Source organism: Arvicanthis niloticus, chromosome 1 (genome assembly GCF_011762505.2).
Source record: "Arvicanthis niloticus isolate mArvNil1 chromosome 1, mArvNil1.pat.X, whole genome shotgun sequence".
NCBI classification, from domain to species: Eukaryota; Metazoa; Chordata; class Mammalia; order Rodentia; family Muridae; genus Arvicanthis; species Arvicanthis niloticus.
Window position 1 is genome coordinate 8,936,900 of NC_047658.1, and position 134,334 is coordinate 9,071,233.

Sequence of the window (134,334 nt, forward strand, 5' to 3'; positions counted from 1 at the left end):
TGGAGAGCTAGGTGGGAAGGATGGGGGACCCAGAGAGTACAAGCCTTGTTTGGGGACGCCAAGGAAAGGTGGCAGACACTCTCGAGGGGTTGAAAAGAAGCTGGGGTTAGAACCCTGTGAGGGGACAGAACATGGTGACTGGGCTGCCATCTCTGGAGCCTCCCTGTGAGCCCCACCTGCCCTGAGATGGGCAGTGACCTGGGAAGGCCCTCTGGGACCTCTCCTTGAGGTCCCCAAGGGTCGCTGGCTTCTCACCAGGCTCCCATCACTCTGTTGCCTTGGGAGGTAAGATGGGGGACCTGGAGCCCAGGCACCTGGGTGGGCTAAGGAGGAAGGGTGTAGCCCACTCCCCGAAGTTCCCACAGGCTCCCCACCCACCTCTAGGGACAGTGAGCGTCTGAAGGGGGAGTGGGGAGCAGGTGGGGTCCCCCCCTGCTCTTGTTGGCTCTGTTGTTCTGCCACCTGCTGAGCCTGCTCAGCCAAGGCCAGGGCCATGAGTCGTGCTGGGTTCTTGGGGGGTGGGGGCGGAGCCCCACCAGGGCGCAGCAGAGACAAGGGTGGGGGCAATAATGGCGACTCCATGCCGCCTGGACCTACAATACAGAAAGAGATGGGAAGGGAGTCAGCTGGGTCCTGGGACAGCTTAGGAACTGGGTCTACTGTGAGTGGGGTCTACTGAACAAGACTCACTGTCCTGGCCTGGAGCTCCCCGGCTTGGTGCTAGCTTGCTGCTGATCTCCTGCTGGCAGGTGTCACTTAGCTGGGCCTCAGCTCCACGCAGCAGCAGGGGAATGAGATGGGGGCGCAGTCCCGGGTTAGGGCTCAGAGCCGGTGTTGGGGTGGTGGAGGCAGGGGTTCCCCCAGCCCCCAGCAGTTCCAGGACAGCAGGTGGTACTGATACAGCCAAGGGCTCTGAGATGTCCAGGGCGGTGGGTGAAGCAGGCTTGGTGGGTCCATGGGGTGACAGGGCCTGTGGCATTGCCCGAGGTGGGAAGGCAGAGGCTGAGGCTGGAGGTGCTGGGCTAGCAGGAGGTGCAGGGTCCCCTGGGGTGGGGCTGCTGCAGCGGAAGGTAAGGGGATCAAAGTCAAGTCCCCGAAGTCCTTCCAGACAGCGGGGTGGACTGAAATCCAGTTCGTCACCATCATCTAGCCAGGCTGAGGTGCGGTGTGAGGGGGAGCCAGAGAGGGGCCCCAGGCCGGCTGCTGAAGACTCTGAGGAGGAAGAGGAAGAGGAAGAAGAGGAGGAGGAGGAGGAAGAGGACAAGCTCTCGCAAGAGCCAGCAGGTGCTGGGCCCACGGGAAAAGCATCGCTGCTGGAGTGGGGTCGTCGCAGCCGGTGCAGCCTCTGGAGGCCTGTTGGGAGAGAGTCACAGTCAGAGATCAGAACCTTACAGACCCAGACTTCAGCGGATGCAACTTGGCAGAAACAATGTAAAAGAAAGCAGGAGCTCCCGGGAGGATGCCCAGCTCACTCAGAAAGAGCACTGCAGACAGTAGGGGCTAGGGCAAGATTATGGACTGGTCCAGACCCAGAGCAAGGATGGGGTCAGGGTCTGCATCCTTGCATAACCCGTCAAGTATGAGAGCAGCAGCACATCATGTGCTGTGCACAGTGTCTAGACAGTTCGCTCCCATTGGAAAACCACTGGCTGTTCTGATCCTGTCAAGCTACGTACTGACCCTACAGAACAGTTTCACTCTTGGGCGTGCGCGCGCACGCACGCACACACACACACACACACACACACACACACACACACACACACGAGAGAGAGAGAGAGAGAGAGAGAGAGAGAGAGAGAGAGAGAGAGAGAGAACAGCGGGAGGAAGGAAGCTGCACTGGCCAGTGCAGAAGGTCCTCCGGCTGGGTGCTGACTGAAAATCCAGCTGCACATGCAGGAGGCCTCCACTTCCCATGTTGCCCATCGACGCTCCAAAGTAACTGGGACTGGGCAGCAGGGCTCTCACATATACACCTGTGCGTGAGAGAGCCTCCCAAGTGAGGGGTGGCGGCTGGCAAGAGGATGACTCTGGTCAGGGGCAGCAGCGGGGAGGGAAAGACACTCTCAGCTAACAAGTGGGGCTCCTTTAATTGCATCCAGGAAGTTTTGGGGTGTTGTAATATTTAAATCTTTGAAAAAGGAATAACTAAACAAAAGGCCCTATATGAACCAATGAACACCATGTGTACTCTCAACAGCAATTTATATCTAATGTGTACCTAAAATTTATCTAGTTTACACCTAAGGCCTTGGTTCTAAAAGTTTAAATACCACCGGCTGGTGATGGTACATTCCTCTAATCCCAGCACTCAGGAGGCAGGGGCAGGCAGATCTCTGAGTCTGCCTGGTCTACAGAGGGAGTTCCATGACAGCCAGGGCTACGCAGAGAAACCTTGTCCCGAAAAAAAACAAAAGTTTAAGGCCCTTGCTGGACCTAGTGACTCACACATGTCATCTCAGTTCTCAAAGTTGTGGGGCCAGCCTGGGCTATAATTCCAGCCTGGGCTATAATTCCAGGCCAGGCAGAACAACCTCGCAACACCTAATCTCAAAGTAATAACAAAACCAAAACACACAACAAAAACCCAAGGCCCTCTCCAGCAGTCTGAAGTACAACATTTAAAGATGAAGCCAGGGCCTCAGCTCCTAGCTCAACTTAGGTCCATGTGGGGTTCACTTTGTGCTCACCAGCCCCGCTGGCCTGGGATGACAGAGACTCCTCACTTTTGGCAGATCTCAGTGTGACAGTGTCAGGTCTGCTGCCTGAAAAGATGGGTAAGAGAAGTCACGTGCCTCTCCAGCACCAAGCTGCTCCTACCACCCCACACCTAGGCCTCAGTCTCTGACCTGAAGGCTGTGGTGGGGCTCGACTGCCACCCAGCCAAGGCAGCGGCTTCTTCCGGGGGATGCTGGGGCCCCGCCCCAGAGCAAAGAATGTCTTCCAGCTGCTACCCCCTGGCTTCCTTTGTTTCTCCGCCCTCTCTCTTTTCCTTCTGGAGTTTGGGTGAGAGAGAGTAGGCAGTCTGAGGAACCAGGGCCTCCAGGCTAATCCTCCCCTCCCCTCCCCTCCCCTCCCCTCCCCTCCCCTCCCCTCCCCTCCCCTCCCCTCCCCTCCCCTCCCCTCCCCTCCCCTCCCCTCCCCTCCCCTCCCCTCCCCTCCCCTCCCCTCCCCTCCCCAGCATCTCATGCATACCGTTCTACTGGTGAGGCTGGCGTCTTAGGAGTCGTGGGCTCCGTAGGTGTTCCAAGACGGCCCTGAGTTCGTGCCTGGGCTTCTTCCAGTGTCAGCAGACGCGTGGAGGGACTGCTCCCCGCAAGGGACTTAGGTCTGGGAAGGAGGCAGCGACCTGGAGAGGTCGAAAAGGGGACAGCTGTAAGCTTTGGGCCATTTGAGACTACAGGCAAAGCCAAGCGCCACAGCCCAAGCCCCGGCCCGCAGCGTGCCCACCCGGGCTGGCAAGGCAGGGGGCCGGTGTAGATCAGGCGGGAATTAGGGGGGAGGGGCAGCAGGCAGGTAAAGAAGAGGGGTGAGGCGAACGAGCTGATGAGAAGGCAGCTCCCAGCAGCCAGCAAGGGCAGTGGCTCTGGTCAGTTACCTCGGGCCAGAGGGCCCTCCGACGAGCAGAATCCTGACTGGGCTGGGGTCCGGGGCAGGGCAGGGAGTCTGGGCAGGGCCAGGGTGGGGTCAAGTCTGGGGACCTCCCGCCTCCTCCCAGGTGGACCCAAGGCCCCACGCGCCCCCAGGAACTATAAGGGGTGAAGGAAGAACGGTGTCCTGGCCAAGAAGTGGGGATCCTGGGCGTAGGAGCTGAAATGAGAAGGAGGGGGGCGCGGGGAGGGATGGGCCAGGGTGGGGTCCTCAAGGAGCTGCGGGGGAGGTCTAGTCAGTGGAGTAGGGATAGGGCCAGGAGCCCATCTACCCTCCCACTGCAGCCCTGACACTGAGGGGCAGTAGCCAGGACGTCAGGGGATGGGATGGACATACCTGCAGGGTCCAGGCCAGCAGAGGTGAAGGTATCGCTGAACAGGACCTCCACGTGGGTGAGCAGGAACTCTACTACCACGGACTGCACACGGACCTCACGGAAGGCAGCTGCCCCACCCAGCCCCACTGACTCCAGCTCCATAGACCTGGAGTTGGGGAGAGGAAGGCCATGCACGGACTCCGAGCCTGCTAGGCAGTAGTATCGGGTGCCAGTGGAAAAGATCACTAGTGATAACAGTCCTGTTCCAGTGGCTCCCGCTGTCCTTGAACAGTCTTTCCTTCAAACCCACATTCAATCTGTCAGCAGCACCAAGTGCACTCGAACCTCCAAAAATCTACCCAGATTCTAACATCACCCTCTCCCCCAACTGCTGCTTCTGACCCCACGCTGCTTGGTGGCGTTTGGGAAAGGATCCCCTAAACACCCACATAATAAAGACTTGGTCCCCAAGGTGAAGATTGAGGAGGTGGGACCTGGTGGGAAAAGTCTTTATGTCACTGGAGGCATGCTCCAAAGACAGTTATGGGGTCCTGGCTCCCCCTAGCCCTTCCCATGTCTTGGCCATGAGCTATGCATTAATTCTACCATAGAGCCCTACCTTGTCACAAGCCCAAAGCAATGGAGTCAGTCAACTGTGGACCAAAATCTCCGAGACTGTGTTCTAAACAAATCCTTCCAGTTTGTAAGCTAGCCACCATTGGTATTTTGTTACGTTACAGAAAGTCTCCATTCCTCCCGTGGAAGTCATAGTCTGTCCTGAGAGAACCTGTCAGGCCTGAGGCAGTGAGGCTTCCCAGCTTAGAGGTCTTGCTTTTCCCTCAACCCACAGCGAGGTCCTTGCTGACTTCTATCTGGTCGGTCTATCTATCTATGACATCGTCTCTGCTCCCCACCCTTGCTCATTCACTCAATTACAGCCAACAGACCTCCCTCCAATCACCAACCAGGCCTGTCTGCTACAGGTTTGCAATCTGCTCCTCTGCCTGCTCTGATTCTCCCTGGATGTTCACATGGGTCCCACTTGGGTCTTTACTCATGTTATTTTCTGAATGGAGTCTACCCCATGGAGGGAAGCTTACCGTAGCAGGTTGGGTGCCCAGACAATGGCCAGGTTGCGGGCATGCATGCTGGTGTTAGCACTGTGTCTTGCCATGCGAGCCAGGTGCCTCAGCAGGTACTCCAGGGTCCTGGGGACAGAAGCAGTGGCAGATGACTATTTACTTCCGTTCTCTGCATCCTGAGATGCCCTTCTTGACCCTGCCCATTTACCTGTAGTGTGGTGGAGGCAGCTGCTGGATGACGTCATGTACTCGCACCAGGCGTTCTTCCTCCCCAGGCACTGACATAGCCTCCTGAGATGATGGACAGGCATGGTGATGCTGGGCCACATGCGGCTTCCCCCAGTCCCCGCTGCCCTAGCCAGTTCCCTTACTCACACTGAACTTCCCATAGAGCTGGTAGGTGAGCAAGGGGTTAGGCAGTTCCCGGAAGTAGAGCTTGCAGAGGGAGGACACACTGTGGATATCTTGTAGGAAGGCAGGGCCAGACAGCTCAGGGATCCTCTCGCTGTCAAACTCATGCCTGAGAATCATCACATCAAGGAGAAGTTAATCTGCCTCATCAAGCCATGTCCCCTACCCGTACCCACAAGTCCCACGGATGGATACAACAATCTTCCCTAGGCCCTGTGCAGGGATCCAGAGGGGAACATTATTGAATCTCCAATGACCTTGCATGGCAAAGACAAAGGAGCCCCTAGAGAAGGGGTATTGAGGCTCAGATGTAAGATGCCTCTGCCTGTAGCTACCCAAGGTGACTCCAGAGTCTAAGTATGGCCCTGCCATAGCCCCATGCTGTGCCATTCTCTGGCTTTAAGCAGCCACTGGGAAGTGACTCTCTGTTGGGCATCTGTGGTGCTTTCCCTCCGCGATTCCACTCAACTCACTGTCCCCTCAACTTTCCTGCTCCCGCCTTGTAGTCTGTTGGGATCTTGCCCCCAGTTCCTTCCCACTTCTATGCTTCCTTGGTTCAGAACCTTCTGGTGGTTCCCTTAAATAAAGTCCAAATCCTAAGACATCGAAGTGGCCCTGTGCAGGGGCTGGGGCATGGCTCACTGATAAAGCACCTGCCCAGAAACTCCAGGGAAGGGCTCGGGGCATGGGGCAGCAATGGAGTGCTCGCTTACCATGCACATAGCCATCCCCAGCACTGACGTGCAGGAAGCCCAGGTTGCCTGGGTGAGTTTCAGGACTGCCTCACGTGTTCCCCTTGCATAGTTAACTACCTCCACCATGGATGCCTTCGATAGGATAGCCCCTGCTCTCTCACTGTTTCCCATGAGGTCTGCTCCTTCTCTCACTACTCAAGAATATAAATTCTTAGTTAGGCAGTGGTGGCACACGCCTTTAAATCCCAGCTCTCAGGAGGCCAAGGGAGGTGGATCTCTGTGAGTTTGAGGCCAGCCTGGTCTACAAATCCAGTCTAGGACAGCAGGGATATTACACATACAAAAAACAAACAAAAAATCTCAAATACTCCATCCTAGTTTTCTTTTTTGGTGGTGGAGGATTGTTTTGGGTTTTTGAGAAAGTCTCTTCCATAGCTTAATCTGGCCTAGAACTCCCTATGTAGCCAAATACGACCTCGAACCCCTGATGTCCGACGTACTAGGATTGCTAGTATGGCATGTATTCCTTGCTCTCTCTTAGTTTATATCTATCCTTATTAGCGCAAATCTATTGTTCTCCATTCTACTTGTGGTAGTTTTAGCCATCTTGTCTGTCTCTCAGGGCCTACAATCCAGTATGTCATTCATTGTGGTGTCCCCAGTCCTAGAGGTAGTTCTGGCATGTGGTGGGGTCTATCAAACTGACTCTCTGGGGATTCTACTCCTACTCTCGCCTTCCAGCCTTAGCCTGGCTGTCACCTACTCAAGGAAGAAGCCTCAGAGCACCATTGCATTGTGCCTCCCTAGCTCCCAACAAATGTGACCCTGCATGTAGCATAGGGCTGGGACACAAGGTGCTAGTAAATGCCGGCTGTCAGTGCTCACCGAAGCCTCTGGATGTTGGAGGACACGCCTGAGAGCCGGTAGATTCCATCCACCACACCATGGGCCTCAATAAACTCAGAGCAACAGCGCAGCACTTGGGGCACTGGGAGAAAGGGGCAGGGTCAGGGCCAGAGCTGCATCTGAGGCAGGATGGGCGAGAGATCCCAGGCCTCACCATCTTGGCCTGAGTTGCTGAGATGCTCTCCAAGATCACAACCAAATACCCTCTGCCGCAGGATTCCCCGTTGGCGCAGCCGCTGGCGAGAGGGCCGAGAGCGCATGAAGGTGCGGAGCAGCCCTGCCAGCTTCCCACGAGGTCTGGGCACAGCTGTGGGGGCAAAGGCAGACCGTTCGGAGTCGGGAGCTCTGTTGGCTTGCTAGGGCCAGGGGCAGAGATCTGATCTCTTATTTCCATTACCTGAGGTCAGGGAAGAAATCCCCTGGGGAGCTGGGATGCCACACAGGGGACTGTCAGCATCTGTGGGTAGACAATGGTAGAAAGGACAAGTGGTAGGCCGAGGTGGGGGTCGGGGGGGGGGGGGGGGAGACTGCCCACTCTCCATGGTACTTGCCTGCCTTTAGGCCAGGCCCTGGCCTCTCTGTGAAGAGTTCCACACACTCACTGGGGAAGAAACCAACCTGAAGAAAAACCAAAGTGAGTAGCCGGGCCACCCTAGTGGGCAGAGAGCCCTCGTGCACATGTCCACCTCAGACCCAGCTCACCTGGAAGCCCCGTTTGCCCCGCCACCAACTTCGATCCTCTGTCGGTGGCATGTCGATCACTGAGACGATGTCTCCCACCTGGGAATGGGTGGGAGGAGAGAGGTTCAGAAGAGGCTGGAGAAGCGGGGAGCACAGGTAGAGTCCATCCCTGCCTCACCTCACCTCAAAGGATAGCTCATCTGGCGCCTGGGCAGTGTAGCGCTTGACCACGTGGGCAGCAGCCACGGCAGGGATGTTGAGGGAGGCTTCTTCACTGAGGAGCAGGCGCCGGCCGTGGTTGTCCAGCTGAGGTGGAGGTAAAACGTGGCAAGGAGACATCAGAAGGGGTTTGTAAGATCAGACCAGTTTCCTCCATGTCCAGTGAGGCCACCACCTGTCCCTCCCTAAGAGCATCTATCACTCAGGGCTACTGTCCAAAGCTGGAGAGATGACTCAGTAGTTAAGAGTGCTTGCTAGAAGACCCAAGTTCAGTTCCCAACATCCACATAGCGGCTCACAACAATTTGAAGCTACAGTTCCAGGGGGTCCGGGGCTCTCCTCCCACCTCTGCAGGCATGCATGTGGCGGACACACAGGCAAAACACTCACACACATAAAATACAAAAGTTTAAAGTCAACAAAATAACAGCAAGAGGAAAGAAGTTACCAGTCCTTCCCCACCTGACTTGTCCCAAGATTCTCTTGTCCCCCAAACCCCCAAAGACATCTGTACTTTCATCCTTCACAGCAGACATACACATTTTATCCAAAATTCATTTAGTTTAAGCCACTGTAATTCAGATGTACTGTGAATTACAAGCATCACATTTCTAACTGGTATACCTTTAAAGCTCTATAGCTACCAAGCTATATATACACACACACACACACACACACGCACAAAACGCACACCCATGCATACACACACACACACACACACACACACACACGCACGCACGCACATGCACACGCACACACACATGCACGCACACATGCATACCCACACATACCCATGCATACCCCCCCACCCCCCCCACCCCCCCCCCCACACACACGCACCTTTCTCTTGCAGGCATGCACCCACATAGACACTAAAATACCAGTGCCTCCCCACTTCCCCTGCTTCCTTCTTTCCTGTGCCCACACACTCCCAGGCTGCTTCTTGTGCCTCAAACACCTCTCAATAGATCCTAGCTCCAGGTTCCCCGTATGAAGCCCACCTCCATCCAAGTGAGCACAGGCCCACAGTTGAGGTTACTGTCCACCAGTCCTGACAGGGTCTCCAGGTACTGCAGCAGCAGTGGTACCAGCATCTGGGAGCAAATGGCCAAGGAAGGCTCCTGTGAATTGATGAAGATAGAGCCCCCTCACCGCCCCCATACCCTCCCACAACCCGCAAGCTCATCTCTCAGCAACGCTGAATCAGCCCAGATGCCTGGGCGTGGCTCAGCTGCAAAGCTCTGAAATGTTCCATCGTGCTGAGCTGAGCTCTGGAGTGAAGCAGATGTGGCTGTGCTGACCTGTGAACCTCCTTGGACCTTCCTATGATCCCCAAACTCAAAGGGTTCTCTAACATCATCCTGATGTATTTCTAAAGTTTCTCCATTCTGATTGGTTGGAACTCAGATCATACAATGTCAGCCTTACAAGTGCTGAGATTACAGGTTCACGTCAGCATGGCCAACTCAAGAGATCTTTATTACCTAGTCCCCTCGCCTTACTGGCTGTGGACATGGCTGATGAGATACCCTTGATTGCGCAGGAAAGGACTGAGGCAGGTAGGTTACCTGGGCAGCCCTGGCACCCTCTGGAGGTGGAGGGAGCTCTGGGAGGCAGGAAAATCTCCGGTCAAATATGCACCGGTGGAGATGGGCATCCAGGGACCGGAAATCGTCATAGCTCCGAAGAACTGGCCAAGAGCGGCCCTGTTGGGGCAGGCAGGACAGAGGGTGCAGACTGCATTACACAGAGCTGAGGACTACACTGGCTAGCTAGTCTTTCAGGCTAAATGAGAGGCAGGGGCAAACTCACCTGACAGGTCACCTGTACCCCAAAGACCAGCTCATTTTCTCCAGAGAGGCTGGGGCCTTCGCGCTCTGGAGACAGCAGGAGCTGCAGAGGGAAGCACAAACCCAAGGGAGGGCTTTAGTTTTGTTCCAGACCTAACTTTTCTTGGCTGCCACTATCTAGGGGTAGATCCACGTTCCCCTCTTGGACCTCCACAAGGACAGGGAGTGGCGATGTCACTGTCTGGGTACAGAGTCCTACCACAGAGCAGAGCCTATCAGAACACTGGTGTGGAGGAATAAATAGAAAAATGAATGAGACCATGCCCTCCCTGTCAGCTGGAGCCTCTGCTTTCTGCAAGTGTCTGCTCAAGCATGCAGGTGGCCAGGGCTCAGGGATGAGCTTCAGGGGTACAGTGACTGCTAACAGTTCACCTCCCCTCCTGAGCAGAAGTTCTCATACCTGGATGTGGCCAAAGTCAACATTCTCATAGTGGAAATGGGCACAGTCAGCCAGCCGGGGGAAAGGGCCTCGAGGAGCGGAGAGCCTGGAAGACAGGCAAAATATCATCCATGGCTCTCTCCTGGAGCTTCCCTCCTCCCTCGGCTAAACCCTCTGGCATCCTCTCACCTCTTCCCAGGCTTCCCCTTTGTACCCGGCCCCCCAGTAGGGGGTACGGGCTGCACTGAGCCCTCCCCTGGGCCATCCAGGCTGTCAGTGCTGCGGGCCTATAGAGCAGAGAGAAGAATCAGAGGCCCCCAGAGATGGGAGCAGGAACAACAGAGGCATTGTTATCTGCAAGCTTGGGCCTTGAGCCTGGAGGCTCTACACACTGTCCTGCAGCATGGGGTAAAAGGGTAGGTCAACAGGACGTGAGTGCTGGGCTGGCGACCAGCCTACTTCTTCCTGTGTGGTCTGGGATGAAGGACTGGAGGTGCAGGGACCAGGGGTGAGCAGGCAACAGGAGCGAGAGCATGCCAGTGCTGTCTGTTCGTGTCTAAGACCCTTCTGTAGCAGCAGTACAGCAAGGGTACAGTCACTTGCCACTGTCTGGACCTTCCCAGTCCACATCTCAGTCTTCTGTTCCCAATCTTTCCCCTCCTGGCAGGATGCTTTTCACAAAGTACAAATGTGACTGGTTTTCCTGCTTCCGTGACTCTCAGGAATTCTAGATGAGGTTGCAAGTCTCAGGTCTGAGAGCCAAACTTCCTTGAGCTGGGTTCCCTTTGCCATTCCAGTCCTGTCTCTCTCCTGCCGCCCCGATTCTCAGAGCTCTCAACTTTTCAGAACACAAGTGCCACCTGCTCGTTTCCCTTCTCTGTCTTTGCAAAGGCTATTCCTCAGACTGGAATGTGGTTTGCACACTAGGTTCTCTCCTGCTCACTTCTCATATGTGTGTTCCTCCGGAAAGCCCTCTCCGTCCATCTAGGCTGTTACAGACATTTGTCTCCATCCCCTGGGCTTCCTTCATGCCAGACTGCACAACTATACCTGAACTTATCCATCTCACTGTGAGATGCCTCTGGCAAGGAACTCATCTCTCCCATTGGAAGCAGGGCCCCAGGCTGAGCCCCCCAGCATGCCCAACAGAGTTAGTACAGTATGTGAGATTCTTCTCTGGGTCCCTGATACGCAGTGCCAATCCAGTTGCACAGCACAGACTAGGCAACTCTGATGAATAAAATAACCAGCTGCCAGATGGGGATTCAGGGATTTGCTAGACTGGGCTTTTCCCTCCTCCGTGTCCCTGCAACCCCGAGTTCATCCCTGGGTCTCACCCTCAGAGTCTGTCCCCTGCCAGCCCATGAAGTTCCCCAAGGCAGGATGGGATCTGACTGTTTCTGTGCCTGGAGCATGGGGCCTGCACAGAGGAGGTCTCAGTGAATGTCTGTGGAGTGAGGGAATGAATGGATGAATGAGCGGGAGCAGTATGGAGGAGGGGAGATGAAGACAAGGAGATGGAGAAGCCTCAAGGCTCAAGTGGAACGGAGGCGGGAGGCGCGATGTTGGCCTCGAGGGTAGAGTAAGGATCGGGAAGCGGCGGGAGAGACTTCGATAAAGGTTCAGATCGATGTCGGTGGGAGGATTGAGAGCGCGTGGCGTGGGGTGAAAATGAAGAAGAAAAGGGTCAGGCAGCGGATGGAGTGAGATGGGGGTGGGGCTCAGGAATGAGAAAAGGGATGTTGGGAGCAGGAGGTGGTGGTGGTCCGGAGGGTGCTGGGGATGAGGATGCTGAGCAGGGCGGTGGGATGGGGGCTGGTTTCCAGGGAGCTTCGGCAGACGCCTGCAGGGGGAAGCCCTCATGGGGCACGGGTCCTTCCCTGAACCAGCCCCCTTTCCTCAAGTCCGGGTCCTCCGCCACTGTCACCCCCTTTTCAGGGCCCAGAAGGGGGAGGGGGAAATGTGCGCTGAGGGGGCGGGGTCGAGGCCCGGGCTGCGACCCAGGACCACACCGAGGTGGAGACCGTAGGGGACCGCGAGGAAGGGTGAGGGGCGGCGCGCAGGCCGAGGGTTCGGGCGGGGCCGGGGGCGGGGCGCGCAGGGCGGGGCCGCGCGGACAGACTGCACGCGGACAGACAGACTGATGGCCCCGAGGGCCCCTCACCACCATGGTCGCGGTAGCCTCCTCAGACCCCGGCGGCTTTCGAGCCCTCGTTCGTAGTCCTCGCCGCCGCCGCCGCCGCCGCCATGGTGACACAAAGGGGAGGGTGTGAGGCGCGCGCGGGCGGCCGCAGGCTCCTCCCCTAACGGCTGTCGGGGGGCTCTGGCGCGCGCCCCACGAGGGGCGGGCCAGCGGGCACGCGGAGGCCCTTCTCATTGGCTCCAATTTTAGCCTGAGGGTTACGCCCCGCCCATAAGGCGGCTGCTTATTGGCTTTGAGTGCTGCTCTACCTCCCGCCCCCCTCCCTGACCCTGTCCCTCCATTCCCACCCCCGAAGTTTGACAGCGCCACGCCCATGGTTGCTTGGCATTGGCTGTCAGCACCCTCCTGAGATACAACCCGGTATTCTTTATGCTCCGCTGCCGCCACTTCTCTCCCTAAGCATCCTGCCCTTTCCTCCCGCCGTCGCTCCTCGGACGTGCTTCATTGGGTTCGCCTACGACCATCCCTCAAACAGCCTTTTCGAAATGCGGGTCCTCCAGTCCCTACGCTGTCAGTCCTGATCCTGACCCCGCCCACAAGCTTTTTGATCCAGCACACCCCGCTTGTGTCCCCACCCTAGGCTCTGTGCGACTTGGCCTTCCCCTATCCACTGGACATTTTTCCTTGTTTCCCTATATTCGCTTACAGGCTAGCCTTTGATATCTTTTTCTGGGAAAAGCTTCCATATGGAATGCTATGACATTCATGCCTCTCAGAAAACCAGGTAGTCTTTTTTATTTTTCTTTCTTTCTTTCTTTCTTTTTTTTAACGACAGAGAAGTGCCTAGAAAGCATTTCAGCCACACCCTTTCCGGACGGATGCTTTCACTGATCTGGACCTGAACAGGGCCCTCATTTCAAGAGCACGCCCCTGGTCCAGGCGTTTAAAGACTATGATCATTTGATTCGGGGATATACCAATAATCAAAAGAAAAAAAAACACAGCCTTACCCATATGGTAAGCTCAAAGGCTAATATGAATCAGGTAATTTCGTTTTTTTTAATCTCAGCACTGGGAAAGTGGGTGCAGGAGAATCATGAATTTGAGGCCAGCTTGAGCTGCATAGTGAAAAATCTGTCTCAAACACACCAAACTAGGGGCTGGAGAGATGGCTCAGCAGTTAGCACTGAATGCTCTTCTAGAGTACTCGGACTGCTACTTATTCCCAGCGCTCATATGACTATTCACCAACTCCAGTTCCAAGATGTCCAGAAGATGCTTTCTGTGGGCACTAGGTGCAAACGTGGAACTCTGACACATATGGAGGCAAAATACCTGTATGCATTAAATAAAAAATTTAAAACCTCCAAATCAAAAGCTTATGGGAAAAACTAATGAACAAAATAAATATAAACGTCTAGTGTCCCAGAGAAAAGCTAGTTGGGATGGTGACATGTGGAAAGAACATTTTGGGGGAGGCAGGGAATACACTTAGTTATTTTTTTTTAAGTGTTGGTGTTTTGCTTGCACGTATGTCTGTGTGAGGGTGTCGGATCCCCTGGAACTAGAGTCACAGACAGTTGCCATGTGGGTGCTGGGAATGAACCAGGGTCCTCTGAGAGAGCAGCCAGTGCTCTTAACCAGTGAGCCATCTCTCTAGCTCTCAGCTCCTTTTTGTTGTTGTTGTTGTTGTTTTTTGGTTTTTGTTTTTTTTCCGAGACAGGGTTTCTCTGTGTACCTCTGGCTATTCTGGAACTAGCTCAGTAGACCAGGCTGGCCTCACACTCAGAGATCTACTTGCCTCTGCCCCCTCCCCAAGTGCAGGCACTAAGGGCATGTGGCCCCCACTGCTCAGCTCAGTTACTTAGATTTATTTTTCCAGTGCTAGGGGGTGGAATCCAGGACCTGTCACATGACAAGGCATGTGCTCTACCACTGAGCTACCCCACAGCTCCAGTTACTTGCTTTGACCTACTAAACTTGCTAGCCCCACTATTGCAGGGAGGGATTCCTCACCCCTCACCTGTGCTCCTCCCTCTGCCTTGCATAGTCCTCCCCCATTAGCCCCTATGGCAGCATCCTTTGACACTCTACTCAAGCTTGTCTCCTGTCAGTTTGCAGAACTGACAGCTGCAGCCAACAGGGAGAAATGAAAAGCGCACCAGGTGATCTCCAAGGCTCTGTGGTAGACAGCAGCACAGGCTCCTTCTGCTCCCTAGAACTGAGAAGCCTCATCTGGAAAAAAAGTGACTCTTCTGAGGCTTCGAAGCCTTTCAAACCACTGTCCTGACAGCAGTGACCATACCATCTGACAGTCCTGAGTTCAGTTTTTTAATTTTCTCAGCCCTGATGCTGGATTGTAAGTGAAGAATTTCCAGAGGATTCTACACAGCTGCCAATCTTACTCTTCCCAGACATCACAGAATAGAGGCAAACTGTCTTTGCTGACTTATAGAATCTGTAAGTGTAATGAGTGTTTGATGCTACTAAACTTTGGGGGTGGCTTGTTACCCAGCCACAATAATTAAGATGGCCTCCTGTCAAGTAGATGATCTCAACTTTAGTGCAACGTAAGTTCTTCAGTCAGGTTTCTAGAGCTTTCTAGTCCTCCCTCTGCACTTGATCAGGATGTTATGAACATCTTATTTATTTATTTATTTATTTATTTATTTAATATATGTGAGTACACTGTCGGTGTCTTCAGACACACCAGAAGAGGGCATCAGATCCCATTACAGATGGCTGTGAGCCACCATGTGGTTGCTGGGAATTGAACTCAGGACCTCTGGAAGTGCAGTCAGTGCTCTTAACCGCTGAGCCATCTTCCCAGCCCCACGAACATCTTTTATTGTTCCTTGTATCTAAACAGCTTTTTCCTTCTTGATTCAATCAAGTGTGTGGTTTGTTCAAAAGGCTGAAAACCCATACTTACCTTGTTTCTGACATAGAGAATTGCCTGTTAGAAATCCATTCCATTTCTCTTCATAAATACATATATCAAAACAACACTGATCCCAGATTAAAGAATCCCAGAAACCCTGTCTTGAAAACCAAACCAGCCAACCAACCAAACAAAACCTTAACCTAACCCTGATCATATATAGTCGCCATCATTTTATTTATTTAAAGTTTCTAAGATTTGGAAAGTTGACACCCACATATCCATCAGTTAGCTCTTAGCTTTGAAACATTTCACTATAGTCACTTTATCTCACATCTACTTGGTACTTTATTCACCCATCCAACTCATCTTCATTTCAAAACAGATTAGGCTAGGTGGGCATGGCGACCCACACCTGTAATCCCAGAGTTTGGGGATATGAATGCAGGAGACTCAGTTCAAAGCCAGGCTTAGGTTACATAATGAGTTGGAGCCTAGATCTTGTAAGACCCTGTTTCAAGCCAGGCGTTGGTGGCGCACACCTTTAATCCCAGCACTTGGGAGGCAGAGGCAGGTGGATTTCTGAGTTTGAGGCCAGCCTGGTCTACAGAGTGAGTTCCAGGATAGCCAGGGCTACACAGAGAAACCCTGTCTCGAAAAACCAAAAACCAAAAACCAAAAAAAAAAAAAAAAAAAAAAAACCATTTCAAAAGACAAACCATTGCATCCATACTATCCTGGAATTTCTCTCATTTTCTTTTGTAAAAATAAATATTTGTACCTAAATGTTTTGATATGCATTTTTTTTCTGAGACAGAGTTTCACTATGTATCCTTGGCTGGCCTGGATTTTTCTATGTGGATCAAGTTTTTATTTTTGAACTCACAGAGATCACCTTTCTCTACTGAAATTAAAGGTGTGTGTGACTATGTATCTAACATACATAACATGTAGCTAACATGTATCTCCTTAGGTAGAATTCAGCATACTTTTCTTTTGAGGGAAACCATCACTGGGATTTTGATGAGGATGGCTTCATAGGCTCAGATGTTTAGATACTTGGTCTCTAGTTAGTGTAACTGTTTGAGAATGAATAAAGTGGCCTTGTTGGGGTGGTGTGTCCCTGGGGTTAGCTTTGAGGTTTCATAAGACTCCCATTCCCAGTGTGTCTCTGTCTCTACCTCGTGGTTGAGTCTCAAGATGTGAGCTCCATGCTTCTCCAGTGCCATGCGCCCTGCCCTGGTGGTCATGGACTCTCTGAAACTCTAAGCCCCAAACACTTCCTTTTTACATTGCCTTGATCACACTGTCTTATAACTGCAATTAAAAAGAAACTAAAACAACCACATAGAATGAAATTTATAAATCTCACTGAGCTCAGCAGGTGCATGCTTGTGTGTACCATCCCCAGAATAATGACTTTTTTTCCAACACAGGGACTTACTATAAGGGTGACCTTGGAGTCGAGATCCTCTGGCCTCAGACTCCTGGGATTACAAGTGTGTGCCACTGTGTCGAGCAATCAGATTTTATAGCAGGCTCTGAAAAGCATCTGAGTCACAGAAAGTAGAAGAAAAGGAGGAGGACAACACCCACTTTTCCGACAGAAGCCTCAGGCCTTCAGTTGCATTCAATTTGTTGAAAGGCTTAGTTTCAAAGAGGAGAAATAGGCTGTCCCCCTGGGTGGCAAGTGCATCAAAGAGTGAGCATATGTGTTTATAGTAACGTGCACAAACTTTCAGCCTACAGGTAGGAGGTAGCCTAGACTGACTTGAGGGCAGTGGAAAGCAGCTGGATCCAGATAGACTCTAAAGCAAGCAGAGTCAGCATCTAACTACGTGTGAGAAGGAGAGGAGTCAGGGTGACAGAAGATTCTGGTCCTGAGTAGGGAGAACACAGCTGAAGAATGTGAAGAAGGGGGAACAAACCTGGGGAAACACCAGGAATTTGAGCACTTGTGGGCATTGAGGCATCTCTTAGGCCCATGGATGGAGATGGCGACCAGAGAGGGAGAGATGCTAGCACAGGTGGAGATATATTGTTGTCCAACACTGATGTTTCTTAGGACCAGGTAACAGGGACTTTGTCTCCATCTGAGACATAAAAATTCACTTCTGAATAACTTGAGTCAGGAAGTCAGGTGCCCAAATTATCTAGAGCCGTGTACTCACCCAGAGAGAGGGGGAGGGAGAGAAAAGGAACGAGGCAGAGGGGGAGAGAAAGAGGGAGAGAGGAAGGGGGAGAGGGGAAAAGAGAGAGGAAGAGAGACATTTCCTTACTAGCACAATCAGCCTTTCTACAATAATCCATTTCTTAGAGATTAACAGTAAACTGGAAAAATGTTAATTGGGGACAACTTTATTTATACTGTGTGTGCGAGCGCGCCCCCCACAGATTGATCTTTGCCTTCCACCTTGTTTGAGACCCCGTTTCCATGAGCCAGTTGGCCTGTCAGCTATCTTTATGTGGGTTCTGGAGATCTAAACTCGAGTCTTCACACTTACAAGTTCTTTGCCCACTGAGCCATCTCCTTAGCCCAGGAAAAACAGAACTTTTCTAATTCAAAGTCGTCTGGCCTCAAGGGAAGCTCCTTCCCTCCTTAACCGCATTTTCGGGGACCTGGAAGGTGACCTGGCTGGAGATGAAGATTCTGGGTCCTCAGTGCGGTCCAAGAGGAGGGATAATTGGGCATCCACTTTCCTAGAAAAAAGTCGGGAGAGGACACGATAAGAACCTGCGACTGTGGTTCAGGTTCAGGAAAGGGGCTTGGAAGAGGCAGGCACCCGATAGGGTGTCATAGGACTCGGGCCCAGTATCTCCTGGTAATGGAGGGTCGTCACCTTTTCTGCTGCCGGAGCTCTGCCCTCTGAGCCCTTAGCACCCGTAACACAGGGTCTTCCTGAAACTCACTGCCATCAGAGTCTGGAGAATAAAAAAAAAGGCTGAGCTCCAAAAGGCGGCCACAGGTTTTGGGACCGCCATCATAATACCGGAGGGCCCAGGAATTCTCACCTTCAGCTGCCTGCATAAGTCTAGCGGCCTGGGACAGCAAGTCCTCAGAAGGGGCGTGGCTTGAGGCAGGTGGGGCCACGGTCAAGGAGACACCAGCTCCGGTCTTGGGTGCAGACGTCTTGAATTCAAGTGATTGGACCTCTGACAGTGTGGATGCCTTTGGGGCTGTAGCCGGCTGTGGATCCCCAGCTTCAGCTGAGAGGGTGACTTTACTTTTGCGGGACTCTGTCTTGGGCCCACGCCGAGACTCGGATGGAGGGGGCGGAACTTTGGCTTGAGGCAGGGTGGCCCTGACTTTCTGGGAATGTGCCTCAGATGGAGGTGTATCCTCCAGGCTGTCGGGGAATAGCCGAGCTGTCACTACCTGGCCCAGGACCCCCCTGAGCTGGGAACAGGGACTCTCGAAAGCTGCAGTGTCTGGTCCAGTAGTCTCCTGATGAGAGGAAGTGCTCCCCCTCCGAGGCTTGGGGCCCAGCTTCTTGGGCTGGACAGAGCTACTCAGCTCAAGGGTGGTTGGTCCCTGAGGGATGTCAGGTAGTGGGAGGGTGGAAGTGGTGGTGGAAGCGCAGGAAGGTGGAGCAGAGGCTGGGGGCCCTGGGATGGAGACCTGGGAAGCAGGGGTTGGGGCTGTGGCAGTTGAAGTGGAGGTAGATGGTACAGGAAAGGAGGCCAAGGGAGCAAGGGTAGAGGTTAGCAGGGGAGTAGGAAGCATCCCAAGAGGTACCCAGGGATTGGCCTGTGGGGCCCAGAGAACTCCGTGGGGGCCGGGGGCCCAGATGTGAGGGGAGGGCCCTGAAAGAGGTGGCCTCTCCACGTAGTAGGCCTGTGGGGGAGGAGGCTGGGCCACACCGCCCCATGGCGGAGCACAGTTAGGCTGGGTCCCCTGGGAACTAAGATTCACTGCAGAGACAGGAGGAGTCTGCAAGCAGAAAGGAAAAGGTGAATGGTTCTGTGTCATCTTCGAGTGTCCCTTATTACTGTCAGGCTCACTCTTCCAACTCACCTGAGTGGTGGTGAGGGTTGGCGTCCGAGGCGACACCCAGGTCCCGTCACCTGCACCTTGTAGAGACTGCTCAAGTTTCCTCCGCTGTCGCCATTGGTATAAAATGTCTTCCTCAGGCTGAAGGGTTGCCTGGGAGGAGGCTGGGCGGGGTGCTGGGATGACCTGGGATGCTACTGGAGCGACTGTGGACGGAGTAGAGAGAAAAGGGCTGAGGAGAGCACAAAGTGAATCCTGAAGGCCACTCTTACACTGTGCCGGAGGGTTGTGCAGACAGGATGCCCAGACAGACACCACCCAACTCCGTTTTGAAGTAGGAAGCGGTCTGGGGCTTCTTGCTCTTACAGTTTTACTTTGAAGCTTGGGCCGGGTTCAGACTGGCAATCCTCCTGAGTCAGTCTGGGCTGACAGGCAAGTTCACTACACCCAGCTTGTCGTTCTACTTGTATTTTTCCTTATTTGTTTTTTCTTTTCTTCTTCTATGATTCTTTTGAATTTGGGCACTTGCCTCTCTCTGCTGATCCAGCTCTGGTCCAGGTGCTGAGCACAGCCACAGGACCCTATTAACATTCAGAAAACAATGTGCCCTCCATGCTCAGAAGTCTCCTCACCAGGCCTCCATGGCCACCCTCTCCCAGCTGTACTACACTGCTCTATCTCTGGCTCTTGCCTAGTCTCACTATGTAACCCTGGCTGGCCTGGAACTCACTGAGTACTGGCTCTCCTCCAACTCACAGATCTGCCGTCTCTGTCTTCCAAGCGCTCAGATTAAAGAGGTGTGTTCTCACCTTAATCCCAGTACTTGGGAGGCAGAGGCAGGTGGATCTGAGTTCAAGGCCAGCCTGATTTACAGAGCAAGTTCCAGGACAACCAGTTCTATGCAGAGAAACCTTGTCTCAATACCACCTCTATCCCTGCCAAAAAAGACATGCTGTCTGAGACCTGCTTCCCTCTGGCTGGTGAGATAGTCTCACAGAGCCTATGCCTGCCTCAGTCTCAGGATGTAGCTGAGACTGAGTCTGAGCTACTCATCTTCCTGCTGGGGATGCAGCATGCCCTAGCATTTCCAGCTTCATCTCTCAAGTTTTCAGCTTTCAACAGTTTTTATGCTGTAGCTAAGTTGTGTTGATGTGTGTACAATAGACGTGTTTATATGCACTACAGACGTGTTTATATGCACTACAGATGTGTTTATATGTACTATAGACGTGTTTATATGTACTATAGACATGTTTATATGCACTATATGCACTAGAGATGTGTTTATATGCACTACAGATGTGTTTATATGTACTATAGACATGTTTATATGCACTACAGATGTGTCTATATGCACTACAGACGTGTCTATATGCACTACAGACGTGTCTATATACACTACAAACATGTCTATATGTACTATAGACGTGTTTATATGCAGTATAAATATGAGTTTGCAACAATGCACAAGGCTGGAACACATTGAGACTTAGCTAAGCCATATGAAATTGCCAAATACTCAACTATTTTTGACCTACAAAAAAATGGTTCATTGTGATATAAACAAGGCAAAACACACACACACACACACAAACCCAAAAACCACTGTGTAGTGATGCACTCCTGTAACCCCAGTGCTAGGCAGAGGAAGGCTGAGGCAGGAGTGCTGAGAACCCATGGCCATCATAAACTGCACATGGGTTCCAAGCCAGCTTAGGAAGCACAGCAAGACCCTGGTTCAAAGAAATAAAACTAAAATTGATAAAGTATAAATATTTCCTCTACTCTGAAGTAAGCCATCTGATTTTGGAGCTTATATGCATAATGGCAGGGGTATGTTAGCTGGCACACCCCTGACAGCTTCTGTTCACAGACATGTGGGGCCTGCCACATGCTCACGAACCCATTTCATCCTCACTGTACCTGTGAGTGAGGGATCCAGTCATGATTCCTGGTTCCCAGATAGAGAGACAAGGCCTGTAACAGATGAGATGAGATCTGAGCCTGCCTACCATCCATCCTTACCTCCCAGCACAGTATCTTTGGGACTAGAACTCTTGTTGGAGTCTGGATTGAAGGTCACAGAGCAGGGAGAGAGGCCATCGGAGCTGATGGGGAAGGAGGAGCCGCTGGCATCGTTGGGACTGAGGGAGGAGGAGAGGGAGGCCTTGCTGTGGGGAGAAGGCAGCAGTGAGAGAGCCGTGAGCATGCACAACTGCTAAGGGAGAGCATGGGAGAGGCATCACCTGCGCTTCAGCAGCCTGGCTGCCCGGCTTTGTAGGCTCAGTGTCTCCAGATCCAGCAGGGACGAGTTCCATGAGTTCAGACTCTGCACAGAGAGAGGGGCCAGAAGCTAGCCCCTACGCCAAAGGCCTGGGGAGCCGACATTCCTTCTGGTGCTTGAAGCTTACAATCTACTTCTCTACCTTGGGAGAGGCTCTCTTTCCTGCTTTGGCTTTTGGGGTTTATATCTTCGTGACAGGATCTAACTTTGTAACCCAGGCTGGCCTTGAACTCTCCATCCTAGCACCTCAGCCACCCCAGTACTGAAGGCTTAGTGGAGGAAGTGCTTTCTGTACAGGCCTATGACCTGAGTTTGATCCCTAGAACTTACACCAAAGTCAAAGAAGAGAATCAACTCCTAAGTTGACCTCTGACCTACACGCATGCAGGTGCCCCCCCCCCCACATACACACAGAGAGAGAGAGAGAGAGAGGGAGGGAGGGAGGGAGGGAGGGAGGGAGGGAGGGAGGGAGAGAGAGAGAGAGAGAGAGAGAGAGGGAGAGAGAGAGGGAGAGAGAGAGAGACAGGCAGGCAGGCAGACTTATACACAGACATGCACTACATTTAAATTTTAAAAAGGAAAGATCAAGCCTATCTTCCTGACCAGACCCTGCCTAATCAAAACATTCTATCATATAGTTCAGAGACTGATTCAAGGGTGACTGAATCAAAGACAAAGATTCGGGGGTTGGAGAGACGGCTCAGCCATTAAGGTAACTGGCTCTTCTAAAAGATCTAGATTCAACTCCCAGCACCCAGGTGGAAGCTCACAGTTATCTGTCACTCCACTTCCAGGAGTCTGACACCCTCTCCTGGCCTCCATGAGCACCAGGCCCACAGATGGTACAGAGACATACATGCGGGCAAAACACCCATACACATAAACATTTTAACTAAAAGAGAAGAAAGAGGAGAGGAGAGAAGGAAGGCAGTCAGCCAGCCAGTCCTTCAATCCTACTTTCCATGGTTATTATCTGAGTACCACAGGCATCGAGCAGCTGGGGACCCACCTTGGTTACTGTAAGGAGAAAGTCTGTGAACACTTAGACCGGGAATCCAGAACCAAGAGTTAGGTTCTGGATTCAGCACTGTCCAAACATACGGGTCTGACTCATGTGCTGAATGCTCAGTCCACAAGTTATGGTACCACTTTGAAGGCTATAGACTCTTTAGGAAGCAGGGCCTTGCAGGCCACTAGTATAGGCTTTTGAAGGTAAACCTGCACAGGGTTCCACGCTGCACTCTCTGCTCCCTGGTCTACTAAAACATGAACACCCCCACCCCACACTCCTGCACTGACAACTCCTGAAACTGGGCTTAGAATAAACCTTTCTTCCCTTCTTTTTGCCAAGTGTCTTGGTTATGGCAACATGGATAGAATGAATGTGCATGCACACCTACTTCTTTTTTTTAAAGTTCAAAGTTCTGGGGCTGGAGAGATGGCGCAACAATTAATAGCACTGGCAGATATTCCAGAGGTCCTGAGTTCAATTCCCAGCAACCACATGGTGGCTCACAGCCATCTGTAATGGGATCTGATGCCCTCCTCTGGCATGTCTGAAAGTTGGACAGTGTATTTATTTATTATTTTTAAAAAATGTTCAAATTTTTATTTAGCTAGTAAATCTTTTTGTTACATTTTTATTTTTTTTTTTTTTTTTTTTTTTTTTTTTTTTTTTTTGAGATAGGATATCATACAGCCCAGGGCAGCCTCCTGCTCCTCCTGCCTTTACCTCCTGGGTGCTGAGGTTACCACTATGTACCACCAAGCCTACTTTATGTGGTGCCCAGAGATCAAATCAGGGCTTTCTACCTGCTAGGCAGGCACCTTCCCAAATGAGCTCGATCTCCAGGTCTGCAAACCCTTTTCAGTTTGTGATGTTTTAAGTTGGTCATTGTCTCTGCTTCTGTCCCAGGACTTGTACTGTCAGTCCAGGCACAGAAGAGAGGGAGAAGATAACACTGTCACCTGCTTTATTTTCTGAAGAGGTGCAGAAGCCAAAGATGTACTAGACATCCCAGTGAGAGATGGGCCTGACATGGCAGATCCTCCTGTAGGTTCATCAGCTCCTGCCAGGAAACCTCCATTAAATGACTGGGACCAGGAAGAGTGGCAGCCTGGCTCCGAGCAGGACAGATTTTAGGTATACCTGCTGCAAGGGGACTGCTGAGGTCTGACGAAGGCTGCAGCCACCAAAAGTCAGCTGGGGTCGGGCCTGCAGGCTGGCGGTCCTCTCGGCTCGTGGGCTGAGCTTGGCGGAACCTGTTTATGTACCTGTGAGCATCGATGGATGACACGGCAGAAGGAGTGGGGGCGGGGGGCACATAGTAATAACAGTAACCATGGCAACAGCAGCAAGCACATCACACTGCCCTTTCTTCTGGTTATCAAGCTCCACGGAAAGGTATACTCAGTAGCCCAGACAAAACTAACTCTTTTTGCCAAGTGGGCAGTGGATAGCATACGCCTTTAATCACAGCCCTTGTGGGGGATTGGAGTGAATGGGGTGGGGAGGCAGGCAGATCTCTGAGTTAGAGGCCAGCCTAGTCTACAGTTAGTTCCAGAACATCCAGAGGTACACAGAGAAACCCTGTCAAAAAAAAAAAAAAACCTAAACAAAACAAACAAACAAACAAATAAGTGCTTTCTTCACATCTACCAAAAACACGCAATTGGCCTTTAAAATTTCTTTCTTATATAGTAATGTAATTTAAATTTTTTCACACTTTATTCTGCATGTGTGTGCACACATGCACATGCACACCCACAGACATGAGTGCACATGTGAGCAGGCACGCTATAGTACACAATTGGAGGTGGTTCTCAAGGATCGGATCCACCTTAGACTGTCATGCCTTTGTGGCAAGCACCCTTATCCAGAGTCAGATAGTCACTCCGATCTTAATTTTGTTTTAATAACTTGTTTAAAATTGGGGGGGGGGGGTTGTGCCCTTCCCCCAGGCCTGAGAAGGCTTGCAAGTCATTTACAATAGACCAAGCAACAGTAGGACCTAGGAGATGCATTGCATTACCAGCCTTGGCACCTTGGAGCCTGCTACCTGAGCTAAGAAGAATGGACTGCCTGCTGAGCTAGCCTTGACACCTTCCAGACTGCTATCTCCTTGCCCAGCCCCTGGGCTGAACCGCCCAGCCTCTGGGCTGAACAGAGAAGAGACTCTGGGGGGTGGGGCTTCCCCTTTATATGTGAAAGCAAATTATTAAACTTCAAGCCTTGATCAGAGAACTTTGTCTTGGCTTCATCTCTTCCCGCCCATTTCCCTATTCTCAGCCTCTCTTGTAGGTGAACCCGGTTCAATGTTGCTGCTGGCAGCAACAGAATGGCGCCTTGAACAGGGACATGACCTGAGGACAAGAAAGGGACAAGCCGAGGAACGTTGTCTTGTGTAGAGCTCTACGGAAAAACGGAAGAAGTTTTATCCTGCACACTTAGTAAGTAGCAAATGATTTTGATACTAGTGCTAGTTATGGTTAATTGTTGAAGGCCGTGTTTGCAGGAAGTGTGTTTGTCAGGGATAGGTTCTAGGAAATAGGTGTTGGCCCGGCGTCAATTTTACCTAGGTGCTGACAACGAATTATGGGACAGGAGAATTCAAAACGGCATTTCCCCGCAGCTTACAAGGATTGCTCCAGGCGGGAAGATCAGGGGTTTCAAATAGTATGTTAGAAAAAGTTTTGGCAGAGATAAATTCATACTGCCCATGGTTCCCACAGGAAGGAACCTTGAATAAGAGAACCTGGGAAACAGTTGGACAGGTTTCACGAACTACAAAGGCAGATCCTAACACCCTTTGCCTTTGGGAGCTTGTAAAAGATGCTATTGATAATCGAATAGGGGGTGACAGTGAGTTGGGGAAAGGAGAGTATTTATAGGCCCAAGAGAGGCAGCCTTAGACAGAGGAACTGGGTTTAAAAGAATTTGAAAAACAAAAGAGGGCAGAGCACTGAGCAGTATCCATAATTCTGCTTCTTTGTTTGTCCGTGGCATGCCAATGTCCACGTGTCTCATTGTATGAATGATTGGTCGTCTATGTTTTATGTTCTATGTTTAATGTTCAAAAGATCGTTAAAATTGCTTGATCCAACACTTGGTCTAGTTTAACTTGGTTTTCAAAGGCAGTTTTAATATGCAGAGCAGCAGCTGATAAGTTTGCTTAACACCTGTAGCTAAGAGTCCAGCTGAACTGGAAAAGCTGCTTTTAAAAGGACAAGCAGGTTTTTTGGATTAAATAAGGGAGTTAAGAGTTGTTTGTCGTAGAAAAATCTCTGTGACAAGGTGCTTTTATCTTAAAATTACAGCTAGAGAAATCGAGAAATTTTGTTTGGTTTAAATATATAAGATGTGTTGTCACTTCATTTTTGTTTGCAATTGGTTTTAAGGTATAAATATGTTCTACATGTCTTGGTTATAAATTATTGGCCTAAAGTTATTGGATATGATTAAAAAATTTTACAACCTTGGTAAAAAAAAAAAAAAAAAAAGGTTGGCTTAAGATTGATAACTCAGGGTTAGAGTCATTCAGAGAGCAGATGTATAAAGATAAGATTTAAGAACAATGTCTCTTTAGTGAGATATTAAAAGTTGCAATATCATGCATTCATATATAAGAATTGGCAGCAAAACTTTATAGCATAAAGGTAATCTACTTGGTGTTGATTTTAGAGAAAATAGATTGCTTACATCCTTAAAGATTGGTTTTGTTCCTCAAAATTATGGCTATACTCTAATGTTACAAAAGAGGCTTAAAAACATAGTTAAACTGCCAATATCCCATTGGCTACAGTTGGTAGTTCTATCGAGAGTTTGAGATTTTTTGATTTACCCATGTTTAGAGAGAAAAGATACAACACTTATCTTTTAAAGTTTAAAGTTTAAATTTAAGGTTAAAAAAAAAAAAAATTGTGCAGTTCAGGCCTAGCCAGGCCTCAGAGAACAGGCCGGAGATTAAGAGCATTTACATTTGAATTAAGACAATGCAGACTGAGCTCTGCAGAAGCTCAGAGGCCAAACATTCCTTTTATCCTGGGTCTTCATGACCAGGTCCTAGAAATGTGTTTACAGGAATTTGTCTTTTGCCTTGCTTGTTTCTTGCAGGGGAGGAGGGGTAAACCTAAGACCCAAAGACTTTACAACAGTCTGTGGGCCGAGAGTTAAAATTATGCTGGAGACATTAAAATTATGCCTACTTCCCTCCATGAGTTATAACTGTACCTGCTGACAAAAATACTGTTCAATTTGTTTTGATTCCTTTATATCCAAAGTTGTTAAATATGAGATGCTTTGGATTCCTCTAATATATGTAACAATTATTAGAGAATAAAGTTGGCTTTTATCTGATATTCTCACTCAGCTAAAAAAGATTGGTTATTAAATTAATCCAAAATAAAGTTTAAATTTAAGATTTATACAGCCTGATTTGCCTACTCCAGCTGCCATTCCAGTAAATACAAATAGAATTATTATAGATATAAAAGATAATTTTTATACCATCCCTTTACATTTCTGGTAAAGGTGGGAGGTTTACATTCAGTAAATTTGCTCGTAATTTTTTTTTTGTTTGTTTGTTTGTTTGTTTTTCGAGACAGGGTTTCTCTGTATAGCCCTGGCTGTCCTGGAACTCACTTTGTAGACCAGGCTGGCCTCGAACTCAGAAATCCGCCTGCCTCTGCCTCCCAAGTGCTGGGATTAAAGGCGTGCGCCACCACCGCCCGGCTTTGCTCGTAATTTTTAAGAGCCCATGAAGTGATATCATTAGAAAAGTTTGCCTCAGAGAATGGTTAATTACTTTACATTATATATATATTATAATATTGTTGTTGCTTTAATACAAAAAATTAAGAGGTTAAATCTTTTAGTGTATATTATTCATTATGTGATACTTTATTAGCGGATTTCTCTAAAGAAGTTTTTCTGCAAGCCATTGCTCCAATATAACGAGCTTTAAAAAATTTTTGGAATACTCGTTGCTCCAGAAAGGATTCAAAGACAGTATCTTTTCAATATTTGAGACCTCAGTTATATCCTAAGCAGACTGTGATATGGAAAATTCTAATAAAAAAAGATAGTTGGGGATAGATAGATGACTCAGCCATTAAAGGTTAGACTTAAAAATAGAGAAATTGAATTCCCAGCAACCACATGATGGCTCACAACCATTTGTGGTGGGGATCTAGCGCCATCTTCTGGCTTGTAAGTGTACATGCAAAAGGAAAATGGGTTACTTTTAATCTTGATTTGCGTTTTGTAATTTTTAAAAGTTGTTAAGAGATATTAATTGGCTAATACCTCATCTTAAGCTTACCATAGGAGGATTTAAACCTCTGTTTGATATTTTCAAAGGGATACAAGTCCTAATTTCAAGCCGGGCGGTGGTGGCGCACGTCTTTAATCCCAGCACTTGGGAGGCAGAGGCAGGCGGATTTCTAAGTTCGAGGACAGCCTGGTCTACAGAGTGAGTTCCAGAACAGCCAGGGCTACACAGAGAAACCCTGTCTCCAAAAAAACCAAACCAAACCAACCAACCAACCAACCAAACAAACAAACAAACAAAACCCAAGTCCTAATTTCCCTTGACAATTAACTATAAAGGAGAGATAGCTTTGCTGTAAATAGAGTAAGCTGTTAGTTATCAACAGATAAATTATATAGACTATAAAATTTGTTGGCTGTTTGTGCTGTTACTATTCATATGTCCACAGCAGCCCTTTGACAAAAGAAACCATTAATGTGGATTTATTTTTCGATATCTACAAATAAAGTTTAAACATCTTATTATAAAATTATAATTGTGTTAATACAAGATGATATGATAAAATCCTAAAAGCATTTTGGATAAAAGGTTTATTCCTTCATTCCAAATAGCAATTAAATTGGTTATTGAAAAATAATGATATTTGGCCTATTACATGGCAAACATTTTAGACAAATTTGATAATCATATGTTACAGTTTTTCTCTATGCATGCTTTTATATTTCCTAAAATTTACTACGCATGCAGCCCATAGAAAAGATATTTGCTGTATTTACTGTATTTATAGATGCCTCATCTATTGAGAAGACAGTATACGTAATTAAATCACATGTTTATTTTCTTGAGTTTTCCCTGCTTCAGCACAATTAAATTATATGTTGTAGCCACTGTTTGAAATGCTAAAAAAAAATCAAGCTTTCAATTTATATACTCATAGCCAGTATATGGCTCATGATTTATAATTGCTTAAAATTGTTTCTAGATATAGCTAATTCTCAAATTTTATTTATAAAAATACAGCTTAATTTATGAAACATTTACTGTTTCTTAACTTTATAAGACAATTAAAAGCTCATTGGATTGTCTGAACCACAGGACAATGCCAGAGCAGATTTATATACTAGACATATTCTAGGCCTTTCAAAAATAAATGGCCATACAATCTTATTCTTTACAACATCAGAAGAGTAATAGCTTGAGACAACAATTTGACATTTCTTGAAAGTCTGTAAGTTAAATTGCAAAAACTTGTTCTCAATATCTTCAATTTTTTTATATAATGGTCTTAAGCCTTGAGGACTTATATGTAATCAATTTTGGCAAATAGATGTTACTCATTTTTTATTTAAAAAAATTAAAATATGTACATGTGACTTGACACCTTTTAGTTGCAACTACTTTAACAAGAGAGCAACTAAAAATATAATTAGTTATTGCCTATATTATTTTCCTGTGCTTGGTGTTCCATATCAGACTAAGATAGATAATGGAACTGGCTATTACAGTTATTTGACTACAGTCAAACATTTGAGATGTTTGTTGACAATTTAATATTACTGATATTTCCTTATTATCCTCAAGGACAAGAAATTGTAAAAGAGAGATTATGAAACTTTAAAATAATATCTTCATAACTCTCTGAGTGTGGAAAAAGCAACTAATGGTGATTCTTCCTTGGTTTTACAGGTAATTCTTAAAAAATTGACTTTTTTAAACTAGAAAGGGGGAATTATACCACAAGGTCACCAAAAGCACACCTTCCTTTTGTCTTGTTTTAAATTTTCTGCAAACTGATACTAAAGTTCAGTCTGCAGAAGATTGCCACTGGCATCCAGTTGCTTCCAACTCATTTGCCAGGGTCCTGTGGAGAGACCTCTTAACAGTACTTGGTGTGGTCCCGATCCTGTTTTAATTTGGGATCGTGGGTCAGTCTACATTTTTCAGAAAAAGAAATCGGAGCCTGATGGCTGCCTAAAAGACTGGTCCATCAAGTGGACACAGATCTTGAGCCTAATAATTATGATTCTAATGATGAAGATGGCTCAAAATCTTTATCAACCAGCTGATTTAATAATCTCCACTCTTACTGGAGAGTGTTTTTTATCATTACTTAAAGCCACCCACCTGGTGGCCAGATTTTGTGTCTGATCCCTGCTAATTAGCAGTTGGATTAGATACTGAAATACTTCCACTTCCAACCTTATTTTCTACATTGTTTGGATAATCATGTTTCTTTTTACCTTTGAACCTTATATTTTAAGCAGACTGGTTGCCCTCACACAGGATCGTTCTCAACAAGCTCAGCTATTCATCATGGCAGTTACACATCACTGTGAAGAACTGAATCTAGTGCATGCACACAAGTCCTTTGGTCTGAATGTGGTCTTGGTCTAAAGAGTGTGCCAATGATGGCTGGTTAGTCAATGACGGGTAAGAGTGTTTTGAGCTCCTATAAACCTAAGACAGAGGCGTACATCATTATGCTATGTATGTTTTCCTCGATGATGGGTAATTATAGGAGTAATTTTTAGCTCCCATAAACCTAAGACAGAGGCATACATCAATATGCTATGTATGATTTCCTCAATGACAGGTAATATAGGAGTAATATAAACGCCAACCTAAGACAGGCACGGTTGCCCAGCCACTCGAGACCCTAGATGGGATGAAATTGTGCCCCGTCCAGATATTGGCACTGCCATCTTAAAAAATTAAGGGGGGAACTGTTCCCTTCCCCCAGGCCTGAGAAGGCCTGCAAGTCATTTACCACAATAGACCAAGCAACAGTAGGACCTAGGAGATGCATTGCATTACCAGCCTTGGAGCCTGCTACCTGAGCTAAGAAGAATGGACTGCCTGCTGAGCTAGCCTTGACACCTTCCAGACTGCTATCTCCTTGCCCAGCCCCTGGGCTGAACACAGAAGAGACTCCGGGGGGTGGGGCTTCCCCTTTATATGTGAAAGCAAATTATTAAACTTCGAGCCTTGATCAGAGAACTTTGTCTTGGCTTCATCTCTTCCCGCCCATTTCCCTATTCTCAGCCTCTCTTGTAGGTGAACCCGGTTCAATGTTGCTGCTGGCAGCAACAGGGGTTCCTCCTGTAGTCCAGGCTAACCTCCAGCTATGCATCCAAGGACTGCCTTGAAGTCCTCATCCTCCTACTTCCACCTTCTAAGAGCTGCAGGTGTGAACCACCACACCAATCTTATATTTTTCTTGCTTTCTTAAAAATGATTTATTCATGTTTGGAAATGATGAAACTTGAATTTAGGGCCTCCTTGCATATGGCAGTGTATCAGTTAAATGCTCTCCCATGCCTGGTCACAAATCTTTAGCTATTTCTCTTTTTTTAGAGATTTGTTTATGTGTGTGCCTGTATATATGTGTATGCACCACATTGGTGCACAGAGGTTGCCTACGTAGACCAGAAGAAGGTGTCTGATCCCCTAAAACTAAAGCTATAGACTTATAAACCACTATGTCAGTGCTACGGACTATATTTGTCATATAACTTATAAATATATAATTAGATTTTTTTTTTTTCAAGACAGGTTTTGCCTGTGTATCCCTGGCTATCCTGAAATTTGCTCTATAGAACAGGCTAGCTTTGAACTCAGAGATCCACCTGCCACTTCATGAGCCACTACTGCCAGGCCACAATTAGATTTTTAAAAATTATTTATTATGGTTATATGTGTGTTTTGCACACTTGCTGTGTGCAGGGATAGCACAGACATCACAGTGTGTGTGTGTGCAGACAGAAGGTAACTCTGTGGGGTTAGTTCTCTCTTTCCATATTCATGTGGGCGTCTTGGGATCAAAAGCAAGTCGCCAGGCTTTTGTGGCAAATGCTGTGACCCACTGAGCCATCTTGCTGGAGCCTGGTTTTTTATTTGTTTGTTTGTTTTTTTCACACAAGGTATCATTTAGCTTAGGCTAGTCTTGAATTCACTATGTAGCCAAAAGTGCCCTTGAACTTCTGATCCTCCTGCCTCCACCTTCTCAATGCTAAGGCTACAGGCAGACATCACTATGCCTGCTTTTATGTAGCATTGGAGATCAAACCAAGTGCACTGTTCAAGCCAGACAGGCACTACTGTTGACCAACAAAGAATAAGGAAGAATGATTCTAGAAGAGTGGTGTCACTGAGAACCATTTTTGGCCCACGAGGGAAAGGACAACAGCCTGGATGTAGGACAGCAACAAGACAGAACCTATGCTCCTCACACCTTACACTGGGGCTGTCATGTCAGCCCTGGTTGCTTCTGTAACAATGAGACAGAAATAAATGTTATTGGCCATAATTATCTTAGGACCCTTTGTTATGGGATGTTTCACTCCTCTATCTTTCAGATCCAAGTACTTACTCTGGGATGAGTAGGTTTTATTTTTGTTTTTGTTTGTTTGTTTTTGAGACAGGGTTTCTCTATGTGGTCCTGGCTGTCCTGGAACTCACTCTGTAAATCAGGCTAGCCTCAAACTCAGACATCCTCCTGCTTCTGTCTTCCAAGTGCTGGGATTAAAGACGTGTGCCAACACCACCTGGCAACAGGTGCTCTTACAGATCACTGTATGGAGGAAGTGAGAATTCAAAACAACTCCAGTGCTTGTGTGTGATTAATAGTCCCAACTGAAGGAAACTGAGACCAAAGCAACATAGGGAATAAGTTAACAGGCAGGATTTGAACCCAAGCTCTATGGCCCTCAATAATACTCATGAAATGCCTGGTCCTAAAAAAAAAAAAAAAAAATACTGCATAAACAGCTCTGTCTCTGATGGTTATTATGGGATGCCTTCTTCCTCTCTTTCTACCCCAGGAATTCTGATACTCACTTGGCCACCACTGAGTCCTCGTTGTCAGTTAAGGTGATGGGTGGAGAGGAACTTTGTCCCTCGGTGATACTGGGTGGGGAAGGGGTCCCTGAACTGGATGGCCAGGACTCCTCAGACAGCCCAGCAGAACTGGCTGCTGTGACCTGGGGAGCTTGTGGCCTTTGAGATCTGGATGCACCCAGGATTTAAATAGGGAGAAAACACAAGAAGAAAAGATCAGGTCAGAAGGGTGACCCAATGAGGAATGAACACACATAGAGACAGTCAAAAAAAGGACACATTCCACACTGTCACCATTGGGAGGTTCAGTTAACTACCAAAGAGGGGCTGTGGTCAGGGATCCAGGTGCCAGAGAGCTGGATATTGGTAGGCCACCAGCAGTGGGGTAAGGGGTTTCTCTTTCATGCCTTTCTTCCCTCTAGTAGTCACTGACAGCTATTTGTTCGAGGCACAAGTATTCCCACCTTGCGGCTCCAGTTCTGGCTTCTTGATGGCCCAAAGGGTTGTCCACCTTGGGGAACATTTCCAAAGGTGCTGTCCCGGTAGGTGAAAACTGATAGGCTATGAAAGAAGCAAAGCATAGTAAGAGGAGGGCAGAAGCTGATAATTCCCGTAGGTTACTGGAAGAAATAGACTACAATCTGTAGGAAGCCGTGGTCAGCGGTGATACATTCGCCATTCCAAGATGGTGCGGACATAGTGTCCTTCCCACTAGTAAATAATGGACTGCGCAGGTGCAAAGGCAGAAAGCCCGCCAAAGTCACTGGCCAATCCCGAGGCGTAATATTGGGTGATGAGTGAACAGCCAATCAGAAGTCAACATGTCACTCTAGGGTGTATTTAAGCTGTGCCTCTTCCTGTCTTTGGCCCTTCCGCGGTCTTTCCGCTTCTGCTATTACAAGGAGTAAAGCCTCGTTTGTAGTAATACCCGATCATTGCCTCCGTGTCCTTTTTCGCGGGCGAAGGGGACACGAGAGGCGCGCGAAACAACAATCCCCATGAAGCATCACAAATCATATAATTTCCCTGAGCTCTAAGTTCCATGAAAGAGGCTTAGAAGACCCTAGAAACTAGTAGTTGGTAGTTCTCAACTCTAAGATCTAACCTAGAAGGAGCTTTTATTATTCATTTATTTTTGAGACAGGGTCTCACTCTGTATCTATGGTTAGCCTTGCACTTGAGGTGATTCTCCTGCCCCAACTTCTTGAGTGTTACGACTTTTAAAATTACAGACTCCTTCCAGACATGTAATGTTTGCCTGTAATCCCAGCACTCAAGAGGCTCTGGCTGGAGGACCCAAAATTCCAAAGCAAAGGCTGGGGAGATGGCTCAGTGAGTAAGGTGCTTGCTGCACAAACATGGGGACCTGAGTTCAAGTCCCTAGAACCCATGGAAAGCCAGATGTGGTAGCACAAGTCTGCAATCCAAGTACTTCTATGCTGAGGTAGATGCAGGAGAGTCCCCTAAAACTTGTCAGGTCAGCGAACCTCAGAGGTGAACATCAAAGAGAAAGAAGATCCTGGCTCAACAAGATGAAAGATGAGGGCAGACACCTGAGCCTGTCTGATTTCCACATGGTGCGCCCCCACACACAGAAACAAGTGCACTCATACACAAAGGTTACATAGAGAGCTCATCTCTAAACAAGAATAACATGTTACCTGTTGTCTGCCTGTGGATCCTGGTCCCTTAACTGGAGTGCCCTGTCTGGCCTCAGTGGGAGAGGATACGCCTAGTCCTGCAGAGACTTGATGTGAGAAAGTGGGTTGGTACCCAAGCACACCCCCAGGCTCTTCACTCCAGGCTGACAGAACTAGAACTGACTAGACAATGCATCTTCTCTACACTATTTAGGCCATTACAAAAAGATTTATTTATTTTTAATTTGTGTGCATGGGTAGAACCTGCGTGTGTCTGTGCACACTATGTGTGTGCAATGCCCTCAAAGGCCAGAAGAGTGTCCAATCCTCTGGAACCAATGTGAATAGCCATGTGGTGCTGAGAATCAAACCTGGGGACCTCTGGAAGACCAGCCACAGCTCCCAACCGCTGAGCCCTTTCTCCAGCCCCATTCAGTAAAAAATATGGTCTGTTGTATTGTTTTGTATTTTTTTTAAACTGACACTAATTGTACAAGTTCATGAGACACACAATGATATTTCAATGCGTGTATACAATGTGTTACAGTCAAATCAAGGTAACTAATTTCTACCTCTTTTAAACATCTTCCATGAAGCCCATTTCATGAAGCTCTAATTAAGACCACGAGGGAAAAAAAAACAGAGGCAGAGGCAGGAGTTCAAGGCCAGCCTGGTCTACAGAGCTAGTTCCTAAGGCAGGAAAACCCTGTCTTGAAGAACAACAAAACAAGTAATTAAAAAAAACAACACATACACAAACGCAAATGAAAAAAACAAAAAATGAAAACAACAAAAGAGAAATAGGCAAAAATAAAACACTAACAAAGAGTCATGACTAAACCGTACACAGTACGTTTCCGGTTAAACCTGTTAAGGGGAGGGGGAGGTGGTGGTACGATTCCCAACGAGAAACGGGTAGTAGTAGACTACAATCCCCATGATTCACTGGGCTCCTCCTAAGTGAGAAAGTTTAAAAACAATGCCTCTAGATGTCTGGGGCAATTTGGAAACTAACGAACTCAATTTCCAAATTTGTTTTAGACTCCCTTAGGCCCACCCCGAGAGAACAAAAGACTTGAGACACTCAAGGATGCTGGCGTACCCAAACTGCGTAGAATCTTGGGAGTTGTAGTTCTCCTGAGGTTGGGCCGAAGACTCCAAGTTCTTGTAAACCTGTATTGCCTTCCCCAGGCCTCCTGTGGTCTCTGAGAGAGGGCCCAACCTCACCTGCAGTCAGTCTGTCGGAATTTACTTCAGCCTTAGCGCCAGCTGAGCTCCTTCGCGGAACAGTCCCGCGCGTATCCTCCTCGCTTAGCAACGCCGTCAGCCCCGCCCCTTTCTGGGCGTGCAAAGCAGGAGCGCGGCCTCTAAGGCGACCAATGACAGACTAGAAAATAAAAGTACCTGGAACGCGGCCGAGGGGTGTTCTCTCTTGACGAACTGGGAGAGCGCGTGTTTGATTGGAGCGTGCAGCAGTAATTGGCAAGACTTCAGACCAATAGTAAGGATCGAAGGCCAGGCGGACGCTTGGAAGACAGCTAAGAGTCCTGGCTTCTACTCGGTCCTTATTTCTAACCGCCAGGATACCTACCTGTCGGAGCTGACGCCTGGCTCCAGCCTAACTACTATTGCGGAGCTAACCCGGGACGTCTGTCTTCACTTTGACTGCCATCCAGTCCTGATGGTCACCTTAACCACTTTCCTCTTGTTACTGAGCAGCTGGTCGTACTCCTTGCCAGGCCTGGGCTCCTGGCCCAGGTAGTGGGATCAAAACGAGCTATTTCGGGCCCCGGCGCACAGCCCCCCGGGGCCAACCTGGAGTATTCATGCTCATGCCCCCTGGCTGCTGAGCACCCGGGGCTGAGTCAGAAGCACAGAATTAGGCCCGACCTACTCTGGGGTAGGGTCTGTTCTGTGTCCTCCTGACAGCCTGGCATGGGTGCAGCATTCTCCAGGAGTCTGTTACTAAGACTGATGCGTCATCCTCAGAGCTGCCAGCCGGGCGGAGCTGGATTACGAGGGAGGGCCGAGAACTCTTTGGTGGACTTCTCGGGAGCCAGGGTCCCAACTGCCACAGTGATTAGCCACACCTATAAGGGTCTGCCTCCTAGACTTTAGCTTCCCCTTCTAGAAATGGAAAAAGGCTTAATGACATTTCCCTGGTGTCCTTTTCCAGGCATCCAGCATGCGTTTAATAACTGGCCAAGTAATTATTGAAGTTTCTAAATAAGGAATACTAATGGCCGAGTCTGGCCTCAATCCCAGTGTCCCTGAGAGGCCCACTGCAGGGGCGGCACAGGGCACAGTATAAATCGGAGACAGCGTGCGCTTGGGCACTGCGGGGCCCAGGGTAGCAGCGGAGGAGCAGGATGGAGATTCCCGTGCCCGTGCAGCCTTCTTGGCTGCGCCGTGCTTCAGCGCCTTTACCGGGTTTTTCCGCTCCCGGACGCCTCTTTGACCAGCGTTTCGGCGAAGGGCTACTTGAGGCGGAACTGGCTTCACTGTGCCCTGCTGCGATCGCCCCCTACTATCTGCGCGCTCCCAGTGTGGCGTTACCCACAGCCCAGGTGCCGGGCCTAGGGAGAGGGCCAATTCAACTACTAATCGGACAGGGGAGGTGGTTCACCTGGGGCGGGGTTGCGAGAATGTCGCCCCTCAGTGAGTCACGGGAAATCCCTTGAGTGTGGTATTCTGAAGCCCGGTTACTGATCTTGAGGGGTGGGGCAAGTGAGCCGGGAATCTGGGGGAAAAGGACAAGTGAGTCCTGACGGGCTGTAATGTCCCTAGGGTTGTGTATGTGGATGCTGCATCTCGTAGAGGGGTCCTGTGATTTGATGAAGGGGGTCTTGGGCACTCTAAAATGAGGGAAAGGTACCCGTAGGTCCCGTGACCAAACTAAGAACTCTGGCGATGGGGAAGTGGCATCTTGGCTGCTAGACTTGGTGGCTGTGGAGTCAAGGACATGGGGTGGGGATTATAGGGTAGGTATATAACTTGGTCACAAGAGGTGGACCCAGTGTCTAAAGGGGAGGGAGGCCAGCTATTGTGAAGCTGTTCTGGTGACTCCGAGCAGCAGCACTATAACCTATGTGAAGCCAAGCCCCTACCCGATGAACAGCCCACACCCATGCCGCATGCGCGCAGGTGCCCACGGACCCTGGGTATTTTTCTGTGCTCCTGGATGTGAAGCACTTCTCGCCAGAGGAAATCTCTGTCAAGGTGGTTGGCGATCATGTGGAGGTCCATGCTCGGCATGAGGAGCGTCCGGTAGGTCTGCATGCCAGATTGGAGCGGGGGTAAGCGGGAGGGTAGGATTCTCAAGCTCATGTCTCCCCTCACCCCACTCTCAGGATGAACATGGATTCATTGCTCGAGAGTTCCACCGCCGATACCGGCTGCCTCCTGGCGTGGACCCTGCTGCAGTGACCTCAGCACTGTCTCCTGAGGGTGTCCTGTCCATCCAGGCCACACCAGCATCGGCCCAGGCCCAACTTCCATCACCACCTGCTGCCAAGTAGGGGTCCCAGCATTACAGGACCGAACCTGGGAAGCCTCTTTAGGCTCTCTTTGAAAAGCCGATCTGACTCCACTGCCCAGCCAGATGTCCCAATCGCTGTCAAGACAGCCTTTCCCAACCACATCTAGATGTCCTCTCCTGAGAACTTTTCACCCCAAACCCTGAGTCTTAGTAACCTAGACACCCTCCTGAAGCCCTCTCCCAGCCTTCAGGCCCCACCCATGACACCTCTCTAGGGACAACACAAACACTACTGTCACCCCTCAGCCAAGGCTCCCATCAGACTGACCCCACTTTGGGCTTCTATCACCACTCTGGCCTCCTACCGCACTGGTAACCTGTAGAACACCCCACGGTGACACCAGAGTACAGTGCAGTCACCCAGACTACATGGGCTTTATATCACAACATCCAAGCCTGGTCACCGGACTCTAGATCCTGTTCCCGTAACCTAATGCTCCTCTGCCCCAGCCCACTTTCTGACTTAAAACTCCAGGCACCTAAATTCCTGAATACTACTCTGACCTCCAATGCTTGGGACACCTATTCCCAACTAACCAGGAACCCCAAACTCAAATTGTATGGATACTCCAACTTCTCCAGATGTGCTAGGCCAATGAACAAGAATCCTTGAGTTCCCGTCCTGGATCCTCATCTGCAGCCAGATGTCTGAGGGAGCCTCCTCCACATCTGCCATTTTCTAAGGTCATACCTTCATTGCCAACATTTCTCATCTCCCCAGGCCTTCCTACCATCAGTCCCCAATAAATGCACTTGATTTGTCAACTGCCTGTGTCTGGGCCAGGAAAGATGGGCTGGTCAGTGTGGCTGGGGCAGGTTTATTGGGGCTACTGGGAAGATCACTGCCGATCATACATCTCCCGTAGGATCTTCATACTTTCTGAGTAACGAAGCTGGTTCCGATGAGATGCCTCCTTCCACCTAGGAAGGGAGAGGGAGAGTTTAGCAACTGCTGCAGAGGACATTGGGGCAAGAAGCAAGTGAGGCAGGCACACTCACCTCTGGCGTATGCGTTTCCAACGTTGCATGTTGCGATAGATAAGTGTGGAAGGAGAAGGTTCTGGCTCGGAGGGCTGCATGGACAGAGAGGCCCAGCTAGGTGACCATGCCCTAGCCCTCCCAACATGCCCTGAAGCTCCGGGCTAGCCTTGGATACCTACTTCATCATCGGGGGTACCCTGGGTCTCAGGCTGCAATGGGGATGGAATTCGGGATCTACAGGCATCTCCAAGTGGTCCAGGGGCTGTGGGTGGAGGCAGCTTGTACACATCACGATTTTTGCTGTTGATGACCTCTGAACCCTGAGGAGACAAAGCCCATAGGAGGCCCAAGAGCCAAAGCAGAGGGGGTTGAAAGTACATGTCATCCCTCCTACCTTTCACCGTCCCCAGTGACAGACATGAGAGGTCTACCCAAAAACTTGTACTTGGAGAAGTCACAGTAGAGGGGACATACTTTTACCAGCTAGAGGATAGTCTTCCTGTTCTAGGGACCGTGTCTTCTTGTCAGCCTGAGAACCCTTGTCTACCCTTGCCAAGCCCAGGGAATTCCATCTATACCTGTCAGCCCAGGGGCAGGTGACGGTCAAGATGCCTTCTTTAAGGAGTTGTCTAGGGGGTATCATATCTACTTGAGAGTCCCAATAGTCAAAGCCACGTCTGACCCAGGGATCCATGTCTACCCTTTCAGGCCAGACGATTTCCAAACCCCTATGACCCTCCACCCGGCCTATAAGGTCCACAGTTGCTCACCAAGGCCCCATCTGGTAGCCACACAGCTGCTCACCAAGGCCCCATCTGGCAGCCACATCCATTTTCACTTAAGATCCCTGTTCGGCCCTTTATTTTTTAGAACCCTTGTTTCCTAGGAAGCCATATCTATCTGGTCTAGGGACCTCTGTCCATAATCCTCACCTAGGAGCAAATAGCTATTTGTCCTACCTGGTTCTCTATTCATTGAGGGGGCCCAGAAATTATACCTATCTACCACTAACGGGAGAGTTATTGACTTCTTCACCCACTGCTCAATCTGGCCTCCTGACACTCATCCCACCTCTCCATCCTCGGGCAGAGGGGGCAGTGGTGAGCCGGGTGAGCGCTCGCGCTCTCGCACTGTGGGGCTGTTGCGCATCCAGGCGCGGCAGATGGGGTACAACGGTGTGTTCTCACTGAACTGGGCCAAGTCCACACTCCGGTCAAACAGCTTGATCACATACGTATCTGGGGTGGTAAGGCAGGTGATAAATGAGCACCCTTGTGTAGTTCCTGGCTCCATGCCCACCCTCTCAATCCCCTCTCTACTCACTGGATCTCTGAGGACCCCCCTCAGCGAGCCCATCGTCCATTTCTCTCCTCTTCTTCCTCCGCTGGTGGGGGAAGCGGGCAGATGGCCTGTGTGGTTAAGGTGAGTGTCAGGCCCGGAGCTGGGGACTGGGAACCTGTTAGTGGGCTGAGGTCCCAGCCACCTTACCTTTTGCCAGTGGCAGCAATGGAACAGTCCCTGCAGGGAGAGACTTGGTGTCAGCAGGCTGAGCCTTTAATAGACATCTGCTCAACACTGCCCCTCAAGGCAGGAGTGATACAGTTCAGTAATACAGCACTTGCCTAGCATGGGCAAAAGCCCTGGGGTTCTATTGCTAGCACTAAAAACAAACAAAAATGGACATCCTGGGGATTGCTGGTACCCCCTGGGGATTGCTGGTACCCCTTGGGCCTTGTACCCCACAATCCCCCCTCCCACAAGATGTTAGCCACTTATGCAACAGGTATCTTTGTCTATGTAAGATGTTTAGGACTTAGCAGAAGGAAAACCTACCTAACCCAAACTCTCAGGTCTAAATCCCATCAAAATCCCTTACTTGTTGTGCATATCCGAGGGGGTTTTCCCAGCTTCTTCATCCAGGCGTTCCCTGGGAGCAAAAAAGCACTATTGACTTAGGGTACCAAGGACTCAGAGTGTGATGGCATTAAGTAGTCTTCCCATGAAACATGCCATCTCCCTAAGGCAGCCTCCAGGCTCCCATCCAGATCCTGTCTCCAACAATCAGAGTCGGTCCAAACAGTTCCCACCCTTGTGGTTCCCCAGGCTGAAGCAGATCCCAACCTGTCCATGTGACTCTTCTCCAGCAGACACTGAAGAACGGCATCCAGCTGGTTCCGGGCTTTGGCCATCTCCATCTCTGAGGGCAGAATGTAGGAGTCAGCTCTGTGTGCTGCGTCTCCCACATCCACTGTGGGAGGCGATCCTAGGTTCTGTCTGGTCCAGGTACTTTGAAAGCAGTTTTAGTGTCACTCAGTGGAGAGACCAACTAAAGACAGAACCAGGGTGACAGAGCCTTAGGCAGGGGCCAAGGGCGTAGCTGCTACCACTGTTCTTCTTTCCAACCCTTACTCAGGAATCTAGGATCTGGACACCATCCATGGACAGCCCTTAGTCTTTCCACTTGAGGTCTTCCTCTCTAAACCCACTCCTCTCCCTGGATTCCCCCATGAGGAGTGACTCGCCAGTCCACAGGCTCTGGACTCACCATGGGTACTCCTTTCCTGCCCGAGACTCAACTCACATGGCTTGCTGGCTGTCAATATATTCCCTCCCCACCTTGCCTTTTCCTCCCATCCAGTGGCTAGCCTCAGTCACCTTTTCTGATCTACCTCCTTTTATAAGGCAGATAACAGAACCTTCCTAAAAAAAGCCAAGCCTAGCTGGGCATAATGGCATGTCTGCTATCCCAGCACTCTGGAGGCTGAGGGAGGAAGATCAAGAGTTCAAGGCCAGCCTCAGCAATGAAAGATCCTCTCTCAGACAATAAGCAAAACAAAGAAAAACGCAAAAGCAGACAACGTGACTTTGATCTTCCCCAGCACAGAATCCCCAAGGATTCTACAATCCTGACCCCTGAGTACAGAAAATGAGGTCTGTACTCAGTCTGGTGTTTCCAAGCCCACCCTTGTCCTACCTGCAATAGTTGTAGGGAGGTTCCCTCCACTGTATATATATATATATTTTTTTTTTTTTCTTTTCCTCCCTTCTTCACTATGTAGCCCTGGGTTGGCATGTTATTTGCTAAGTAGGTCAGACTGGCCTTGACTTCAGAGATTGCTCCATCTCTGTTCTCCATGCCCTGGGATTAAAGGTGGCTGCCAACACAAATAGCACTCCCTCCACTAGCAACTGCTCCACTTAAGTTGTGTTGTAGGACTGTAGGGTTTGTTTTGGTCTTTTGCACTTTGGGGTGCATCTTTACCAACTCCGACTCCTTTTTTTTTTTTTTTTTTTTTTTTTTTTCAAGACAGGGTTTTTCTGTGTAGCCCTGGCTGTCCTGGAACTCACTCTGTAGACCAGGCTGGCCTTGAACTCAGAAATCCACCTGCCTCTGCCTCCCAAGTGCTGGGATTAAAGGTGTGTGCCACCACTGCCCGGCTTTCACTCCTTCTTCAAAAACCTCCCTAGACTACCCATTTCCCTCAAAGGAAAAGTCGAAAGTCCCTTTCTGGACCCCACAGATCTGTCCTCCTCCCCGCCCACCCCCACCCCTGCCTCCATTTCCTCACTGCTCCAGCAGCCCTAGCTTCCCGGCTGCCCGCTTTGTTCCCACACACTAACACTTCTCCCACTTTGTCTATTTTCCATCCATCACCCTACACCCTAAGGTTACTGGAATGCAACAATTATTGAGGATTGATCCCCTGTACTTCAGGTACACACCGCAATTGCTGACTCATGCCCACTGTCAGAAATGGGAAACTGAAGTAAAAAAAGAAAAGGACCCTTCTTTAGAGGGTCCTGTCATGTGGGCTGCAGAGAGATGTCTCATATTCCGCTTTTTCACGATTAACATATCTCTCGGGTGTCCTGGATCCCCAGTCCTCACCTGATTTCTCCACTTTCACCTTTACCGGGAACATGATTTGGGTCCAGGTCTAATGCGCTGGATCAGAAAAACTTGGAGGAGGCGGGGTTCAAAAGCTAGGCGGAAGGCGGGCAGGAAAAGGTCAAAGGTAAGTCTGAGTACCACTGGTCCTCGGGCCTGAGCACTGTCCAGCCACGATTGCCTTGGCTTCCAATTCCCTTCTTTCCCTTCTGTAGGCGGGCCCCTTTGGCAACTGCTTTTTCCCACTAGTTGATGAAAACGTCAATTTCATTTGCTGGCCAATTGACAGCCTGTACTATTGGCTCCCAGCCTTAAGTTCCACCTTCCCGAGGCCCTGTATCCGGAAACAAACCAACGACAAGCCAGGCACCTGGGGGGCGGAGGGAGTGGGCTGTGATTCAAACTTCCGAGGCTCAAGGAGGAAGTAATGCGCCTGTGCCGCGCAGGGCACTATGGGAAACAAAAGATTCAGACACACCAAGGCTTCTCGGGATTTGTAGTGTTATATTTTAGTATTGCCAATAAACCTATTTACAGCTTTGAAGTAACTATCATAGTCACTGACATCCCTCACAGAAAGGCCAATCTGGAGATGGACTGGCTCCTTTCTTACAGAGAGCTTGATAGATGTCTTTTTGGGCAAAATCTCATTCATTTAAATATTAAAAATGCCAGGTACTCATCCAGATATTGAGTACGATGTAATGAGCAAAACAGGCAAAAATTCTTGCTGATAATGTGTCTTAAGGTGTAGAGAATAGAAGACAGTCAACAAACAAGCCAAAAATTCTAAGTGAAATGTAAGTGGAACACAAAATTATGCAAAAATACTCATAGAAAATATCAAGGTGGGGACTGAGACTTTATCATTATTTATTTATTGCCTCACTCTAGCTCAGTCTAGCCTGAAACTCATTATGTATGTGACCCAAGCTGTCTCTGAACTCTCAGAAGGCCTCCTGCCTCAGCCTCCCAAGTGTATGATTAACAACACCAATACCATAACTTGCTGGGTGTACTCTTTTTTTAACTTATTGGGGCACACACGTAGCGGTCAGAGGACCACTTACAGGATTTGAGGATCAAACGCAGGTCAGGATTGGCAGCAAGTGTCCTTACCACTGAGTTATCTCACCAGACTCTCTGCTGAAATTACATTCAGACAGGGTATCACTACAAACCCTGGCTGGGTTGTAATTCACAGAAATCCACTCTGCCTCTGCTTCCCAAGTGCTGTGGTTACAGACATAAGCCACCAAAATCATAAAATTTTGAGTAAGAAGCTCAAGATGCCAGAGAGATGGCTTACTCGTTAAGCTCAGTAGTTAAGGGAACTCACATGATGACTAACAACTATGTGTAACTGCAGTTCCAGGGGATGATGTCCTCTTCTGGTCTCCAAGGTCACTACATAAAGGTACACACACAAGCACATGCACGCATACACACATAACTAAATCAAGAATAAAAAGTAGGAAAGTCAAGGAAACTTTCCTAAGGAAGATCCTGGATATTTCTCTTGTTGAAGACACCTCCTTCAGAGGGAGAAATGTCTTGGCTCAAGTGAATTCTTCCTTGGCAGAGAATACTAAGGCCTAGAACAAGAAAATGATTATCTTACTTGGTTTGTCATGCTGGGCATCGAACCTAGCATCCTCCTCATGTTAACAAAGTGCACTTCCAGTAAACTACAGCTCCAGTTAAGAAAGCTGTATTTTTAAATTCACAACTACCAGTACAGGATGGCAGCCCCTCAAAGTGGGAGCATCATTTCTTTCTTCTTCATCCATAAGACGGTTCCAAAGCAGGAAAGTTCTTATTTCAGAAGGAGATGAACAGTAGTTAATGAAATAAAAATTCATACAGAGCGTGAAAGACTAACATGTAACACAGTCAGTAAATGCTTTTGAGTGTTAGCCATCATTTTATGCTTCTGCCTCCGAAAGATCCCAAGAACTCAAAATATAAAGTTAGGGTCCTTTATTGGGGCAGATGGGAAATGGGAAACAAATGTCTTCAGGGTCTGAGAGAAAGCTTAGAGCAGAGAAGCCCATCCTGGAAGAAAGAACAGATCACCAGCTTATGAAGTCGTCAGGGAGTGCCCAGGGGAATGGTGAAGGAGAGGTAGTCCCCAAGAGCACCCCAGCGGGGCCGGTAGATCTGGAAGATGGTGATCCAGGTGGTGAGAACAATCACCCAGAAGAGGAAGCCCACAGCTGAGCGCCAAACATCTATAATGAAGGACAAGGGTGGGGGAGTTGGCCTCCAGCTGCTCTGGGGGATAGGGGGAGCTGGACTCCCCCAGAACGGCCCTTTCATCTCTGACACAAATCTCCTAGAGTTCTGGAGCCTCCATCATCCCTTCCAACCACCACCCGATATCCTTTTTTTTTTTTTTTTTTTTTTTTTTTGGCTGGTGCCCTAAAACTCACAGCCTTTGATTTGGCTCTGCTCTGTGTAGGCTGGGGCGAGGAAGGCCTCTCTGAAGAACCAGAAAATGTTGACCAACCAAAGAAAAGGCAGGAACGCAAATCCACCTAGGAAAAAGATATCCACATTTGGTCAAACAATAAGGATCTTTCCTAATCTCCACCTTAGAAGGCCCATTTGGAAGGTCCTCTCCCAAGTTCAACTGGAAATCCCTGCTGTTAGGGCCTGTGGGGCTCTGGCCGTCATCTAAGGACTATCTCCTCCCAGGCGTTCTTTCTTCACTGTTCACTGGGACTCGCCTGAGACCTCAGCTTCCTCCTTCCCCTTCTCTGGGACTAGAGTCTGCGTTCCCAGTTGCGTTACCACGAATCCTATGTCCTCTTGCCTTGGGCGCTCTAGTCCGATCTCCTTTACTACCCCCGAAACCTTAGGGGACCGGCCTTACCAAGATAGTACTTCCGGCACAGGTTCAACTTCTCCTCATTGGACACCCGCTCCAAGTTCATAGTTGCGCTGGAGCCTGGTGGTCCTAAGGGTCTGCAGGGCAAGACCAAACGACAGGCGCAAAATCACGAACAACCACGCCCCTATTACGACAAATTAGAGGAGCGCTGGCTATGCGAAGGGTACCTCCGAACGGGCTTGCGGGACGACGAAGTTCCTTATCTAGCTAGGGTATACTAGACGACTCCCAACTCACCAGTGGGGTTTATCCCTTCTGCCTGGGATTCCTTTGCCAGAGATGCCGCAGGTTTCTGTAGAGTTTGTTTTCTTTTTTTTTTTTTTTTTTTTTTCCCTGCCCCCCCCCCGCTACGTTGTACGCATGCGCCCCCAGGAAACACGCGCTTGACCAGGAAGGCCAGCTGGCGTCCAACACGCGTGCGCAGTCTCGCCACAGGCAGTGACGAACTACATTTCCCAACGCTCCCGAGCAACGGAAGTGACGCAAGGAGCAGGCGCGTTGGAGTGTTCGGGTAAAAAAATGGCTGAATATTTAGCTTCGATATTCGGGACTGAGAAGGACAAGTGAGAATGGTGAAGGGAGTGGCCTCTCAGGGAGCCGGGGCACTTGGGTCCCTACGGGCTGGACAGACAGTGTTCGTGGGATGCCCGGCCTTCCCGGCCCTCGGTTTACCTCTGTCTTTGCACCTCTTCCAGGGTTAACTGCTCTTTTTACTTTAAGATTGGGGCCTGCCGGCACGGGGACCGGTGCTCCCGACTTCACAACAAACCGACTTTCAGCCAGGTGAGACCCAGATTCACGCCTCCCCGCGCTTCATCTGCTGTCCATCATCTCGGGGTCCCGCCTCTTCCGGATTTCTAAAGCCAATCCTACCCCTGTTTGCTTTCTGACCTGGCCCTCTGGGTAGACCCTTCTTCCCAGGGACTGGACCCCGCCTCCCTTGAACAGCGACCACGCCCCTTGGCTATCTAGGTAGTTTTGGCTTCTCTGACTCCACTGACTCCTATCTCTCTCTCCCCAACTTTATACCCACTCTGCATGCAGCCCTGCTTTCTGTGCTCAGGTCTCTTTTAAATTTTGTTCAGACCATAGTTCTGCTCAACTTGTACCGGAATCCACAGAACACAGCCCAAACTGCAGATGGATCGCACTGTGAGTAAGAAACTAGATAGTTCAGAGGCTGGGGAGATAGCCCCCAGCAGTTTACACCCTCATTTCACACTCTGTTCCTCCTCCAGGTCACGTGAGCGATGTGGAGGTGCAAGAACACTATGATAACTTCTTTGAGGTGAGGGTTGCCAGGGTAACTGGGTTTCCTGTGTGCCAGACCTTAGCTGAGCTTTCCCCCATCTTCTGCAGGAGGTATTCACAGAACTGCAGGAGAAGTATGGAGAGATTGAAGAGATGAATGTGTGTGACAACCTCGGGGACCACCTCGTGGGCAATGTCTATGTTAAGGTGCCTGTTGCCCCCTGCTTAGAGCCCAGAACTGGAAACATTTCAGTGCCTATGGCCACCACTGAAACCTCACAACCTGAGGACTATCGATAAGTTGAGTCCAGCCTCCGAGCTGACTAGTCCCCTGAAGATCTTGAATTCCACAGCCCATGGTCACCCACTTTCCCCTCAGTTCCGGCGGGAGGAGGATGCAGAGCGGGCTGTAGCAGAACTCAATAACCGCTGGTTCAACGGGCAAGCTGTGCATGCTGAGCTGTCTCCTGTCACTGACTTCCGAGAGTCATGCTGCCGGCAGTATGAGATGGGGTAAGGTAGTATAAAAGTAGGTTGGCATCGGAGTCCCAGATGCTTGAGTGTTTGGTAGGGCGTTTTCAGTGATGGTGGCCTCCTCTGTTTTTAGGGAATGCACCCGAGGTGGCTTCTGCAACTTTATGCACCTACGACCCATATCCCGGAACTTGCGCCGGCAGCTCTATGGGCGAGGACCCAGGCATAGGTACCTCAGACCCAGGGTGCCATGTTCTGTATCCTAAGATGAACCTGATGCTAACTTGTAGGCCTACCATCCCAAGGCTCTTGTGCTCTAAATAGTTCTGAGCCCTGCCTGGGGAGAAGTACCTTAGTCTTAGTGCCCAAAACAGTGTGAACCCACCCCCACCACCAGCTTGTGTACCTGTCCTAAAATGACATTGACAGCCATCTTATCCCTAAGAGACAGGCCTGGGAAAGTCTTGACCACTCCTAACTGTTCTTGTCCATCTCTGTCCACTCCTCTTCCCAATTCCTAGGTCACCTCCAAGGTCCCATACAGGTCACCGTCCCCGAGAAAGGAACCGACGTCGTTCCCCGGACCACCGGCATGGTCGATTTTGAAACTGGTGCCCTTGCTCTTCACCCAAGGGCACAGACGGCCTGTCCAGCGTCCCTTCTCACAGTGCCTGCCCTGTCCAGTCCCATCATCCCCAGGCTTCAGAGCCGCATAATATAACCGTTTAACACAGGGACCTTCTCCTCTTCTCCCTCCTCCAATAAAGCTTAAGAAGTTTGTCAACCAAGGTCTGTGGTTTCCTTCCACCCCCACACCTAAGAAAAGATATATGCTAACCACAGTCTCAGCAGAGGAACTTGGAACCAGCTTGGGGTGTGGGTCTGCACTGGTAAGTTGGGACTGCTTTTATACCATAACCTCAGATTGTGTATTTTAGGTGCCTTTAAGGGATAGGTGCCTGTTTGTGGTAGGCCAGAGAATTCCTAACAGAGATGAGGATTAGAAAAGGACAGGAAGAGAAGGTTAGGTATTGGTGGGGGTTTATAGTAAGTTAGGCCTGGTAATTGAAGCCCACCATACCACCCTGAAATGAAGGCACTAATAATACCTAACACTTACAAAACTTTGAATTCAGTTTTACTATCTGTTAGGTACTGTGGTGTTTGGCTTGTTTGTTTTGTTTTTGAAGCAGGGATTTACTAGCTCTGGGTGGCCTGGAACTCACTATAGAACCATGCTGGCCTCAAATTCACAAGAGATCCTCCTGCCTTTACTTCATTCGAGTGCTGCAATAAGTGTGCATACTACACCTGACTATTGTGATCTTTTAAGTAGATTTATTATCACACACACACACACACACACACACACACACACACACACACCCTTCACCCAGTGAGACATGTTCTGTTACCCCATTTAGAGATGAAAATGAGAAGGCAGGTATGTAAAGTCACAAACAATCTGGTGATCCACATCAAGTTCTTTATACACCTTGTGCCTTTGGGGTTGGGTATGAGTACGCCAGCTCCCAGAGGTTCTGGAAATCTGTGCCCCCACATCCACCACTTTCTTCTGCCTTGGACTTCCTGGAATGTGCTGCAGAAACAGTGTGGGTGGAAGTGGTCACAGCCCTCAAGCTGCAGTCTCTGCTGAGATGGGGCCCAGCTGGCTTCTCTGGACAGTGGCGGTAGCAGTGCTGCTTCTGACTCGGGCAGCTTCACTGGAAGCCTCTCAGTTCTGTGGCTACCTTGAGTACTGGAACTCCGACAAGAGGTGCTGCAGCAGCTGCCTGCAACGCTTCGGGCCTCCTGCGTGTCCTGGTGAGCAGTGACTGGGTGTGCAGGAGATGGTGTGGAAAGGGTGCTAGGAAGTGGCAGGGTTGGTGCTGGCCTTGCAGGGTTGGTGCTGGCCTTGCAGTGGGCTTCCTTGAGGGAGTGTATGTGCTGGGTCTTAGGCAGGTAAGACTGTGGGGGTAGGCACAGGTAAGCTTGTGCAGAAAAGATGGGTTAGAAGGGGACACCAAGAGCAAACTTTATCTGAGTGGAGGGCATGGGGAGGATGGATTTAGGTAGGTTTTATTTATAGTGTGGGTGGGCCTTAGTAGAGTGATGGGGGAAAGGGGTAAGGTCCTCATGAGGATTTGAAGAGGAATGGTCTAGTGGGATTAGAGGGAGAGCCTGTGCTCCATTGTCTCCCACTAGATTACGAGTTTACGGAAAACTGCGGTTTCAATGACTTCGGCGATACTGTAGCACATCCTTTCAAAGAGTGTTCTCCTGGGTATTGCAACCCCAATGGCATGGAGCTGTGTAGCCAGTGTAGCAGCGGAGCCGCAGCCCCCACTCACATGGAGAGCCCTGGCAGAACCCACAAACAGTGTAGAAAGGTGCTAGACTCCTGGGGTATGGATCAGGGCTTGCCTGTGGGTTTCATGGGTAAAGCTTGGGTCAGAGGGGGAGCCTTACTTACAAAAGGGAATGGTGAGCACAGCAGAATCCCCAAGGGAGTGCCTTAAGAGGGTGGATGAGGCGGGGAGAAGAGGTAGCTCCATTTAAGGACCTAAAGGATGGGAGGCTTGGGCTGATGGGCCTGCTTGTTTCACCCTCAAACCTGTTCCCAGAAGCCCATCCCTCCCAAGGATGTCTGTCCTCTGAAACCTGAAGCAGCAGGCGTCTCTAGCTCACCTGGGAGGTGGAGCCTTGGGCAGACAACCAAGAATGAAGTCTCCAGCAGACCAGGTTTTGTCCCACCCTCAGTGCTGCCCCTGGCAGTGTTGCCACTGTTCCTGGTGCTGCTTCTGATATTGGTAGTGGTCTTGCTCTCTTTGTTCAAGAGAAAAGTCCATTCTCATCCTTGTTCCAGCTTGGCTTTTGGAGACCCCAGCACCTCTGTACATTGGCCCTGCCCAGGTACCCTGGAGGTACTTGGAAGTAGAAACAGAGGGAAGACATCTCTGCTGCAGCTCTCAAGCTGGGGTTAGTACCAGACAGACTACCCAGGAGGGAGGGTGGCCTCAAAGCTTCCCCTTCCTTCTCTCACTCCTCCCTGGCCTTCCAGAGCTTCAGGGTCTGGCCTCTCAGCCCCTATCTCTCCTGCTGGATGAGCTGGAAGTTCTGGAGGAGCTGATTATGCTACTGGACCCTGAGCCTGGGCCTAGTGGGAGCATGGCTTTTGGTACCACAAGACACCTGGCTGCAAGATACGGGCTGTCTGCCTCTTGGTCTACCTTTGCCTACTCACTGCGGCCCAATCGCTCACCCCTGAGGGCCCTGATTGAGATGGTGGTAGCAAGGGAGCCATCTGCTACTCTGGGCCAACTTGGTATATACCTGGCCCAACTAGGTCGCACAGATGCACTGCAGGTGCTGTCCAAACTTGGCTGAGTCAGGGTTTGCTGGGGCTTACTACATCAATAAAGTTTCCCTTGAAGCCAGTATCTGCTTGTCCTCATTAAAGGGGTCTTCTTGATGTACAATCTTGACTGGGCCCCAAGTCAACAGACATCCTTTCCCATAAAGGGTGCATTCCAGTATAAACAGGACCATGTTACCTGTCTGCACTCAATTGTGCAAGGTAGAAACTAGCACACTTGCTCTGATGCCTTCACAGACCCTGGACTTTGAGGCTGGATCTCACGTAGCACAGGCTGACCTTGAATGCTGTATGAAACTGAAGATGACTTTGAACTCCTAGAATCTAGAACCTGGATCTGACTGCCTTTACTTACCAAGTGCACACCACCTTGTCAGTTTGTGTGCTGTGGATCTCATACATGATATGCAAATATATCAACATTCCTAGCCCTGCCCCACCCACTCTGGCCTTATTAGTGCTTCCTTGATCACAATGGCTACAGAAAGCGGGAGCTCCCACCTGGCTCCAGCCCCATACAAATCAAACCACCATGGGTGACAAGACAGTTCATTGGGCAAAATCACTTAACACATGAGCTTGCAGACCTCAATTAGATTTCTGGAACTGACTCCTGAAATTGCCCCTGACCTCTATGGGCATGAGATGGCACATGCACACTCGTGAGCATGCACAAACACAACCACCACAGTAATAAAATCACAGAAAGACCACTTCTCCAAACGTTGACAGACTTTATTGTCGGGGGGGATTCCCACCTGGGACCCCGCCCTCTTAAATAAAAAAGTGCATAGAAAAGAAGGGATTTAGAAACCTTTGTACAATATCTACATCCTGGGTCCCCAGGGAGAGAGGAAGGAGGCAATGGCTGTGTGGGCAGGAGGGGTGAAGGCAGGACTCCTGCCCCACTACATGCCCACATCCACCACGGACAAGAAGGTAGGAGGGAGATACTGAGACTAGGGAGCCACAGGCCAGGGTGAGATGGCAGCGGGCACATGAGGAATCTGGGGCAGCCATGGCCTCAGTTGAGGAAGCGACGGCAGCGCTTGGCGCCACAGTTGCAGGGCAGCTTGTTGCTGGCATCCTCGATGGGAAACTTGTAGTCATAGGTGAGCTCCTCACCTCGCAGGATGCGGCGCAAGGCAAAGATGACAATGTGTTTCTGACCTTCCACATGGATGACACGAGAGAAGCAGTTGGGCTCACATGAGTGGTTGATGAATCGAGCAGCATTGCCGTGCATAGTGGCATCCACCACATCAAAGTCATCCATGCGGAACATGTAGCACCCAATACCCTACAGAATGGGAAGAAGGAATTAACTTTCTGTCAAGGTCAGCCCACATCCACTCACCTCAAACCCTTACGGCACTTACCTTCCCATCATAGAACTTCTCTCGCTTGTCAGTCAGCACAGAGCGAATGACAATACCAGAGTACTCAATGACCATCTCACCAGCATCAATGTTGCGTTTACAAAACAGGCCTCGTCCGTGGATAGCTGATCTGCAGGGCAGAACAGACCACAGGGAACTCAGGGGGCAGGGGGACAGACACCAGGCAGCTCCTCATCATGGCACCTATCTGTCCACCCAAGGGGCAACCCCCCCAACCCCACTAACCTGTAGACACCCACAGCCTCTTTAGACGTCTTTTTGAGATGACGAAAACGCATGGCCATAGGAAGCTCCAGGCTGGTGGCACGTCTGGTAGGGAACAAAATACCACAAAGCAAGCTGGTATCCAGGGACAGTCAGTCACCCCCTTTAGGACCCTTTCAGACCATGCCCAGTACCCCAACTTGTTCTGCATACCTGGTGGACCGAAGCTGCACCTCATCCTCTTCTTCATCACAGGTGGCTCCCTCAGGGAGCACCCTGTGCTGGGAGGCCAGGAAGTTGAACATGTCAAAGGTACACTTCCTGCAAGTGAAAAGGAAAGGGTCACAGCCATTCCTTCAGAGATGCTGCCTGGCTCTTCTTTGATTAGTGTCACCAAGGACTATAGGGCTGAAGACAGCAGAACAGAACATGAGTGGGGTCTACTCTTCTGGCATGAAGCCTACAGATTATTTTTGCTGTAGCCTAGTGTCTCTGTTTCAATCTTTCTATACTTAATTCCCACCCCTGTGCTCCCCAACCACTAACCGGAGATAGACCTCAGCACGAGCAGCCCCATGGGGATTCAGAGGTGGCTCCTCCTGGCCCTCTCCCTGCTGGTGGTATCGGAACTTATAGTGCTGACAGCGCTGGGCCCCAGGCAGTTGTTCTGCCAGGAAGATGACAGCATCGTGGTGGATGCCCAGGAGTCGTGCTCCACTCATTCCTGAGAACAGGACGGGAGGGACATAGCAATCATATGGAGGGCTGGCCCACCTGGCCCTGGCTCCCAGGATTCCTGGGGATACTTACCACTAAAGGAAAGATGCCTGAGCCGTGCATGCCCTCGAGCTTCTTGCACTTTCTCAATCAGAGTTCTCCATGCCACTGGAAGGAGGAGCTAGAAGTCAGGATGAGGGATGAACACTCTCCCCGACTGCTACTGCTTCTGTTACCCCCAACTCACCCTCCAAGCTCTCTGCCTCCACACTGAAGCCATCATCACTGCTGATCTCAAAGCGCAGGTGCGGACCAGCTCGTTTCGGAACCTGGTTTTCTTTGTCCTCTGGGGATGGAGGCTCTTCCTCAGAGCTTGAGGCCTCACCTGCTTCCATGGGGAAAGTAAAAAGTAGGAGACGATCACCTTCCTGGACTCAAAAGCCACTGCTGCCAGGCGAGCGGAGCATGCATTTAATCACAGCATCCCAGAAGCAAAGCTAGGTAGATCTCCGTGAGTTTGAGGCCATTCTGGTCTACTTAGCGAGTTCTAGGACAGCCAGGGCTACAGAGAGACGCCTTGTCTCAAAACAAAAGGGGGGTGTGGGGGAACAGACCTACTGCCCCTGATTCCCAGCTGACATGAATCTCCTTGGCACAAACATACAGGAGACAGATGGTCCTCTTCCTGTTTCAATTACCGAGTGAGTCCTATGGCATTGATTTGAACGTTCTAAGGGGCCTGGAAAAACTTTTCCACCATAGAACAGCTGCATGAGACCATGAAGGCCTGGGCTCTGCCAGCTCACTGAAAGCTAGCCCACCATGTACACCCTGTAATTATTCTGTCCCTGAAACAGACTCTATAGATATTGGAGAATTACTTATACACAGTTAAACAAATAAATAAATAATTGGGGGAAGGACTAGAGTTGAAGCCAGAACCGTGAATGTGCTAGGAAAACATTCTAGCACCAATTTATACCTCAGTTGAAAATACATTAAACACTTATACAATTTAAAATGTATAGACTTGGACACATTCAAGTACATTTATAATATTACAAACCAGTAGTTCTCAACCTGTGGGTTGTAATCCCTTTGAGGGTAGCATGTTACGTATTTACATGATTCATAACATTAGCAAATTAGTTATGAAGAAGCAACAAAATAACTTTATGGCTGGAGGTCACCACAACATAAGGAACTATATTAATAGGTCACACGGCATTAGGAAGGTTATAAACTATTTTAGGGACTTCTTGGACTGTCTGTATTTATTCAGTTTTGTTAAGACAGAGTCTCACTACATTATTCTGGTTGGCCTTGAACTTCTGGACTCAGAAGACCTCTCCGACTCAAGATTAGCTAGGATCATACAGATGTACACCACCTTCAGGAGTCACAAATTGTAAAGATAAAGCAACAGGACTCCTGATGTAGCATTCTCAGTAATTGTGAAACGGGTAAGGGTAACCCTGAGGTGTGAGCCTTAGACACAGTAGAGTGCCGTCAACTGCCATAACGAGGATAAGGACTCTTTGGAGCATGCTAACTGAGCTGTCTCTCAGAAAGCAGGTGGGGGAAGTGACACAAACACAAGGCCCAGGAGCCTGGGACAGACAAATCGGAAGGCATGACCAGAGGAGGTGAGAGGAAAAGTGTGGAGTCCTGGAAGCAAGTATTTCAAGGAGGGAAGTTGGAGAACAGATGCTGCCACCAGCATCTGCAGTGGACACCAAGGCCAGCCACTGTCTCTACGGCAGGGGTGGAACATGACATAGGAGCAAGATCCACATGCTCCATCAGTCACCACAGCCTTTCTCTTGCCAGCCTGTCCAGCACCCTCTTGTCAGACAACCCTGACTCTGCCACAGAGGTCAGTTCATCTCCAGGCTCCAGGGCCTTCCACTCCTCCTCGCTTCATCTACTGAATAGACAGGGGCAGCTAAAGAGCCCTTTCCCATATTCTTTCTCACACTGCTTATCTAACCTGAGCTACAGAGTGGACATGTCTGGATCCCCCGCCACAAACAGTCATGTGTCTGTCATCATCACCATCACACCCCAACACCAGCCAGACCAAAGCCTCTCAGCTAAGCAGCCTTAGTCCACCTGGCTCAAATTTGGTGCTTAGAGCCTACCTCTATGTACTGAGAGAACCCAAACACCTGGGTAGGGCCGGGTCACTACAAACCCAGTTTGCCTGCTAGATTACTCAGCTGCTCCACATGAGTGACCCCAGAGGCCAACAGAGAACCTCACTTCTAGTCTCACAGTCTAGCAGACAAAACCACTTGAGCATTCACTTGTGACTCAACCAAAGGCACACCTGCCAGACCTTTCTCCCATCTCAGGAGTCACCTGCTCAAAGCCAATCACTATTCTCCCATGCGCTTTTCCTCAACCACCACCCTTCCCCCTCTCCACAGCTTTGAAGTTGCAGCCCTCATCATAGCCTCAAGCTCTCTGACTGGCGCCCGACCTCTTCCTGATCCTTAGCTCAACTTCTTGGCTAGCTGCCTGGGTACTGCTCTGGCTCGTCACCAACCACTATCTCCAACATCCTACCCGCCCCATGCCACCTGCTCATGCGCTCTGCCAATCCAGGACTCACAGGCCTGGGCTGGTGGCTCACTGTGGCAGGTGAACTGCTGACAACTCCATTCCTGGTCCCAGAACACCAACCTTTTCTAATCTTCCTACTGTTCCTGCCCCTCACTTGGGTTTTAGGACTCCAGCCTCCCTGGGTGACCCTGACCTTTTGGCTTTGTGAGGCTTGACCACTCTGATCCCACCCATCAGATGCACCCCTACCCCACCCCTATAGCTTCACAAAGCTCAGCCAGTTAAGCTTCTACATAGAGCTGTTTTGTTTGTCCTTGGTATTCTGTTTCCTTCTGTTGTGAGATAGGGTCTCACTATGTAGCCCAGACTACCCCCGAATTGGAATCAAATCTGGCTCAGCCTACAACTGTAAACATGCATTACTAAATCTGATTTCTTTTTTGGTGTTTTTGAGACAGGTTTCTCTATGTAGCTCTGGTTATCCTGGAACTCCATCTCTAGACTGGCCTCAAACCTACGGAGACTCACTTGCCTCTTCCCCAAGTGTTGGTCTTAAAGCGTGTGCTACCACCTCCCAGATACTGATTTCTAACACCAATTCTGCTGTCCTGAGTCCAGGAGCTCCCTAGCAGTATGTAACTCCAGCACCTAGCCCTGGGCTTCTACCCACTGAGTGTTTGTTGGGTTTTTGTTGTTTTCTAGGGTTAGAGAATGAACCCAATTAGCCCCTGGGGTGCACTGTGTTTTGAGTGAACCAATTCAGGTTCTGTCAGTCACCACTGGGCCAAGCACAAGGAGGCAGTGAGAAGAAAGCTGGTCTCTACCTGAGTAGTGATGCCACTGGGACTCAAATAGTAGGTCTGAGGAACCATCAAGGGCCCGGGAAGGAGCTTCTGGGAATGGCAGCAAAGGACACCGGTCCTGGGGGCGCCTGTCAAGAAAGATCTGTCAGGAGGCAAATATTACTGGGGGGGTGTGGGGGGTCCACAGCCTCCAGGGAAGGGACCTGGTTACTCACCCAGGGCTTTCCTCCTCAGGGTGTTCCCCAGGATTGTTCAGGTCCAGAACTCCACGTACTGTGGGCGTTTTCATCCGAACGCGACTGACCCTGAAGAGAAGCACAGAACGCTCATGTGTCTTCCTTCTCCTGTCTAGCTCCCCAGGCTGCCTGCCAACCCCAGCCTTAGACCCACACTTACCCACTGCCACTGATCCCTGCCACAGGATGGGCATCCTCCAACGACTCTCCAGCTTCATCCAGCCGGGGAGCTTTGTTTGGGGGAGGAACTGGAGGGGACCGGCCAGAGAAGGTGGATACCCTCTTGACACGGATGGCCTGGCGTGGTGGGCTGGGGGGCCCACTGCTAAACACCAGTGTTAGTGGGGGTGGAGGTGGGGGTGGGGCAGGCCGGACCACTCCTACCCCCACCACTGGCAACACACTGAGCAGGGGTCCTGGGGGCAGAGTCCAGGAGGTGGGGGCTGTTGGGGGAATGATAGGGGGCAGAGGCGGCTGCTTTACTGGGGGTGCAACAGGCTCACCCTCCCCTGCCATCTTCACAAATACTTGCCCCAGCTTGTTGACAAGGATGATCTTGGATGTGGCAGGTTTAGGGGGCTCTGGAGCAGGACCCAGACTCAATACCCGGACCCCTGGAGCTCCAGGGAGCCAGGCAAATGTCCGGGTGGGGTCAGCTGTGCTAGTGGACAAGCTTTGTGGGGGCTGGCTGCCATTAGCCAAGGGAGGGGCTGAGGGAAGAGAGTCTTCTCTGGGACCAGCAGCCCCCTCCCCAGGACCCCCTAGGTTCTTCAACACGAAATCCACAATTTCTGAAGGCAGGTCTTCAGGAGGCCGGGCTCTGTCACCTGCTGCTCCGAGGACCCCTCCTCGGCCCACTCCTGGTCCTGAAGGAGGAGTTCCCTGTCCCCGGGGTTGCTGGACAGCCTCGGCCTCACTGTCTGTGCCATCATCCACTCCGTCCAGCTGCTCAATTCGGGGCGCCCCAGCAAGGGAACTAGGGGCCAGGGCAGGGCCAGACACCACTGTCACAGGGAAGTGGACATAGCGAGTAGTAGGGCTGGTCTCCTCCTCTGAGCTGTCCCCTGGGCCTCCCTGGCTGCTCCCCACTGCCCCAGCAGCCACAATCTCTTCCTGGAAGGGCTCAGTCCCCAGCAGGCTGGCTGCAAAGTCCAGGTCAGCAGCACTTAGTCCTGACACCACCTCCATGTCTTCAAAGTCTGGGCCCAGGTCTTCAGAGGGTGGTAGGGGAGATGGGGCCAGGTCAGGGGGAGCCAGCTCCCCTGAGGTAGGTGTGAGGGCTGTGACTGAGGTAGACAGGGGCACCCTGAGCTGAGGGGAAGTTCTGAGAGGAGAGGAGGTCCTCCGGGATGGTGGTGGCCTGGTGGCCAGGGGGCTAGGACGTCGAGATCGTCTCGGGGGAGCTGGAAAGTCCGAGTCTCCCACAGTAGGGATGTGGTGGGTCAGAGAAGATGGGCTTCCTGTGAGAGGAAAAAAAGTCAGTATCAGTCAGCAACTCCAGGTTTCCTAGCTAGCTCTACTCTTTTTCTTCTTCTTCTTCTTTTTTTTTTTTTTTAAAGGCAAGGTTTCTCTGTAGCCCTGGCTGGCCTTGAACCCTCAAGAGATACTCCTGCCTCTGCCTCTCAAGTGCTGGAATTAAAGATGAACACCACCACTGCTCTACCCATTGTGCTTACCTGGGGAGGGCAGAGGACCAAATGAGACACCCCCTAAGGGCCTCCGAGATGGTGAGTAGTTGGGCACTTTGATTCGAGCCCCTGAGAAGGAGCGGGGGGTGGGAGGAGGGCCATTGCTTGAATCTGTCCGAAGTGGGGGATCCAGATTCTGAATGGGTGAGTGGTGTACAGGATCTCCAGGAATCAGGGAATCTGTATCTGGTAGGTCATCATGATTGGGGGGCTCTGAAAAGGCAAGAACAAGGGAGATTGGGGGCCCTGTACCAAACCCCCCCAACGTGTGCCCCAGCAACCATGTCAAGTGGCTTACAACCACCCAGCTCCAGGGGAGCTGATACCCCTGGCCTCTGTAAGTTCATGTACACAGTCTGGGAAACGAGTACATGTAGGCCCAAACCCTGACTGTACCACTGTTACTGTAGAAATAAACCACCTATGTCCCTTGTACACAATGCAGCACGATCTATGTATCCACAAGACCAACCAGACCTTATGAGAGCACACAGGCCTCAGGAAGGCGGCTGTCAACATTCCCGTTCCCTGTGGCTGGTAGCCTGTGCTCCTCCCTCACTTCCTGTGAAATGCTGAGCACAGCCCCTGCTATATGCTTCAAAGTCAACTACCATTGCTTCTATCATTTACAAGAGAGAAAGACGAAGTACATCCTGAAGTTTCTCAACACATGGAAGGTATAGAGGTGGGGAAACAGTTTTGTGAGGTCCCCATTTGGAGAAGGGGATGAGGCAGTACCCAAGTGCTACCTGAGGAAGGGGTTGGGCTATGCACAATGGTCTGGTTCTCCTCTGCTGCTTCCAGGTGAACTGGTTCCTCCCTTGGCCCCCAAGGGCGATACTCTAGAATTCGGCACCGATACCAGCAGCGCCTCCGAGCATCCACTGTGCTCCAGTACAGGCGGGAGCACCTGGAGCAGACATATGGGACAAGAGGGTTAGGGAAACCTAGAAACAACATCCAGCCCTGGAGTCCTCCTCCCCTCATCAGCCCTGGAGTGCTCACTGGTAGCCAATGGGGAAGAGCCGACCCTCACAGTCTGAGAGATCAGACAGGGTGCCCAGGGAGTTGATTCGGATGGAGCCTATGGTACAAAGAAGATGGTCAAGTAGGGTAGGGCCAGATGAGGTCAGAAGCAGTAAGCAAGAGAGCAAGCAGCTTACCAATGAGTACATTGATGACATCTGGTTCAAGTCCAGTCAAGAACTTTCGCTTGAAGTTGATGCCCTCAAAGTCCACATAGACTCTCCGAAGAACATCAAAACCATCAGGGGTCACGATCTCCTGGGAAGCAGAAAGCAAATGGGGGTTGCTGAACTGGTAGAGGGTTGAAGAGCGTGAGGGCAAAGCTCTGTAGGCTGTCAAGGGCTTGGCCTATATGACCATAGGGAAGCCTGAGATGATAGGGGAGTGGGCAGGGGATCCCCAGCAAGCATCCTGGCCCACCTTGCCATCTAGGAGGTCTGTGTGTTTCTGGCAGAAAACCTTCTTGTCATCCTGGAAGATGCAGTAGCTGGCCCGGGCACACATGAAGTGGAAGTTGCTGAGACATGAGGACAGGCAGCAGCCAACTGTGGCTCCAGGCTTGAGGCAGAGCTCACAGCGCTGTGGGAGGAAGGGACTGCTGAGGTGAGAACTCTGTGATTCTCCATCACTGATAACACTGCACAGGTCCTGGCTGGTCTAGCACCCTACACAGCCTAGGTAGGAAGGAAAACCCCTTCCCTAGTTATGCCCAGGGCCAGGAGCACACCCAAACTACCTCAGAAACATACAGCAAGGCCTGGAGAGAGCTCTCAGCTTTTACTGATTGTTACTTGCCACCTTCTTCACATTAGTTGTTTTAACAGCTCCTGCCAAGGGTAGAGTCTTCTCCAGGACTCCACCAAGGAACACAGTGAGGAAGGATTCTTTCTTTCTTCCCTTTTTTGAGGCAAGATTCTTCTAAACAGCCCTGGCTGTCCTGAAACTCACTCTGTAGACCAGGCTAGCCTCAAACTCACAAGACACAAGAGATCATCCTGCCTCTGCCTCCCAGAGTACTAAGACTAAGGTGTATGTCATGCCTGACTGAGAACAGATTCTGAAGCTGACTTGACTGAGTCAAGGAGACTGCCTGGTGAAAGAAAGATGACACTGTATGGAAGGTGTCCTACAAAGGTACCATAGACAAGGTGCATAAATTCCATCTTTTGGGATACAGGCCCAGATCTAGCTAGAGAAAATGTGATGCCAGCCATCACTGCCAGGGTTGTTTTTTTTTTGTTGTTGCTGTTGTTTAAGATTTACTTTATTTATACGTATACACTGTCACCGTCTTCAGGCACAACAGAAGAGGGCATCAGATCCCATTACAGATGGTTGTGAACCACCATGTGGTTGCTAGGAATTGAACTCAAGACCTCTAGGAAGAGCAGAGGGTACTCTTAACTGTTGGCTGAGCTATCTCTCCAGCCCAGTGCCAAGGTCTTGACACAACCAACTAGGTACCAAGGGAGCCAGACTCAGGGCACACACCTACAATCCCAGCACTTGGGAAGCAGAAGCAGGAAGATTACATTTGAAACTAGATTGAACTACATATGAGTACCTGGCCAGCTAGGGCTCATGAGTCACTGTCTCAAAAAAAGGGGGTATGTGGGTGGGGCGCTGAGAATATAACACTGCTCAGAGGTTGAACACTTGCATAGCATATGTGAGGTCATGACTTCAATTCCCAGCACAATAAGAGTAACAAGGATGAGCAGGGGAATGGAAGGACATGTCCAAAGATCACCATTTAATAAAGAATTAGTTTAGTTCTACACTGAAGGAAGTGCCAACCTGTGACCCCAAGGGATACCCGCCTTTCTGGGCCTATGCCCTTACCATCTGCCTTCCACGTGCGACAGCAGCATGGACGTTCTTGAGGGAGCCATCATTCTCCTCAAACACTTCAGCTGACCAAATGGCACAATTGACATGTGTCCACTCATTTTGCCCAATGTACAGGAGCCGCCCGGCCTCCTACGGGCAGAAGAGGAGTGGCATAATGGGAAGTTCCCAGGACCAGGTCCCACAACCTAGAGCTCTGTGCAGTAGCCTTTACCTTAGAGTCAGCATCCCCATACTTGAGACAGAGTGCACACTGACGAGGGTCATCCAGCTGTGAGAAAGCAGCTGGGTCCTTGCTCTGGAAAGCTGCAGAGGGATGGGAAGGTGAATCTAAAAGAGTCCGAATCTAGAGCACGGCACAGCAACCAGGGTTCAGCCCTTGCTTCCATTACCTGCTGAAGGATCCCCTGGAGGTTGCCCAGATTCTGGGGTCTCTGATTCCTGTTGTCTCCACTGAGCATAGACATGGTCCAAGGATGGAGGCAACACAGCATTGGGGAGGACTCCACTGTGGAGACAGGGTTAACATCTGGTGTGCTCAACAAAAGCAATTCAGCTGGAGTCTACCCATGATATAAGCCTTAACATGCCCTGACTCCTTTCTTTCTTTCTCACATGGATTTCTCTCTCTGTCAAAAGAAGCCAAGCTCCTGTGTCAGTTACATGTGCTGTTCTCCATGCTCCCAGAATATTCCATGTCAGTTCAGATGTCACTCCTTCCAGGATACTTTCTCTTCTTACATATCTAGGCTCCCATAACCTCCTGGGCTTCCATGTCACCACTCTGATCACCTGGGCCATCAATGCCTGCCTAACCTCCCCAACAGGAGCTCCCCAAATGCCTTCAAAACACAGAAACAAAGACAGAGCTAACGGCACATGTACATCTTTGCTAGCCTAGAAGAAATGAGGAACGCTCACCCTGGCTCCATCATCCTCTTCTCCAGCCCTGACCTGAACCTTACCCCTTATCCCAGCCTCATCCCTGGAATCCCAAGTGCCCTTGCATTTGACCTCACTCCTTGGTCCCCCCTCCAGGTACTCAGCCCCGCTCACTTTGGCAGCCGTGTACTCCGTCGCCAGTACTTAGGGTCATGGGCGTCGAACCAGCAGAACGCAGACTCTAGCAGCTGGGAAATGGGTTAACGGGATGAGAAGAGCTGTCCTCCCTCAAGAATAGATGAGGGCAGGGTCTAAAGGACACATTCTTTCCCCCACTCCCCACCCCCACTAACTCAAGTCATCCTTCAGGCACCACTCCAGCACTCACCTTCAGTAGGAGTCCTTTCATCTGGCTTCCAGCCCGGCGCTCTGGGGGCTCTCCTTCTTCTGAATGCCTCATCAAGATGGCCACCACGTCTTCCATGAAGCTGTGCTGTAGGTGAGTTTCTCAGTGTCTGAGCCCTTACCCCACACTTCAGCCCCAGTCCGACTCTGCTCCTTCCCATGCCCTACTCACCACAGACTTATAGTGACCTTCCTCAAAGCGCTGTCCCACAGCTTGTAAATCACAGGGTCCTGGGTGGAGCTGCTTCCCATCCTGCCCACACTGCAAATGGGGGGAGGTCAGAAGGGCTAGGGCTGAGCCCAAGTCCACCCACCCTACCTCAGGGCCATCCAGACCTGGGTGCACAGCAGCAATGGGCCTGCCACCTTCGAGCTCAACAGGCCCTGGAGCACCTGACGTAGGCCTCCCTGCAAGGCCCCACTCAGGGCCTCTCGCCAGCGGGGCTGTGTCGCCCCAGCACATGGCCCACACGTGTACAACACCGAGTCTGGCAGTCCAGAAAGGATCTCGTAGTCTTCATCTAGAACAGCAAATGACAAAAGACACAATGGATTGGAGAGATGCAAGGGCTCCCAGGAGCCCCCAAGGACCAAGGACAGTTAGTATATATGTCACCCTATAGGCCTGTGGTAGGGATAGGGTCCCTGAAGGGCTGAAGCTGTGCTCTTAGGTAATCTTCTCACCCGAGAGTCCCTCACACTTGGCATGCACCCAGTGGTCACACTGTGCACATTGCATCATCTTGCTCTCATAGTCGTTGTCTTCATAGCAGCGTGTGCAAATTGGGCAGTAGTTCCCTGGGGGAAGAAGTTAGAGGCAAAAGTCAGAGCAGCCAGGACTCATCAATGCCTGAGTCCTGTGCAGAGGCTGTACAAATCATTTGACAGCTACATAAGCTGTCTCCCCTACACCTGTCAGTCTAAAGAGTTGTTTGTGGACAAAGCCTGTTTTCTCTGTAGCCCTGACATCTTCCAAAAGAAAAGGCACTGCACGGGTGAACAAACGCAGACAGTGCTGTTCAGTGGGAACTTGGGGTTCTTCCAGGAGGGATCGTAAAGGAGTATGTTCCCAAGCCCTGTACCTGCACTACTCCTGGAGGACTCTGCTCTGGGCTCATTATCGGTATACTGCAGGACTTTGGTTGAACAGTACTGAATCAACTGAATCAAAGGAAAAGTTCTGCAGCTCAAAGGCAGAAAGCTCCTAGAATCTCTTCCTTTTGGTGCTGGAGGCCATGAAGGAGTCCCTCGTCCAGAGCCTGGCCCATTCTACCACAGTCCCCCAAGCCCTGTTCTCCTGCCAGGTCCCACCTTTCTCATAGAGCTCGGTGCACCTGGGGCAGAGGCTGTAGTCTCCAGACCACTCGACGTCCCAGTTCTTGCCTGGAGTTGCCCCACAGCTCTTACATCGCACACAGGCTGAACAGATCTGGGGGAGCAGGGTTAGAAGAAAGCTGGACATCAGGCTGAAGCAGGCTGACAGGTAAGACGGCGGGGATGGGTAGAAGGAAACAGATGAAGAGGAACCAGTACAAGAAATGATGGTAAGAAGGGGGAGGGGAAAGAAAGGGGCAAGAGTATGCAGCTGGGGGCACTGAGCCCATGAGCTTCTAGAGACCACGTGTCCATCCACAGCTTGCCTATGTGCACACTGTACAAAGGGAATGCTGCCAGTCAGTCTCAGAGCAGTGGGCAGCCCTCACATCTCTATGAGAGCTTTGGTCAGGTTAAGTCTGAGGGTGAGGAACAAGTAGAATGCTAGAACAAGAGACATGGATGCATCTCTCACCCAGTGGCGCCGTCTACGTGTGGCCCTGGTTGGGTAGCTAGGTCCCAGGCAGGCTGGGTGGTAAGCATGGCGACAACGTTCACATTCCAGGAGGTGCTGAAGGGCAGTAGAGGAGAAAGGTGTGTACAATATACTGCATAAGAATACCCCACCCCCAGGCTTCTACCTGCCCAGGGCTGCCAGTGCCCCACCTTGGACCCTCGGCCTTTGCGCCCACAGACATGGCAGAACTTGCAGCGCCTGCAGCACCAGGTGTCACGATGCTGAGGCAAGGGACGTTCGGCCTCCTCCAGACAGAAGGGGTGGAAGGGATCACAGCAGACTTGGCAGAAGACCAACTAGGAGGAGTAAGGAAATGATAGACAGTAGGTAAGAGGCTGGGCAGCCAGATGAGCCCTGGCTGAGAGGTCAAGGTCAGGAAAGGCAAACGGACACTTGGAGGCCAGGACTGTCTTCTTGCATTTGTTTGTTTTTAAAAAGGGCAAAGCACCAACCTCATGGAGGCCTTTGCTAGCACACAGCAGACACACCATCGGTGGCCCCCCTGGCACGGAAGTAAGCACACTGAGACCACCCATAAGCCACACGTTCTCTAGGTCGCAATCCTCCTGGGGTAAAAGAGGACATGGGATTGTAAAGCAGCCAGGAACACAAGTCAGATCCATGTTGAAAGCTCTGGTTACTCTCAACACAATCAAGAAGTTTCTTCTACTACAGGCTCTACAAGTGGCCCTCAACTCTGTACCTTAAAATCTACTCGGACCCGGTGCACACCATCAGGAGACTTCTGCTTTCCAGTCCAGCCATTGGGAAAAGAGGCAAAGGAGCCAGGGGCTAAAGTATCCTAAGGAAGGACATGGGGTTGTCAAAAGATGTCAACCCCACCCCTCTGCAGACTCCTCACTGGCCTCCCCCAACCTGCCAGACCCTGCCTTTTGCCCAAATCCCACTTGGCTTTCCAGAAAGGCAAGGCCTGCCTCATCCCTCAGGACCTGTCCTCTGGTGAGGACACACCACGACACTCAGGTGTGCCCATCACCCTGACTTGCCAGGTAGCTCCTGGAGAGCAGGAGCCATGCCTCACACAGGGCTTGGGGTTCTCGGAGCGGGCCGTGCTGACCTTGTCCAGGCGCCTTCGGGCCTTGAGCTGCAACACAGGCTGCAGGGTGGGTTTGCGGGGCCGGCTCTGCTCCTCAGGTTCTAGCACTGGCAGCTCTAGGCAGGACACAGGACAGCTGACCCTTCCTATGCCGGGTCCTCTACCCACCTGCACCTATATTCGTTCCCAAGACACTTCCTCCAAACAGGGCTCAGAAGGAAGACCTTCGGTGAGTATGAACACACCAACTGTGTGTGTTCCCCAAGAACAACCTCCTCCTTCATTCTCAGCTACCCTCTTGGACAGACTAAAGAGTCCTGTTCCTTCTAAGCTTAAGACACAGAGGGCCCTGGATTCCACCCCAAGAATGGCCAAAAAGAAAAGAGTCATAAAACAAACTTCTTAACTGGGAACATACCATGTTCTCTGGGGGTACGACGTCTTGGAGCAGGGGGACCCCCGGGCTCTGAGTCATCTGAGTCCTCGAAGACATCATAGGAGGGCCGCTGTTTGACGCAGCGTCGGGCTGACTTGCGCTGTAGTAGGAGGGAGTCCTGCTCCTCGGGCCCGGGAGTGGCCCCCACCTCCTCCCGGGGCCCCCCAGCTCCCGCCCCCCGGCGTGGGCCTGGAGGACCAGGGGAGGCCTCAGGAGATTCATCGGAATCCCAGGGCAACAGCGTCTTCACTATCGTCCGGCCTGTGGGAACAGGGGACTTGGTAGGATTTGAACTCAGCCAGGGACATGGGCACCAGGACAAAGGAAAGCCAGAAAGTGCAGCACAGAAGAAAGAATGCAGGACAGGTTTAGGCTCTGATAGAAAAGGACGTGTGTCAATGCAACGGCACAAGTGGAAAGCAAAGAAAACATGGCCTCTGCCACCCCACGATCTACATAAGGTTTTGTGAAGAAACACTCTTCAAACCTTATTACCTTTTTTTGCCAGCCGCTCCATTTTCCGAGCCTCTATCTTGTCACACTTCCGGTATCTGGGGAGGGGAGCAGCACGTCACCAGGGTAGGGGACTGGTGGTCTGGGGGAAGAGAGGAAGCTCTCCACAAGGATGCCAATCCCACTGCTCTGGCTGGGCAGAAGAGGGGCTGGGACAAGAGGCTCAGGTGACTTGCCCACCCCAGGCGGGACCAGAGGCCACACTCCAGTTACTTACACACAGCACTGCTTCTTAGTGTTGGGACCCCCAAATTTAGGTTTATCCAAGCAGTTGACACAAGAGCCACAGTCCTGCACACGCAAGCAACCCCGACAGTGCCCACAACGAGCCATTCTCATCTTCTTGCCATGGTGGGATGGCAGTGACCGCCGTGGTGTGTGGGCCAGGGCCCCTGCAGACCCTGTAGGCTCCGAGTCTCCCCCAGGCCCTGCAGATTCCACCTTTTCCCGCTGGGATCGGGAAGGGACACTCTCAGTCTCTGATGCTGATGACGTATCTATTGCAGCAGATGGGAGGGGAGACAGAGCCACAGAGCCACTAGGTATCCTACCTCACTTCCCTACTTTCCCTCTGCTTTTCCACACTGACCGACTCTAGGTGTTCTGGACCTAACCAGGTTTGTCCACGACCTAGCAACACTACAACCAGTCTTTCCCCTAAGCTCCATCCGATCCCTCTGCTCAGCTCCCTGGTGCTCTCGCTCATGCAGAAACCTTACTTTTCCTCAAGCCTCCCACTACACAAGTCCCCTACCCTCAGTGGCGAGGTCCTGCCGATCCCGGAGAGGGAGAGCACTGAGGCGGGGTACGTCTTCAGGCACCATGGCCCGAGCCTGACCTAAGGCCACAGCAGCATGACGGCAGACATGTTTGATTCGGGGGCCTTGTACAGGTGACTCGGGGCCCTGGGAGAGGAAAAACCAGGAAGAGATGTGGGAAATGGCTCCATATGGTCCTGTAGCCAGCCTTCTTCAGAAGACCCTCCTTTCACTGCATACCGAGGCTCGATCTCTCTTAGCTTCCATGGATTCATCTTCAGACCTGACACAGCCTCTGTCTGGGGTCTGTTTGACAGTTCCCACAGCCTCCTCGGTTTGCACTGCAGGGCTTGGCTGGTAGAGGAAATTAACAGGGTCAGGGGCTGCAAAGCGAGGACCAGTGAGAACAAGGGAATAGGAGAGGGAAGGGAAGGGATCAGGGTAGAAACAGATGGAGATAAAAGGGAAACTGGTCCTGTGTGTTCCTGCTAAACACTATCTAGGGAGGCAGCTGTACAGATTGAGTGCAGGGACTTGCTCAAAATACCACACTCACCGGCACTGAAGCGGCCACTTTCTGCTGCTGCTGCTGATCGATCTTGAATAACTGCACCTTAGCTCTCTTAAGAAGGCTAAACATTTTTTCCTCCACCCCAGATAGTGGCAGGGGACCCAGACTTGCAACATGGGCCTTTTCCAGTTGTGGCGTATGTTGTGGAGATGGAGGTGGCTGCACTTGTGGTTGCTGTGGTGGTAGTGCCTGGGGTAGGAGCTGGGTCTGCAAGGCTTGAGGGGGCTGCTGGAGCTGAAGCTGCTGCCCTTCGCTCTGAGCTGGAGCTCCATGGGGGGATACCTCAACCTTAACAGGAGTGGTGACCACAGGGACAAAACGAGGCAAGCTGAGGTGGTTGGTCCGCCCCACTGCCCTAGGCTCAGGCTCAGCTGGAGAGTCGTCAGCAGGAGGCAGCTCTGGTTCAGGAGCTTCAAGAGCCCCAAGAGGAGGAGGGGTAAGCACCGATTCATAGATCTTCAGGTGGGCTTCACTTGGGGTAAACTGAGGGGCCCGAAGGAGCAGGGGCCTCCGGGAGGGAGTGGCAGGAGTAGGTGGTGGAGACGGGGCTGGTGGAGGAGCAGGTGGAGGCGGCGGCAGCTCCCGGGTTAGTGAAGTCCAGCGAAATGTGGGTTCCCTTAGGATAGACCGTCTCTTCTCAGGGAGTGGGACTGGGGTAGATGGGGGAGTTGGGACACGAGGCGGAGAGGAGACTGGTACTGGTTCCTGGGGAGCAAGTGGGGAGGTTGCAACAGGAGGTCGAACAATAGAAGCCTCCACCTTTGGAGGTTTGGGAGGGTCTTCGTCCATAAATCGCCGGGGTGTTTTGATAACACGGGAGGAGCGAGCACTCACCACAGGCATAATAAACTGCCGTATATTCTTTAAGAAGGTGGTACTTTTGGGGACCACAGTAGGACTGTCTTCCAAAGGGCTTCCTGTGGTAGTGCTGGGGTTTGGAGTGGGAGAAAGGGTGCCCTCTGGTCCTGACCGAGCAGCTTCCCGCTCTGCCCGCTGGCTAGGAGTCAGGGGAGGCCTGCCCCTCTTCCTAGAGCATGTAGCTGGGACAAGAGGAGGAGACTCTTCCTGTTTCTCTGGGGCTGGATATGGGAGAGGGGAAGATGGGGGAGGCGGAGAAACTGGGGGTGGTAGAGGAGATGCTGGAGGTGGAGATGTTGAAGGGGGTGGTAGAGGAGGAGGTGGTGAAGGGATGGGAGGAGTCAAGGGTGGCGATGGAAGCTTTGCCTCTTCCTTCTCCTTGGCTGGCATCCCTTCTTCCTCGGCCATGGCTCTCTCGGTCTCCTCCTCTTCCTTTTGCTTGTTGTCACCCTCACTGTCATCTTCTTTTTCTTCCTTCTCTTCTACCTCCTCCTCCTCCAGTTTCTGCTCCTGCTTCTTTCTACATGAGCCCCTTTCCTGTTCATCTCCATCTCTTCTTTGGGGGGCATCCTGCCAGCTTTCCCCACGTTGACCATGACCCTGACCTGATTCTAGTCCCTGGGACAATTGTCCCATCTTCACTTTCTCGGCCTTGGAAACAAACTTGATCATAAGGGGAAGTCCGCCTCGGCCTCTGCCCCTGCCTCCACGGCCTCCTCTCCCAGGCTGTCCTCCACGTTTGGGGGTTCCAGGTCCTGGACCAGGTCCCTCCTTGCATTTCCAACTGCCAGCTTTGTTCTTTACTGGAACCACAGGAGGCGGAGGCTCAGATTTAGGGATTGTCACAGCCGCTTCTGCTACCACTACTGCTTGCTGCTTTTTCCGGCAGGGGCCAGCTGGCCGTCCTGGGGGTCTTCCCCGAGACCGACGGGGAGTAGAGGGTTCACGTGCCCGTGCCCGGCTCCGGGGGGGTTGGGGTGCTTGGGCCCGCCGGAGAAGTTCAGTCAGTGCCTGCACCATCCGTTCAGTGCCCTCCTCACCCCGTTTCCGAGTAGGGGCCTTTGGAGGGACAGGAGCCACATCTGCTAGGCGAGGAGGAAGGGGGGCCGTCTTATGCTTTCGGCCCCGACCCCGGGGGACTCGACCTAAAAGGAGAACAGTTGTGGGGAGATGGGTCAAGCTGGCCCTGTAGTATTAAGGAAAGCACCCCAGAAGGGCAGGATACTAAGTCTTACTGGTCTGCTTTCCCCCACAGCCCAGGCTACCTTGTACTGAACACAGGACACACTCAGTAACTGGTCGAGACTAGCTGAACACAAAGGGCAAGAACCTACCCAGAACACTGGAGAGGTAGAGTTTCCCCATCACTCACCTCGCTGGGACCGAAGCGCAGAGCGCAGGGAACTGGGGGCCACATCTTCATCTGAATGAAAACCCTGAAACTCCTGATGTAGGGGACCAAGGGTGAAGGGGAAGAAACAGTGGTCAGTGCCAAAGCCCTGGTTCCACCTGGGTTTCAGGTGTTGTGGATATGTTAGCTTCCATCTTAACATAATCCTCCTTATTTATCAAAGAACTTAAAAAACTGAGGCAAGGTCAGAAGGAATGAAGGTACAAGACATTCTTGAATCAGACCATACCAGCACAACCATCAGTAATTCACCTGCCCAGAAGAAAACACTAGAAGGTCTCCTCAAGTTAAGCAATAGGCATTGCAATGAGGGCTAATTCCAACTTAAAACAAAGTAGGTCCTCCGTTTACACCCTTGCAGGGCATTCCTAAATGGGGAGTGTTTTGGGGGAGACGAGAGATGGAGCAGATGGTTTATCATATTAGAATCCATTCTGAGGCCTCAGAGGACAGCTAGCTCTCCTAAGCAATATAATCCACACCCTCCTGCCTTTTCCAAAAGGCTGAGAGAGAGAGATAAACCATAACTGCACTCACTCCAGACTCAAGACTCAACATTCATTCTATCCCTGTTCAACCCGCGCCTAAGAAGCCTCCACCACTCTACCTGAGAACCAAAGAGCAACTGGGGCACTGGTGAAACCAAGGGTATGTCGCGGATTTTAAAGGCCAAGAAGATAGCCTGTAAGTAAGAGCCCAGGAGGCTCTAGCCTTGGTCAATTAAGGCCACGCTGCTGCTGTCAACCACCACTGGTCCGGCATGCAATCCCTATGGCCTCTTCACCCACTCCTGTCCTGCTCTGCCATTGCTACCGCGAAAGATCAGCTCAGGACACCAATAGGGCTTGCCTGGAGCCCAGGCGTCTAGCTGCAGTCAGGGATTCTCTGACCACTTTCAAAGGCCCCAGCCACCCGAGAGCTCCACGCAGCCTGCTTCCTTCATGCTTATTTCCAGGAGCCCCGAGAATCCCACTTGTCCACAACACCCTTCGGAGCTATCCCGAGCCCTGCAAGCCCCTGGCCTCCGCCCCACCCGGCGCTGGAGACACATCCGACCGCCTCACCTCCTCCTCGGATTCCCCGTCACTGCTCTCTTCCTCCGGCATGCTGCCTCGGTTCGGGCCCCAGCCCCGGCCCCGGCCGCGGCCCCGGCCTCGCTGAACGCGCGCACCAGCCCACAGGCGGCGGAGCCGGCGCAGGCCCCGGCGGAGACCCAGCAAACGGAGCAGGGCCGTGTCCTCCCCGGGCTCGGCTCCTCCCGGCCCCGCCGCGCCGCGCCGCAGGGCTACCCGCACTCTTTCGGCTCCGCTGCCTCGGCCGCCGCGGCCCCCGCCCCCGCCGGAACCCCGCGGCCGGCCCGGGAAGCGGCCCCGTGCGGAGCCAGGCCCGGGGCAACTGCCGCCGCCCGCCGCCGCCGCCATCTTGGCACCGTGAGAGGGGCCGGGGAGGCGGGGGGAGGGGCGGCCCGTGCGCAGGGCCGGGGGGAGGGGAGAAGAGGAGGGGCAAAGCGGGGCGGCTGCGGCTCACGACAACAACCAGCGCCGCTGTGGGGCGGGCAGGAGCCGGGGGCTGGGCTGGCCACGCGCGGGGCACCACGGGAGCAGGAGTCCTGGGCCGGTCGGCCGTCACCCTCAAGCCGCACCTGAAGAGCAGACCCCGCGTCGCGGCCGGAGAGCGGGAGGCGCAAGGTCTTCTGGGAAATGTAGTCCAGTCGCCTTGCTCCTTCCGCCGACAGCTGGGGCGCGAGAACTGGGAATACCGGGTTGGCGACAGAGACTAGGAGAGCCAGTTCCTGGTCTCCAGGAGGTGTGGTTCCCGGCTCAGACTCCTCCCATTGTTCTAGTCGGAACTAGCGACCTGCATGGACTACCATTCCCAGGGTACCGTTGGCTTCGGACCCTGGGAACCCGACGGACACACAGCAAACGAAGTTAGCTACTGCGCTAGGCGTGGGCTGAGGGAAGGGTGGTGGTGCTCGGTTAGTCTCACTTCCAAGCGCAACCCAGTAGCCGCATTGCCCGGCGCGGAGGGGAGATGCTGGGGAGGCTGGTCTCCATCCCTTACTCAGAGGAGAGCAGACGGGTGGTCGAAATCGGGACTTGAGCCTGCGCTCCTCTCCAGCCCTAGACTACGCGCGCGGTGTGTTGCTGTGGAAGGAACCAGAGTCTTGAGGAGCCTCAAAGCCACCTTTCCCCTCCCGCAGGGTCTGGAGCGCCTTTGCGGCGTGCTGCCCTCGAATTATGCGAAGCCCCCGGAAATGAAAAGTGTGACCCTCTGTTTAGTCTATGGTGAATGGCCAGCAGGGGCCGCTACAGGGCAAGAGTGGGAACCCCCTAGCGCAGAGGAAAAGTCTGGACTCATCCTGACTGGAGAGCACAGGAAACTTTATTATAGTGATGAAATTGACAGCCCCCAGTTAATCTTCACCAAGTTAACTGTCCTTAACTCGGACTTGCCAGCTGGCCGAGGCTTCTGCAACTCGCTCATCCGGAGAGGGTTCGAAGCTCCTGTCCAGCAGCTCTTCTGCGGATAAATTTGCCAGGCCGCCCTAGCGACAGCGCCGCCAGCTGAACTCTTCTGCCTTTTAGTCTATTCTTTGGTTGGAGTCTTGTCAAGCCAGAGAAGCTACCAACAACGGGTCAGGTGGCAGCGGAGGAGGCGGAACTACTGGGAGAGATGGAGGCCCGTGTTGGCCTCGAGGAAGAGTAGAGGAAGGTAGAGCGTATGGTCCATCCAGGAGGCAGCCGGCTGGGCGAGTGGCCACGCATGTGCGCCTGCATGGACGCCTGGCTAGGGCAGCCAGCCCTGCACAGAGGGCAGCGATAGGGAGCAGCCCCATGTGTCCTCAGGTGCTTGGTCATGGCAGAGAAATCCCGGGAGCGCTGAGGACAGAGGCTACAGGAGAAGGGCTTCTCTCCTACAGGTGGAGGAGAAAGCCAGAGAAGGAAGAAATGGGCGAAGGCTGTCCAAGCTAGGGGTGCATCGAGCAATAGGGCAAGGGAGGAGCTGGCAGACCAGCGATGGAAACTTAAAAGACAAATTCACACTGGGCAGGATGCCCATACCTGTGTGGACTCGGTAATGTGTCTCCATCTGATGCTTGAGTGAAAACCGCTTTCCACAGACAGAGCAAGAAAAGGGCCGAGAGCGAGCAGGAGAGGGTAAAGAAGGGCGTTGGTGAGATGGGCAGTTCAATGTGCGTTCTTGACTCACACAGGTTGCCAGTGTGCCTGTGTGGACAGAGAAATGCCATGACCCAGAATCCCTGAGGCTGAATCAATACAATGTCCAAACAAGAAATTAAAAGCTTTGCTGAGGGGAGGCAGCAGTTTTCACCCTACTTACTTACCTGTGTACCCTTGCCCAGACTCTTCTATCTCCCAAGGGCTGAGTTTTTCAGTGCCCTGGGGAAAAGATCCTGGAAACAGAGTGAGGTAGGGGCCCTGCTAAGGCTGGACTCCTGGAGCCCAGCTGCTGGGCAGAAGCCCTGTGCTTCCAGAATACTGAGGGGCTTACCTGGAGTGGGGCTAGAGGAAGCCAGCTGATTCTGACTCCAAAGACCTTTGGAGTGGCTCAAGGTCAGTGGGATCCTGGGTGAAGAAGAATTACAGCCTTGGCAAAGCCTGAGAACCTAACCAACTCTGGCCTGTCTTGTGATGAGAATATTTTGTTGTCTCTAACTCAGGAAATGTACAATGAGCATAAGAGATGTGGTACCCTTCCACCCATTACTGCTGCCTCTCTGGAGCCACTCCCTCCCTGCCTAGATGTACTCCTTTAAGCCCTTCACTCACCTCTGATCTGGAGGCCAGACCTGCCAGGCCGCAGTGATGGGGGTACTATGGGAGAAGGGAGTGCCATATCTGGACGGCCACAATAAGATGCTCCACAAGGCAGGCTGGCCCTCCCCCAACCATGGGGCTTCAGCCCACCAGGGCCTGGGAAGGAGGCTAGTGAGGAGGGAACCTGGTGGGGAAAGTGGACCCGGACACCCACGAAGACTCTCCTCAGAGCCATGGTGGCTCGCTATACCTTTCATGACCTCTGCTTGCTTTGTTTCTGCTCCTCTGTAACCCACAGGGGCTGGACTGAGTGCCTCCTCTGAGCTCATCATCCTAGTTACTCCTGCCATCTCAGGGCTCTCTCCGGGTGCTTTGTGCTTGTGTGACATCTCCTGTTCTCTCTCCTTATTTCTAAAATCCTCTGGTTTCTGTTTCTCTCCAGGACCCCCCAGTCCTCTCTCAGAACCCCTCATGAATTCTGATTGCTGGTGCCTCTTCAATCCTGGATCCAGCTCATCATCTTTCTTGCTCCTTTGAGCTCTCTTACATGCCTCTTCCAAGGCCTGTACCCCCAAGGCTCTGGCTGCCTCTTCGAGGTTCCCCAGCTCCCCAGGCTGTAGCTCTACACTCTCTCCGTATACAAAGGTCAGAAGCTGAGCAAAGGTAGAAGGGCTTATGCCTTCAACCAGAGCCCACCTGCCCTTGCAACCCAGCCTTGAGCTTGCACCTGCTAACACTAGGCTATGGGCAGGGAACTCCAGGCCCCCTACAGTGATCAGGGTATCACACAGTGCTGGCCGGAGCCTAGCAGCTAACTGTACCAACCTATCAGAGCCATATGGGCTGATTAGTCTTGTGGGAGTCTGGGGCATTGTTCCTGGCTAGTCTACCAGTTTCACAAGCTCTGAGAAGAAAGCCACAATGGGTGGTCCATGGAAGAAAGGGGAGGGAGAAGCCGCATACTCTCAAGCCTGTGGAGGGGAAGGGAGAGAGGGTTGAGTGTCTGGGCTCAGATTGGTACTATCTGTCCTGAATGAATCAAATGACTAAGCCAAAGGCCAGCTGTGGGGATGTCACACTACGAGAATGCACACTGGGCCAGGGGTCAGGTTTGGGGCCTGACGAGCTACAGCCAGGCAGTTAGCAGAGGTATCAAGTAGTGGGCTCAGGGCTGCTATAGTTCGCAAACTCCCAGCTTAAGAAAGGTTTTGGCTTCCCCAGGCTCTTTTGCAGGGAAAGCCTCTGAGCACCCTGGCTTTTTCCTCACTTTGCATAAACCCTGGCTTTTATGAATGGAGTAAGATCTAGCTTTTGGGTCCTCCCCCATTGTGAGCCCAGAAAGCCAGAGAAAGCATCAAGACAGCTCACATGGCAGGAGAGCAGACTCTAGGGCGTAACCCAATTGTCTCTGCAAGACTGAAGCTTCTAGAACACACCCTCGGAGAAGGAATTAGAAAAGAGCAGAGATTGCCACCCAATGAGTTAAGGGAGCCACATAAGAGTTTTAGAGAAGGCTTTGATGCCTGAGGAAGTTAAAGGGAAAGGAGACTGGAGAAGGGCAGCTATTTCCTCTCACAATGAGGATAAAGAATGGTTTGAGTTATGTTTTTCATAAGCCAGAAAACGAAGACCCAGAAAATGCCCAACAAATCAAGAGTTTAATCACACATCAAAACCATCATGGCACAGGTGACCCAGAATACTGGAGCCCAAGACAGAAAGAGATAGCCTAAGAGTCTTAGCATCTAGCAGGCCTAGCTCTGTGCAGACCCTCCATGAGTAAGCAGCATGTGGGGGGAGGGGGAGGGGAACTACTTGGACACCTTGGGGTGAGGGATGCAGGTTGCCAGAGAGTGGACAGAAAGACAGTTGGAGTGGAGGAAAACCTCATCTGGGGAGAGAGAGTAACTCACCTCTGTAGCTGCCTCCTAGTACCGCATGCTCTCTACTGCTCTTGGGGCTCCTGCCCACCACCCCCAGCTAGCCCCACCCCTGTCCTCAGTCATCCCAAGTATCAGTCTGCCAGAGTCCCCCAGAGGGGTGTGGCTTTACTCTGTCTCTGCCTAAGACCTATAAGAGAGACTACAGATCTACTTTTAACAACCCAGACTGCCTCGCCTCCTCACCCTAATTCAATCGTGAGTTCCTCATAGTCAAAGATGTGAACCTGTGGTGACAGGGACTTTGGGACAGTCAGAGTCTAAGCCTCATCTGTGCCATTTACTAGTTGTCTTTGGGCAAGTCATCCATCCCTCAGTCACCTCATGCATCAAGTATCATGGTCTCCAGAGGCGGGGGTGAGGATGAAGTATCATGCATGAGGAAGTGGTCTGTGAGCACAACACAGCATTCAGCTGCTATTAGTTCTGCATCCTAGAGGTGGCCATAGCATGGAGTAGCTGGAGAGCATTTCTGATACCTCAGAAGTATATGGATAGAAACACAGAAGTTGAAGCAGAAGGGAAAAGGCCAAGCCTCTTCCCTTTCCCCCTGGCTTAGTACATCAAGCCTCACTCTGTGAGACTGACCCTTGTCCTCTGGACCACAGCAAAGACTAGGTGTGTGTGACTCAGATCCTCCCAGCAGACTCTGAGGGGGCAACCCCAGGAAGCCTGTGGTGGTCTCTAAGAGAAAAATCTCCTTTTCCTGGGCTTATGACAAATGACATTTCTCTGAAATCAAAACCAGGGGTTTCTTTCATTTTCTGCTCAAGGGGTCAAGGTCCCTGAAGACTTCCACCTCTTTTGACACCTTTAGCGCCTCTCTCTCTCTCTCTCTCTCTCTCTCTCTCTCTCTCTCTCTCTCTCTCTCCCCTCTCATGTCTTCTTCCTGTGTAGCTCGAGCTGGTCTTGACATCTCTACCATCCTGTCTCAGCATCACCACTGCTGGCTCTGCTACTCTTTAATTTGAGGAAGGTATAAAAAGCCTTTGAGACTCAAGTTTGTTTGTTTGTTTCCTTTTATTATTTTTTTTTTTTTTACCATTCTATCAATCTGATCCTTAAGCTGATTTTTTTCATTTGTGGTGGGTGTCTAATATGTCATACATACGGAATAAATAAGGAGAGGAGACACAAGCCAGACATTGGCTAGGCTGCTGTGATGCCAGCATAGGCTGAATCCCTGGAGGTTTCTCCCTAGCGTCTGGCCCCTCCTAGAGCCAATAACTGACAGTCAGACCTGCTTTTCTCCCTTGGCTCCAGGACTCTAAGGTGTTCAGTTCAGCCTTCTATTACTCTCTCCCTCCAGACCTAGGATGCCTTCCCTCCCATTCTAGCTTGGGTACAGGCAGGTGTCAACCCTCCGAGATCAGACAGGGTGTGTCGGTGGGTGAGGCTGGTGAAGGGTTAGTAGGGTGGAGATAGGGGAAGATGAGTCAGAACGAAAGGGAAAATGCAAATGGCACCCTGTGTTCATCTGCTCCTCTGAACGTTAAATATTTTCCACTTCTGAGCTTTCTAATTCCTAGCATCATGCACTCGGGATCATTCTAGAGACTGCTATGTCAAAGACATACTAAATGCCAGTCCTTCTGATAGATGTGCAAACAGAAACAAACCTTCCTCCAACACAAAAACACACAGTCTCTAAAAACAAGAAGTGGGGCAAAGCCACAGTTGTAGAGGAAAAGGCGCTGGGGATCTTACAGCAGCCAAATCGCCCAATGGAGGAAGCCCCTCCCTTCTCCTGCCAGTGACTCAGCTGCCCCATTAGTATGCTTTACCCACTGATGACCAAGAAGTAGGGGCCACTCAAAGATAGTCAGTCCATGGGGACTGACAGCAGGCTTTCAGGGCACTGAGAAAAGAGCCAGGGGGTTCCCCACTGAGTAAACAAAAGGCCCCGAAAAATAGGAAACCCCATCTTGCCTCCCACTTGGTGTCTTCCCACAGTGAGGCTACCCCCTTAGAGAACGGGCCCTTAGAAGTATTTTTAGGGCCCTTTGCACCTGAGCCCTTATGCTGGTGACACTGGGGGTTCTTCCTTGGCCTCTTCCTACAGCCATGGAAAAGCAATCATGGACACTTGGCATTAAGCAATGACAAGAGAAACAGATCCAACAGTGAGCACTTTGATTTGCAAGAGTAGGGACAGTATCTACTGTTAGATTTCAGACCCTGTAGTTGCCTTTGTCCCTTGGACATTTAGCCACATCCCCTGCTACTCTCCTGCTGGCTCTCTGGAATGGAGTTAAGAAGCCCTGCTGTGCTATGGCCTTACAGAACCTCCCCTTTGCAACTGCAAGATAAACTCCATCTAATACCTGGCTCCGTGTAATGCCAGGAGTCGTGTAGACCATGCTAAACTAAATCACATGGTATGGAACTTCCTGGTACCTTATAAAAAAAAAACCTAGACCAATCTGAAAATCCTCTGGGATCAGATGCCTGTTCTTCAGGACCCCCACTATGTGGCACACGGAGGCTCTCTCTCCTAATAAAGTACCTCTCTAGGATTTTGAAGCAAGGCTCTCCCTTCAATACCTCTTTATTCTGATAGTATGATGCTACATCTCTCATAATGCTCTCCCACTGCAAGACCCAATCATACCCCCAGGGCAGCAAGTTCAGTCTCCTAGTGAAGCTCCTGGTGAAGGGTAATTTCAAGATCAACCCTTTCCCAAACTAACCTGTTGCTTCTGGCCTCTAATTTATAACCTGACGTACTGCTCTTGCAGTGTCCCCCATCTCTGAGAAAAGTGGCATTTGCTGGTAATCCTAGCACTCAGGAGGCTAAGGCAGGGGGACTGAGTTTGAAGTCAGCCGGAGAAACGTAATAAAACCCTGTCTGAAGCCATCAAAAATTGTTCGCATTTCCTGCCTCCCAGGCTCATGCAGAGAGCATCATCTCCCTGGCACAGAGTCTAGAACTCACAGGTTAGGACACACCCTTGTCCAGGCAGAGGCTAAAGTGCCTTTGGACCTATGAATGGAAGAGAAATATGTGGGAAAAGGAGGGATGGTCACCGTTCTGTTTTGTTGTTAGTTTGTCTTTGTTCTTTGAGATACTGTCTATAGCCCAGGCTGACCTCAAACTCATGGAACTCCTCCTACCGTAGCATTCCAAATGCTGGGGGTTCTAGAAATGAGCCGTCGTGCCCAGCTTTCTCTGTTCTCTTTAATATCTGTATTGCCGAGTCAAGCTTGAGGTCTGACATTTTAGTCCTGCCGGTAGGATTGACCAATTAAACCAAAGGACAATGTATGAGGTGCTCACTCTCCGTGTAAAATCAAAGCTTAGATTAAATGCAAAACTCAGCGTAATATAAAAATGTAACAAGTACTGATTCTTTGTAAACATTACAGTTAAACTCAGACTATCACAGCATGCCAGGGGTGGTTGCTTTAGGAAAAATGTTCTCCTTTCATTTTCTTTCACCATTTTAATTTTTGAGGTAGAATCTCACTGTCAGACTGCCCAGGCTGGTCTTCCATCAATACTCCCACCTTGGCCTCCCAAAAGCTCTGAAAACCCAAAACCACTACACCTCCCTTTGCCCCAAGTATTTTAAATATTGAGTCTGCTCCCCAAGCCAAGCTGAACAGAATTCAATTTAGAAAAAACTGTGTTAGAACAAAAATCTTCCCAAGAGCACATTTCCCCTAAATGAAGGTCGTCCACACACTCTTCACAGTATTTACACGTGTTAAGACCAATTATCCAAATCTGAGAGGAACTTTTGAGCTGTTCACTGGAGTCAAGTACATCCCACGCATACCAGAGCAGAGAGATACCTCTGGTGAATTCCTTTCTTCCCTTAAACCAGCACATGGGAATAAATAGTAAAAGAAAAAAAAAAAAAAAAAAGTACCGGCTCTCAGCTTAACCCAAGAACAAAATATACTCAATACCCGAAGGTGCTGAGCTGGGATCATAAAGACCCTGGGATAGCTCACCTTCTGTGGATTAGATGACAAAGGGACTGGACTAGCCGTCAGAAACCATAGGCACCAACTCATTTTCACAATCCCTTCTTCAGTCTTATTATGGGGCTAACCTCTCCCCAAATACTCAGCCGATTTATGGGGGTGGATTCAAGATGAGTATTGGATATCAATATTTACCTACACCCAAGCAGAGGGCCCCACTTTGGCCTCCTTGGGCTATGTTCCTTCTTGTGGGCTGAAGAATCCCGGAGCATCAAGGAAGTACCCACTTGTGTGCTAAGAGAATGCCACTATGTACACATACTCATTTACACATGCTCATACACAAACATACATACACACACATAAACCTTCACATACACACGCTCACCCATACACATGCTCACACATACATACATACATACATACATACATACCACACACACATACACCCCTAGACTATATTCTGGGATTCCAGAGTCCAGAGTTTACTGAACCAAGTGATGCTTAACCCACAACCTAGGTTCAGATGGGCCTCAGCTGTCCACCCATGAGAGTGGACTATCTGTAAACAGATATACACACTTGAGGTCCTGTATTGACTGGGGATGGATGTGCAAGTCAGTATATGAGACCTACAGCAAGCACGGGGGGAAATGGATAATTTGTGGTCTCGCCCAGAATCTGCACATAGTATGGAATAAAGTCTGCTCTATTCCAATGGTTCTTAACCTCTCAGGACCTCACCATCCAGACATAGGAGCATTGAACGTTTCCGACACCCATACCATTTCACATATGAATAAATAACGCAACGAATCCCACAGAAGGCTGTGCAGCCCCTGCCTATTCTCATCGTCTTTGCAATTCCTTTAGCCCTCTTCCCACTAAACACACACATGTGCACACATTTCCTGGTGATTTTCAAGAGCAAACAGACCATGGAAGCCCAATCATGGGACTGTCGTCCATATCTACCTTCTGGATATAACCCGAAGAACCCCAGAGACCTTAACGGTACTAAACAGACAAGTGAAATTATGTATCAGCATACTGCCCCACAAGTTACAACAACAACAACAACAGGGTCAGTGACCCAGGAATGGAATGAGGCTCTAATTCAATCGCCAGAAGCTGAGGCAGGAAGATCATGAGACTGGGGCCAGACTAGAAGTACCTAGCAAGCCCCTGTCTCAACCAAAATTAGTAACTTAAATCATCACAGTGAAGCACAGAGGATCCCACAGCTCTCTCCTCAGGCCAGCACAACTGGTGTGCCTGCTCTATACTTATAGGTCAAGAACATGGGAAGGTTTGGGCACCCCCGAATTTTGAGAAGCCACAGATCCAACCGAGGAAGTATCAGTTCCTATTGGGCAACAGGCTTGGCTGGGATTTAGAGGCTTTCTCCCCAGAACTTCCAGAGAACCACTGGGCCAACATCCTGGTCACATTGTCCACTCTGGAGCCAATGCCGAAGCACTTCAACCTCAAGTCAGGAAAGCAACCACCTATGAGGCCTGGAAAAACAGACATGGATAGTTTCCCAGTGCGCTTTCAACCTCATGAACATTCACTCCAGTACAAGCTGGGTCCAAAGATCCCAGAAAATTTGTCACCACGTGACACCAGTGAACCAAGCTTCTGCCTCCAGTTGCCAGAGCCAGACAGTGATGGTGGCTTTTCCCACCTCAGCGTAAGCTGGCCTCTGGGACCATAACAAAAGTCGGAGGCCATGCTGCCTCTCCTGTCCAACCTGGGCCCCAAAATGACCAAGAAACACACGACCTAAAGCGATTAACTCTCTGTTCTGATCCTCGGCAACGTCCCTCGAGGACACTCCCACCTCAGCCCTAGCATTCTCTGGGCTAGGCCCAATATCAAAGAAAAAAAGGAAGAAAAGCCGTAGTACTCACCAGTTTGGTCTCCTTCCACATCAATATCACCCACTTTGAAGACAGCTCAGGCCAGAGTGGCCGTTAGAAAGTGGGGATCGACGCAGGGCCAGGAGCTCGAGGCCAGCGCGTGCAGAGCCTCTGCGCGCTTGATCCTGACACGGACACTGATTGGCTGCAGCTCTGGCCCTGCTCTCTTCTTATTGGTGCCTGTTGGGTGCTGACCAGCCAGGGACGCAACTGGCTTCTGTTTGCAGCTGATTGGCTGTCGAACTCGGACCTTGAGTCTGATTGGCCTGGAGGTGTGTAAGCGGCAAGGCGTGAGCTAAGATGCCATATTGCCTTGTAGCCAGCCAACAGTGTTGATTGGCTACAGATTTTTCTGCCCTCTCTACTGACCTTTCTGTCACGGTTAAAGACTTCAAAGACTCCTTCAACACAAACTTAAGGAAACTACTATCTTTCTTGTTTATGCCCTGCTATTTGAGCACCTCCAATCTGAAAATTAAAGCTTTCTTCTTAACCCCTTACAATATGCGCAATATTAGCAATGTTTTGAGAAGACGTAACCTAACGCAAGGAATTCGTGTCTTGGTGAGTGCAAAGTCCAAATAAATATAGCCGTAAATAAAGATTGGAGAAAGTTTTATTTTCTGCAGCAGACGAGGAGAGCATGGAAATAATTTTTAAGGAACTGTCCATCAAAAGAAGGATAAGGAATTTATTAGGGAGGCTACACATACCCATTTGGAAAGGGTACATTACTGCACATGTCCAGTTTGTACCATAAATTTTTACCTAAAAATAAAGTAAAGCCCCCCTTCCCCCAAAAAAAGACTTATTTTCACTCTGGAGGCAGATCTCTATGAGTCTGATACCAGCTTGGTCTACATAGCAAGTGCCAGACCATCCAGGGCTACATGAGATTCTCTCTCTCTCTCTCCCTCTCTCCCTCTCTTCACCCATCCATCCATTCCCCCCTCCAGAGCAAGAAGATACCCTTAGAAGACAGGTGTTAGACCCACTGGAGTTGGAGTTACAAGCAGTTATTAATTGCATGACATGAGTGCTGGAATCAAATAGGGTCTGAAAGAAAGCGCCTTACACCCTTCAACACCATCTCTCTAGCAATCCCAGGCAAATTTGAAGGTGCCTTAACACTCACCAGCACGTTAGACCCTTCAAGGTATTTGCTTTGCCTAGTCACTAACAAAGTGAGGGAAGTAGGAAGAGAATGTAGGAGGCCACCACACTAAATTGGAAGGGGCTCAAAAGTCAGTCCAGCTGCAGGTATTGGGGAGCCCCCTTTCCTGATGCTCTTTCCCTAAACCACCACTGACTGGATGCATGACTAGCCTGCCTCATTATAAAGTATTCCAGCAGGGAGGACGCCAACCCCAGCCATGGGTGTGGGTAGTGGTGCCTTGACCCATCGTGATTGGCCTGTTTGAATAAACACTTCTATTGAATAAAGCACTTCTAATTCTCCATGACTTGCCGGCCTACTGAGCCAGCACTGCAGTGCCTAGAATCAAGTAATCCCTGGATCTCCGCCACGGAGGCACCTTGCAAAAACCAGTTCTGACCCCAGCCGGCGGTGGCACCGCTCATTGGCTGTCCCTGAGCTATAACCAATGAGGCACGAAGGCGCTCTCAAAGAGGCAGACCTTGATCTGCCGCTGCCGCTTTTGATTGGTCACAAGGCTGCTCTCGCTGTTGATTGATTAGCGGGCCGGAGGCGTTGGAGCCAGCCGCTTTTCTCCGCTAGGCGCCTACTTTCTATCCCTAAGCCCTCGGAAGAGCTGCGGGGAGGAGACAGAAGGATGAGCAGGATGAGTATCCTTTTAAAAAAAAAAAAAAAAAAAAAAAAAACAGCACACGATCCTGGCTCAGTACCCACAAAAGTAAATGACCCTCCAAGGGTTGAAAGAAAGCATTCTAGCATTGGCAGCGGCTGAATCAGCCCTTTCTACGGATCGCGTTGTGCACGTCGCCCCTGAGCAGAGGATCAAGCCTCTATCAGTTAACGTCTGAAGGTTAGAGAGGTGAAACCCACTGTCTCAAGTCTCACAAGCTCAGTTGTTGTTCTCATGAGAGTCCGGCCTCCTAGCTACAACGTGTTGAATGGGGAAAGATGGGAGTTGGACTGTAATCCCAGAATTTAGGAAACTAAGTAGAAGAATCTTAAGTTTGAGGCCAGTCTGAGCTGCATATCCAGATCCTGTCAGAGAGAAAAAGATAGACAAATTAACAAAACACTATATTATGATTGAACACAGTTGATCTTGTAGATGTAGAATAGGGTCTGGTTTGCCTTATCTACAAATGGGGTGTTGCGTTTTTTTTTTCCTGCTCTATGATTTATTATGACTTGTGTCTTGTTTTTTTTTTTTTTTAGAAAACATTTTTTATTATTTTTTTTAAGAATTTATTTATTTATTTTGTGTAAGTACACTGTAGCTGTCTTCAGACACCCATATGAGGGCATCAGATCTCATTATGGATGGTTGTGAGCCACCATGTGGTTGCTGGGATTTGAACTCATGACCTCTGGGAGAACAGTCAGTGCTCTTAACCACTGAGCCATCTCACCAGCCCCGTGTCTTGTTTTTAAAATATACTTTAATTAATTCTTTGAGACTTTTGTTTTTTCTTTATTTGTTGGTTGGTTGGGTTTTTTGTTTGTTTGTTTGTTTGTTTGTTTGTTTGTTTTGTTTCCGAGACAGGGTTCTCGGTGTATCTCTGGCTGTCCTGGAACTGACTCTGTAGACCAGGCTGGCCTCGAACTCAGAAATCTGCCTGCCTCTGCCTCCCAAGTGCTGGGATCAAAGGCGTGCGCCACCACCGCCTGGCTTCTTTGAGACATTTGATGGATATTTTGATCATTCCCTTACCTCCTTCTGGATCCATGCCTACCGTTTGATTTCACAAGAGACTGCCATGCGTATTTTACATATCCAAGCAGACCTGGCCTCCGCATTCTCTCAGCATCTCCACCTGCCATACCTTGCCCCAGCCCTGAACTTTCCAGCCTAGGGCTGCCCTTCTCCCAGAGGCTCTTCCCTACATAATGCAGACATTTTGGTCCTTGTCTGTCTCTCCTCTCTCTGCACCTGAGCCAGTGATTTCCCTGGCCTCAGTCCTTGGGGCCAGTGAATTCACCCAAGAGCAGCTTCCCCATAAACCTGTGTTTAATATAATCTGGCTTGAATTGGCTCGATTCACTGCTGGAGAAATAATTTATCACCTACCACCCCCTCCCTTCACCTTTACCCCACCATCCTAAGAGAATGTCAGGGCTCCTTGCTCTCTTAACTTTTCCCTTGACACAGGTCTATCACCGTTCCTGGAGCTAGGCTCCCAGCTGGCCAGCCCTAGCGATCCTCCTGTCTCACCCTCCTATGCTTACCCCATAGTAGTTGGGTTGTAGGCACAGCCTACCACCACTGGCTTTTTTACAAGGGCTTGGAAGATTTGAACTCAGGCCCTCCTGATTGTACAATATACACTCTTACCCTCTTAGCAGATATCTCTCTAGTTATCACTAGTTATCTAGTTATCACTGGTTAGGTTTTTGAGTGTTTGGATTTTATACTTGGATCTAGTCCTGAAGAATTGGCATAATCAGATTCTGGAGAGAGAGAGAGAGAGAGAGAGAGAGAGAGAGAGAGAGAGAGAGAGAGAGGTTTCTCCCAGGATGCTTAAGAATGAGGACCGGAAGGATATAATCTTCAGTCCTGGTGGCACTTGTGAGGTGTAATGGGATCATAAAAACACTCACTTCGTTAATGGATTAATTCGTTGATGAGTTCATGGATGATTTGACTATGAGGTACTGAGTCCTGGCTATAGGTAGTGGGTCACTCGGGGTATGGCTCTGAAGGGCGTATCATACTCAAGTTGTCAGACTTCCATGGTGTGATGTTTTGAATAAGAGGTGTCCCCCACAGGCTTGGGCATTTGAATATGTATCCTTATTTGATGGAATTGTTCAGAGAAGTTATAGGCAGCTACAGCTTTGCTGAAGGAAAGACAACACTGGGGGCAGGCTTTGAGAATTTAAAGTCTCCCCTCAAATTTCCAGCTGGAGATGTGATGTCTCAGCTTCTGGCTCTGGCCAACATGAATACCATACCTCCCTCCATGACAGATTCTTATCCCTTGAAACCAAAAGCCCAAATAAACATTTTCTTCTATACACTGCCTTGGCCATAGTGCTTGGCCACAGCGACAGAAAAGTCATTTACACATACAGCAAGCTCCTCTACCCACTGAGTCATCTTACTGACCCATATGTCTCCTGTTTCTGTATTGGTGAGGGTCCAGCCTAGGGCTTTGTGTATGCTAGGCAAGTGTTATAATATGATCACACACACACACACACACACACACACACACACACACACACACACACACTTTTTTGGCCTTTTGAGACCAGTTTCTCTGTGTAGCTCTGGCTGTCTTGGAATTCTCTCTGTAGACAAGGCTGGCCTAGGAACGCAGACATCCGCCCCTTTTAATGAGAGCCGGTATTCTTATGCAGCCTAAGCTAGTTTCAAACTTGAGATCACCTGTTTTAGCTGCCCAAGTGCTGGGATAATCAGCAAGTATCATCACACCCGGCTTTGAAAGTAAGTTTTATAAAGGGAGAGACAGGCCGGGCGGTGGTGGCACACGCCTTTAATCCCAGCACTCGGGAGGCAGAGGCAAGCGGATTTCTGAGTTCGAGGCCAGCCTGATCTACAGAGTGAGAGTTCCAGGACAGCCAGGGCTACACAGAGAAACCCTGTCTTGAAAAACCAAAAATAAATAAATAAATAAATAAATAGATAGATAGATAGATAAATAGATAAAGGGAGAGACAGGTCTGGTTTGTATTCTCTTGGGTCCTTAAAGGCAGAATAGTATTTGTCTGTTTGTCCCTCTATGTAGCCTTGGCTGTCTGGGAATTCACTATGTAGACCAAGTTTGTCTCACACTCACAGAGATCCACCTGTCTCTAAAGACAAGCACCCCCGTAGGCCCCACTAGTCCTTGTTTTTTTGAAATAGGATCTTCTTGTCTCTATGTAGGCCAAGGTGGCTCCAAACTCCCTATATAGCACAGACTGGTGTTGACCTCCTGACCCTCCTACTTCTGTCTCCTGGATCCTACCTTAAAGGTGTGTGCCGCTACACCTAGCCAGTCACCGCTTTTCAACGACCTGCTTGTGAATATGTACTTGTGCACACTTCTGACTATTCGGGTTCACAGCAGAGGACCTGGCTGGGTAAAGGGATGTGAGTTTTACATTTGAATGCAAACAACAACCACCACTACCTAACTTACCTTCACAGGTGAAATAGAAAGGGTTTGTGCCCTGCTTGGGTGCTATGTGCCATGACATTGTTCTTTCTCTTCTATGAGTTCCCAAGATGCTCAGTGGGGCAGGAAACAGAGATAAGCATGGGGAAGTGGCAAGGGACCAACCCACATGGGCCCCTTCATGTCAGGTGAGGAATTAGACCATGAGCTGAGGGAGCCATAGCAGGTTAGAGGTGGAGGAACAATACAGTCATGAGAAGGTTGGAGGATTGCAGGACACAGACACCGGGTGGCTATCTGTCCCTCCTAAGATCCCTGTTCTGACCTGGCCCTCACCTCTCTTCTCCCCTCTTACCCACAAGCACTGGTTTCTGGGCCAAGGGCCAGGAAGGAGAAACCTGTCCCACCAGCCCAGGCTGTCTATCATGCCGCTTTGCTGTCCATCCAGCTGAGCCACTCAGCAGGTATGTGGACAAGAGGAGCCAGAGAGATTGGTGGCACACCCTGAACAGATATGGGGGTCTGCCTGTCCCCCTCCCCCAGAGGCCAGGGCTACCCTAAAATTCCCATCTATGGCAAGGCCTGGCTTGTCTGAACTGCTTAGGGCAAGCTCAGAAATGCTTGGCAGAATAATTTTTCCCTCCATGTACATTTTTCACAACCAACAATGGCAAATTAAAAAAAAAAAAAAAAAAAAAAAAAACTCCTTAAAACGTAAATGTTTGGCACTGGACAGATGACTCTCCCCAGCACCCATACAAAAGCTTTAAAAAAAAAAAAAATGAGGGCTGGAGAGGTGGCTCAGTGGTTAAGAGCACTGACTGCTCTTCTAGAGGTCCTGAGTTCAATTCCCAGCAACCACATGGTGGCTCACAACCATCTGTAATGGGATCTGATACACTCTTCTAGTGTGTGTCTGAAGACAGTTACAGTGTACACACATATATAAATAGATCTTTTTTTAAAAATTGAAATGCCTAAATAAGAAATAAAATAAAGATCTCCATGTGATACCAGCTCCTGACATCTTTGGTTTTTCTCACTGGACTGGGTGGGTCTCTTCCTGGGTAACAAAGCAGAAACGAAGATGATTGGCTGAACAGCATGCGGGTGAGTCTCAACTCACTATCCTTTCTTCATCTCTGGGAAAACATGTATGTACTACAGTGCCCATTGATCAGAAAGAAAAGTCTTGTAGTCTTATTTTCTACGCTTTTGTATTGGTTTGAGATAGACCCTTATGTAGTCCAGGCTAGCCTCTAATTTACTCAAAACCTTAATTCCTGGCCATTCAGCCTCCACTTTCCAAGTACTGGGATTTAATAGCTGTGTGCCACCACATGCAGCTTCTTTCTGCATTCCAAAGGTGGGTTGAGAGAAATCCTTGATTTGTAATAAAAAGTCTACAAGGGGCTGGAGAGATGGCTCAGTAGTTATAAGCACTGCCTGCTCTTCCAGAGGACCTGCGTTTGGTTCTTAGCACCCACATGGTGGTTCACAACCATCTGCAACTCCAGTTACAGGAGACCTGACACCTTTTTCGGACCTCCATGGACACTGCATGCATGTGCGCAGACATACATGCAAACAAAGAAGCCATACACATAACATAAATCATCTAATAGTAAAAATTATCTGGAGGTTGCATCCAACATCTTTAATCCCAGCACTCAAGGAAGCAGAGGCAGGCAGATCTCTGAGTCTACAATTTCCAGGACACCCAGAGCTATACAGAGAAACCCTGACTCAAAAACAGAACAAAACAAAACAAACAAACAAACAAACAAACAAAAACAGCAACAAACCAACCAAACAAAAATAAGTAAGTCAAAGAATAGTCTTTAATCCCAGCACTTGGGAGGCAAAGCAGTTTGAGGCCAGCCTGGTCTACAGAGTGAGTTCCAAGACAACCAGGGATGTTATAGAAAACCCTGCCTCAAAAAAAAAAAAAAAAAAAAAAAAAAAAAGTGATGTTGATCGAGTAGGTACAATGACTGTGCATAAAACTGATCAAACCACGGGACAAACAGCTGAGGTGCCTAATAACATATTGAAGTGTTGAGACCTGGCAGCCTGGTCCCCTCAGTCCCTACCTGTTACTGGGTATGGCTATCATACCCTGCCTCCTAACCTAAACTTCTCCAGGCCTGTGACTGGGCTGCCCTTCCCCCAGCTGCCCTTGCCTAGACAATCCAGCCCACGTTGGTTACCTGCCCCCTTTTTTTAATCTTTGCTCTCTGGGCTTCCCTCCCTCTCTCCTCACGGGCCTCAGGATCATGTCCATCCCGACTCTCCCAGATAGGCATCTCTAAGTGACTATAGGACTATGCTCACCTTTAATCTATGATAAACTTTCTCCTCCACCATACCTGACAGCAATCATCTCCTTCCTTTTTCTTTCTTTCTTTCTTTCTTTCTTTCTTTCTTTCTTTCTTTTTTTAAAGAACCTGAATTCGGATCTCATATTTAAAAATCAGTAATTCCAGTACTGGATGTAGAAGAGAAGGGAGGGTGTGCAGGGCTTCCTCTCCAGCCAGTCTACCCTGGGGGAAAACTGTTGGGCTCCTGGTTCCTTGAGACTCTGTCTTAAGGCAAGAGGGGGAAGGGCAAGGAAAGACACTCCTCTGGCCTTAGAGGCGCACACACACACACACACACACACACACACACACACACGAGCACACACACGAGCACACAAACACACAAACAAAGAGGAAAGCTAAAAAAAACTTTCTGGAAACCAAGCCTGCACTCCCATATCCAGCCACGCCTGAAGCCAGCCATTTTGAACCATTGGCAAGGGCCAATAGACCCCATGTGGTGACTCATCAGGGTCAGCTGGATGTCGGCCACTCCCTTCCTCCCTTCTGAAGTCTTATTCGCTCACCCTTGTCCCCAAAAGAAAACAAACTCAAGCTGGGCCGGAATGCTGCATACCTGGAACACCAGCATTCCAGAGGTAAGAAGGAAGGGGAGGAGGTTGTGAATCACACCTGTAACCTCTCAGTGGGGAGGCTGCTGCAGTGAGACCATCTTGGCTTCAAGGCTAGCCAGGAATCACACACACACACACACACACACACACACACACACACACACACACAAACTCCAGAGACAGTTTGGGCTTCAGAGTAAGACCTCATCTCAAACAGAACAGAATAAACTCCTCTGCTCATTCAGCCAGCCAGTATTTATTAGATATCCGGCCCATGTTCAGACACATGTTGGGGTGCTGATGGGGACCCCCCACAATGACCACACCCTCCTCTTATAGCAATCTGGTCTATAAGAGCTTATACAAACTACTGAGGAACAGTAGCTACACCTGCAGGAAGTTCTGGAAGCCACAGAGAGGTACATGTTGGGTTGCTAGGAGCATCGAAGGGCCTCTGACGACAGGATATGTCGTCAGCAGGGCCAAGAGGGTCCAGGCACACAAATCCAGGGCCAGGGGCACAGTGAGAGTCCAGGGCAGCTCCTACATCTAGAAAGGGATGTTGGGATTGCAAGAAGGGAAAATGGAGGGAGGTGGACGGGGTAGGTTGTGGCTGAGGTACATGAAGGTACATGAAGGTAGGTTAGGGAGGAGCCAGAGGATGTCCAAGCACAGCAGAGAGGCAGGAGCTTCTGGCAGAGGGCATCTATGGTCTCCCCTTCCTCCTCAGAGAGTGGTGTAGAAATACATGGCTATCAGCATCACAGGAAGCTGGGTGGGCAAAGGATAAGACTGGGCGCTCTAGTCCAAACTCACGTATCCCCCAAGCCCACACCCACACCCCTGGACACCCACACAGCTCCCTCCCCCACAGCCCACAGGTTCTCACTGTCCACATCAAGATGGCAAAGCCAAACCACGATATGCCCCACGTGTAGCTGTCAATGGCGTGGCCGATGTGCTCGAAGCAACCCTGGAGAAAGAGATAGCAGGGGCTTGTGAATGTGCCACACGAGGCCGGTGGGTGATGGAGAGTCACCATGTGTCCTGGGAGACATCCTTTTCTTCCCTTTGCCTTGGTTTTCCCATCTTTGCAATGGGAATTTTGGCCATGTCTGCCTTCTGGGACCTTCAGCCAGGAAAGTGCCGTTGAATCCCCCAGCCCTGAGGCAGCTTTCTGAAATTCTGACGGCAGCAGTTGGTATGAGCTTGCTTATGTTCAGCCTGGCTTTCTGTGCTACCCATAAACCCCAAGGGTTTGAAATCCAGCTTTAGGTTTCATCTACTTCTGATACCTGCTCAGTATCAGAGACCAGGATGAGCGAGGCCAGAGTCCTATACCAGAGTCACCTTCCTGGACCCTGTTCCAGCCACGAAGCAGCTGAAGCAAAGCAATTCTGGAGCTAGCTAGCTCTGCCCTTGGTAGAACAGGACACAATTCTGGTTCGCTGAGCCCCAGTTTTACAACCTGCTAAGTCCTTGCGATGGGGTGCCCTGGGACACCTCCCCTCTGAGCCTGATTTAACAACCTGACTTGTGGCCACAGGTACCACCGAACACACAGCTGTTATTGTTTTTTATATTGCCCAGGGTGGCGCCACCTCAACTGGCAGCGATCCTCTGGAAGTGAGAGTACAGATGTGAGTCCGTGGGCTTTCAGCTGTTATTTTTTTGATTTCCGTGGTACCAGGGAAACCCCGACCTCCCACAGGCTTAGGAAAGCCAATCTCACTAAGCCACGCCCTCGGCCCCTCACCGGGGGATGCTAGGTAGGTGTTCTACCACTGAACCCTAGCCTTGGTTCCTTTTTACTTTTGAGGCAGGCTGGAACTCTCGAAGTTGCTCAGGCTGGCCATGAACCAGACTGCCTCAGCTTAACAAATGGACAGGATGACAGGCGCGCATGCAAGGCCCAGCTCCAGCAACTGATAACATTCTTGTTGCTTCTCTCATTCCCAGACAACCAGCTGCAGACATCCAGTCTGAATCAGCGCGCCTGTGCATCCTGTTGACCCGGACAAAGAGCTGGGAGGACCAGGGAGAAGGGAAAGAAAGAAAAGGCCAGAGAGGAGAGGCGGGAAGACAGAGGGTCAGACAGACAGTAGAAGAGGAAGAGGGAGAAAACAGAGGGCAAAGAGACACACCTTGGTAAATAGGTAGTCCATGTGGCCCACTCGGCAGCCATCTTCATTGATGGGGATGAAGTTCCCTGTCCGACGGCAGCACAGTGGGGGCCACGGGAACACCACTTCCGGGGTGGCTTCCCGGAAGGCTGATGTGTAATTCACCCAGTCCATGGGGCCAGATGTGCCACAGCACTCTTGCTGGAGAAACAGCCAGGATTTAGGTAGGGCTAGAGGTGAGGAACGCACGCGAGTGTGTAAACCAATAAGCTAATAGATTTGGCCCAAATCATTGCTGATAACCGTGCTGACAAATTAGATTTCGGGGGTGGGAGGGCAAGCAGTTAAGAGCACCTGCAGCTCTTCAAGAAGATCCAAATTCGCCAGGAGGTGGTGGCGCACGCCTTTAATCCCAGCACTTGGGAGGCAGAGGCAGGTGGATTTCTGAGTTCAAGGCCAGCCTGGTCTACAGAGTGAGTTCCAGGACAGCCAGGGCTACATAGAGAAACCCTGTCTTGAAAAACCAATAATAATAATAATAATAATAATAATAATAACAAAAAATGATAATAATAAATAAATCATGCAATCATAGGGGCTGGAGAGATGGCTCAGTGGTTAAGAGCACTGACTGCTCTTCCAGAGGTCCTGAGTTCAACTCCCAGCAACCACATGGTGGCTCACAACCAACTGTAATGGGACCCAATGCCCTCTTCTGAAGTGTCTGAAGACAGCAACAGTGTACTCACATACATGAAATAATAAATCTAAAAAAAAGAAGAAGACGATCCAAATTCAGTTCCCAGCACCCATGTTGAGTGGCTCACAACTATCTGTAACTCGGGTTCCAGAGGATTGGATGTCCTCTGACCTCTGTAAGCACCCCCACACAAGTATGCATGTACACACAGACATGCGTATGCACATAGCAAATTTTAAATCAAATTTTATGAAAGACAGCTGTATGGTGTTTCTCAACCCACTGAGTCGTTTGTTGTAGTTTTTGGGACAGGGTCTCATTGTGTAACCCAGGCAGGTTTCAAACTGGGGGCTGCCTGCCTCAGTCTCCCAAGTGCTAGGATTCCAGCCGTGTACCACAATGCCCAGCTCAAAAAAGTATTTCATCAGAAGCCCTTAGCTTCAGCTCTTAGCTGAGGAAGACAAGTGTGGGTACCCTTCAAACATAGTTCAGTTTCTGGGCCCCTGTAGACTTGAGCTGAACTGAGCTGGGATTCTTCCTCCTCCTCCTCTTCCTCCTTTTCTTCTTCTTTTGCAATATTATGTTGGATGCAATTACGACTGCAGTTTCACCTTTAATCCCAGTATTCGGGAGGCAGAGGCAGGCAGATCTCTAGGCCAGCCTAGTCTACAGAGTGAGATCTAGGACAGCCAGCAGAGACCCTGATTTGGAAAAGAAAAAGAAAGGAAAAGAAGAATAGAGAATGCAGCTTCTGAGGTAACTATGGGTGTGTCTTGTCTTAGAGACCTGGAATCCCTGAACTGAGGTGGAATCAGAAGAACAGGGATTTCAAAGTCATCCTTGGGTGAATAAGACCCAAGGACTGACCTGGACTACAGGAAACTGTTTTAAAAGTGCTTTGAGGGGTGGGTGTGGCAGGATATGCTTGTGTTGATTCTGTACTTGAGAGGTTGAAACAGGAGAATTAGAAGCTCAAGGCCAGCCATGGCTTTGGAATAAGCTTCAGTCTAGGTTATCTATGTAGTGAAAGTGTGGCTTTGTTTGTGTTGTTGTTGTTGTTGGGTTTTTGTTTTGTTTTGTTGGTCTGGTTTTTGGAGACAGGGTTTCTCTGTGTAGCTTTGGCTGTCCTGGAACTCACAGAGATCGGAGTGCCTCTGTCTCCCGAGTGCTGGCATTAAAGTTCTATCCCACCATGCTCAGCTTGTGTCATTTTGGTTGTTTGGTTGTTTGGCTGGTTTTGGAGAGAAGAGTCTCACTGTGCAGCCCTGGCTGGCCTTGAATTTACCAGATCTACCGGCTCTACACGCTGGGCTGGGCTGAAACACTTGTCTTAAAAAGTACACAGGGCTATTGAACTGGGTCAGAGGTTAAGGCACTCTTGCAGAGGACCTGGGTTCTGTTTTCATCACCCACATTAAGAGGCTCACAACCACTCCAGTTCCAGGGGATCCGATGCCCTCTTCTGGTCCCAGGGCACGGCATACACAGGTATACAGCATGCATGTAAAAACACTCATGCACATAAAATCGGAAAAAAAAATTCTTTTTTCTATTTTTAGTGTATCTCTTTGTGCAGCTTGTGTGTTTTTGCGTGTGGGGGGTATTGCACATGTGTGCATATGCATGTGGAGGTCTTAAGTTGAAGAACCATCCTAGGACGATTCTTCCATCTCATTTATTGAGGTAGTGTGTCTCTATCAACACAGAGCCTTCCGATTTGGCTAGTCTAGTCAACCAGCTTGCTCTGAGGTGCCCGGGGAGGGCGTGTCCTTGGCCTCCACCTTCTGAGGTTGAAATGACATCCCCAGCCCTTGTTTATCTGGGTTTCTGGAGATCTGAACTCTGATCCCCTCATTTGTAGAATGAACACCTAACCACTGAGCCATCTCCCCAACTCTCAATAAATAAATATTTTAAAGTGCAATAAAGAAGCTTCATGTGGTGCAGCAGGGCTGTGATCCTAGCTCCTCAGGAGACTGAGACAGAGAATCACATGTTCAAGGACTGCCTGGGCTACATAGTGAATTGAACGGGAGCCCAGATAATTCATGGTGACCCTATCTCAAAGTTAAGAGAGAGAGAGAGAGAGAGAGAGAGAGAAAGAGAAGAAGAAGAAGGAGGAGGAGGAAGAGGAAGAGGAGGAGGAGGAGAAAGAAGAAGAAGAGGAGGAGGAAGAGGAAGAGAAGGAGGAGGAGGAGGAGGAGGAGGTAGGGTAATGAACAGGTAAGCAGTAGAGCCCTTGCCTAGAAGGTATGAGGTCCTGGATTCTATCCCTAGCCACAAATGGAGGCAGAAAGAGAATAATAGGCTCAAGTCTAGCCTGGGCTACCTAGTAAAGGTTGTTTTGTCATTGTTATTATAATGAGGAGAATCACCTTAATGTTACAATGCAGACAGCCCCACCACTTCCCACCTGAAAGGGGAACTTCTTTTCTGAGTTTCTTGTCTACAGAACTAAAGTGACCAAAGGCACTTCTACCCCTCCTCGGTCCCCAGAGTGGAAACATTCATTCTGCCAGTGAGTACACGGAGCACAACCCACCTCAATCATGATCCGGTCCCAGAGGCGGGTTAGCTCCTGGCCCTGGTCAGTGTCTGCACTGTAGTAGGTCAACATTTGCTTGGTTATCAGGGACGGGTTGGACACCATCTGAGGAGGAAGGACAGGGAAGAGCAGGAGCCAGCTGGTTAGGGATGGGGGCCTACTTCCTGTATGCCCTGCAACTCTAGGGATGCCCTCACCATGGTGCCAGCTCCCATAGCATTCTGCCCCCCCCATGCCCACCCCCACTCACGTAGTCTCGGTGGGTGTAGGATGTGATGCAGGAGGCACACTCAAAGATGTAGACAATGAGCAGCAGCAGCAGGTACTGTGGAGAGAGCGAGGCTGGCCCTTGAGACCATGTAGACCTCGATGGTAGCTTGGAAACCACTACATGTAGACCAGGCTGATTTCAATTTTACAGAAATTTGTACCATCTTCCACACCACCAAGAGATGGGATTAAAGATGTACCATTACTCCCAGCCCCAAACCAGCCCTTTGTTCAGAGGGAGCTTGTATTAGATTCTGGGTTCGGTTCCCAGCAGTGTATGCACGCACACCAAACACACACAAAGGTGTGTGAGGTGAAAGATTAGAAACTCGACACTCAGCTGGTTGGTACTGGTTCACACCTTTAATCCCAGCACTCAAGGCAGGGGCAGGAGATTTTGGAGTTCGAGACCAGCCTGGTCTATAGAGGAAGCTCCAGGGCAGCTGGGGCTACATAGAAAGACCATACCCCAAAAGAAACAACAAACAAAAAAAAGTAGTTAGGTTGACTTTCAGGCTTTGATTAAATTACTATGACAGAAGTATGTGATTGAGACTGAGGGAGAAAGGAGGGAACCAAGAAAGCAGCTGGGCGTCGTGGTGCACAGTTTGAATCTCAGCGCTTGAGGTGGGAGCAGGCCTGATACCTGATCTACAGCATGAGATATAAGGAGGCAGAAGGGGGTGGTAAGGAAGGTCTTCAGTTAATAGCTCTATTTTATACATAGTAAAGCCCGTGGCTCCTAAACCTGCTCCCCTCCCAGTCACCATCCTGCACCTTATTCCGACCATTAGACACTGCTGCCCCCTTCTGGCCACAGGACCTTTGCTCATGCTGCTCTGTCCACCAGAGACACTCAAGCGCACACGGGGCTCTCTGCCCACCACCTGCTTTTCTTGGCGTCTACTGGCTGTGGGTTTTCATCCACTTCCCCAGGCTCTCTTCACTCCCTCAGATCAAGGGGTTTTTAAAGGTGCGCTCAGTGTTCCTTGTTCAGTACATGTCTGTTGACTAAGTGATAATTCTAGAAGCCAAAGGCCCCACCGCGGCAGAGTAAGCACCGAGCCATTCGCCTGGGACCCCTCACTCTCCCCAACACCTGGCAAAGGCAGTGGCCTCCTTCTTTGAGCTTCACGGGTTAATTTCTCTGCCTGCGGCTTCTGGGAAAACTGAGGGCTCATTGAGTGAGGCAAGGATCAAATGTGTGGGTTTCCTGAGCCTGGCGGTTCAATTCCAAGCAGTCCCAGGTTACACAGTTAACTGAAGGCCAGCTGAAGCATGGTGAGACCCTGCCTCAAAACAGAAAGAGGATGGGCTTGTGCATTGTGGTGGAGCACAACTATAATCCCAACGGGGGAGAGGCCGGCAGCTGGGGCTTCCTAGGGAGAAGACAAAGGGCGAGGGAGCAGAAGAGATGGCTTAGTGCAAGCCCCATGCTGCTTTTGCAGAGGATTTGAGTTCAGAGCTGAAGTTCCAGCTTCAGGGGATCCAACTCCTTCCTCTGGTTTCTTTGAACACCGAACAAGTGTATACACACACACACACACACACACACACACACACACACACATTCACACACCAATAAAAAATACAATAAACCTTAAACACAAACTACCATTGGAGTCAAGAGTGGACCTGCTCAAGTGTAACTGGGCTGTGTGGTCCAGGATAAGCACAGTCACCTCTCTGAACTCCAGCTTCAGTCTTCTGTCGAATAGTGTAGAGGCCATGACTGTGGTGGCATTTCATGGTAGGCCATGTAACATAGATGAACTAATCTGTTGGGTTCCTGGCTTAAGTGGCATCCTTGGTAAAACAATAGCTGTGTTATTACATTTTTCATTGTTACTGCTGCCACAACTCAGGACCACAGATCTTGGAGAGCAAATAATTAGGTTCCAATTCATGTATGTATGTATGTATGTATGTATGTATATGTGTATATTTGTATATGTATATATGCATATTTGTGTGTATATACATATATATGTATATGTTTATATTGCTTTTAGGAGCTCCTAGCAGCTGTACTGAACAGCCCTCTCCTCCTTAGCCCCCAGGTTCCTCTGTACACTGAGGGTGATGACTGAAGCTAAGTCATGGTACCAGGCCATGGTGAATGATATGGTGTTTGTGAGGTCTTAAAGCGAGGTGCTGTGAATGAGCCACACTCTGACCCTGCTGTCACCTGTGACTGATGGCCAGTGCTGCCCTCCCTGTCCGGGGGTCTCACCGTGAGGATCATGTATCGCCGCCGACAGAGCGCAGCTCCTACACCAAAGCTGGCCACCACGAAGAAGGAGAAGCCGCAGAAGATGGCAATCCAGGCCCCAGCGAAGACGTCATCCTTGCCTGAGACGCCCATCAGTGGGTACACGCGGTACTGGTCAGCTGTTACCCACACCGTCTCCGCAAACAGGGCCAGGCCTGACAGCTGGACCGGGAAAGGTTAGTCCAGCAGTTGGGTTGTGCAAGTCTCCAGAACACAGGCCTTTCCTGGTCCACAACCTCCCGTTCCCTTGGGGGTAAAGTGGGCTTGGAAGGGAGGCTGATGCACATTGTTATGAGCAGGGATGGGGGGCAGGTAGGGAAAAGCCAGGAAGGAAGGAAAGGTCCAGCCAGAACCTCAGGCCCCACATCCCAGGGGCCAGTTGCTTCAACAATAAAAAGCTTAGCAAGCAGGGTGGGCACAGGGCAACTGTCGTGCTGGCCTGCCGTGCTGGCCTCCACGCTTGCAGTGCTGTTCTGAGCATTTTATGGGTGGAAAGAACTATATAACACTTGCACCAACTCTCTGGCAAGTCAGTTCATCCTACAGGCGCACTGTCCCAGGCAAGGCTGGGCCAGCTAACGGGGCCATTCTCTGCAGTACCATGATAAGGGAAGTGGAGGCCACATGACAGAACCCCTGTGTGACTGTCAGATGCCTGAAGTCTGGCATTCTGTGGTCTTATATGGAGCAGCTTAGAGGCCGTGTGAGCTACCAAAGGGCATTCAGCAGGGTGAGGTAAGCTGGAACAAGAAAATGGGCTAATCTGTTCCTATTTGCTTGCGTTTGCTTAAAGAAATAACAGAAAGACTGGGGGGGGGGGGTGTCTGAGTTGGTAGAGAGCTTCTTTAGCATGCAGAAAGCCCTGTGCTCAGCTGCCGGTCTTGTATGAACCGGGCCAGCTGGGGCACACCTGTGATCCCAGCCTTTGGGAAGTAGAGGCAAAAGGATCCAAAATTCAAGGGTATTCTTAGCTACACAGGGAGTTTGAGGCTAGACTAGACTACATGAGAGACCTTCTCTCAAAAAATAACAAAAACAAGCCAGGTATGGTGGAACACACCTTTAGACCCAGCATCCAGAGGCAGAGGCAGATGGTCTCTGAGTTCGAGGCCAGCCTGGTCTGCAAAACAAGTCCAGGACAGCCAGGGATGGTTACACTGAGAAACCCTGTCTCAACAAACAAACAAACAAAACACCGCCACCAACAAAAATCTGGTCACTACAGGGTTGTCATGGGACAAAGGAATTAAAAACTCTGTTCTCTGTAATGTCAGGCATGATGGCATACACCTTTCATCCCAGCACCTAGCAGGCAGAGCAGAAGTAGTGGATCTGTGTTTCATCTACACAGAAACTCTGTCTTAAAAATCAGAGATGAAGCAAGAGGAGGAGAAAAAGAGAAAAGACAATTTCTCTGTGGACAGGCTTTGGTTGTGGTCTTGGGTTTTTGACACAAGGTCTCATAATGTAGTCTACGTTGGCCTGGACTTACTGTGTAGTCTAGAGTGGTCTCAAACTTGTGGCAATCCTCTTACCTCAGCCTTCTTAGTGCCACAGGTGTGTGCTATCACATGGATCTATGCTGTGGATATTGTGATGGTGATGAAAGCTAATGTTTGTGATGGATGAATCGCTGTGTATGGAGGTGGGGCATGTGAGAATCACTGTTGTAATCAGCTGTAGTATCCCATCACTCTGCACCGTACAAATAGCATACTGGTTTGCTGGATTCTATTCTAAAATCATTAGTCTAGGAGCTGTTTGTATCCTCAAAGCATCCGTGTTGTATCTCTCTCTCTCTTGCTGATGAGAAAGCCAGGGGTTGCAGAGGTGATACTGATGGCCTCAGGTCCCATAACTAGCAGAGCTGGGATATGAACCCAAGCTTGCCTGGCTCAGGGCAACACCCAAGCATCACATAGTCTTCTTCTTTCTCAGGGTGTGTGGGGGGTTCGAGACAGGGTTTCTCTGTATATCCCTGGCTGTCTTGGAACTCACTCTGTAGACCAGGCTAGCCTCGAACTCAGAAATCCACCTGCCTCTGCCTCCCAAGTGCTGGAATTAAAGGTGTGCGCCACCACTGCCTGGCGTAGTTTTCCTCTTAAAAACCAACATCACAACATCAGCTGGACAGTGGTGGATCATGCCTTTAATCCTAGAACCCAGTGGGGCAGAGGCAGGCCAACCTGGTCTACAGAGTGAGTTCTAGGACTTGACAGATTCTCTTGACATTACCTCTCTCTCTCTCTCTCTCTCTCTCTCTCTCTCTCTCTCTCTCTCTCTCTCTCTCCTGCCCTCACTCTTCTTCCTTCTCCTCTCTCTAAACAGAATTTCACACACTGTTGTCTAGATTGGCTTCAGACTCACAGCAATTCTCTGGTCTCAGCCTTCCAAAAGCTGCGATTGTGTGTGTGTGTGTGTGTGTGTGTGTGTGTGTGTGTGTAGCACTCTTCTTGTCTATCAAGTGTTTTCCCTGAGTTGTGGATGAATCTACATGATCCACAAGGAGGATTCAGTTACAGACAAGGAGGAATCACAAAGAACAGGCTGCTCCCTTTGTAAGGTCAAGTAGCGTTCGAACCCATACCCTTTAGGATCTGGGCCTGCAGCACATAGACCTGGGGCCTCAGCCCCACCTCAGGTCTGTGGCTGCCACCTCCCCACCACACTTTCCTGCTCCCTTTATTCCTGCCTCTCACCAGAATAATGATGTTGCCCACGACCAGCAGCCCCACCACCACAGGAGACCCTTTCTCTCCCTCTGTCGCTGCAGAAGCCATCTTCCTGCTGGGGACACAGAAGCAGGGCAGAAGTTAGGAGGGAAGGAGGCAGGGCCCAGCCAGACTGTCTTCTCCGCTCCATACCCCATCTGCTAGGAGATACTCATGGGCTGCAGAGCCCAGTCTGGTACCCTTATGCCCAGAGTCCCACAGCTGGGCAATGAGCCTTCTACAGAAAAAGAAAAACTGGGCAGCCTCTAACTGCAGGGCAGCTGTTGCCCTCCCCAGCCCAACTGCCCCGTCAACTCCCAGAAGCCCTCCTCACCTCTACAGAAGCCTCTCTGGCCAGCCCCAGGCACAGCACCTCCCTATATATGCCCAAATCCCTCCCTCAGCCGGTCTCCGAGGAGGAGGAGGAAGAGGAGAAGGAGGAGGAGGAAGAGGAGGAGGAGGAGGGGACAGGAGTTCAGCAGGCTGACTGTGATAGATTTTACGAGCTTCTTGACACTGAGTGATTTACAGACTTGAAATTCAGGACTGTGCTCCTGACTGGTCACTGGGGCAAGGTGATATATGTACCTAGAGCCGCTAATTCCCAGGCTACAGCAGTGCAGGAGGGGTGGAGGGTGGGGGACAAGTTAATCACTTTATCTGTCCTTCCTTAGAGACACTGTGGGCTTTCCTGAGAGCAGGGGTCAGGGGTCAGATCCATGACAGAGCCTCATGGAAATCCCACATTAGAAAACTGCCTTCTGCAGCTATGGAGGCCAGGAGCTCAGAGGGAGGACCAGAGAGAGAGAGAGAGAGAGAGAGAGAGAGAGAGAGAGAGAGAGAGAGAGAGATTGAGAGAGAGAGAGAGAGAGAGAGAGAGAGAGAGAGAGAGAGAGAGAGAGAGAGGATCGTTGGGTGGGCTCAAGGCAGGGCTGTGGTAGGGAATTGAGGGAAAGGTAAAAGGCTGGCGATAACACTGAGGGGGGTTTGAGACAGGTATGTATATATGAAGATGAAGGAATGTGCTAGAACAGGAAGGGGACATTTGGAATGGGTGTGGTGGGACAAAAGGAGCTCCTCCTCCTCCCCCAGGATGCCCATGCTGCCACAGTTGGTCTCTTCCTCTTCTTCCTTCTCCTTCTTCTTCCTCCTCCTCCTCTTCCTCTCTCTCTCTCTCTCTCTCTCTCTCTCTCTCTCTCTCTCTCTCTCTCTCTCTTTCTTTCTCTCTCTCCAGGCTGAAGAATGGAAGGAATCTAAATTCAAGCCAAACATAATAGTGCATGTCTGTAATTGTAATCCCAGTAGTGGGAGCCGTAGGCAAGAAGGATTATGGGTTCGAGATCATCCTGAGCAATATAGGCAGAGTGGTGGTGGGGGTGAGGTAGTGGGAAGGGGAAACAAAACGAAGCAAGCACCAAGCATACCCAAGCTTAATTCCTGCTGCCTCCTCCGAGCAGCGCGACTAAACGCACATCTGTATGGGGCATGACTGGGACCAGGTCCCAGATGGCAGCCAGGGAAAGCTTCGGAGGTGTGGTGAGCCGGTAGAGACCAAGGGCTCTAGGACGGGCGCCCCCTGCGGATCCACTTAAAGCAAGAGCCCAGCCCCAGAAATTCTCCAGGGGCTTTTGTTGAATTCTCTTTCCCAGCAGTCGCTTTCCTATCTATTGTAGAAGAAGGAAAAAAAAAAAAAAAAAAAAATGGCACCTAAAATTCCTTGGTCAAGACACTGGGTTAGCCGAGTGTGTGAGATTAGGGCAGGAGAAACTTGACTTCAGAATTATGCTCAGTTACCCTGCACTGGTGCACACCATCAATTCCGGCAGAGGTAGGATGATGATCTCCATGAGTTCGAAGCCACTCTGGCATCCACAGTGAATTCCAAGTCAGCCATAGCTACACAGTGAGACCCAGTCCCCAAAACAAACACCAGGCATTTGTGGTAAGAAAGCACATGAGGTGTTTTCTAAGGAAATTAGACATTATCAGTCTCCTTTAGATTTAAAATACCTGTTCTCTTCTAATTTACATCTATTTAAGGGCTTCCAAGAAAATCAAAACAAAATTTCATGGACAGAAATGACTTTTAGTTAAAATAACTTGCTAAACAATTGGTGTGTGTCTGTCTGTCTCTGTATGTATACATTTATATTATTTTTACGACAGTCTCTCTACACCCCCAGGCTGTCCTAATACTCACGCTGCAGACCAGGCTGGCCTAGAACTCACATGGTGGGAGAGAACTGACTCCTGCATAGTCCTTTGATCTCTCCGCTCAGGCTATGGCACATGGACCCTTATACGCATGCATGTACACACAAATAGGGACACTAAATGAGGACCTGAGTTTAGTTCCCACCACACACGTTGGGCAGCTCACAACTGCAAGTTAACTCCAGCTTCAGGGAATCTGCTGCCCCCTTCTGGCCTCCACAGGCACATACAATACCTCACACATACAATTCAAAGTAAAATACAATCTCTTAAAAAAAAAATAAAAGAAAACGGCCAGGGCTGGTGCTACAAAACATGTACTCTGTTGTTTGTTTGTTTTTTGTTTTTCGAGACAGGGTTTCTCTGTGTAGTCCTGGCTGTCCTGGAACTCACTTTGTAGACCAGGCTGGCCTCGAACTCAGAAATCCGCCTGCCTCTACCTCCCAAGTGCTGGGATTAAAGGCGTGCGCCACCACTGCCCGGCAAAACATGTACTCTGAAGGCTGAGAAAGGAGGACTCCAAGTTCAAGGAATGCCTGGACCACACAGTGAGTCCAAGGTCAGCCTGGGCAACAAGAAGATTCTATATCAAAAAGCAAAATAAAAAGAACTGGGTTAAGTGGTTAAGAACATTTACCATCCTTGGAGATGGGAGTCCAGTCCCAGCATGGTATCAGGCAGCTCACGGCAACATACATGTAACTCTACTTTCAGATACAAAGCCCTCTTCTGGCCTTATAGGGAATTTGCATGTGTGCACACATAAACACATACATTTAAAAGAGCTTGTGATGTAGCTCAGCCCCTGCCTAGAATCCCCCAGTGAGGGGCTGGGGGCGTGGCTCAGTGGTAGAGCCTCTGCCTAGAATCTCCCAGTGAGGGGCTGGGGTGTGGCCCAGTGGTAGAGCCCTGCCTAGAATCCCCCAGTGAGGGGCTGGGGGCGTGGCTCAGTGGTAGAGCCCCTGCCTAGAATCCCCCAGTGAGGGGCTGGGGGCGTGGCTCAGTGGTAGAGCCTCTGCCTAGAATCTCCCAGTGAGGGGCTGGGGTGTGGCCCAGTGGTAGAGCCCTGCCTAGAATCCCCCAGTGAGGGGCTGGGGGTGTGGCTCAGTGGTAGAGCCTCTGCCTAGAATCTCCCAGTGAGGGGCTGGGGTGTGGCTCAGTGGTAGAGCCCCTGCCTAGAATCCCCCAGTGAGGAGCTGGGGGTGTGGCTCAGTGGTAAAGCCCCTGCCTAGAATCCCCCAGTGAGGGGCTGGGGGCGTGGCTCAGTGGTAGAGTCCTGCCTAGAAACTATCAGTGAGAGTCAGAGGTGTGGCTTTTGCTAACCTGTAGGTGGGTCAACACCAGGACCAAGAAAGCAGTTGTCATTGTCTAAGCTTGTTACAAGCACAGGAGGCCCAGAGCAGCAGTTAATGGTCCTCCCTAGGAAGGTGTCTTATAGATCCCACCCAAGACCATCATTCCTAGATCACAGACCTCCGTTCATCTGAATTCTCATCAGACACCAGCAAAGTGTGGCTCCAGTTATCTGTGGTTTTCCAGCTGGTTAGGCTGACTCCCTGACACACTGGTGTGTGGCAATTCCTTTGGGGGATGGTGTGCCAGTCTGGCCTTGTCTCAGTCATGACGTTCAATCATCATGGTGTTCAAGGGAAGGGAACCTTGAGCAGAAGCTGGCCACTAAGGCACCAGGCATTTCTTGTGTTTTACAGTGTTAGAAGTCCAGATGGTTGGTGGTGTGTGCCTGTAAGCCACCTGGAGTTCCATAAAGGAGCTGAAGAAGGGTTGTAAATTTGAAGCCAGCCTGAGCTACAATGAATCCTTCATATTGCTACACTGAAGCTATTATGGACAGGGGGAGGGGAAGGGGAGGGAGAGAGAAAAATCTACTTAGGGGTAAAATAGCATCTCCAGGATTTACTTAAAAGCTAAGAAGGGCTGGAGAGATGGCTCCGTGGGTAAGAATGGCTGCTGCTCTTGCAGAGGACCTGAGCCACATCAGGCAGCTCACAAACTATCCTGTAACTCCAGTTCCAAGGGATCCAGGTCCTTCTTCTGGCCTCTGAGAGCACGCCACTCATGTGCACATAGCTTCCTGCCACATACATACACATAAATAAAAATAAGGTTATCCTGGGCTACATGAGACCCTGTTGAGGAAAAAAAACCAAAAACAAACAAACAAACAAACAAACAAACCCAAAGCAAAACACAAAGGGGAAAGGGGAATGAGGAGATGGATGGGACATTTGTCTGGAACTGCTGAGTATAGCTGGGGCTGCAGCTCAGCAATAAAGTGCTTACCTGGCATGCATCAAGCTCTGGGTTTAAGTCCCAGTACTGAGTGTGTGTGTGTGTGTGTGTGTGTGTGTGTGTGTGTGTGTGTGTGTGTGTGTGATACTATAAAGGGAAACATTGTTCATTTTAGCACACCAGAGACTTAAAGCTATTTTGTGTGACCATCCACTCCATTGACTGCCATACAGGTGGTCAAAGTTTACAAAATAAAAATATAAAACAAAGCACAAAGAAAAAAAGAGACCTGAAAGACTGGTTCAATTCCCAGCAGCCATATGGCAGCTTACAAAAGGGTGTAACTCCAGCCCCAAGGTATCTGATGCCCTCTTCTGGCCTCTGCGGGCACTGCATATACACTGTACTCTTACACACATGCAGGCACACCGCCCAGAAGACAGCGAAACACTTGCTGGTCTTGCAGAGGACTGGAGTTTGGCTTCCTGAACTCAAGCCCAACTCTCTCTGGTTCCTTCAGGTGCACTCACACATGTGCACACATGCACATAACTGATAAACAAATCAATCTTTAACAAGAAATCTACCCTTCATTTTAAAAACAAGAAAGACAAGCACCGTGAGGCTCCTCTGGGCCAGGGGACCCTGGCTTCTCCAGCGGTACTACACACACAGCGCGAAATGTTTCCAGTGGCTTTTTATTAGTAGTTGCATCATGATTCAGGGTCCCAGGGTAGGGACCATCATATACCGAGGTCCCCCTTTCTATCCGGGGAGAAGGTCAAAGAACAGAGGAGAGGAGGGCAGAGCCAGGTCAGATCTTCCCAGGAAATGTGCCTTCTGCTATGCGGTCATCCCAGGCTGAGACCTGTAAAAGACAACTGGTGTAACTCCCCCATGCCAACACCACAGGGTAGACTTCTTGTTTTCCCACCAGTGCACGTGGCCAAGAGATGGCCACAGGTGCCTCCTGTGACCACCACTGTCCCAGAGAATCAAGCAACCCCAAAAGACGAAATCACTACCCTGTATGACCTGACAGCCCATGGGAGAACAGGCAGGAAACCCCAGGGTAAACAGTGACCGTTCCTGCAGAGAACCTGCTTTGGCTCCCGGCACTCACATCAGGGAACTCACAGCTACATGTAATCCAGAGCCAAGTAATCTGAAACCGCCTGGTTTCCTTGGGTATTTGCATTCACATGTACATACCCCAGATACTCACACACAATACAATGTGTGTGTGTGTGTGTTGGTTTTTTGAGACAGGGTTCTCTCTTAGTCCTGGTTGTCCTGGAACTTGCTCTGTAGACTAGGCTGTCCTTGAACTCATAGAGATCAATGTGCCTATCCTTCCTTAGTGCTGACCACCACTGCCTGGCCACAATAGTATTTTTTTTTTTTTTAAATATTCGTATACTGCAGCTGTCTTCAGACACACCAGAAGAGGGCATCGGATCCCATTACAGATTGTTGTGAGCCACCATGTGGTTGCTGGGACTTGAACTCAGCACCTACCTTTGGCAGAGCAGTCAGTGCTCTTAACTGCTGAGCTATCTCTCCAGCCCCACAACAGTATTTTAAAAGATTTACTTATTTGCTGGGCGATGGTAGCATCTGTGTTTAATCCCAGCACTTAGCAGGCAGAGGCAGGTGGATCTCTGAGTTCAAGGCCAGCCTGGTCTACAGCCCACACAACCAAACTCTGTTTTGAAAACCATAATTAACACTGTATGTTGTTTGTCAGAACAGATAAAGCAAACAAACAAACAAACCTAGGTGTGCTGGATAGTTTTCTGTCAATTTGATACAAGTTAAAGTCATCTGAGGGGAAGTAACCTTAATTAAGAAAATGCCTCCAGAGGGGGTATAGAGTTGTACTGCCTTTGATCCTAGCACTCAGAAGACAAAGGCAGGAGGATCTCTTGAGTTCTAGGCCAGTCCAGTCTGGACCAGCTAGAGCTACACAGAAAAACCTTGTCTTGAAAAAACAAGCAAACAAACAAACAAACAAACAAACAACAAAAAGAAAACGGCTCCACAAGACCTGGCTATAAGGCATTCTCTTAGTTACTGACTGCTGGGGGAGGACTCAGCTCACTGTATGAGAGGCTACCCCTGGCCTGGTCATCCTGGCCATTTCTATAAAATAGCAGGCTCAGCAAGCCCAAGGAAAAAACCAGCAAGCAGCACACATCCATGGCCCTGCACCAGCTCATCTCCGGGTTCCTGCCCCACTCAAGTTCATGTCCTGATAATTTGCTTTTGGTCATGGTGTTTCATCACAGCAACAGTAAGCGTATCTAAGACACTAGGCACTTATGGAAAAGGAGGCCGGTCTATATCTAGCACAAATGAATAACCAGCTTGTGTAGTTCAGTATCAAAAGATGCCACACAGAGGGATCTCAGTGTTCACCACAGATGCTGATGGGAAGGCCCGCATCAAACTGCTAACATTCCCATGAATTAATACCATTGGTGGACTTACCCCTTTGTAAATGATCTATTTTTATTACACTCGTGAATGTGTGTGTCTGTGTGTGAAAGAGAAGAGAGACGGAGAGAGTCAGGGACAGACAGGACAAATGAAGGAGCTGTTCTCTTCTGTCATGGGGGTCCTCAGGCTTGGCAGCAAGCACCGTTCTCCACTGAGCCCTTCTGGGCTCTCACATTTATCAGTATTGACCCAGCAGATGAAAGCACGGACAATGGAGCCTGCAGTCTTACCGCAAGGGGCTAGACCAGCTCACACAGCAGCAACACTCTGTCAGAAAACCTGCTGGCTGACCACACACCAGCACCAAGCTCTGTCATATCTGCTGCAAGCTACGGGACAATAGCACTTCTGTTCAGTGGCAGTAGGGACGGGCACAGGACGTGCCTTCCTGTGGCTGGCTTCACCTACATCCCACACACTGACTTCATTGGCCATAGCTCTCTCGTAACTTCTTAGCCACTGGCTTTAAGGTTCTTTAAACCATTAAGGTTTCCTTTGGGGAGGGGGGCATCATTTTATTAAGACAGGATCTCTCTACTTAGCACTGGCTGCCTGGAACTCACTTTGTAGACCATGCTGGCCTGCTCTCTAAGTGCTGGCAAGGTCGTGTCACTACCTCAGGCATAAGTTTTTATTTAAGGGCTGGAGAGAGAGCCGCCCAGTATTAAAGAGCACTGACTGTTCTTGCAGAGTCAATTCCTAGCACGCACATGGCCGCTGATAACAGTCTGTAACTCCAGTTCCAGGGGATCTCCTGCCCTCTTCTGGTCTCTGAGGGCACTGCATGCACATGGTGCACAGACATACAAACTGGCCAAACACCAAACACATAAAAAATAAAGATAAATAAATCTTTCAAAAAATTTAGTTATTTAAATGACCATTTAAAGCAAACCAAGGGAGCTGTAGAGATGGCTCAGTGGTTAGGACACTGGCTGTTTTTGCAGAGGACCCCGGTTTGATTCCAGCACCAAAATGGTGGCTCATAACCAGTGGTAAGTCCATTCCCATGGGATCCAATGCACCCTTTGGGACACGCACACAATGCAGGCAAAACGTTCTTACCCAAATATTAACTTTTAAAAATCTTAAAAACAAAACCCAAACAAACAAACAAATAAAACCCAAACAAACAAACAAAACCCCAAACACCCAAAAAAACAAACAGACAAAACCCACCAACCCAAAACATACACAGAGAAGCCATAGGCAGGACAGTACTCTTACAATCCCAGGACTTAGGATGTAGAGACAAATGATCAGAGGTTCAAGGTTAGCTTTAGCAAGCTTAGCAGCAGCCTAGAATAGTGTAAACCTCAACAAAAACTAAGACAAGGCACAATGACCTTGGCAAATTACCTTTACCTTTTTTTTTTTTTTTTTTGGTTTTTCGAGACAGGGTTTCTCTGTATAGCCCAGGCTGTCCTGGAACTCACTCTGTAGACCAGGCTGGCCTCGAACTCAGAAATCCGCCTTCCTCTGCCTCCCAAGTGCTGGGATTAAAGGCGTGCGCCACCTTTACCTTAATAGTCCCACTTCACAAAACAAACAAACAAAAACCAAACCAAAAAGGCGGGGGGTGGGGGGGTGGTGATCATGGAAACAGAAGGAAAAACATTTTCTGCCATGGATTTATTCCCCCAAAGACCAAGTCCAGCTAGAGGGCAGAGAGGATTTCTTATTTGGTTGCTTGTTTTTTGAGCTTCTCTGTGTAGCCCTGGCTGTCCTGGAACTCACTCTGTAGACTAGGCTGTCTTAGAACTCAGAGATCCATTTGCCTCTGCCTCCCAAGTGCTGGAATTAAAAGTGTGCACCACCACACTCAGCTAAGGATTTTTTTTTTTTTTTAATTCCTTGATGATAAAGGCTACCCAATAACCAAGTAAAGAAAAAAAAAAAACAAAAACAAACAAACAAACAAAAACAAACTACAACCATGTGTGTTAACTCAGACCCACAATCTCAGCACTCAGGAGGCAGGGGCTGACAGAGTATGGTGAATTCAGGGCCAGCCTGGGCTACCTGTAAGTTTGGTGCAAGGTTGAACCATTGTTAGACCTTGTTCAAAAAAAAAAAAAAAAAAAAAGTAAAATACAGAGCGTGGAACATATGTATATAAAGTTGCAAGCAAACACACACACACACACACACACACAGAAACAGCAGCAGAGGTGGAGGGAGAAAGGGAGAAGAGGAGGAAGAAAAGAAAAAAGAAGAGGAAGAAAAGGACCTGTATCCAGTTACTTTAAAAATTTTACTAAAACAAAACAACAAAACAACCCCCCCCCCCAAAAAAAAAACCACCAAAAACTAAAGTGTTTTGTTCCTTTGTTTTTTAGGGAAACTAAATGTTTTCTGTTAGGGAAAATAAAAGTGGCTGGACAAACTGATTCAAATGCTGAGTACAGGTACTGACGTCTGTCCACAAACACATACACTAAGATTAGAAATATCTTAACCACACACACACACACACACACACACACACACACACACACACACACAGAGGTCTGGGGAGATGGCTCAGCACTTAAGAACGTTTGCTCATCTTGTATCTTGCAGAGGACTGGAGTTCAGTTCCCAGCGCCCATGTCAAACTGCTTACAAATGCCTATAAACCCAGCTCCAGGGGGCCCTCTTCTGGCTACTTCAGGTGCCTGAAGTAACTGAAAGTTAAGAACTTTAAAGTAACAACAAGCCTAAGGATGGGGCAGGAGAGATGACTCTGATTAAGAAGTCATTCCCAGAACCTGTAGCAGGAGGCTCACAACTGCCAGCTTTGAAGGCTCCATCTCCTCTGGCCCCCATGGGCACCACATTCAAATGCATACACCTCAACATATAATCAATAAAAAACTTTTGAAAAGCAAAACACAGTTGAGTGGTGGTGGCACACCTTTAATTCCAACACTCAGGAGGCAGAGGCAGGTGGATCTCTTGAGTTTGAGGCCAGCCTGGTCTACATTACAGAAAGAGTTCCAGATAGCCAGGGCTACACAGAGAAACCCTATCTTGAAAAACAAAACAAAAAACCCACAGAGGCTGGAGACATAGAGCTGGCTGAGAGTTCAGAGTTTAAGAACACTTGTTGCTCTTGAGGACCTGCACCCCTGTGGTGGCTCAACTCTAGTCTGGGAGATTCAGTGCCTTCTGATCTCTGCAAGCACCAGACCAGCAATGTGGAGCATAGACATATATGCAGACAAAACACTCACACACAAGTAAGATAAAGTATAATTAAGGTGTCTTAAATATGATTATCAAAAGAGGAACAAAATTAAAAAGACTTTTTATTATTTAAATATACATTCTTAAAATTTCTGTGACACATGGAGGGGGAAGGAAGACCCAGTGGCAGCTGGGGATGTGGCCTAGTAGGTAGACTGCTTGCCTAGCAGACAGGGAGCATGGGGTCCATCCCAGCATTACTTCAGACAGGATGTAGTGGTGTGCACCTGTAACCCCAGCTCTTAAGAGGCTGAGGCGGGCCGGGCGGTGGTGGCGCACGCCTTTAATCCCAGCACTTGGGAGGCAGAGGCAGGTGGACTTCTGAGTTCGAGGCCAGCCTGGTCTACAGAGTGAGTTCCAGGACAGCCAGGGCTACACAGAGAAACCCTGTCTCGAAAAAAAAGAGGCTGAGGCAGGATCTCGGGAGTTCAAGGTCATTCTTGACCACAGAGCAACTTTGAGGACACTCTAGACTATGTAAGACTCTGGCAACCACCACCCCACAGGTCAAAGCAAATCACAGAGCAGAGTATCTAGTATGAGGGGCTAGAGAGATGACTCACCAATTAAGCATACCTGTTGCTCTTGCTGAGGACCCGGACTCTATTCCTAGCTCATACATGGTGGCTCACAACCATTTGTAACTCCAGTTCCAGACCAAAACCCTCTACTTACTGCCACAGGCACTAGCACATACATGGGTGCTGTATATTTTCTCTCTCTCTCTCTCTCTCTCTCTCTCTCTCTCTCTCTCTCTCCACACACACACACACACACACACACACACACACACACACACTTTTAAAAAAAAATTAGGGTTTTCAAGTAGCTCACCACGGTCTGAGTGCCAGGGTTTCAGGTATGCCACCACCTCCCCAAATTAAACATCACATTTTGATGCTAAGACATGTTTGGGGGGCTTTTTTTTTTTGCCCCCTAGTGTTTCCAGATAAGAGTTTCTCTGTATAGCACAGGCTGTCCTGGAACTAGCTCTGTAGACCAGGCTGACCTTGAACTCACAGAGATCCACCTGTTGGTGTTTCTATTTCTGAAATGAGTGTGAATGTTATACTCACCCCCTCAGTTCTTACAGAGATAGAGCACCTCTTGGGCCCGACAGTCGAGCCCGACAGTCGGCAGGGCCCTCTGAGTTCATGAAAGAGTAATGTGGCAGTGTTAAATACTGAGCAGAGTCTCAGTACGATAGTGCCAGTAGCACCATGTCCTGGCTCTGTGGAGGTGTCTGCTGAACAGAGAGGGTGAAATGGCATGTCTGACATTGGTTCTAGAGTGCCTCGGCAAAGGGAAGAAGGGAAAGAAGAGAAGCATATGGAGAAACGAGGCCTAACTACATGCATGACCACCGTGCTAGTATCTTAGAGGCTGTGGCAGAAGGATCATGAGTTCGATGCCAGCCTGGACTACACAGCAAGACCTTCTCTTAAAAAAAACATGTGGGGCAGAGGAAGGCCCTGAGGGATAGTGCTTGCCACGTAAGCCTGACAACCTGAGCTTGAGCCCTGTGAGTGTGGAAGGGAAAACCTGACTCCATACAGCCGTCCTCTGTTCTTTGCACGTAGATAGTGGTGTATCTCTACCCAGCCATTCAGATTACTCGCACAATAACACATTTAAAAAAGCTATAAAGAAATAAAGTGCAAATCTTGTGTTACTATTCAGTTTGGATGATGGACATATTTGGATCATGGAATTACCTTCTTTTTTTTTAAACTAAGATTTATTTATTTTATGTATGTGAGTACACTGTAGCTGTCTTCAGACACACCAGAAGAGTGTGCATCAGATCTCATTACAGATGGTTGTGAGCCACCATGTGGTTACTGGGAATTGAACTCAGGACCTCTGGAAGAGCAATCAGTGCTCTTAACCACTGAGCCATTTCTCCAGCCCTTATTCTCTACTTTAAAAACAAAAAAGATTTTGGCCAGGCATGTCTTTAATCCCAGCACTCAGGAGGCAGAGGCAGGTAGATCTCTGTGAATTTGAGGCCAGCCTGGTCTACACAGCTAGTTCCAGGACAGTCAGCACTACACATAGAGAGAAGCCCTGTCTTGAAAAAAAAAAAAAATCTTATTTTTAATTATGCATGCTTGTGCATCCGTGTGTGGGTGTGAGTGCAGTGTCCTTGGATTTCACAAGAGGACATGGGATGCTCTTGAGTTATGGGCAGTTGTTACAGATGTGGGTGCTGGGAACTGGACTTGGGTCATTATGAACCTCAGCCTCTATTCCTCCAGCTTATGTGCAACTTACACATGCTCATAGGCCCACAGTATAAGGAGCCAGGACCCACATCTGTAACGACTGGCTGCCCTGGCCATGAACTCAGAGCGCTCTGCCGGCATCTGCCTCCCAAGAGTGCTGAGATTTAAAGGTGAGGGCCACTAGCTCCCAGACCAAGTCTGTGTTTCCTCAGTGCATGGGCAAGGCAGATCTAGGGGGTGGTCTTGGGCTGAGAGCCCTAACTGAGGAGGTATCAGTGACGCTCCATGGCTGGTCCTACCCTGGCCCTTGGAGATGGACTCTCATTAGTCACCATACTCTTCTCTGCTAGGTCCCCACCTGAACACCCAAGGGTTCCACCGGGAAGCACATACCCATGACACGGGACAGAGGGACTTGTACACACGCCGGTACCACTCACACACGGAGACATCACCCCCCTTGGCGGTCATTGCCTTCTCACAGCGGTGGAAGTCTGTGAAGAAAAGAGGTTCGAAATTAAGCCTGACTATGTACATTTTTGAGGAAAATCCACAAATGCTTTTTGCTTTATGACTAGTTATACATACAGAGGGAATACAGACTTACAAATACACCATAAAGAGCTGTACACACCGGACCTGGAGCTAGGGATGCCAGCAAAGCATGAGGGGCATATATCGGAATCATAGAAGTCCAGACAGGGATAGGAAAGGAGAAGGCGGTCCCGGTCGTATTTGAAAAACACAGGATGGGTACCAGTGGGACAGGGTACTGTTGTTGTTGTTACTGTATTTTTTTTTTTTTTTTTTTAAATTTTTTGAGGGAAGGTCTCATGGACTCAAGTAAGGCAGGGCCCCCAAATGTGACCTCATGGTGTCCTGTTTCTAGCAAGAGAGGAAAGGGACTGTGTTTAAGACTGTACAAAGCAAGCCAAGAACAGAGTACTGGCAATATCCATTTTTATCCATGGATTGTGACTACAGGAGACATGCCTGAATCAATTGTTGTATTTTTTTTTGAAGAATTATACATACATAATTCTTCAAAAAAATATTGTTGAGACCCAAGTTTATGCCCTTGACAGCTAGTTTAAGAGGTCTGGACCCTCCAGAGGATATGTCCACAGTGAAGGAAACCAGGCTGGAATGCATAGGTCCCTGTTCTCCAACTTCCCTTATGAGGTTGGAGGGACATGGGAGACCCAGGTGAGGCCCACTATGGTACTTTGCTTACCCAGGTAGTTCTGCCAGCAGTTCTTGGTCTGGTTCTGGTTTGGGAAGCGGCTGTCAAAGGGGGCGGTTTTGTAGTTCTTGATTTTAGTCTTGATGTCTTCAGCCATCCTGACTCCTGGATGCAAACAGAGTGGGAACACTAGCAACTATTCTGGAGGTGCCTGGGCATGGGGCTTTCAGACCAACGAGGCCCAGGGGGAGAAGGCCAGAGCAGAAGAACAGGTTGAATGTGAATAAGCTATCACTTCCTCCTTCTCAGCAAACAGAAAGATGAAGGGTAGGAAAAACCCATACATCCGAGTGCAGGGGCCACAGTAGGGCTGGAGAGAGATCTCCTTGCCAAAACCAATCTTCATCTTTAAATTCCAACACTTACTGTGTGCACAGTACATATTATGTGTATCCTATACACACCCACCCCATGGCCACTCTAAAAGGTACTACTACCTCTGTTGTCTACACAAGGGACAGGGTGTCTAAATGACTTCCCAAGGTCACACAGCACCCAGTGATAATGCTTCATCCATCACCAGCAAAAACACTACAAGGATTTTCTGGTATCACCAGAAAGTTTTCTGGTGTCACACACTCATCAGGGGTCCAATGAACTCAAACTTTTCTCAGAATATACCTAAATGCATTGCAGAATTACCTAAGATGACCCCCGCCCCCAAAAGCTCAAAGGACTTATCAAGTACAATTGGAGGTACCCATGAGCTAAGATTTGCCACCCTTGCAACTAGCATGTGTCAGGTATCTGTGATTTTGACAGCTGACAATGGCCCATGTTGCCAACCTACTGAAGTTGCTGCCTCCATTCCTAATGGAAGTAAATACTGCAATTCGATTAGAGGTTAATAAAACCACCATGCAACTCCCCTCTAATCACTCAAATACGTTAGCTCCTTGAATTTTATTGACTACCCATGGCTTTGATATGTCTGAAGAGCTGACACAGTCAACATAACCGAACCTGAGAGAAACCGTCTCTATTCTAGAGCATTGGGGGTCCTGGACGCCATAGGGGTGTGTGAGCCAGTGCCAACTGAAGTGCTCAACAGAAGTGGGGTACTTGGGCAGTAGAACAGGTTCGCTGGGGAGGCAGGGTGGGCATGGGGTATTTAGCAGACTCAATGTCGGAAGTAATTTTGGACAATATCTCGAGTTTTGCGAGTTGATCAAACATGATGCTGAGGGCAAAGGAACGAGTCAAGGCGACAGGCTTCGGCCTTGGAACGCGGGTGGCCACGCCTGTGAGCCCGCGACTGAAAGCACCACAGTCCGATTTACTGGGTCCAAATCCTAAGTGCCGTATAGCCGCGGCTAAGGTGCTTCACACTCCAGCCCCGGCACTGTCAAAGGGGATAATGGCAGGCCCCAGCTCGTAGGGCTGGAGGATGGAGTAATAGAGACTGCTTAGAAAGCGACCTAGCATCATGGAGAAAGGCGGCTATAAAGGTTAGCTCTAGAACCCCACGCCCGGCGAAGCCGGAAGTTTCTTCCTGGCGTCAGGGAAGCCCCTGGGCACTTCTCTGCCATGGACAAGTTTCTTCCAGGATCCCGACCCTTTACACTCACCTAAAGACTGTCTTGGAGCAGCGTTACTTCAATGTGACCCTTAGCAAAGACACCAAAGTCAGACGGGAAGCGGAATTCCGACTGGCCGGAAGCTGCGAGAAGAGGAGACGAATTGAGTCCTCCCAGCTGCTAGAGTGGCCTCCGGAGGCGGGCCCAGAAGCCGCTCTGACCACGCCCACTTCCAAGGAGGCCCGACTTCCAATTGAGCAAGATTACTGTTTATTATCGTTACTGGTCCAGTTGGGATTTTGTTTTGCTCTTAAAAGGCTCCTGAGGTTCAATTATAGGTTATTGTCATCTGCCTGTGCTTCCCACAGGAAAAAGCGTGAGACTCTCTGCAGAGTGGGAATGGGAAAATGTCCCAGATAATCTGTTTTGAGACAGGATTTTGATGTATAGCTCAGCCTGGCCTCAAACTTTTTGATCATAGATTCCAGAGTGCTAGGATAAGATGCGTTTACCCCTTGATTCGCAAGTTATATTTGGGTTTTTGAGATAGGGTATCTTAGTTTGTGTTTTATTGCAGTGAAGAGGCAACGTGAATATGGCAACTCTTATAAAGGAAAACATTTAATTAAGGGCTGGCTTACAGTTTCATATTTCGACCATTATCATTATAGTGGAAAGCAATGTGGTGAATTGTTCTGTCCCTCGAAGGTGGTGTTTCAGCTGGTATTCTGCATAAATTGGAATCCTGAAGAAGTAGGTTCCAGTGGATGAGCTGGCAAGTACCTTACCCTTCATTGTCCTTATACAGGCCTCCAGCAGAAGATATGGCCCAGATTAAAGGTGTACCTCAAGATCGGGATCAAAATCTTGAGTCATCCCGTCTTGAGATCTGGGTCAAAAGTCTGTGTGTGTCTTCAGCCTTAAGGTCCAGATTAAAGACATGTTGTCTTCCTGCCTCAAATCTGGATCACAGGTACGCCCTATGTTTCTGGATTGTAGTTCATTCCAGATTTAGTCAAGTTGATAATCAAGAGTAGCCATCCACACAAGGTTTCTCTGTGTAGCCTTGGAAACTCTATCTATCTATCTATCTATCTATCTATCTATCTTTTTGGGGGGGGGGTTTCGAGACAGGGTTTCTCTGTGTAGCCCTGGCTGTCCTGGAACACACTCTGTAGACCAGGCCTGCCTCTGCCTCCCAAGTGCTGGGATTAAAGGTGTCCACCTGAGTGCCTATCTATCTATCTATCTATCTACTATCTATCTATCTGCCTACTATCTATCTATCTATCTATCTATCTATCATCTATCATCTATCTATCTATCTATGGCTGTCCTAGAACTCACTCTGTAGGCAAGGCTGGCCTCAAATTTAGATCTGCCTGCCTCTGCCTTCCCAAGTGCTGGGGTTAAAGGCCTGAACCACCAGTGCCTAATATTCACATGTTGTGGAGTGTCCACCAGAGAAGAGAGAAGACTGTTCAGACATTATATTAGCTCTCCAGCGGTTATTCCATGTGTTTGGGATCTTGGTGTAGCACCAAGCCCTTTTTAGGGTAAATTTTTACACATAAAACATGTATTCTGGATTAACATACTTCAGTTCACAAGAACAGCTAGCTGAGCAGTGGTAGCAAATGACTTTAATCCCAGCACTTGGGAAGTAGAGGCAGGAGGATCTCTGGGCTAGCCTGGTCTATAGAGTGAGTTCCAGGAAAGTAAGGGCCACACAGAGAAACCCTGTTTATTTATTTATTTTTAAAAAGGCACTGCTGAAGAAAACATAAAATCCTTACCTTCTCAGGCCCTAAGAGCTTTGTTAGAAGATGAAAAATGAGCTGGTCTATCCTGTAGTCTCATTCATCACTGTATCAGATACCACTGCCTGCTCATTACCATTCTCAAACCCCAGAAATGACAATTCACACATTCAGGCAGCTGAGAGTCCTGTACTGATTGGAGGAAACTTTAGGAATTAAATGTTGGGTCTGATGGAAAGAGTTTCATGGAGAAAATGGCTACTGTATCATTCTCATCATGTTGCCTGCCAGACCTGTCTAGCAATTCAGTGTGTTTCTGCCTTTCCAGAGCCCTCCCTTGCCCCACACACTTCAGGTCCTTCAGCCTGGATTATTATAGTAGGTTTATTTCCTGCATCTCAGCCTCCCTGCTGTACCACACTCTGCACTCTCTGCCCTAAGGATGCCTTTACCACTTCAGTTATTACGGCTCAGCCAGAACTCATTCCTTGCTTCTGGCGTAACTAGTCTAAAACTAAAGTCCTTAGAAGTGACTGTCACTCCCCATCTCCTCTCCACTCCCTGCAGCTCAGGCACCCTAGTTCAGTTGGTCCCTAAGCATACAGCCTGGCTTTCCCTGGCTTTTTAAAAAAGATTTATTTTATGTATGTGAGTACACTGTAGCTATGTTTAGAAGAGGGCATCGGATCCCATTACAGATGGTTGTGAGCCACCGTGTGGTTGCTGGGAATTGAACTTGGGACTTTGTTAGAACAGTCAGTGCTCTTAACCACTGAGCCGTCTCTCTAGCCCCTCCCCTTCCCCTTGCGTTTTCACTTGTTCCTCCCATTAGTTCGGATGTTCTGCCTATAGGTGGCTCCTCTTCTCACCTCATTTGAGGCTTTGGTTTGTAAACTCTGCTGAATGGACAGAAATGTGCATGTAGATGAGGGGCAGTTAGGGACTAGGAAAGGGTAATGTGAAAGAACTGCTTTCTTCCCTCATTGTAGCATGGCCTCTGAAGTTTTTCTTATATCACCTTCTAACAAATTTGTGTGTGTGTGTGTGTGTGTGTATGCATGTATATATGATGCATGCATGCATGTATGTATGTGTATGTAAGTATGCGTGTGTATGTGTGCATGTATGTATGTGTGTGTGTATGCATGTATGTGTGTGTGTGTGTGGTGGGGAAGGAGATGGCCATGTCATTGCACATCTGTGGAAGACAGAGCACAACTTGAGGGTGTTGGTTCTTGTAGGGGCTGTTCTGATGCTAAGGTCCCATTCCCCAAATGTTCTTGAGCTGTCAGTAAAGAAGCCATGGGCCAATTGGTGAGTGGAAGGGATAGGCGGGACTTTCGAGCCCCTGGAGGAAGCAGATGGTTGGATGCAAGGAGAGAAGAGACAGAGTTCATCATGCTTCTAAGAGAGAATTGGCGACCAGCCATGTGAGGTCTTGGGTGGAGTGGCAGCCTGTGGCTGCTCCTACAGGGGGCGCCATCAGGAGTGTTTAGCTGGGACTGGATGTAGAGCTGAGCAACTAAAGCTGAGGGTAGATGAGAGCTGTGGAGCTAAGTATATTTAATAAGAGCATGCTTTTCCAGGTGGAAGATAGTAGCGCCCAGCAGAGGCAAGTTGAAATTGAACAGCTATGTGTGTCTGTGTCTTTTATCCGTGGATTCAAGGGAAGCTTGAAGGGTGGGGGCCAGTAGCACAGCCCGTTCCTAAAGCTCAGGCAGGGCAGCAAAGCTACACACAACAGGTTCTCTCTTTCCACCATGTAGGCCCCTGAGGTCAAGTTTAAGTTGTCGGGTTTGATGGTTGGTGCCTTTCCATGCTCTGCCATCTTGCTGGCCTCCACGGACTTCTTTGATCCAGTGTCTAGACCTAACTGGTACAGGAGCCTCCATCACAGTCTCTTAGCATTGTGACTATTTGTGGAGTTATTTGTTCATGTAACACATCCATCCCTTTCAGCGTCTTCCTAAGATCTAGATCCTGTCACTGCTTATATGCCACTGTGCCTTCCAAGTGCCTTGGAGAGACACCATTGCCTATGAATTCTTTGTAAAATGACCTCTCTCCACCCATATGCACATTTCTGAACAGCACTGTAAGATCTTGCATGTTGCTGGGCAGTGGTGGCACATGCCTTTAATCCCCAGCCCTCGGAAGGCAGAGGCAGGTGGATGTCTGAGTTCGAGGCCAGCCTGGTCTACAGAGAGAGTTCCAGGACAGCCAGGGCTACACATAGAAACCCTGTCTTGAAAACAAACAAACAATCAAACAAAAACAAACAAACAAACAAACCAAACCAAAGCAAAGATAGAGACTTTTCACTAAGTCACCTCCTAGATCTGCCCACACACTGTAGAAACAAGGACTTTGGCTAGACAGTAGTGGTACATGCCTTTAAATCCCAGCAGTCGGGTGGCAGATGAAGGCAGATCTCTGTGAGTTTGTGGCTAGCCTGATCTACAGAGTGAGTTCCAGGCCAGCCAGGGACACATAGAGAAAGTTTGTATCAAAAAACAAAAAACAAAACAAAAAACAAGCAAGAAAACCCACCACTACCACCACCAAAGCCAGCCCTTCCATCTCTGGGTCTCGCCACCCTTTGCTTTCCTGATTCCTCCTTTCCACCCCACTCCCAGACTTTCTTCTTCCTGGATTAGATAGTTTCCTTCTTTTGGGATCTCATAATTCCTAGGCGTTCTTTATCACAGCCCTGAGGACTGTGGGCTCTACCTCGCTGATGGCAGTGTATGTACACTGTGTCTGTCTGTTGTGGTTAGTGATGTATCTTCAGCATTACATACAGGAGAGTTACACAGTAGGCTCTCTTCGAGGGCTCCTGGAGTGGGTTAAGTTTCCCCTAGGCTTTTTGAAGGTCTAATTCTGTGCCTTCCAACTTGGAATGCCCATGGCTGTTCTAAGTGTGCGTTAGGTCTAATTATTCACACTTCTTCTACAACTACAAGGTACTCAGCAAAGTCTTTTTTTTAAGCTGGAGTTTCTCTCCTCTCTCTCTCTCTCTCTCTCTCTCTCTCTCTCTCTCTCTCTCTCTGTGTGTGTGTGTGTGTGTGTTTATGTGTGTCTGTTTTGTTTTGTTTTGAGTCAGGGTTTCTCTGTATAGCCCCGGCTGTCCTTGAACTCACTCTGTAGACCAGGCTGGCTTTGAGCTCATACAGATCTTTTTGTCTCTGCCTCCTCAGTTCTTGGATCAAACACATGTGTCACCGTGCCTGGCTGTGAGCCTTACTCTTTTCTTCAAGAAGGCAGAGCAGATAAACTTCCATGATAGTGTTTTATAGCTGTAATAATACTCTTACTATAATAAAATGTTCAAGTTGGGCTACTTTATAAGGAACATAGGTTTGTTTTTGGCTTGTGGTCTGGAGCAATAAGAGTTTTGAGCAGGGCCTCACTGATTATATCTTTTCACCACCTGATGGGTTATTTAAAAATATTTTTTAAAATTTTATGTGTATTGATGTTTTGTCTGCATGTAAGTCTGGAGCTGTCAGGTCCCCCTGAAAGTGCAGTTACAGACAGTTGTGTGCTGCCTTGTGAGAACAGCGTCTTCTGGAAGAAAGAGCAGTCAGTGCTCTTAACCAAAAGGCTATTTCTCTAGCCCCGATGGAGTTGTTTTTTTGTTTGTTTTTAATAGAAAACAATGCCTTGCTATGTAGCTCAGGCAGGTCTGGAGGTCCTAAATTTACAATTCTCCTGACTCAGTCTCCCGAATGCTATGAAATTAGCGGCCTGCGTCATGAGTCACAGTGAAATGACCTTCTTGCTGGCCATCTGAAGACATCGCATAGTGTGAGACTGCAACACTCTTGTGTGTCTCTAGCTCTGAAAAGCATCAGAATGCAGTCATGGGGACTTCATCCTAAGCATCTAATCACTTCCAAGTGGACCACCATCTCTAAATGCCACAGATTCACTTTCTATGTTCTTAATAGATTTAACATAAAACTTTGGGAATTAAACTTTTAGATAAATTTCAAAGGATAAACTACTGTCAAGCCTTAACTAGTCCAGTTTTGCAGCTGGAGAGATGACTCAGCAGCTAAGAGCACTGACTGCTCTTCCAGAGGTTCTGAGTTCAGTTTCCAGCAACTACATGGTGGCTCACAACCATCTGTAATGGGATCTGATGCCCTCTTCTGGTGTGTCTGAGGACAGCGACGACAGTTACAGTGTACTCACATACATAAAATAAATAAATCTTTTTTAAAAAAAAGTCTAATTTCTTTAGATGTTCCTATACAGAACAGGCATACAGTAGACCCTACAACAGACTTTTTTTTTTTTTTTTTTTTTTTTTTTTGGTTTTTCGAGACAGGGTTTCTCTGTTTAGTCCTGGCTGTCTTGGAACTCACTCTGTAGACCAGGCTGGCCTCGAACTCAGAAATCTGCCTGTCTCTGCCTCCCAAGTGCTGGGATTAAAGGCGTGCGCCACCACCGCCCGGCCCCTACAACAGACTTCTTACCCCAAACTAATCTCCGAGTTGAGAGGTGCAGAAGGTGCAGAGAGAGCAGAGGCAGAGGGAAGTGATGGGGCATAGATACCTAAGGGGAGGAAGGGCTGGGAAAACTGACAGGGAGGGAGCAAGGGCTTTGTAGCTTATGAGTTCCCAATGGGAGGGGGCCGGCCTGGTCCTCCCTCCTGGGTCCTCTTAGGACTAGCCTGTAGCTCAGGCAGGTCTAGAGGTCCTAATTTTACAATTCTCCTGCCTCAGTCTCCTGAATGCTGTGCAATTAGTGGCCTGCATCATTTAGGCCCATAGATTCCTAAAAGACAGAGTGGGGTCCAGATATCTGAATCTAGGTGGAGCCTGAAATGTCGGGGTGCACATTTAGGCTCCCTTGACAGGTCGAGTAGGTGTCAGTGGAGAAGAAACAGACACGCGGGTTCGACAGGGTGCTTTTTTTTTTTATTGGCCTTCTGCACCTGGCAGGTGCCCCATATCATCCTGATAGGCGAAAACAGGCACACGTCCCCCGAAGCGGTATGTGTACTTGCGCCCACCGCTCTTGAGCACGATGTCGCGGCGGTAATAGTAACGTAGACCTCGGCTCAGCTTCTCATAATTCATTCCCGGCTTCCTCTTGCGCTCGCCCCACAGCCGGGCCACCTAGGACGCAGTCTTGAGGTCAGAGCGACCAGGGTCTTAGCTGCTATGGGCGGGGGCGGGTCTTAGTCCTGATGGGCGTGGAGGGTTGTGAGTGGGTGGGGGCGGGGCTGAGAACTAGGTAAGTGAGGCTTGCAGGTCAAGGGGAGCTGTCTCACCTCCTTGGGGTCGCACAGCTGGAACTCGCGGTTATTGCCCGTCCAGCGGATGCAGCTGCTGCGCGCTCTGTCGTGGAGCAGCTCCAAGAGGAACTGCCACAGCTGAATGGGACCTGAGAGAGAGAGGCAGGTGAACGCCAGGCTTCACAGAACACTCTGCTGCGACGAACCTAGTCGGGGAGCCTTCACTTTGAAGGCTAAAACGTTCAGGTTCTCCCAATTTAGGACTCAGGAGTCCAGCTCTGTCCCTCCTCGAAGGTTTGTGAGTTCGGATTCCTCCATAGTAGAGACCCAAGAGCCAGTTTCGGGAACCCCTGGCAGCCTGAACCCTATCTAGGCGATTCAGGAGTTTGGCCTCCCCACCTCGAAGACCCAGGAGTCCGAATGCTCCTCTTTCCTCTCACATAACCTAGGGGCCTACCTTTTTGTCCTCTTGGTCCCCAGAAAGTAAGTGTCTGTCCTCTCACCCGATCCCTCTTCTGCTTTCTGATACAGAACTCCTGTCCTCTAGCGGCCACTTTCCCGGATCCCACCTCTTTTAGTTACCTAGACCCCACCCCCAAGGCATCCAGGTCCTGTCCTAACCCGTTTGGCTTCACTTCTTCTGCAGTTTGCAGCCTCTTACCTCGGTGGTTAGTTTTGGAGTAGCGAGTCAATGTGGCTCGATCAGACTGCTGGCTCGATTTGGAGGGCGTGGTGAATGCTGGACTCTGGTGCCCCTCGAAAGGGATGCTGCATTCCTGCAGCCCAGTGTTCCACGTGGTGGTGTAGTCCGAACCCGCAGACCCGCCCCACGACACTTTACAGTCCGCCCGCGCTTCCCCGCTCAGGCCATTGTCCCAGTAGGTGGCGCCACTGGGGCCCACAGAACAGTCCCAGCTGGCGGTGCTCCAGGCGGCCGGAGGGTGCGACCATGAGGGGACCCCTCCCGCCGAGGTGGCAGGATTCTGGCCGGTCGCCCCTTCAAAGCCGACGAAGGGGGAGGGGCTCGTGCCCGGAGGGGCGGGGCCTGGCGTCTGTGAAGCACAGCTCCACGGGTCTGTGGTGTTGCACCCCAGGTCTGTCCAGTCTCGTGACCACGGAAGTGGGTGAGCAACGGGCTCTGTGAGGAAGACAGACCTCAAATAAGGGGGGCCCAGGAGTCTTGGTCCCCCGTACCCTTGGGAGTTTTGGGGGAGTTTTGACGCCTCATATGGCCTTCAAGATGTAGGCGTCCCCAGTCTTAGTCCTGCTCCTCTGTAGACTAGTGGGTTTGAACTCAGCTCTGGTATGTCAGGACCCCATTGCTCTCTTCCTACCTCCATTTTCTACCACTTACCCGCCTCGAAAGGTACTTCTTCGTGAGATAAAGCGGGATTCCAGTCTAGCTCTGGGAACCCTATGTTGGACAAGAGAGCTGAGTTTAGGAAAGATGCAGGCACTGACTTGGGACCTCGGCCACCCACTCCTCCTTCAATTTCAAGAATCCAAACATGTCACTTCCTTCCCACTCAGCACCCTCGCTCCTTCTAAAAAGCCCAGGATGTCCCATTCCCCCCCCCCCCCCCAGCACACAAGGGGGTCAAGCCCAGCAACCACCTTTCCAGCAGCTTTCTACGTTCATCGGTGTGATCGGTGTGTCGTCTTGCAGGGCCACTTCAGGAAAATAGAAACCAAATTCTGCTCCTTCTGCGGGCAACAAGGATGTTAAGGCCAGGTTAGGGGTCAAGGGGCCCGCATCCTTGGAGTCCTGCATACACTTTGTCCCAAGCCACAGCAGCTTACCCAGTCCTGTCAGCTTGTCCCCAGGAGGCACTTCCTGTAGTGGGGACTCATCCCAATTCCACAGGTCCATGGTTCTGACGGTTCTGATTGAGAGAGGAAAAGTTCCAAGGGTAATGGACAAGCTAGTGACATTAGGGACCCAGGAGTCTGATTGCAACCCTTGTTTTCCCCAGAACCAGAGTAGACTTCTGCAACCTCCTTCCCCAGGAAAAGGAATATTGGTTTCCAGTCCCTTCTCCTCCCAGACACTTAAATCCAGGCTCCTTGCATCTTGGAGTTCCCAGGTCCTTCCTAGTTCAGATACCCAGGCATCCAGTCCCCAGTTCGTGGCTTACCTCTGGCAGGTTCCTTCTCTCCTAGCCAGGGGGGTCTCAGCCCCATTTCATACCATGCACCCTTCCCGGGGGGCCTGATAGGGGAGGGGGAATTTTCCGAGACGTCAGAGCTGGGGGTCGCAGCTTGGGTCAAGTTGCAGGGATGGGGGCGTGGTCAAGTTGCACCCCCTGCTTTAGGGATGCGCACCCGGTCCTTGGAATGGTCCCTTTTCAGAGACAAATTGGGCTTGGAAAAGGACTTGGGGAACAGGGGCAGGGCAGGGATGGGGGTGCTGAGATCTAAGGGGTGCTTACGGAGTACTAGGGATGGGATGAGGGGCTTGGACAGGTTCCCCGTCTTGAGGATTTGGTGGTGTGACATGAAAAGTTGAGGGGGAGGAGGGTCTGGGGTCAGCTGGGCAGCTCTGGGCTTATCTGCAACAGGAAGAGGGATTTCCGGCCAGATGCCCCTTTTCCCTAACATCAGCCTACGTCACAATCGGCAGGGTGACAGACAGCCAGATGGGGTGGGGTGGGGGGAATACAACCCTGAATCCCCTAGCAGGCACAGGGAGGGTGTCCTGAGCTACTACAGAATAATGGCAATCATAATCAAAATAACATCATCATGGGCGATGATAATAGTAATAGTAACCACTGACGCTAAATGAGGGTCTGCTGGGTCTGAGAAGCCATGACAACGGGCCTTCATTTAATCGTCTTAAAGGGGAAGTGTTTTAAGGGGGAAGTTTATGAAGGGGGAAACTGAGGCATGCCTTCTCCCATTTCTTTTTCTGTCTGGGCTTTCTGGGCTATAGCAGTCCCGAACAACTGTGGAATTTTGAATATGAACTGAATGTGAGTTATTGCATAATTTTATGTGTGGCAATGATAGGTTTAGAAAGATATCTTTATTAGAAAGTGGAGACACTTAGGGATGAAGTGTTTTGTTTGAAGCTTGTTTCAACTGATTCAGAAAAGAATCACATGCACAATGTGCAAAAATATTCAAGCAATATTTGGGACATAGCTATACCAAAAAGTATCTGCTTGTTAAACTGAAACTCAAAAACTAGGCATCCTGTTTTTTTGTTGTTTTGTTTGTTTGTTTGTTTTGTTTTGTTTATTTGCTAAGCCTGGCTAACCTTAGCTTTAGTAACTTTGGCCTTAGACAATGTATATGTGCTCATTTTTCTAAATTCTTGCTTAGTAAATCTTAATAAATATCAATATAAAAAATCTGAGGTCATTTTAATATTAAATTTTAATTCTAAATTTTTACATACTGTCTGGACAATGCTGGCATACACCTTTAATCCCAGTAATTGGGAAATAGAGGCAGGTGGATCTCTGAGTTAGAGGTCAGCACAGAGTGAGTTCCAGGACAGAACAGCCAGGGCTACACAGAGGAACCCTGTCTCAAACAAACAAACAAACAAACAAACAAACCAAACCAAACCAAAAAAACCCAAAAAACCAAACACCAAAACAAAACCCCCACAAAACCACACCAATCAAACCAAAAAAAAAAAAAAAAAACAAAAACAAAAACAAAAAAACAACTTATTACAAATGAGTACATACTTGATATTATACTTGATATTAAAAGCATTTTTATTTCCAGACAGGGTAGTGTATGCCTTTAACCCTAGCACTAGGTAGGCAGAGAGAGGTGAATTTTTTTTTTTTTTTTTTTAGTTTTTTTGAGACAGGGTTTCTCTGTGTAGCCCTGACCGTCATGGAACTCACTCTGTAGACCAGACTGGCCTGGAACTCAGAAATCTGCCTGCCTCTGCCTTCCAAGTGCTGGCATTAAAGGTGTGTGCCACCACTGCCTGGCGGATCTCTGGATTTCAATGCCAGTCTGGTCTACATAGTGAGTTCCAGAGCTTACAAAGGGAGACTCTATTTTAAAAAATAATAAATATAAACAAGCACTTTTCTTTTATTTGTTCTGGCAAGTGCTCTACCACTAGCTATAGCTCCACTCTTAACTTTGCTGTTGTTATGCGCGTGCCAGGGCATGCACGTCAAAGTCGGAAGTCAGAAAACAACTTTGTACAGTCCATCTCTCCTTCGACCTACCTTCACATGGCTCTGGGGATTGAACTCAGGTCTTCAGACTTTCAGCCATGGGGCCAACTTCCCACCAAGCACACTCTTTCCCCTCACCCCTCACCCCTCTCTGTCTCTCTTCAGAACAAGGTCTCACTATGTTGCTCCAGCTGGCCTCAAACTCACAGACATTTACTTCCATCTGCCTTCTGAGTGCTAGGATTAAAGGCATGTGCCACCTTGCCTGGTATTGGTTTGTAGTGTGTGTGTGTGTATACATTGTTAGAAGTCAAAGGACACCCTGTGGGGTTATTACTCTCCTTCCACCACATGGATCCTAGGGATCAAATTCAAGTCAATAGGATTGGCCACGTGTTTCTACCCACTGAACCACCTCGCTCATCCACACCCTTGATTTTTAGAGAGTGTTTGATTATGCAGCCCAGGCTGGCCTCAGATGGACTGCTGACCCTCCCTCCTCTTCCTGGGTTCTGGGATTATAGGCAGGCACCATGATGCCTAGCAAAAATTAAAAAAAAAAAAAAAAAAAGATTTCTGTGTACGAGGATTTTGTCTGTCTGTATGTTTGTACACCACATGCATGCCTGGTGCCTGTGGAAATCAGGTGGCATTGGACCCTCTGGAAATGAAGTTATGAATGGTTGTGAGCCAAGTACTCTGAATCACTGAGCCATCTCTTGAGGCCCTGTCCCAAATCTTTTTAATAGCCTCCAGAACTGACACAGCACCTTCATTCTTTAGTATTTAAGTGAGGGAGGAAGTACAGTTCTTTCATTTTGCAGAGAAACAGCCCGTCCAGAGAACAATCTCTTGGGGCTATGCTTGGATCCAAAGTTGAGTGAGCCAGGAACCCCTGGGGAGATCACTGATCCCCCCAACCCCCAGTTCATCCATCCTCCAGTGGCCTGAAGGGTCCTGTTGGCCTTCTTGCCCTAGGTTTTCTTTCCCTGAGGCTGGCCTCTCCTGTCTCCTGCTTCTCTGTGGTCCCTAGCCCTGGATTCTTTCACTAGCCTGAGGCAAGGCCTTGCCATTGTCTCTCCTGACAAGTCTCTCACTCCTGGGACACTCTGTGTCCTCCATTTTTCTGTACCTTGCTAGCCACTGTACTTTTACAGTTTCTCCTCTGCCTAGCCTTCTCCATCCCTGTATCTCTGCTTGTTGTGTCCTTTGTCCTATGATCTTTGACAATCCCTTTTCCTGGGTCACCTTTCTATCTCCTCCCTTACTCTTTTAGTTGCAGGGAAGGAAAAAAGGTTCAGGGTAGGAAGGGCTGGCCACTGGGAGAAGGGAGCCTAAGGGTTTAGGAGCTGAGTAGTCCAGTCCAGGTGGCAGGGGGCTAAAGGGCATTTCCTGCCAGGGAGGGAGGCCCTCACCCCTGTGGCCAGACTGGAAAATGTGACGTCAGGGAGGGAGTTGTAATGTAAAGGGTGTGGGGAACCAGGAACAGAAGAAATTTGACACCTCTCCAGAGTGTTCTTGCTGGAGAGCTTTGGCATTGTCTCTCCACCCCCAAGCCCCAGTCTTCCTTAATTTGTTCCCCAATCTAGGGTTTTGATGGCTGTGTCTCTGGAAGACCTCCATACCTTTTGCCTATACCTCAGCCCTGTATCTCTGCCTTTTGGCTTGGGCCTGTCCAGCTTCTAAAAAGAGGTGGGCTCTGGGCACTTCCTTCTGGATCTTTTCCTTACTTCCTTTTCTTCCCTGGCCCTCCTCCCCCTTTCTTCTTGAGACATGGTTTCACTTTATAGCTCTGGCTGTCCTGTAACTCGATAAGTAGCCCAGGCTGGCCTCTGCCTTCCAGTGCTGGGTCTCATTCTTCCCAGTTCCCCTTCCCCATCCATACAGGCATGTGCCATCACCCTCAGCTCAGGAATTATTTTTGCAGGCTTTTGAGACAGGGTCTGGCTACAAAGTGCAGACTGGCCTTGAACTCATGGTGATCCTGCTGCCTCAACTTCCCAAATGTTGGGCTTCTCCTTATGCATCACCAACTCAGGCTTCAAGCTTGAAGCTCTGTATAGATTCCAGAGACACAGTTAGCTAGGTTTGTAGGGGAAGAGAAATGGAACCCCAGAAGCCTACAAGAGACGAATAGGGCTCAACAGAGAAACACACCTGAGGCCCACAAGGGGATCAAGATGGGGAAGACAGTCTCCCAGCCAGAGATGGTAATCCACACTGGGATCCCAACACTTAGGAGACTGAGGTGGGAATGCAAGCTAACCCCCAGCTGGGGCTACAGAGCTAGCTTATATCAGACTCCGCCTCAAAACACACAGGAGGGAATTCCTCCTTCAGCATGTCTCCATCCTAGGGTGGGTCCCTAGGCTTCCCAATTCATGGCCTAACCAACCACTCCAGGCTGTCTGGCTTGGGGTCTACCGAGACAGCATCTCATGGGCCCTAGGATCTGTTGGTAATCACGGCATCTCCAGCACTGTCCAGATCTTGGGACAGATGGAAGCCTGCTATGGTGGCTGTACATTCTACAAGGGCAGGGCCTACATACACCCAACAGCCTACCTCAGCACCAAGAGCACAAGCTGGAGTCAGAAACACGGATCCAAGCCAGGCTTGGCTTTGACCTTGCAACAATCCCTTCCTCGGATGGACTAGGCTAACACTCACCATGCACTTGAGAATTTAGGAGGCTGAGGGTAAGGCTCTAATGGTAGGGTGGCTACCTAGTATACACAAAGTCCCAAATTCAATTCCCAGTACCCCATACACTTGGTGTGGTAGTGCATACACGTAATCCTAGGAATCTGAGTCTCCCCTTTTAAAACATGCTCTTGCTATGTGGCTCAGGTAGGCTTCAAATGCTTGCCCCTGGAGCATAGTTGTAAACCACATCCATGTTTGAGGTCAGCCAGGAACATACACGATCCTATCAGAGGAAGCTGGTGGGATGACTCAGTGGGCAAAGATACTTGCTACCAAGTCTGACAACCAATTTGATCCCTAAAGCCCACATGGTGGATGTGCGCGCATGCGCACACACGCACGCACGCTGCAAAAAACCCATCAAAAGAAGTAATGGCCACAGACTAGATACATTGTTCATCTGAATGTTTGCTGGGTAAACTTTCAAAGTTCTCAGTTTTCAGGTGGGGTGAGCCAGGCCCTATTGGCCAGCAGTTTCTAAGTCCAGTCAGGGATGGAAATGAAGGTAATTTATTGAAACTGGTTTTGGGACAGGTGAGTGGACAGCTGGGGGTTTCCCACAGACAACTGTTGGAAGGAGCTAGCGCACAGCCGGGTGGGAGCGGGTGCCTAGCCACAGACCCTATCTGAGGCCCAGCTTTTTCTTTTCCTTCTGCTTCTTGCGGACCACATCCAGGTTCCGGTCCTTCCACATGCTTTTGCGCAGCTTGATGGGGCGTGAGCCCACATACTTCCCTGTGGGAGTGGAAGGTTCCAGGTCAGACTTGGGAGGTCAGTTTCCACCACACCCACCCTTCCCGGGAGAGGCCTCCTCACTCACCATTCATCTCGCGCATGGCGCGCACATAGTCACTGGGGTCCTTGAAGCTGACAAAGCCATAGCCCTTGGTTTTGCCTGTGCGCTTGTCACGGATCACCTTAGCCTTAAGGAAGGATGGGAAACGGCTGAAGGCTCGGGCCAAGATGTCATCGTTCACCTCATTGCCCAGATCCCCACAGAAGATCCGGAAGTCATCTGGATTAGGAGAGAAGAGGTCAGAGCATCCCCAAGCGCTCCTCCATCCCCGGTCTCTGCCCAGAACCTTCAGTTAATAACTTCCAATATCCATGTAGTGGTGAACCTTGTGTCAGGCAGCCTCACAGGTAAGCCTCTGGGACTTCCTAGGCCCCTTCCCACAGAGGCAGAGGAATCAAGTTACTGCCTGAACTCAAGTCAAGCAGAGAGCTGGGAGGAGTTCAGGCATCTGGCTGCAGAGTCTTACCCTACTTTCCCTTTGAAATAGGTTCTTGTTATGTAGTAGCTCAGGCTGGCCTCAAATTCAATCTTTCTGTCTCAACCTCCCATGTGCTGGGAGTACAGGTGTGAACACACCCAGCCAGAGTGTACACCTTTAACCTCTAACAGCACAGCCTTCTCTCACCTTCAGTGGTCATTTTTTCTACAATGAAGCTTCAACTATGTCTTCCCTTTAGTGTTTCCATGGTCCTGTGAGCCTCTGGCACTCACCAGCCTCCTGGGACACCTCATTCTTCCTCAGCTGGGCCACCTCTGAAAGTCTCCTTTGACCCCACATTGACATGGGAACACGTACTCACTGCCTGGCCCTTCTCCAAGGAGACCTCAGTCACCACTCTTGGGCTTATCCTCAGGGCCTGCACCTCTAGTAGGGCATGCCCTTGGATTCCTGTTCTTCTCCATAGAAATAGGAATGTGAGACCTGAATGATCAAGTTAACTACACCAGGCCACAGCCCTGCCCCAGGGAAGAAGGCAGCAGCCGAGGGCTGCGGTGAAAGGCAGTTTGCTCTGTCCTCAGCTATGGCTGAGGCTGCCTCATGGCTTCCAAGGTGATTAAAGGTACTATGTGAGAGTGGGTTAGGCCGGGCAGTGGTGGCGCACGCCTTTAATCCCAGCACTTGGGAGGCAGAGGCAGGCGGATTTCTGAGTTCGAGGCCAGCCTGGTCTACAGAGTGAGTTCCAGGACAGCCAGGGCTACACAGAGAAACCCTGTCTCGAAAAACCAAAAAAAAAAAAAAAAAAAAAAAAGAGAGAGAGAGAGAGAGAGAGAGAGAGAGAGAGAGAGAGAGAGAGAGAGAGAGAGTTAGGCTACTCCAGGAGGAAATAGCCTGACAACCTATTCTGAGATTTTTCTAGCAAGGCCATTGATCTAACAACTTAAAAAAAGAAAACGTATATAAAATGTAAGTTAGGCATGCTGGCAAGACCATCTTCATAAGAAAATGGCTACAGAGGTTCGTCCTGAAGCCAAGTGTCCACAAGGTGACCTCTCAGCTAAAACTTATTTGGAGGGTGGAGGGAAGGGTCTCACTATGTAGCCCTGACTGGCCTTCAACACTCAGAGATCCATCTGGTTCTGCCTCCCAAGTGCTGGGATCATTTTTTTTTTTTTTTTTTTGGTTTTTCGAGACAGGGTTTCTCTGTGTAGTCCTGGCTGTCCTGGAACTCACTCTGTAGACCAGGCTGGCCTCGAACTCAGAAATCTGCCTGCCTCTGCCTCCCAAGTGCTGGGATTAAAGGCGTGCGCCACCACTGCCCGGCGGGATCATTTTTTAAAAGAAAAAAAAAATAACTTTTTTTTTTTTTTGAGACAAAGTCTCATGATGTCCCTGGTTGACCTGGAAGTCTAAACTAGGCTGGACTTAAACTCATAGACATCTTGTTATGTAGCCCTGGCTGGCCTCGAACTCCCAAGATCTGCCTGCCCCTGAAGTACGCCATCATACCTGGCCTAAAGTTTTTATTCCTTAAGTACATGTATATGTGTCTGTGTGGGGAAGGTGCACGTGCTGCTGTTCCTGGGGTCGAAAAGTCTTAGATCCCCTGGAGTTGGAGTTACAAGTAGTGGTGAGTGGCTTCATGTAGGAATTGAACTAAGGTCCTCTTCAGGAACAGTAAGTACTGTTTCACCACTAAAGCATCTCTCTGCTGTCAGTGTGTTCAATTTTTTTCTGCACTATTGGGAGGTGGAACTCAGGTGCTCACATAAGCTATGCAAGTGCTCCACCACTGAGCTATGTGCCCAGCCTCTGTAGGCCAGTTTAATCAGAACAAAGAAAAAAAGCAGAAACTGGGTATAAGTAAAGCACACGTGTATGTACTTCTAGCATTTGGGAGGCTGACAGAAGACAATGATAAGCTCATGACTGGCCTTGGCTACATACAGAGCTTGTAAACACATCGCTTACAATTATTTCTTGGCTGTTCTAATAGTATCATGACATGAGAGAATGTCTTCCTTAGGTGTAAATTCTGAGGTATTTAAAAACAAAGTAGTAGGCTAGGGATGTTAAGCATGTGGTAGAGATGACCACACCCTTGGATTCAATTTGGCACTGCATAAACCAAGTGGTGGTACATGCCAGCTTCACATGCAGAGGCAGAAATTCAACATCTTACTTGGCTACATAATGAGTCTGAGGTCAGTCTGGGCTACATGAGACCCCCACCTCATAAACAACAAAAATAATAATTTCAATTCTTATTTCAAACAGTAAGTAATGAGGGTATGGACATGACTTGTGAAGGCAGGATTCTATGAATACCTAGCATGCACACGCCTTGAAATCTATTTCTAGCTTTGTTTGACTGCGTGTGCATGGGTTGGGGAATATGGAAACCTAAACACACAGGAATAAAGCAAATACAGCAAAATGTTAACTGTGGAATCTTGGCAGCAGGTAGGTTATTCATGTATCACTATGTGCTTTAAAGTTTTCATATAAAGTTGAAACGAAATCCTTTTGACCTTCAGCAGGCCTGGTTCCCCATGAGCACAGGTCTGAAAGCCTTCAGTAACAAACTGGGCATGGCGGCTCACACATGTAATTCCATCACTCAGAAGACTGAGTCAAAAGGACTGAAAGTTAAGGCCAGCTTGGGCTACAGAGTGACATCAGCCTAGAGACTAACTATGCTCACTACTTCCCACCATGGTGAGGATAGTCTTGCCCTCCAGGCACTGTGGAGTCCCCCTGCTTCCTTTTTCCTGTTGGTGGCCCTGAAAACGCAGTGCAGCCTGTTCTTGAATGGGTGATACCCAGCCTCTCACTCTGGCCACTCACCGGCATCCCACTCCAGCAGGCTGGGGTCCTCCCAGCTGCTCCCAGCTGCTGTGCGGATGCAGCGTTTCAACTTCTCTGGCTTGCCTTTCTTCTTGTCTTCACCCAGTGGCTCTGGGACCTATAGGGGAAAGGGAGGAGTGTTGGAATTCTTGTGCTCTGCAATGCTTCCAGCCATGGCACCTCCCATTCAAATACTAGATCTGCTTCCAGATGTGGAGTATGAGGGGCTGCCTCCCCTCACCCAATCACCCTCTGGCCAGATGACTGTCTTCCTGTGTGTGGAAGCTCATGGGCTTCTGCTGTCTCCTGGCCCTTTCTGTCCCCTCTCTGCACATTCCCTGCTTACCTCTAGGGCCATGAGGCCAGGAGGAGGCTCGGGCCGAGGGGGCCGAGGTCGTGGACGCAGAGACAGGAGCTCAGGAATTCGAAGTGGAGGCAGCAGGCCACGTACCACCTCCAGTGGGAGGGGCAAGGGCTCAGGCTCAGGCAAGGGCATGGCAAGGGCCAGTGGGAGACTGGGACCAATGACTGCAGGCCCAGCTGGGGCGCCTCCTGCCCCCACTGCCACTGCTGCACTAGCTTCCTCCAGCCCAGCTGCTGCGGCCACTACTGCCTCTTCCTTCTCCTTCAGGCCTAAACCAAGGCCTAGGCCTAGCTCTCGAGGAGCTGCTGGTTCTTCCTGTGGGCAAGAGGAGGGTGTGAGGAGTGGGCAGTTCACAGGCTTGCATTTTACTACCCCCATTGTGTAGAAAGCAAGGGTCTGGGGTCCAGGGAACAGTGAGCAAAGAAATATAGTAGCTGGATACAGAGTAATGCAGGTAGCAAAGGAAACAGTGAATGCATAGTTTAAAAAAAGGGCAATCAAAGGAAAACAGAAACATAGGGAACTAATCCACTGTAGTTGTTTCTCTTCATCATCTTCCGGATAGGAGAAAGCTGGGCATGGTCCACATGCCTCATCACTTGGG

General features: G+C 49.7%; 13 protein-coding genes across 32 annotated transcripts in view; 3 read left to right on the top strand and 10 right to left on the bottom strand.

Annotated features, from left to right (window-relative positions):
* Positions 1-12,428, bottom strand: part of Arhgap33 (Rho GTPase activating protein 33) — a 13,447-nt gene extending 1,019 nt beyond the window's left edge. Inside the window, exons 1-22 of one of the 3 annotated variants that reach the window (XM_076931716.1) lie at positions 12,355-12,428; positions 11,528-11,610; positions 10,380-10,477; positions 10,212-10,296; positions 9,774-9,854; positions 9,530-9,667; positions 8,963-9,055; positions 7,926-8,048; positions 7,764-7,841; positions 7,613-7,679; positions 7,459-7,518; positions 7,216-7,368; positions 7,041-7,143; positions 5,425-5,569; positions 5,258-5,340; positions 5,068-5,175; positions 3,988-4,133; positions 3,196-3,349; positions 2,850-2,995; positions 2,691-2,765; positions 691-1,353; positions 1-593 (exon numbers count right to left, since the gene is read on the bottom strand). The exon at positions 1-593 is cut by the window's left edge and continues 1,019 nt beyond it. In XM_076931716.1, coding sequence (XP_076787831.1) covers positions 1-593; positions 691-1,353; positions 2,691-2,765; positions 2,850-2,995; positions 3,196-3,349; positions 3,988-4,133; positions 5,068-5,175; positions 5,258-5,340; positions 5,425-5,569; positions 7,041-7,143; positions 7,216-7,368; positions 7,459-7,518; positions 7,613-7,679; positions 7,764-7,841; positions 7,926-8,048; positions 8,963-9,055; positions 9,530-9,667; positions 9,774-9,854; positions 10,212-10,296; positions 10,380-10,477; positions 11,528-11,605 — 3,270 coding nt within the window. In that variant the 5' untranslated portion in view covers positions 11,606-11,610; positions 12,355-12,428. Of the gene's footprint in view, positions 594-690; positions 1,354-2,690; positions 2,766-2,849; positions 2,996-3,195; positions 3,350-3,987; positions 4,134-5,067; positions 5,176-5,257; positions 5,341-5,424; positions 5,570-7,040; positions 7,144-7,215; positions 7,369-7,458; positions 7,519-7,612; positions 7,680-7,763; positions 7,842-7,925; positions 8,049-8,962; positions 9,056-9,529; positions 9,668-9,773; positions 9,855-10,211; positions 10,297-10,379; positions 10,478-11,527; positions 11,638-12,354 lie in introns of all 3 variants that reach the window. The other 2 variants (XM_034486406.2, XM_076931718.1) reach the window with 2 other exon arrangements.
* Positions 12,429-17,551: 5,123 nt separating this feature from the next.
* On the bottom strand, positions 17,552-35,751 carry Proser3 (proline and serine rich 3). 11 transcript variants are annotated; one of them, XM_076931785.1, is made up of 12 exons: positions 35,462-35,751; positions 34,256-34,332; positions 33,059-33,155; positions 32,595-32,762; positions 23,639-23,763; positions 23,458-23,558; positions 21,452-21,534; positions 21,231-21,376; positions 19,230-19,411; positions 18,227-19,145; positions 18,055-18,136; positions 17,552-17,914 (listed from the first exon to the last, which is right to left on the bottom strand). In XM_076931785.1, the coding sequence occupies exons 3-12, from the start codon at positions 33,115-33,117 to the stop codon at positions 17,776-17,778; spliced, it is 2,004 nt and encodes a 667-aa protein (XP_076787900.1). In that variant the 5' UTR covers positions 33,118-33,155; positions 34,256-34,332; positions 35,462-35,751; the 3' UTR covers positions 17,552-17,775. The 11 variants fall into 11 exon arrangements, 10 of the variants coding, with proteins under 10 accessions (XP_076787900.1, XP_076787911.1, XP_076787915.1 ...); XM_076931796.1 differs by having other exon boundaries at positions 23,639-23,751; positions 35,337-35,751; XM_076931800.1 differs by having other exon boundaries at positions 21,231-21,349; positions 35,337-35,751.
* Hspb6 (heat shock protein family B (small) member 6) lies at positions 35,727-38,537 on the top strand. The gene is made up of 3 exons (XM_034521998.1): positions 35,727-36,801; positions 37,379-37,501; positions 37,585-38,537. Exons 1-3 carry the CDS (start codon positions 36,604-36,606, stop codon positions 37,750-37,752), a joined length of 489 nt encoding a protein of 162 aa, XP_034377889.1. The 5' UTR covers positions 35,727-36,603; the 3' UTR covers positions 37,753-38,537.
* Positions 38,538-38,570: 33 nt separating this feature from the next.
* On the bottom strand, positions 38,571-44,231 carry Lin37 (lin-37 DREAM MuvB core complex component). Of its 2 annotated transcripts, none has more exons than XM_034521970.2 (9): positions 42,643-44,231; positions 40,875-40,950; positions 40,630-40,680; positions 40,242-40,271; positions 40,077-40,162; positions 39,825-39,991; positions 38,933-39,073; positions 38,772-38,845; positions 38,571-38,693 (listed from the first exon to the last, which is right to left on the bottom strand). In XM_034521970.2, exons 1-9 carry the CDS (start codon positions 42,674-42,676, stop codon positions 38,612-38,614), a joined length of 741 nt encoding a protein of 246 aa, XP_034377861.1. In that variant the 5' UTR covers positions 42,677-44,231; the 3' UTR covers positions 38,571-38,611. The 2 variants fall into 2 exon arrangements, with proteins under 2 accessions (XP_034377861.1, XP_034377880.1); XM_034521989.2 differs by having other exon boundaries at positions 40,875-41,079; positions 42,643-44,230.
* A 376-nt stretch (positions 44,232-44,607) lies between these two features.
* Positions 44,608-45,900, bottom strand: Psenen (presenilin enhancer, gamma-secretase subunit). Of its 2 annotated transcripts, none has more exons than XM_034522004.2 (4): positions 45,773-45,900; positions 45,518-45,659; positions 45,075-45,179; positions 44,608-44,873 (listed from the first exon to the last, which is right to left on the bottom strand). In XM_034522004.2, the coding sequence occupies exons 2-4, from the start codon at positions 45,576-45,578 to the stop codon at positions 44,734-44,736; spliced, it is 306 nt and encodes a 101-aa protein (XP_034377895.1). In that variant the 5' UTR covers positions 45,579-45,659; positions 45,773-45,900; the 3' UTR covers positions 44,608-44,733. The 2 variants fall into 2 exon arrangements, with proteins under 2 accessions (XP_034377895.1, XP_034377904.1); XM_034522013.2 differs by having other exon boundaries at positions 45,518-45,609; positions 45,773-45,857.
* Positions 45,901-46,001: 101 nt separating this feature from the next.
* On the top strand, positions 46,002-48,048 carry U2af1l4 (U2 small nuclear RNA auxiliary factor 1 like 4). 2 transcript variants are annotated; one of them, XM_034522033.2, is made up of 8 exons: positions 46,002-46,098; positions 46,231-46,318; positions 46,621-46,687; positions 46,774-46,823; positions 46,895-46,993; positions 47,166-47,299; positions 47,394-47,489; positions 47,782-48,048. In XM_034522033.2, exons 1-8 carry the CDS (start codon positions 46,055-46,057, stop codon positions 47,864-47,866), a joined length of 663 nt encoding a protein of 220 aa, XP_034377924.1. In that variant the 5' UTR covers positions 46,002-46,054; the 3' UTR covers positions 47,867-48,048. The 2 variants fall into 2 exon arrangements, with proteins under 2 accessions (XP_034377924.1, XP_034377931.1); XM_034522040.2 differs by having other exon boundaries at positions 46,090-46,107; positions 46,256-46,318.
* Positions 48,009-50,692, top strand: Igflr1 (IGF like family receptor 1). Of its 2 annotated transcripts, XM_076931818.1 has the most exons (5): positions 48,009-48,150; positions 48,867-49,084; positions 49,466-49,650; positions 49,885-50,239; positions 50,322-50,692. In XM_076931818.1, exons 2-5 carry the CDS (start codon positions 48,919-48,921, stop codon positions 50,645-50,647), a joined length of 1,032 nt encoding a protein of 343 aa, XP_076787933.1. In that variant the 5' UTR covers positions 48,009-48,150; positions 48,867-48,918; the 3' UTR covers positions 50,648-50,692. The 2 variants fall into 2 exon arrangements, with proteins under 2 accessions (XP_076787933.1, XP_034377913.1); XM_034522022.2 differs by lacking the exon at positions 48,009-48,150 and having other exon boundaries at positions 48,201-49,084.
* Positions 50,693-51,350: 658 nt separating this feature from the next.
* Kmt2b (lysine methyltransferase 2B) lies at positions 51,351-71,294 on the bottom strand. 3 transcript variants are annotated; one of them, XM_076931873.1, is made up of 38 exons: positions 70,910-71,294; positions 69,807-69,879; positions 68,411-69,579; positions 67,562-68,281; positions 67,246-67,359; positions 67,002-67,152; positions 66,465-66,744; positions 66,230-66,285; positions 65,717-65,995; positions 65,320-65,414; positions 64,945-65,043; positions 64,694-64,807; positions 64,391-64,537; positions 64,200-64,295; positions 63,722-63,839; positions 63,095-63,208; positions 62,747-62,931; positions 62,583-62,672; positions 62,394-62,498; positions 62,180-62,253; positions 61,516-61,631; positions 61,338-61,429; positions 61,118-61,255; positions 59,696-59,854; positions 59,413-59,533; positions 59,255-59,333; positions 58,999-59,159; positions 58,238-58,462; positions 56,722-58,021; positions 56,541-56,630; positions 56,347-56,453; positions 53,205-53,345; positions 53,051-53,125; positions 52,787-52,964; positions 52,454-52,561; positions 52,262-52,345; positions 52,016-52,145; positions 51,351-51,936 (listed from the first exon to the last, which is right to left on the bottom strand). In XM_076931873.1, exons 1-38 carry the CDS (start codon positions 71,264-71,266, stop codon positions 51,661-51,663), a joined length of 8,016 nt encoding a protein of 2,671 aa, XP_076787988.1. In that variant the 5' UTR covers positions 71,267-71,294; the 3' UTR covers positions 51,351-51,660. The 3 variants fall into 3 exon arrangements, with proteins under 3 accessions (XP_076787988.1, XP_034359095.1, XP_034359087.1); XM_034503204.2 differs by having other exon boundaries at positions 53,205-53,342; positions 67,562-69,579; XM_034503196.2 differs by having other exon boundaries at positions 67,562-69,579.
* Positions 71,295-72,428: 1,134 nt separating this feature from the next.
* On the bottom strand, positions 72,429-75,594 carry Zbtb32 (zinc finger and BTB domain containing 32). The gene is made up of 6 exons (XM_076931883.1): positions 75,541-75,594; positions 73,640-74,598; positions 73,362-73,435; positions 73,195-73,263; positions 72,911-73,075; positions 72,429-72,762 (listed from the first exon to the last, which is right to left on the bottom strand). Exons 2-6 carry the CDS (start codon positions 74,497-74,499, stop codon positions 72,485-72,487), a joined length of 1,446 nt encoding a protein of 481 aa, XP_076787998.1. The 5' UTR covers positions 74,500-74,598; positions 75,541-75,594; the 3' UTR covers positions 72,429-72,484.
* Positions 75,595-89,870: 14,276 nt separating this feature from the next.
* On the bottom strand, positions 89,871-100,611 carry Upk1a (uroplakin 1A). Its single transcript, XM_034523596.2, has 8 exons — positions 100,584-100,611; positions 100,238-100,325; positions 97,500-97,700; positions 95,247-95,321; positions 94,994-95,101; positions 91,773-91,952; positions 90,518-90,601; positions 89,871-90,399 (listed from the first exon to the last, which is right to left on the bottom strand). Exons 2-8 carry the CDS (start codon positions 100,316-100,318, stop codon positions 90,355-90,357), a joined length of 774 nt encoding a protein of 257 aa, XP_034379487.1. The 5' UTR covers positions 100,319-100,325; positions 100,584-100,611; the 3' UTR covers positions 89,871-90,354.
* A 4,784-nt stretch (positions 100,612-105,395) lies between these two features.
* On the bottom strand, positions 105,396-115,615 carry Cox6b1 (cytochrome c oxidase subunit 6B1). The gene is made up of 4 exons (XM_034510962.2): positions 115,477-115,615; positions 113,900-114,013; positions 113,059-113,159; positions 105,396-105,581 (listed from the first exon to the last, which is right to left on the bottom strand). The coding sequence occupies exons 2-4, from the start codon at positions 114,003-114,005 to the stop codon at positions 105,528-105,530; spliced, it is 261 nt and encodes an 86-aa protein (XP_034366853.1). The 5' UTR covers positions 114,006-114,013; positions 115,477-115,615; the 3' UTR covers positions 105,396-105,527.
* Positions 115,616-122,091: 6,476 nt separating this feature from the next.
* Etv2 (ETS variant transcription factor 2) lies at positions 122,092-124,908 on the bottom strand. Its single transcript, XM_034485127.2, has 7 exons — positions 124,566-124,908; positions 124,231-124,313; positions 124,045-124,134; positions 123,785-123,844; positions 123,092-123,568; positions 122,467-122,579; positions 122,092-122,311 (listed from the first exon to the last, which is right to left on the bottom strand). The coding sequence occupies exons 2-7, from the start codon at positions 124,298-124,300 to the stop codon at positions 122,111-122,113; spliced, it is 1,011 nt and encodes a 336-aa protein (XP_034341018.1). The 5' UTR covers positions 124,301-124,313; positions 124,566-124,908; the 3' UTR covers positions 122,092-122,110.
* Positions 124,909-129,778: 4,870 nt separating this feature from the next.
* The window catches only part of Rbm42 (RNA binding motif protein 42), a 9,071-nt gene continuing 4,515 nt past the window's right edge, over positions 129,779-134,334 (bottom strand). For both annotated transcript variants that reach the window (XM_034522142.2, XM_034522132.2), the window contains 4 exons: positions 133,713-134,045; positions 133,367-133,484; positions 130,105-130,299; positions 129,779-130,019 (listed from right to left, as the gene is read on the bottom strand). In XM_034522142.2, coding sequence (XP_034378033.1) covers positions 129,907-130,019; positions 130,105-130,299; positions 133,367-133,484; positions 133,713-134,045 — 759 coding nt within the window. In that variant the 3' untranslated portion in view covers positions 129,779-129,906. The remainder of the gene's footprint in view (positions 130,020-130,104; positions 130,300-133,366; positions 133,485-133,712; positions 134,046-134,334) is intronic.

What these genes read in the sequence shown, in the direction of transcription:
- Hspb6 (XM_034521998.1), top strand. Translation starts at nt 36,604, where the DNA reads ATGGAGATTCCCGTGCCCGTGCAGCCTTCTTGGCTGCGCCGTGCTTCA. An exon ending in TGGCGTTACCCACAGCCCAG is followed by an intron (nt 36,802 to 37,378) that starts GTGCCGGGCCTA and finishes GCATGCGCGCAG; the next exon opens with GTGCCCACGGACCCTGGGTA. An exon ending in CTCGGCATGAGGAGCGTCCG is followed by an intron (nt 37,502 to 37,584) that starts GTAGGTCTGCAT and finishes CCCCACTCTCAG; the next exon opens with GATGAACATGGATTCATTGC.
- Kmt2b (XM_034503196.2), bottom strand. Translation starts at nt 71,266, where the DNA reads ATGGCGGCGGCGGCGGGCGGCGGCAGTTGCCCCGGGCCTGGCTCCGCA. An exon ending in TCGTACCCCCAGAGAACATG is followed by an intron (nt 65,415 to 65,716) that starts GTATGTTCCCAG and finishes TGTCCTGCCTAG; the next exon opens with AGCTGCCAGTGCTAGAACCT. An exon ending in GGAGGCAGAGAGCTTGGAGG is followed by an intron (nt 53,126 to 53,204) that starts GTGAGTTGGGGG and finishes TCCTCCTTCCAG; the next exon opens with TGGCATGGAGAACTCTGATT.
- Psenen (XM_034522004.2), bottom strand. Translation starts at nt 45,578, where the DNA reads ATGAACTTGGAGCGGGTGTCCAATGAGGAGAAGTTGAACCTGTGCCGG. An exon ending in GTGCCGGAAGTACTATCTTG is followed by an intron (nt 45,180 to 45,517) that starts GTAAGGCCGGTC and finishes TCTTTTTCCTAG; the next exon opens with GTGGATTTGCGTTCCTGCCT. An exon ending in GCAGAGCCAAATCAAAGGCT is followed by an intron (nt 44,874 to 45,074) that starts GTGAGTTTTAGG and finishes CCTTCATTATAG; the next exon opens with ATGTTTGGCGCTCAGCTGTG.
- Etv2 (XM_034485127.2), bottom strand. Translation starts at nt 124,300, where the DNA reads ATGGACCTGTGGAATTGGGATGAGTCCCCACTACAGGAAGTGCCTCCT. An exon ending in CGTAGAAAGCTGCTGGAAAG is followed by an intron (nt 123,845 to 124,044) that starts GTGGTTGCTGGG and finishes TGTCCAACATAG; the next exon opens with GGTTCCCAGAGCTAGACTGG. An exon ending in CTCCAAAACTAACCACCGAG is followed by an intron (nt 122,580 to 123,091) that starts GTAAGAGGCTGC and finishes TCTCTCTCTCAG; the next exon opens with GTCCCATTCAGCTGTGGCAG.
- Lin37 (XM_034521970.2), bottom strand. Translation starts at nt 42,676, where the DNA reads ATGTTCCCGGTAAAGGTGAAAGTGGAGAAATCAG. An exon ending in ATTGCTGCCACTGGCAAAAG is followed by an intron (nt 40,163 to 40,241) that starts GTAAGGTGGCTG and finishes TTAACCACACAG; the next exon opens with GCCATCTGCCCGCTTCCCCC. An exon ending in CTCTGCCCGAGGATGGAGAG is followed by an intron (nt 39,074 to 39,824) that starts GTGGGATGAGTG and finishes TTGTCTCCTCAG; the next exon opens with GGTTCAGAGGTCATCAACAG.
- U2af1l4 (XM_034522033.2), top strand. Translation starts at nt 46,055, where the DNA reads ATGGCTGAATATTTAGCTTCGATATTCGGGACTGAGAAGGACAA. An exon ending in ACAAACCGACTTTCAGCCAG is followed by an intron (nt 46,319 to 46,620) that starts GTGAGACCCAGA and finishes AATTTTGTTCAG; the next exon opens with ACCATAGTTCTGCTCAACTT. An exon ending in TGCCGGCAGTATGAGATGGG is followed by an intron (nt 47,300 to 47,393) that starts GTAAGGTAGTAT and finishes CTCTGTTTTTAG; the next exon opens with GGAATGCACCCGAGGTGGCT.
- Igflr1 (XM_034522022.2), top strand. Translation starts at nt 48,856, where the DNA reads ATGTGCTGCAGAAACAGTGTGGGTGGAAGTGGTCACAGCCCTCAAGCT. An exon ending in CGGGCCTCCTGCGTGTCCTG is followed by an intron (nt 49,085 to 49,465) that starts GTGAGCAGTGAC and finishes GTCTCCCACTAG; the next exon opens with ATTACGAGTTTACGGAAAAC. An exon ending in GCTGCAGCTCTCAAGCTGGG is followed by an intron (nt 50,240 to 50,321) that starts GTTAGTACCAGA and finishes CTGGCCTTCCAG; the next exon opens with AGCTTCAGGGTCTGGCCTCT.
- Upk1a (XM_034523596.2), bottom strand. Translation starts at nt 100,318, where the DNA reads ATGGCTTCTGCAGCGACAGAGGGAGAGAAAGGGTCTCCTGTGGTGGTG. An exon ending in TGGGCAACATCATTATTCTG is followed by an intron (nt 97,701 to 100,237) that starts GTGAGAGGCAGG and finishes TTCCCGGTCCAG; the next exon opens with CTGTCAGGCCTGGCCCTGTT. An exon ending in GGCGATACATGATCCTCACG is followed by an intron (nt 95,322 to 97,499) that starts GTGAGACCCCCG and finishes CTCTCTCCACAG; the next exon opens with TACCTGCTGCTGCTGCTCAT.
- Zbtb32 (XM_076931883.1), bottom strand. Translation starts at nt 74,499, where the DNA reads ATGCCCCAGACTCCCACAAGACTAATCAGCCCATATGGCTCTGATAGG. An exon ending in GTCTGGCCTCCAGATCAGAG is followed by an intron (nt 73,436 to 73,639) that starts GTGAGTGAAGGG and finishes TTCTTCACCCAG; the next exon opens with GATCCCACTGACCTTGAGCC. An exon ending in ACATTACCGAGTCCACACAG is followed by an intron (nt 72,763 to 72,910) that starts GTATGGGCATCC and finishes CTCCACCTGTAG; the next exon opens with GAGAGAAGCCCTTCTCCTGT.
- Cox6b1 (XM_034510962.2), bottom strand. Translation starts at nt 114,005, where the DNA reads ATGGCTGAAGACATCAAGACTAAAATCAAGAACTACAAAACCGCCCCC. An exon ending in CTGCTGGCAGAACTACCTGG is followed by an intron (nt 113,160 to 113,899) that starts GTAAGCAAAGTA and finishes TTTTCTTCACAG; the next exon opens with ACTTCCACCGCTGTGAGAAG. An exon ending in CCCTCTGTCCCGTGTCATGG is followed by an intron (nt 105,582 to 113,058) that starts GTATGTGCTTCC and finishes TGTCTTTTACAG; the next exon opens with GTCTCAGCCTGGGATGACCG.
- Proser3 (XM_034521961.2), bottom strand. Translation starts at nt 33,117, where the DNA reads ATGTTCCCCAAGGTGGACAACCCTTTGGGCCATCAAGAAGCCAGAACT. An exon ending in CTCTTCAGAAAATAAAGCAG is followed by an intron (nt 21,535 to 23,457) that starts GTGACAGTGTTA and finishes CTCTCTGTGCAG; the next exon opens with AGTCTGAACTCATGGAACTC. An exon ending in GCCAGGCTGCTGAAGCGCAG is followed by an intron (nt 21,377 to 21,451) that starts GTGATGCCTCTC and finishes TTCTCCCCACAG; the next exon opens with CAAGGCCTCCCTCTCCTCCT.